The 121,896-nt window shown below is 37.2% G+C and overlaps 2 protein-coding genes across 13 annotated transcripts; one reads left to right on the top strand and one right to left on the bottom strand.

The window, feature by feature from the left end:
- Nucleotides 1-1,327: 1,327 nt before the first annotated feature.
- Nucleotides 1,328-50,071, bottom strand: SCLT1 (sodium channel and clathrin linker 1). Of its 6 annotated transcripts, XR_012042811.1 has the most exons (23): nucleotides 49,935-50,071; nucleotides 49,415-49,498; nucleotides 46,162-46,223; nucleotides 45,403-45,455; nucleotides 44,421-44,490; nucleotides 43,250-43,305; nucleotides 42,718-42,850; nucleotides 41,799-41,921; nucleotides 39,734-39,799; nucleotides 37,047-37,117; nucleotides 31,166-31,256; nucleotides 30,902-30,993; nucleotides 29,055-29,232; nucleotides 25,480-25,578; nucleotides 22,267-22,338; nucleotides 21,243-21,317; nucleotides 20,594-20,739; nucleotides 19,509-19,701; nucleotides 17,978-18,174; nucleotides 6,597-6,675; nucleotides 5,417-5,512; nucleotides 2,456-2,648; nucleotides 1,328-1,439 (listed from the first exon to the last, which is right to left on the bottom strand). XR_012042811.1 is itself a non-coding variant. In XM_072863230.1 (22 exons), the coding sequence occupies exons 2-22, from the start codon at nucleotides 49,446-49,448 to the stop codon at nucleotides 2,586-2,588; spliced, it is 2,049 nt and encodes a 682-aa protein (XP_072719331.1). In that variant the 5' UTR covers nucleotides 49,449-49,498; nucleotides 49,935-50,071; the 3' UTR covers nucleotides 2,432-2,585. The 6 variants fall into 6 exon arrangements, 4 of the variants coding, with proteins under 4 accessions (XP_072719331.1, XP_072719333.1, XP_072719332.1 ...); XM_072863230.1 differs by lacking the exon at nucleotides 1,328-1,439 and having other exon boundaries at nucleotides 2,432-2,648; XM_072863232.1 differs by lacking the exon at nucleotides 1,328-1,439 and having other exon boundaries at nucleotides 2,432-2,648; nucleotides 6,606-6,675.
- C5H4orf33 (chromosome 5 C4orf33 homolog) lies at nucleotides 49,759-60,831 on the top strand. 7 transcript variants are annotated; one of them, XM_072863240.1, is made up of 7 exons: nucleotides 49,759-50,065; nucleotides 50,498-50,599; nucleotides 53,745-53,934; nucleotides 55,774-55,834; nucleotides 56,027-56,078; nucleotides 56,187-56,386; nucleotides 57,695-57,811. In XM_072863240.1, exons 3-7 carry the CDS (start codon nucleotides 53,748-53,750, stop codon nucleotides 57,798-57,800), a joined length of 606 nt encoding a protein of 201 aa, XP_072719341.1. In that variant the 5' UTR covers nucleotides 49,759-50,065; nucleotides 50,498-50,599; nucleotides 53,745-53,747; the 3' UTR covers nucleotides 57,801-57,811. The 7 variants fall into 7 exon arrangements, with proteins under 7 accessions (XP_072719341.1, XP_072719342.1, XP_072719336.1 ...); XM_072863239.1 differs by lacking the exon at nucleotides 49,759-50,065 and adding an exon at nucleotides 50,108-50,190; XM_072863238.1 differs by lacking the exon at nucleotides 49,759-50,065 and adding an exon at nucleotides 50,108-50,190 and having other exon boundaries at nucleotides 50,498-50,676.
- Nucleotides 60,832-121,896: the final 61,065 nt, after the last annotated feature.

The following is a 121,896-nucleotide window of genomic DNA, read 5'->3' as shown; positions in this document are numbered from 1 at the left end:
GCTTTGTAGATCTTGCTGACAGCAGCCTTTCTGAAAGGCACTGCACTGCTGGGGTTACCTGAGAAAGACTGGGTCAGAGCTGAGGGCAGCTTGCTAACCACTTAAATAGACTATGAAAAAGTTTCTTAGTTTCAAGATCTGGCCTATGCCAGAAGGTAAAGGGCTCTTGGGAAGACCCAAAATGAAACGCGTTACTACTGCCATAGTCAGTTTCTCTCATCTGTTGCATGGAAGCAACTATTCACCTAGAAACATTTCCTAAATAAACATAGTCAAGAACAAAGTTTTACTCCATGGGAAGCATTAATACCACACTAGGGAATCTTTAAAACACTCAAAAAGTGGCGTTGGGGTGGGAAAGGAAGGCAGGGGAAACAAAAACTTTTCAATGGAAGGGTGACAAGAAATACATAGATAGAACACATGTGAACCAACCAAGACAGATGGTTGAAAAGCCTGCTGCTCCATTCCATGAACTAATCTAGTATCATGAGGGAAAGAGCAAAACTTATCTGACCAGCAAGCCTCAAATTTTAATTGCCTCAGCAAGTGCCTTTCCTCTGAAAGTCCAATTTGTGAGCAACATGCCAGCAGCCTCCTCTAGAAGCCAAACGGAAATGAAAGGAGGCGGTGGTAGGATGACGAGCTTAACTTGACCACATTCCCTGTGTGGTTCGGACAGATGTTATTCGGTCAGTTTTTAGCTGCTCAGAGGATTAGGCAGACAGATGAAAGCAGGAAATCTTTTTGTTTCCTGTGTCATCTGCCATAATTGCTCTGCTGCCCCTTAACTTTACTATTAGGTGCTTGTGTCATAATTGCAATTCATATTCTGGCAAATAACTATTACACAAGAGCTATGCCACAAGTTGAATATACCCATAATTAAAAGGGAACCAAGCAGGTAGGTGCCCTTCTGTGCCTCAGGGAACAAATACACAAATACCGTTGCTCAAAAACTTACCTGCCATTTTCAGCCAGGTTTCGCTTCACAGCTAGAGCCTCTCTTCAAGGAGTGAACGGAATTAATAGCTCACACAAAATCTTCCAGGTGGTCTGTCCTCACCTCAGATGTGCATTATGCAAATGAAAATAAGGTGCTTGCTACTTACCTCACTCTGTATCATATACACGGTTGACTGATGAAAATCTCACCGCAACAGACGTTTAAAGCTTTGGACAACGTATCCATATTGCTTGGAAAAATCGTTCAAGTCTTTTAGCAAAACGAGAGATTGCAACGGATACAAGCATATATCAAACTGAGAAAGCACTAGTAAAGAAGTGCATATAACTGTAGGAAATATTAACTTCCTCTACAGTAAGCAGAAATTTTTCATGACGTTGCATCCATCTTGCAGGCGCTGCTTGAACAGCCAGGTTTTCAGGAGGTGGCACAAACTCTTACTTCCACGGGGTGATCAACCCAGGTCTGGCCTCTAAAATGCAAATATGGTGAAGATCCACTGCGACAGACGTATGGGTTTGTTAGTCCAAAACAACAGTTTGCATCAAGCATTGGGTAAGCATTATCCAACTGAATTAGAAGTTATAAACCAGAATTACACTCTTCACATTTAAGAGGAAGAACAAGAAATTACGTCACTTAAGTCCAAGATGGGAGCACCTCAGAATCAGTTAATGCCTATCAAATGTTTATAATATATGCTGAAAGAGCAAACGGAGTTCAGCTCGAATTTTAGAATGATACATACGAAGTTTCTCAACTATCAAAGAAAAACGCGGATGCAAGAAGATTCCCACAGACTGGTAGCAGCAGAATTCAAACACGTTATTTCAAAACGCATAAAAGCTGGATGACATCATCAGCTTTGTGCAAATTGAAGTAATACAGAACTGAAGTTCCCAGACACATACAAACCAAGAGAGCAGATCAAGAGAAAAGCAAGGAACAATTGCAAAAATAGTAATTGGGAAGAAAAAGCACAATTGAAGAGAGATTATGGTCCTTAGAAACGAGCTGGATGAATGGCTGTAGCAGCATTTTATTTATTAACTGTTTCCCAGGGGCATCAGAACAAACTGAACCAAATTCTTAAAACTGGCAGGCAATGGAGGCTTTTCGCAGCTGCAACGCCTACCGTAAAAACAGCAACTATTTGACATTCAGGATGTAGTTGGTGTCTTACTACAATTCATAAAAGATCTTAAAAATGCTCCCAGGTTACTGCACTACGAAGAAAAAGTAAAGGTATTGACTGTATGTGAGCAAAGCTGTTGATGAATTTCAGGATAACGTAATCTATTCCCTGTACACAATCTTGGCATAGTTGGAGCTGCTGTTTTTTAGACCAAAAAAGACCAGTATGCCACAGCACTGTATCAGATTGTTTCATCTGCTACATTAAAGGACTTTAATGATATCATTTTGCAGTCTTCTTCCAATCTTTACTATGCATACAGATACAGTATCTTCATCCACCCCCTTTCTTACCTGAATAAAACAGAAAATGTTTATCTAAGTTTTACAAGCCTTGCTACGCATTTGACTTTAATGCTCCGATATGAAGTTTCTCCAGCAATCTTCGTAACTCCAACATGGTGTGAATGAACAATACATATGTTTAAATATTTTCCAGATCCTTCAGGGAAGCAGCTTTTTTCTTCTGCGTAGTTATCAGGCTGAGCTGTAATTAGAAACAAGCAGATAGTTTCCTATATAAGTTTTTGTAAGATCAAAGTAGCAGCAGAACTTCAATATGGAAAGTGTCAGGAAGGAGAGGGAACAAGCACAGATAAGTAGAATTTACAGTGCACTCTACAGATGACTACTGCTTTTGTCTTATTTCGGATCCCAAAGAATTCAAGATGATGAAAGATTAGGTAGCAGGAATACACTTTAAAGACACCTACATAGAACACACACATTGCAAACCTGTGCAAACATTATCCTGTATTTTTTTACATTTCTTACTGAATTACTATTATTTAGTAATGAGCGAAGATTTAGAGTCATTGAACTAACCACAATAAAAATGTAATTTCTAGACTCCCTAACAGTCCAGCTCTAGCTTATATTGGATTTAATTTTACAAGTAAGCTGGATAACGTAATGAGAATACACTATTAAGTCAGAAAGTAGCCCTCAACCTACAGATTCAGAATACAGCGAAGAGTTACCATTCTGAATCTGAGGAAGCACACACATGAGCATTCAGTCTTCTGAGAGCTAGAAGAGAATAAACACCTTGTTTCTTCAGATTCAGAAGAGCGGACATTCTTGCAGCAGTACTGGAGACTGCTTTTTCCAGCCTTTCGCGGGAACAGCGCTGGTACGTCTTTTTTTTGGGGTGGGGGTGGTGGTGGTGGGGAGAGGAGGGGGCTTGGCACGTAAGTTCTGAAGTCACTACAAGAAGCCATGCCTGACAGCTGGCAGCAGTAACCCCTGCCAAGCCTGAAGAGGGCAAGGCAGTTCTGAAGACTGGCAATAAGATCTGGATGACAATTTAGCTGCTAAACACCTTATCAAATCTCTTTGTTACCTTTCAGAGGGAGACTGGTGAGGAACAGTTACTTATCGATGTTTTCAGGAACAGCAAGACCTCTTCCTATATGGGCACTGAGGCCAGGAATTTACTCCCTTGAAAGGCGATGTGACCATGTCTTTTTTAAGGGAAGATAGCACCTCAGAAGTATTAGAGCTGAACAGATCCATATAACAACCAGAAGGTTAAAAAAAAAAAAAAAAATCACTCTTTCAGAGCAAATCTTCACCAGCTGGGTAGACCTCGTCATGACAGCATTTACAGCCAGGAAACACAGCTTATGGTACGATAGCTTGGCAGCTATGCCCGTTTATTCACTGCTGTTGGGAAAAAAAAAGCCCTTTGTCCTAATTGGACAATTTAGGTCAACCAAACATTTCCTCTCTACAACTCACATGGGATCACCCACATTAAAAAGCTGTAATTTGCAAATGGGTTTCCTAAATCACTGTAAAAAATGAGGAGGCAGAAAGACTACCTTTACTTAGTAGGAGACCAACTTAAGTAACAAATTTCCTTGGCAAATAAGTGAACCCGGTGTACAAACCCCCCAGGGGATTCGCTTCAAGATGTATAGCTTGAATAGTATGGAAAAAAGAATGCTGGACGGAAAAAAACCCACCTACTGCCCAGCAGAGAAAATACAGAATTATACGTAGCACGGGGTGTAGACGTATAAAGCCTGAAGTTTCTCTCTCTGAAGAGAAGACGACCTTTCCTCCCAGTATCCCTAATGTCTAGAAATATTGAATAGTACTGCTCAAAGTTGGACCTGAGTTGTAAGAGAACTGGAAAAAGAAGGCAGCAACAATTCAGCTAATTAAGTGATCACAATGGTGCACAAGGAGGTCTTGGCCATATAAATGGCTCTAGCAGACACGCCTTGTCTGAAGTTTTCAGAATCACTGAAACATGTACTAGGCATGTCTACTATGGTAGCAAGGTACATAGACCATCCCTTCCTTCCCCCCTTCCCATGGCCTGGAAAAAACCAAGTATTTCCTATTCTGTCTGCACAATTTTCAGTATTTTTAACATTACAGGACTTAGGGTGTCTGTTATACGTAACTGCTGCTAACTGCCGTGGGGTGTACTTCTCCAACAATCTTTGGGGACACAGCTACTGGAGGCCACTAATGCAAATGCAGGTGGACAGACAAGAAGTTAATGACTTTGGGAGTTCACATGACTCAAGGCTGCAATCTGACGAACACTAAACAGGTCCACGCTATCAATTCTGTCCTGCAACCACAGCACACCGTTTCCCCATGCTCTTTGTGCAGCCACACAACGAATTAGACCAGGGAACTAACTTGGCTGAAAAAACCCCACGAACAGACTTCCCACAAAATGGGTATGCTGCCTAGCAATTTTTACAAAGGCAGTTCTCTAGCCATCAACTCACGACATGCTTTGTTTTAAATGAGACTGCCCAGGAGACAGGTGTAGGAATCAGCACAACATTGGCTCTTTATCACGTGAAGCCATCGTTTGTGACTGCTGCAGTAGGTTACACCAAGCTACAAAAGCCTGCTTTATGTAAACAGGAGCTGCAGTTATTCAAGAAGTTTTTTTTCTTTGTTAACTCGCTGCCATTTCTGAAGATGGAAATGATCACACCCCTTCATTCACACATTTTGAACCACACCAGTTTAATTCACATGAAATTTGTTTCCATAAACAAATCTATACTGTCACTTAAGCATCCTGTCAGAAGGTGGCATTTAATTGGATATGCATCAGTTTTGTGATGACACATCCAAAATACAAGCTTCTTGTTAAAATTGTATTAGTAATAATGCACATAAATGATCACCTCTGCCTCAGGAATGATACAAAGTGAGTATTTTTGTAATATTCAATGGGTTTTTTAATGCACTTAGATAACATGTTTCTTGTTAGTTTTGTACCTTTTGAGATGCTGTAGCTGCCCTCTGTTCTGCCTGGCTCAGTCGCCTTTGAAGCCTGTTGATGTATTCTCGATATTCCATCATTAATTTTTCATCCTGTGTAAATGAAATATCTCATTACAAATGCAAAGTTCTTTTTACTGGATGCATACATACTGTAGGGAAAAAGCTTAAAACAAGAGGAACTTAAAAAGCGGAACTGTTTACCGCTTACAATAAGACTGAAGACATACTGCTGACACATTATAGAGAATTTCCAGCTCAAATATGACATCATATGACTTTTCCAATCAGAGTAATCTGCAGAGGAAGTTTTACTCATTTCACCATCTTGAAGTAAGATGCATAAAAGCTGACATTTTAATCCAGGTAATTTAATTTACACAATCTTACAATGTAAATGTTTTAGCTATACTCAAAGGGAAAAAGAATATACTAGATAATACAAATGAGATTATAATCTTGCCACAGATTTCTTCTGTTCTCTTCGTCAAAGGGCATGTATAAAGTCTTTCTTAACCATCCTTTACTTACAGAAATCTATTCTCGCATCAGCCCCATTTTTCTCCTCTAAATAATACAGCGCTACAAAAAACAACACAGAAGGACTTATCTTAGATAGAACTGGATATTATCCCAGATTTATGAGGCTGACAGGATAGCTCTTTTCTAAAGTGGCCATTAATTATTGAACAATGCACCTTCCAAAACAACCCTGCCCTTAACCTTTAATAGATAATGCTTTTATCTATATGCATATATGCACATACAGTGTCAATTCTACTATACGCATAGTATGCTGAGAATTTGATATCTCTGCATACGCTACATTATCCGTAACGCAATGCCTACTCCTTTTTAAAGGTATGCATACATACGCATAAGTGACTTCAGAAACATTTCCTGAATTGTCTAGAAGTGCTAGATTAGTAACCTTGAAAGATGATCTCTCCTTTACCTTTTCTTGTAACTTGAGAGTAAAGTTAATTTGTCTTCCTGCCATTTGAACATGTTAGTCAGCACAAACAAGGGGTGTTCCAGCTATGACTGCTCCTGTCGAAAGTCTTTAATTTCTTCTAAACCAGCAACATAACTCTTGTACATAGGTTTCTGTTAAGATCCTAGTGTGTGTGCATTAGGTTGTAACTGAAAGTAGTTGTCGTATCAGTCATTATCTTACCTCAGTTACCTTTTCATTTGCCATTTCCAGCTGAGAAATGAGCTCCTGGCTACGAAGTTTTTGTTGACTCAGCTCACTTCTATTAATCAGAAGAGAAGATGCTGATTAGCACACAGTTGTGCATCAGTTATCGGAATATAATTGCATAGGTACTTCCTTGCATTGTAGGGGCTTATGGTGTATTTTTAACTACAGCGCTGCTCTTAAAACATTGATTTCAAAAGCACTACACAGCTAGCACTTCCTTCATGATGTGTATTCAAAACTATAATGGCAGAGGAATAAGATGTATTTGTTTGAATCAACAGGACTTTGTCAAGAGCGTTCTACATTTTACAGGGTTTTTTTCTGTTTATTGAATCTTATTTTGCAGGCATGTTATCAAATATGCTATAAATGTAAGTTGCATTTGCACAGCGCATTCAGTATTTAGATTAACATTCTCATTAGCGTCCCATGACCAGACTTCAATGTGGATATTTTTGAAGGTGCTTTGAAGTACCTAAACCCAAATCATTCTATACTTGTGAGACAGACAACAATGTAACACTTCATGAGGAAAATGCCACCTTCTTCAAAGTGGTCTTCTACTTTTATACTGAATGAGTTTTAGTGATCCTGAATTTGTATAGTATTGAAGACAAAAAATAGCTGGGTTATGGTAGACATCTTTGAGTTGGTGCTCAAAGGAAACAATTCTTGCCTCCTGTCATCACAAGCCACTGAAGAAGAGGGATGACCAAAGACGGAAAAATCTCTGAACTTTGGTAATTTTAGCCAGAGGAAGATGCAAAACTAAATGAGCTGCTCTAACCTTTGACCAGTCTCTACTCCACTAGCAACAGCCATCACAAAAAATGGTGTGATCAAGATTCTTGCCACCAGTTTCACCTTCTACGTTGAGGTTCAAACATATTTGTGAAGAATTTTCAAATCTATTCTCACTTTACCTACCTTTCCCAAGTTGAAAGCATGCTGAGATGGAATCACCTTCATGAATATGTAGCACACTGACAATGCTCCGAAAGCTGATACCTAACCTTTAGGTGCTCTGCCTATTACTGAAACTACATGCACTGTAATGGAAGCTAAAGCCTTTATTCTTTCTGGGGGAATGGAGGTAAGGTAGGAGATGCCTTAACCTCAGATCTTCATCTTAAAAAGTCTCTGCTATTTTAGTGATGGCATTTAGTTCTCAACAATAATTTGCTCTGAAAAACTTTTAAACTTAGTATTTCGTAAAAGTTTGACTGAAAACTGCTACATGGCACTTGAAATGCAAGGCTGCAATATATCTGTTAACATAAGGTTGCGGGTGTACCTGGCTGGTAGATTCCACCCCCTTGTTCTCAACCAACCCCTTTAGCCAATCCCAGGTACAGATATCATAAAAACAGTTCCACATCTTTTGAGTAGCTGCTACAAAAATGAGAGTACATAGGCAGATCATTAAACAATGTTAAACAGTTTAAATTATACATAGATTATACCTGTGTTACCACATGTGAACATTTTTATATAAAATAAGAATTAAAGATGGATTAAAATTGCAGGATCAAGATAGTATGTTAATACTATTATTGCAATTTGTCCTCTGTAATCAATATCAAGCATCAAGATGAAGCATTTTCAATACAGGAGCCCTGATGAACAGCTGTTTTTTGAAAGTTCAGTTTTTATAAACTGTTTTATTAGCAAAACAGAGATTTTATACAATTTCTGTAGTATCTTTTCCTACATACCTTTCAAAATAAACTCCCTAAAAAACTATTCAAATGCTACTCCTTACAATGTGTAGACTGCTTATGTTCAAGCTTAACTATGCTAGTAAAAAAGGCTTTGAAAATAAGGAAATTCTTAAATTCTGACAAACCATCTTTAATGTTAAGTCATCTTAGAAGACTATCCAAATAGGTTCATTTTCTAAATTAAAAATTCTTTGTTACTGAAAAACAATCTGTCTCCTATACTTGTACTGAGGTGTGGAATTAGCATTCTTAGCAGCACAGGCCATAAACAGAGTTTACATGCTCATATACAGCTGTATATCAGAAATTATCTTTATAATTAGGTCACGCTGAACAGGTATTTAAGGAAAACAGTTTAACCTTGTAAGCATAAGGAAACGTAATGGCTATTGAGCTAGACAGTCAATTCATTCTGATTGTTAACCCTCCCCCAAACACACATCATGAGATTTTAATATTAAAATTGAGCAGTAACCCCCAACTGCTGAATAATCAAATCAGTCCCTACTCCATATTGTCTTTGTTAAGTGAGTAGGAAACAAAAGGTGAGCTTTTTGCATTTTGGCAGACGGGTGATAAATCCGCCAGCTGTAGCAAGTACGTTCTGCAAAGCTCTCATATGACAAATATAGCATGTGCCAGCTGTTTTTTCGGTTGAATTATACTATAATATGCTTCAGTTACTCTTAGTAATTATGAATTTTGTATACTGCCAGTACCTGCAGCTGTCTCTCATCCTGTTAATTTTTTTCTTTAATGAACATCTTAAAATAAGCAGCTATGGCTGCCAAACATTACAGAAGTGCAGCCAAGAATAATGTTTTAGAAATGGAGGAAACTTCTTCATCTCAAGATGCTGTGCAATTCACTCAATGTACTGTACAGGACGTAGGGAGAAGGAGAAGGCAGTCCTGGCCAACACTTCATACACAGGCACCAAAACAGGTAATTCTTCAGCGGCAGATTCTTTTCAATTATAGAAAAGACAGAACTGAGAACTCCAACACACACATGGCTACCAATGAGTCAGGGACTCTAACTATGACACAGAAATGTTTCAGAAGCAGAAACTGGAACAAAGGCACCCAAAATAGCTGCAATCAGATGACTGAAGCTAAGCAAAGTATTTAAAAACAATATGGCAAGGATTCCCTTTTTGTAAGTACTGACTATAATTCAAGTGAATGTTAAAAAAATGAAGCCATTCAGTATAGTTGCTCAAATGTAATGGGTCTATGTTACAACAAATATTTTTTGATTTTTTCCCCCCAAAGTACATCTTACTACTAGACAACAGTGGCAGACGGTTAAGATTATTAATTTACCAATTTGTTCATACTATGTATTAGTATTAAATTTTATTACTTTTTAAATTAAAGAGTTAAGATTTTTAAAGCTCCTCAAATGCATTGTTACATGGAAGTAACTTCTAAAGTACTTACCCTCTTTCATAATTTAAGCCAACATTTATAAATTGTCTCATGCACTGTTTGTTTTGTAGATTCAGTTTATTTTTCTAAAAAGAGAACAGACTTGCGTATACCTATTACTACCCCTACTCAGGCTAAACTGTACCTTAACTGAGCAGTCATCCACATGTCTAACAGGCCAAAGTAATATTCATAGCAAAGTTGAGAGAACTGTCAATTTCCTGTAAAGTTTTCACGTTACAAGATCTACCTTTTTCCCATCTGCAGTTTTCAAGATCTACTCCACTGAAGGGCATTCTGTGGATAATTCAGTCATTTGATTAAATATGACACTTGGCCTATCAGTGTGAATCCTGTTCTGATCCCTGGTCCCAAATCAGGTTCAACAAAAACACCCTCTTGGTGCTGGCCACTGGTGAGGAGTCTGGTAAGGGTTTATGTATATCCCCTGGTTATCTGCCAAATTCTTTCTCAATTTACCCCAATTCTCTTCTTCATTCTCAGGATTAGAACATAAAAATCTATGAGAAATACTGATATGCCAATTAGAAGGGATTAACCATCTATTACTACTTGTATTACGACTTCTTTTTTATTTATTTGTTTAACCTAGTTAACAGAAGTACAGACCAGTGAAGGTGGACTTTATGGAATGAATGAATAATCTGCCCTTGTTTTTTAAACCTACATACTGTCTTTCACTTTATTTTCTTTTAGTAAATGCTGGCAGATCTGATTACCCTGTTTTTCCTTAAATTCTGTTGTCAGAACGTTCTCTCTCACCCCTTCTCAGCCTATCCCATATTCTGTTGTTACTGAAGTTTGTTTCCTTTCAATTTACAAATTTCCTAAATGTTCCTTTGGTATTGCTGATTTCACTTTCTCTCTCTGCTGTCATTTATTCTTCTCAGTTTAAGCCTGAAGGACTATATAGCTTTATACATAATGCTATAAGGTAGTAAGAACAGTCCTAGCCAATCTCTTCCCCCAAAATATGGGCATAGGAACTCTTTTTCTAGATTATAATTCTTCAGTGAAAGCAAGAGCCTTTAAAAATATGTGTATGTATTCCTCATTTCTCTCAAAAGTAAATTCTTTCAAATGAAGACAAGAAATGTAAAAGAAGCTGGAAGCACTTGATAGTATTATTTTACCACAGCTGTCAAAGGCAGATCACCTAAGTCCCTTGTAGCTCTGGGACATTCAAACTGACACTGATCTTAGAGCTTACAACTTTACAGTTGGAAGCTCTACACCCTCTAGATCAGCAACAACAGCAACAACAACATGGATTGCTTCTATTTCTTATCAAATTCCACACAAATTTGCGGAGAAGTGACACTGAAGATCAAAATAACTTTTTAAACATTAAACCTAATTCCCGATTTGGTTATTTAAATTACTTAAACAATTCCAGATATAGGGGGAGAAAAAAAATTAAATAGAAACTCAAGTAAGTGTCAGTTACTAAATTAATGAACATATAATAGTTAAATTATTCACCAAGACTTAAAAGCTCTTTTTGTGTTATGAAAAAAATTACCTTTAGACGTAAGTTTGCTAGTTTTATAGAACTTCTATACTTCTCTCCTTACTATTTTCCATTTAAACCCCTATAAAGAATGTGAAAGGTAACTTTTTGCCTCTCAGAAGTTCACTTAATTCTAGTGATTATTCCTGGTCAGAACTGAATTGGAGGCTCAATGTCAGACCCTAGCAGAGATGCAACTGTCAAAATGCAAGCCTGTTGAAACACAGCAAGTAACCAATGCAACTAAAATGCAAACCAATGCAACTAAAATTAAGTGTTAATATGCATTTCCGCCTCAAAAGCCTCAAAAGCCACATCTGTCTTTCAGTCTTGAGGTGGATTGACCCAGCTGGCAGGTAAGCCCCCACCCAGTTGCTCGCTCACTCCCCCTAACAGGAAAGGGGGAGAGAACCAGAAGCGTACAGGTGTGAAAAAACCTCATGGGTCAAGAGAAAGACAGTTTAATAAGTGAAAGGAAAAAAAAAAAAATGACGCAAAAGCAATCACTCATCACCAGCAGACCAATGCCCAGCCCGTATCCAAACGACAGCTACTTTGGAAGAACTTCCACCCAGTTTTATTGGTGAACATGACGTTGTATGGTGTGGAATATCCCTTTGGTCAGTTGGGGTCAGCTGTCATGGCTGCGTCCCCTCCCGACTTCTTGCCCACCGCCAGCCTACCTGCTGGGGCGGCAGGGTGAGAAACAGAGAAGGCCTTGATGCTGTATTAGCACTGTTCAGCAACAGCTAAAACACTGCTGTATTATCAATGCTATTTTGGTCATAAATCTAAAACACGGCACCATACTTAACTCCATCCTAGCCAAACCCAGTACAGGTCTTTAAGAAGCATTAAATTCACCTTAATTTAAAATATAAAATTCCCCCAAACTTAATCTGAGGGTGATAGGTTTTGTATGTGTTTATAAACACATATAAACAGATATAGATTAAATTAATTTTTTTATATACATACACATTCTTCGAGAAAGAAGCAACCTAAATTCAATAGAAAAGCCTTGGGACAACTCATCTTTAAATAAATATGAGCGCTATGCCGCTTTTTTACAACCTTTAATGGTAATAATTCATTTGCATAACTATTTTATAATTGTAAATAGTTGCTGTCTAAGTTCACCAGTAAATGTAATTAGAACTCAAAGTACATCTAAAATAGATGCAATCAAAAGTCAGAACACCTGCCTTTCATAGTCTGCCAGACTAGACATTTTGCAGGAATAAAGAGAATAAACACTGGTCATGAGTCCGTTAGTCATGCTGCCAAGAGCAATGTTTTTACTTGGAACAATGGCCTCTGTTGCAAGAAGCACTGACCTTCGTAGTTACCTTCAAGGTTGACTTTTGGCACAAGTATATTGAAACAAAACTGGTTCCTTGCCCTCTCGCAAGGTGAAGGTGAGGTCTATTACCAATAAATCCTTCTAAAAGCGTACAGCATCTTAAGATGCTTAGATGGAAGAAAACTCTTCTCATAAATTAAGACTGTAATGTATTTTTATGAAGAAAATGGTGGAATTTAGTCTACAAGTATTCAATGCATTGCCTACTGTTTCAGCACTGGTTTTTAATTCCAAGTTCAGTTTTATAGGTAACGATTACATGTGTAACTTGAACTGAGACCCAAATGTCCAAGAAAGCGCAGAATAATTGTCAATGAAGCCTGAAAGTATTAATTTATTTACCGACATTTTTATCTATAGGTTTTTCACTGATCTACTAGATTCTTACATTATTTAAAAAATCATCACTCTGCTCTACTGTTACAAGTTGCAAAATTTACTTTTCCTTCTTAATTTTTTTAAAAATTAAAAATCACCTAACGTTCACTGATGTTGCTTCATTTCTTAAAAATATTTATTTAATGCTTCCTTTATGCATATGTATTACACCTCACAAACAAAACACTGCAGACTTAAAAGATGACAAATGAGCAGCACAGAATATGGAAAAGTTAGCAGCTGCTGCTGGGAAGTTAGTAAAGAAGCCAAAATGTTTCAGACACCTTCACATGGAAAATGAAAGTAATGAGGCAAGAACTGAAAAACAGCAACAGATCATGAATTTAAGGCAAAGGAATGGGAAACACCTACACTAACAAATGGGACACTGACTCAATGCTTATGAGAGCTGCACTAACAGCAAACTTCTGGTGAAATGCAATATAAAATGCTATCATGTAAACTACCTCCCCAGTATACATGGATATGACTTTGTTAGGAAGTTTATAACTTCCTGAAAAACATTCACTTATAAAGCACATTACTATGCTGCAAGAGTAAGAATTCTTATTAAAAACTGAAATTCTGCTACACGTCACCAACACAATCTCTGTATTTGCTCACATATTTACATGAATCCGATACATCAAACAGTAACTTCATGAAGTGCAAGGAATGTCTCAGACTGTCCTCAAAATACACTAAATAACCATGATATGCTGCTAAACTTGGAGAGCTCTCTATTTAAATCCAAAAAGTGTATGTTGATATCTTAATCTAAGTTCATAGTCTTGCTGCCCAGTCATGACAAGATGAAGATTCTAAGGAAGAGATGAAGTTTTTCTTACGAGCTCACAGCTTAACTAACCCTCTCAAAACCACATAAACTTAAAAATGTATGTACATAGGAAAGCTGGGTGAACATCGGCCTTTTACTTGGACCCCGCTATAAGGCTTGGTGATACCATTTCCTGCATTAGCCTCAAGAGGACTTTCAGACAGAGCCTTTAATTCAATAGATCCTGCTTACCCAGCGTCGGTCTATTATTTAGTGGTCTTGCTGCTATTTCCGTGACAAATGCATTTGCTGCAAAACTATTTTGCTTTTTAAATAATCAGCAACTTTATTTTAGTTCACAACAAAGTAAGAAGTGATTTGCCATTCTGTACTTGCGCTCAAAATATTTACTCAAAATGTTACTGTGATAAGATTAAAATAAATATGATAATTATTCATTTATAATATAAGCAAGGACTTTGCATTGAGTAACTACTACTGTGTAACTCAGGAGCTAATTTTCATACCAACTGCATTCTGCACTATATAGCTAGGTATCTGGTAATGCATATAACGTGAAAAATAAGCTGGTTTTAAATTTTCTAGATAATACTTATAGGTTCTGTTATAGCCACTTGTCACCGTAATAGCAGAGCATCACTGCACAGATTTAATTATGAAATTCCTCATGTCAGTTTAAATTACAACCTTCCAGCAGAGAACAAACTTGTTTCTATTGCCAGCTTCCTTGTTAGGTAGAGCAAATGTCTGATAAAAACTTCTGCTTCTAGCTTATACAGTATGTAAAAGCATCACCTATGAAATAATCTTAAAAAATAACTGACTTTGCTTTGGGACTTGCATCAAAATATCTACTGAAGTCACAGAGAATCATGTGGACTTAGTGTAGGCTTACAATTTTTAATATGAGATGAACATTTTTTCTATTCTGCTCATCAGACAGTATTCTCTGATACAGGATGTTAAATTATTGCAGGAGTTTTCCAGATGATGCCACATAGGCAGTCTCTCACATAAACAGGGACATTTTCAAAATGTACTACCTATTTTTCATACAGATTCACAAAGCAGACTTCCTCTCATGTCTGTTATATTTTCTATGTCAGCATTTTGCTGCAGATAAATAAGGTCTACAGCTTTTGGTCCACTGTAACAACATTTTAACACTTAACATTAAAGCTTTAAGAAGGAAAGCAGCTGTTTCACAGACAACTTGTTTTGGAAGTCTGCAATTTTTCCCTTTTAATTGGCAGTTGCTGAACTACATTCAGGATCTAGTTATGAACCTAGATGCTCAACTGTGAGTTTTTGTAGTTTCCTTTACAGAAAATAAAGTACAAGTTTAACAGCTTAAATTTACTTTACAAAAAACCACTACAAAATATATTTCTTCTCTAGTTACTGCATTTACGAGAGATGTCAAAAAGCATCAGTAAGACCCAGCTAATTACGTAAAGTGAAGCTATACCACTAAAACTGTCAGTGAATAAGCACAGCTCACAGTGTCTTGTAGACGTGCTCAAGACTGTGATGTCTTCTGAAAGAGACTTTTTGCCTTTTTAAAGAACTGTTGAGTAATCTTTGCAAAATGCAGTATATTTTAAGGCAAAATAAAGCCAGCCTATATCTGGACAGAGAAGGTAAAAAACCCCAAACTGTTTATTTAGGAGAGGTAAAAATGACCAGAGTGATTATGTAGGACTTAAAAATGGCCATGAATGTTATCTCCAATTGGATTTAGTATGATTTTCAGTTATCTGAAAAACTTAAACTGAACTAGTTATCATAAGTAAAAATCCACTACTACTACAAAGTGTTCTAAAAACTCAGAAAAGGAGCACTTGAAAAAACAAAAAGCAGATCAGTGGAGCTGCTAGTGAAACAGAAAGGTCATCGATAAATGTTTTCTCAATCATTCTTGTATCTCAAGCAGGATGGAACTCATAGCATTCCTCTATTTGGACAGACAGTAAGTACAACTAGTCATGATAGACACTGTGTCACTTGAAAGAGGAATGAAACTAGTTTCAAAGGGAAGACCTACTACATACAGGACTGCTCTTTGCAAAGTTCACTGGAGGTCAAATACACATACTTCTCTAAAAAAAATGGAAAACCAAGTCAGAGTAGTGGTAGGGTAGATTTGTTCCAGGCAACATTTTCAGGAAGTTATTTTCCTTGCTTGGGTTTAGAAACTTGGGTTCTAATTCCAGTCACACCATTGGCATTCTGACAACTAAGAAATGTCAAGCTAGGCTTAAAAAAATTATGACACCAAAAATTACATAAGATCCTAGAAATACTATGGTTCGAGCTGAGAATATGTAAACCACTATAATAATAAAACATGAAAAATCTAAAGATCACTCCAAAGGAAATAAAAGCTAGAATTCACAGGGTTCCAATTTTAACAGGGCAGAAGCTTTGCTTCCTTGTTAACATGATAGTAAGCGACTTCTAAAATCAATCTGAGCAAAGAACTATATATGAGTGCATGCTGTGCTTTAAGTGACTACAGTTAAAGGGTCATTTCAAATTTCTCAAATTAACAGAGCTGCATACCCTGAATTTTTCTTCTAAAACCCACTGAATGCACTTCCTAAAAGATAATGATATATGCAATATTATATTCTTCTCTAACCATTTCAAATTTAAAGAAATGAGACTTATGAAATCAGGCTTCCTAGTTTAGAAGTTACTGTCTACCAGTCAGTCTGTCAGTCTCCTCCAATTTTCAACCAATTTTGAAGAGGAAGAGATCTTGAGGGCACAAACTTCTAAGAAGTTCTATAAAAATATCAGGCTAATTTAACCTGTAATTTATAGTCTACTTGATCTAACTGGCAGTTTTCTGAGCTTAGAAATCAAATAAAGCATGAGGCAAACATATATCTTTGCCTCTGTTGAGAGAAAGCCCATCTAAAACTTGGCCTCCTACAAGCACCAGCTAGCTGGAACCAGAGCGAGTGAGTGAGTGAGTGTGTGCGTCAGCTTGCAAGTAGCCACAGTTTGGCTGTTACTTGCCAGCCAAACACAAGACATGCAAGGAAGCTGAGGTGGAGGAAGGCAATACCAGAAAAGGAAAGACGCCACAAATCCACTATCAATTAATTTACATTTTAACACTGTGCAATGTGTCCACACACTGAAAAGGAAAACCAAGATGAATGTAGATGCCGTATCTGCTTATTTCATAAACTGATCAGTGTGGATTCTTACCATTTTTTAATGGCTATTAACATCCAAGTAGAAGCAAACACTATCTATAGCAGTACGCATTTAAAACAAAGATAAGTTTGTAGAATTTATTTCAGACATAACTTGCAAATGGCTAATTTCTCATTGGGATACTTCCTTCTCTACTCACTCATTTCCAATAACACCACTGTCTTCTCTAAACCAGTTGATGTCTGTCTCTATATAGGCTCACAGGCACCATAGGTGCTTGTATTCCCAGCATCTAGGAATGATATGTAATCTGTATCTGTGTCTGTTGTGTGAGATGCCCTTGTTATTATGCCCTTTCAAAACTGAAAATATTCTTATATTCTGTGCTGGGAATACAGGTATCAGCTAGTTACCTGGCAACCTGTATGAATTCAGAGAAAAGTAAAGTCTATATCATATTTTTGCTTAGGGCAATCACGCAACTCATTTGTATCCTCATTTATGACAGCAGCTGCTCAGAAGAGAACATTAGATGTACGTCCCAATAGGTTTTTTCCAGCTTATTTTAGAAGTCTGGAGACTCACTCCACAACTGATTTTATGGTGACGGTTCTGAAGAGCTATAAATATAGAAGTTTTCATAAGCCAAAGCTAAAATTCTCTAAACTGAGCGTGCTATATCTTGAAAGAGAAAATTAAAAGTAATATATTCCATTTACTTTTTGTCATTACAAAATTCACACACATCAAGATGATGTGAAATTTTTACTTCAGTGCTAACTTCACAAAGAGCATCAAAAGTTCTCTTTAGAACATCCTTTCTTATTTTGCTGGAAGCACATCATGTAGTCTCGATGGTTTGCTCTTCATGGTTTTTCACCACAGGTCTACTGCCATACACCAAACAGTAACTAAAACTGTAACAGGTTTAACTGTAACTGAAGAGGAACAAAATTGCGCTTACTTTAGCTTACTGATCCTGGCTTCTGTAGTTTCAGTAAGATTTTTTGTTTCTTCTTTCCATCGATTTGTTGCTTTTTGCTGAGCTACTAACAGACGTCTAAGTTCAGCAGTAGACTTTTGACTGGTGTCTTCCATTTCCTTAAGTCGAGCTTCATATCCGTGTTCTTTCACAGCATGCTCATGCTCCATTGTGCTTATCTAGAAAGAATACAAATCGGGTACAATCAAGTCTCTCACTTTTAACTTTTTTTCCTACAACACTTGAATTAAATTTATAAACATTTGTGGAAAGCATGTAAAATACAATAATTAAACTTGTAATTATATGCTCAAATAGATACATGTTCCCAAAGCCAATTTAAGCAAATAGTACAACTGACAATAAAGGATAATGAGCTGTGTATGCTTATTTTTGTAAATAATCTTTATCCTTCTCCCTTGTGTTTTCTCCACAGAAACACATGCTTTCTTTTTCATCTAGCTAAAATGTGTTAGGAGTTTCTTAACTGCATCTAAAATCCTTTGTACATCAGAGGAAAATGAAAGCAAGCAATAAATCTTATCTGTGACAATAATGGAAGCCTGTCTGATTAGAAATGAGACAAAGATCTGGTATATACTTTATAACCGCTACCTATCTGTTACAAGACTCTGATCCTTTGTTTTTAAACTACGTTTGACCAAAGGGTTCTGGGGTCGGAACAAGATTTCCTGTTTAATTTGACTGCTTCCTTTATCTTGTGGTGCAAAGGCGAAACCGGATTTGAGATGGTCCCCATTCAGAACTTGCTTACTGAAGTAATCTTCATTGCTGCAGATTCTTAGATCCCTTTTCAATATCTTTACGCTCCTGGAGGTAAGAGCAGAGGGGAAAGTACCAGCTTTATATGTTTAGAAAGCACATCAAGGATCAAAGCTGTCACTCCCTCCAGAAGCCAAAGGTACCATGAATCTGCTGCAGGCTGTTCAGGTGCATTTAATGCAACACGTTCAAAAAGAACATCCATCTTTCAGCTAATTATCTTGTTTGCAGCTATTCATTTAGCAAAATGTTCTCTGTCCAGAAAATACAGAACCAATGTTTGACAACCACACTATTAAATTATTTATGATTTACATACTGCTCTGACAACATGGTGGACATACAAGTAGAGGAACACTCTGGACTGAAAGTCATACAGAGATTCCTAACACATTGCAGACAGTAGATAAATGAAGATCTGGAACTGGAATAATTGAAATCACTTGAAGGAGAATATGTGATTATTGAATCTATTCATCTTATAAAAAGCAAAGAACATTTGGGATCTTCTTATCAAGCAGAATTTAATACATATTAAAATACAACTTAATTAGCAGAGATTGAGTTACCCAATAGATTCTGAGGACACACAACGCTACAACAAAATTACTTTATGCAGAAACCAGGAAGCATCCTTAATTTAAACTTTCAATGAGTTTCTCTTAGAACTGCTGCCTTATTAAGGAAATATCAGTCTTACATTAAAATAAAAATAACATATAAACCATACCTTTATTTTAGCTTTTTGTTGAGCCTCTATGGCCAGTTTTCTCAAGCCCTCCATTTCTTTTTGCAATTGTTCATTCTCTTGCTGAAGTTTTAGCCTTTGTTCACTGACAAAGGTGCTCTTTTCTCTTTCTGAATCCAGAATGCTTTGCAATTTACAGATAACTTCCTGGCAACGAGATTTCTCTTCCTCAGAGCTGAAAGAGAAGAAAAGTCTTGTTGGAACTCAAGAGTTGAACAACTACTGTACTAGAGAAAAAAAAAATATATATATTGGGCCAGATCTTTGGTCTGATCCAGTACAGCTGTTCCCCTGTTTCTTCCTGAAAGTTGGTATCAGCTCAGCATGTTTAATGGGCTTGACAGCTAGAACTATGCACAGGTCAGCAAAGAATTTTATCAAGATGATGGAATTCATAAACCCAATTAATATTGTAGCAATCTCAGTAAAATGATAATGTGAAACAGATTTTCATTTTTATAACATTTCCAGATTCCCAACTGAGGATTGCTCTGGTGAAGTGACAGGATTTACAATCATCAGAGTACAGAAATGACTGAAGCTTCCAGAGAATCCTACCCTTTTCATGCTGAAACCAACAACCTGGTCTAAAAACGTGTACCATATTGTACTTTTACCATTGTATTACTGGAACTGCAATAATGTCTATTAGCTCTGAACGCAGACCTGAAATTCAGTATGCTATGTAAACATAGTGTTCTGCATGTACTAGGAGATACCACACTGTAGATCAATTTATAAAGTAATAAATTCTGCCTGAATATTTCATAGTATTTAAAAATACAGTAAGATTCCAAATAATATACTCTTGTTTTCATTTTTTGTCAAACAACTGCTTGCAGTTCTCATCTTGTAAAGAAAGTCTTTCATTCTATAGCATGTTATCGCCTTTAATTCTTTTACAGTGATTCATAATTGCCCTTGCTTCAGAACTGTGGTATCTTGATACTATTCCTGCTACTGGTTAAGACGACGTGACAAAAACCTAACACATAACCAACAATTTAATTAGTCAGAAATAATTTCCATTGTTTTCCATTCCAATCTCTGTAACATCCATTACTTACTTCATTTCCAGTTGTTTCAGTTTATTTTGTGTTGTCTGTAGACTTAGCTGAAGGTCACCTTTTGTAGTTTCTGCAAGTAAATATTTCTGATGCAGTTGCTCCAGTTTTCTATTGTCAGATTCATGGCCTCTGTCTTCCCTGTAAATCTGAAGAATAAACTTACATGTAAGATCACCTTTACCTTGCACTGGTGATTGGCAGTGTAGTACTGACAAGGAGACTACTCCTCATTCTGTCCTATTTTCCAGTGATTTAAAACAAAACTGAATTTCTATCATTGTTGCTGCTACTTGGAAAAAAGTTTTCAAAGATCTGGCATTCATTTCGTTTTCTGTCTCTTGAGCTTAAGTTTAACCAGAATATATACCAGCATTCTTTCTGATTATGTCAAACATCTCTCCTTTTACTTTTTACACTTTTCAAAGAACCCTCTTTTTCAGTTTAGTATTACAGCTTTAAAACGCTTTCCAGATTAAAAAAACCACATTAAAATATTCACATGAAAATTTACAATGAAGAAAATCTACTCAAAAAATAAAAGAAGAAAATTAAGGGAACAAAACCCCCACGAGAAATAGGAAAAATCAATATCTTTTCCTTCTGAAAAGAGAACTTAAACATGATGTAAAAATGCATGCAATTGCCTTACCTTTTCAAGTTCTTCTTCCACTGCTCTCTTTTCTCTAATAGCTCGTTCAATTTGACCCTGTTTTTCTCCACATTCCTATTTTAAAAAGTCATTTTTAAATAAAACTAATAAAAAATAACTCGAAATAAGAATTCAAGAAGTGCCAAAGCCAAAACCCAGCCATTGTAAATGTAATTCTTGCTGCTGGTATGTATGCATTTGATTATATTTACCTGCTCATTATTTTCTCTATAGGATCAGTCTCATTCACTATACAGACTAAGACATGTAAAATGAAACCTTTTCTTAATAAATTTAATCCATAAATAGGTGCATATGCACTGAGCTCTTTTGGTCTCCTACATAATTTGTTACAAGTTCCTGGTTCGTTCAAGAATATGATGACTGTGATAAACAGACTTTCTCTTAGCATACTTTATCAACTTTCACATACATACCCAACTATAGATATGCAATACTCAGCCTTCCATGCTTTATTTATCCCTGAAAGAAACAGGGATACTTAAGAAAAGCCATCACATGGGAAATGTTTTCTAGAGCACAGACTCTCACTGTCAAGATGCTTGTGAACTATGATAAGAATATGCATAACTCAAGGAATAAACTTACACAAAGTAATGCGTGGATTTGCAGAACTGTATTATTTCATGCAGAGCCAAGCAAGATTCTCAGCAGAAGTAAGATATGATTGCATACACATAAGGCAAATCTGCACATTAAAAATGAATTTTCAACGCAAATATCCCTTACACCTAAATCTGAATCCCTGCACTGACTGTTAAAGATGCTGCACACAGTCGCTTTTGTCAAGTAACATGAAAGACACTGTATGTTGCACTAATGTCTGGAGACATGGAGGATGTAAAGTGCTATACAGTAATAAAGCATAGTCCTAGACAATTATCCATCAATCATATTTTACTTGACTTACTTTTACCTGAATTTAGTATTTTACTTGATAAACACACACTAGAAGTCTCAAATGTTTTGCTATCGAAAATACTTTAATCAATCAACACCATACCATCTGAAGAGCTGAAAGTTCTTCCGTTAGTCGAGAAATCTGCACATTGTATTGCTTCTTTGCAGAGTCTACCTGTGATCAAAACCAAAGTAAAACGAAAAAATTAATCCCGTGAACTGTTTTTCCATCCTGTTTTTATATATGTATATTGTCTATATGTGGTGCATGTATATAAATACAGAAATACATGGGACTGCAATAACTGACAAATCTTACTACATAAATGTTAGAAAGAATGTTTATTATCAATCCATACTGCTTTAACTAAGGGTGTTTAGAAAAAAAAGCAGAAAGGCCTTTTCATCATCACAACAAGGCCTTACAAAAAGAACAATAAGACTATCAGGAAAGCTGGTGTCCATTAGGTGCAAGTTATTTGCAATGTGTAACATACTTTTTAGATCACATAACGAAAGAAGTATTTGTTAATACCTGGAGAAACATGACAACTCACAGTTTAAAATTTTACTTTTTATGCTTTTGATAGATTCACTTTTACTGAGATAATTTCAAAATAAGAAATAGGACATTTCTAAATTTCTAAATTCTGATTAGTAAATCATTGTCACAAGAAGAGTGCTTATCCTAGTTGCTCTTTAGCTCTTGCATCTTCTCCAAATCATGTAGGACATTAAATATCGCAGTTTTAAGTAATCCACACAATTTTTATGATTCTTTCAGGTAACCACCAAACAAGGCACAAACCATCTCTATCCTCATTTTAAAGGCTCTGAAAATTTAGGCAGTATATTCCTGAAACCTCTTGAAATGAAAGGATCGGAAAGAAAAAGAATCCTTTAATCCCTATACAGTACATATGCACATTGTGTCATAGTGAAGAAAGCGACAGGAGGCAAAATCAATTACACTGCTGAAAACTTACAAATGAGCAATTGCTTTACACTGTTGTCCACTTGCAACAAAAGACATTGCCAACACATGCTTGTAACAAGCCTTTATTTCCTCTGGAGTTTCCCTTAAAATAAAGCAAGTCTCTTTGACATGCAGATAATTCCTGAGAACCTCCAGGTAGATTAGTCTGCATTTTAACTGCAGATGGGACATAACATGGAGAAAATTAATTTTGTTACTAGTCTTTTATCAGAAGTGCTTCAATTTTTCAGCTGCTCATAACAATAACAAAAATCATAACAAGACTACAACATTTTTTTAGTAATTTCTCTACCAAATTCTGATTTCTAAGTGTGCTGTGATATTGAGCCTTTTGATTGTTAGCCGGACTTGGTAGAAGAGTCTTACTTGCCTAAATAGGGAAATATTTTAAGTACTGCGATGCCAAAAACCCGACAGTATAACTTTCAACAGGTCCTATCATCTGAACGTACATGATAAGCTTCCATCAGCAACTTCCAAGATGAGGCCACGTATCACAAATTAAATACCTTGATTACCAGTCCTGGCTAACTGGGGAGGTCCCTGCTGACTAGAGATTAGCTAATGCGACGCCCATCTACAAGAAGGGTCGGAAGGAGGACCCGGGGAACTACAGGCCTGTCAGCCTGACCTCGGTACCAGGAAAGCTGATGGAGCAGATCATCCTGAGTGCCATCACAAGGCACGTAGAGAATAACCAAGGGATCAAGCCCAGCCAGCATGGGTTCAGGAAAGGCAGCTCCTGCTTGACCAACCTGATCTCCTTCTACGACAAGGTGACCTGCCTAGTAGATGAGGGGAAGGCTATGGATGTTGTCTATCTAGACTTCAGTAAAGCCTTTGACATGGTTTCCCACAGCATTCTCCTGGAGAAACTGGCTGCTCATGGCTTGGACGGGTGTACTCTTCGCTGGGTAAAGAACTGGCTGGATGGCCAGGCCCAAAGAGTGGTGGTGAATGGAGTTTACTCCAGTTGGCGGCCGGTCACAAGCGGTGTTCCCCAGGGCTCTGTGTTGGGGCCAGTCCTGTTTCATATCTTTATCAATGATCTGGACGAAGGGATTGAGAGCACCCTCAGTAAGTTTGCAGACAACACCAAGTTGGGCGGGAGTGTTGATCTGCTTGAGGGGAGGAAGGCTCTGCAGAGGGACCTGGACAGGCTGGATCGATGGGCCGAGGTCAATTGTATGAGGTTTAACAAGGCCAAGTGCAAGGTCCTGCACTTGGGCCACAGCAACCCCATGCAACGCTACAGGCTTGGGGAAGAGTGTCTGGAAAGCTGCCTGGCAGAAAAGGACCTGGGGGTGTTGGTTGACAGCCGGCTGAATATGAGCCAGCAGTGTGCCCAGGTGGCCAAGAAAGCCAACGGCATCCTGGCTTGTACCAAAAATAGTGTGGCCAGCAGGACTAGGGAAGTGATCGTGCCCCTGTACTCAGCACTGGTGAGGCCGCACCTCGAATCCTGTGTTCAGTTTTGGGCCCCTCACTACAAGAGAGACATTGAGGGGCTGGAGCGTGTCCAGAGAAGGGCAGCGAAGCTGGGGAAGGGTCTGGAGCACAAGGCTGATGGGGAGCGGCTGAGGGACCTGGGGTTGTTTAGCCTGGAGAAAAGGAGGCTGAGGGGAGACCTTCTCGCTCTCTACAACGACCTGAAAGGAGGTTGTAGCGAGGTGGGGGTTGGTCTCTTCTCCCAGGTAACAAGTGACAGGATGAGAGGAAATGGCCTCAAGTTGCGCCAGGGGAGGTTTAGACTGGATATTAGGAAATTTTACTTCCCTGAAAGGGTTATCAAGCATTGGAACAGGCTGCCCAGGGAAGTGGTTGAGTCACCATCCCTGGAAGTATTGAAAAGACGTTTGGATGAGGTGCTTAGGGACATGGTGTAGTGGTGGTCTTGGTAGTGTTAGGTCTACAGTTGGACTTGATGATCTTAAAGGTCTTTTCCAACCTATAAGATTCTGTGATTCTGTGTGATTGATACCAATACAACACTTGTCTGTTGATGTGCTACTGAACAGAATCTCCGAAATCGAAGTGCCATTCTTTACATCTTCACAGCGCAGCCTTCTCTACACCAGTGTCTGCACAGACATTAACACTTTTGGTTCTTCAGAGATTTAAGAATATCATTTAGTTTGAAAGAATATATGTCCAGATAACAAAGCTGAAGAGTACAGTACTGTCAGCATGCTGCCTTGCTACGTATATTATCAAAACACTTGTAAGAAAACTGCTCATGATGCCCATGCACCATCAATAGCTTTTCATGCTGAGAAAAACCAAAAAATCTTCCCATTCTTTCTAAACATCATAACTTACTGCCTTTCTAATTCTTGCAGCAGTATCTTCTGCAAGTTGAGACATTTCATCTTTCATTTTTTTGATTTCCTCTTCCTTTTGTTTCTCCCCAAAGAGTGCCTAGAAAAAAAAATAACAACTTGAAATACTGCTGATAATATTCAGTGGTGACATAGTATCTAGCACTGAGAGAAGAAACCACACACAGACACTGTTCAAAAAACCTTTTCTCCTTTTTACTTTGGAGTAGCTGACACAGAGACCCAACAAGAAAACAAGAACAGCGAGAACATTTTGCACTAAATGCACATTCTTGTAAATCAGAACCATGCAAAAACTTAGTGTCAGTAGATGCCTTTTTCTATTGGGACTTTCAGATTTTGGCTGGGCATGGAATTATACAGAAGAAAGCAGAGGATCTCGGACCAGAAGTTAAGGCTACTCTCCAGTGTTCTCATCTGGGGCCAGGATTTGTAATAAAAATGCCAACAGTGACGCATAGAAAGTTCTCTGTTGGGAAACTGAATACCTGTACACACACATACATGCATATGTCCTACATACAGCAAAACATTTTTTGTGGTTGATATCCTAAATCACTCATCTCTCAGAAAACTAAAAGTGAAGGAATAAAAATTTATAAGCAACTAAGAAATGTGTATGCAGTCCCTTTCATGGTGGGTAACAATGAACCAAACAGCTCTTTAGCATAAAAGAATGGCGAGAGTTACAGAAAAAGGTTTAGCAAGGAACCCTTCCTCCACAGGATGCAAGAAAGCTACTGATGTTAAATTACAATAGGAGATACTGGTCTGAAAAGATTATAGAACAGAATATAGAACTCTTGATGGGCGTGATGAAAAATCCTAGGTGGTACACAGAGAATATGTAGATGCATAAAGGGAGAAAAGACATAAAAATGTCCCTATTGGATGATATAAATTCAGCCCATAGAAGGTTACTCACTTCAGGCGGTAACAGGCCACTTCATCGGTCATACTCTCTTTTACTGCTCTCATTCAATTCAACTTTGTATTTTATTTCTCAAACTACTCTTTTAAAATTCTTCTGATGTCTTTTTGTAAGCTTAGCTTTGTGTGCTTTATAACGTTAACATAACAGAAGCAGCACTATTATGATAGCCTGTTACTCCCACCCCTCAATCTCTTACAGAGCAGGGAGAAACCTCTATGGCCACAGTTTAAGACACGAAGACTTAACTGATATGTGTACTATGCTGCATTTTTTTATCCTGTTCATTAATAAACTTCCCAGTTTGAAAAATTCAGGATTTTTTAGCCAGAGCAGTAAATTAACAAGTGTCTGTGAATTCCAGTTTATCCTTACTATGGCGTTACTCTAAACTGTTACTTATAACAAGCCACTTATTTATCTGTAACTGTTCAAGTTACTGTCTTAGAGACGCAATCTACATCACAATAATTTTTACTGGGCCACTTCTTTCTGTCAACTTCATGTGAGTTCATAGCAAGTGGCATCAAACGATCTCCTGAACTACTTTTGGATGAAAAATGGTGTTCTAACACCACTCTGATGTACTAATATTTAGCAGACTGGAAATATGATTTATACTCCTTACCAGTAAGTTTCAAATGAAAGAGTGTTTTCTGTTTTTTAAACTCTGAAAAGAAAGATTTTATTTTTACCTTTCATTCTTCATATTCTACCCACTATCAGGCTGTAGGGGAATGCTGTTAAGGATCAAAATATCTTACTAAGAAAAAGGAACTGACAAGTCCAAAGGTGGCCATCAAGAGCTGGAGGATGTAAAGTTTCATTTTTCACCCCTTTCTGAACCAGAACCTAACAGGTAAAGGGAATTGTAGAAGATCAGTTCACAAAGCAAATGAGATGCAGAAAGTTATGAGGAAATTATGAAAAGATGCCACCAAAGGGTTTCCTAAATGACTATAAATATATGGGAAGAAAGACTATAACAAGATGATAATCCTCTTTTGAATTAGAAGAAGAATCACAGAAGTTTAACTGCTGTAATGACCACAACCCTAAGCTTTGTCAATATTTTAATCTGTTCTAGAAGCAGGCCAGAAGGTAGCAGGATCTCTTTAAAGAAGTCAGTTCCCTTTTCTGTCAGAAAAAAGGAGGCAGGTCTGTCTCCTTTGAAACAGAACTGAAATCAGCAGGAGCAACACTAACTTTAATATTCCAAAAGTTAAAAAGTAAAAAGCTAGTTTAGATACTCAGGAGCTCCTCAAGTTTGAAAAGCAACTTCAGACTAAAAGGGAGCATTTATCTCCTTAACCGCTCAACAGTTCAACGTTAGCCCACATAGAATCAATTCTAAGATTCTCCATTTATTCCCACAGACATTAACTAAACTGGGTTTCACTTATTGATGGCTAGTCATCAGATGTGCATTAAAGTTCTGTCTTGCCAGCAAACACAATTCATTAGATTTCTAAAAGCCTGACTTGAACTGAAGCTTAGCATTAAAGCACAAGAGCCCATAGTAGGCAAAAGTTTATCAAGCCCTGTACCCTATCTCCTAAAGGGGCAAACAGCAGATACTTCAGGAAAGTTAAGGACTGGGAAAACAGGGTGACTATTTGCTTTGATCAATAGGCACATCAAGACTTGCTGGATTAGGCCCTGATCTTTAGGAAGTTTTGGTGGATTGTCCTGTCGTGAATTTGACTGTTTTCAAATGTATACTTTTGGCATACACATACATCATCCTATGACAGTTTAATCACATATTGTATATAAAAATTTGTTTTAAGGCCTCTCCACATCTAGTTTTCTTTGTTGACTCCTCCTGCACTTTCCTAATTCTCCTATGTCTTGCTTGAAATGGGCTGATCAAAACAGCACATGAAGGTGCACTATGTTTAAAGGCATCTTTATTTTTAACTCTCATTCTGAACATTCTGTTGATTATATCGAGTACCACCGAGGACTGCGTGAACGTATTCTTGAGAGACATCCACACCTCGTTTTTTGACTGGTAAGACTAAATTCAGCACCCAGTATGGCACATTTGAATTTCTTCTGCCATTTTATAATACACTAATAAACACCTTTGCAATTTTTTCCTGGCTGCAGACTTCACCCACTCATTACTCAGTCACTTTTCCAGATTTCTTCTGAATAATTAAGATCTGAACACAGAACTCACTCTCTTGGTGACCTATGTCCATCATATAACAAAAAAGTCCCTTTAGTTTTAGCTCTTCTTTCCTAACCATTAATAAGTTATAAATTCATAACAGGACTTTCCTTTTTATTCTGATAGCCCAATTTGTTTATAAGTATTTGATAAGAAACTGTCAAAAATTTTTGAAAATTCAAGTTCAGGTACAGTATTATCACTTAGATCATCTTTATCCAGGCACTCAACATACTCTTTGAAATTTATACCGTATGACAAGTCTAAGTAATGTATGGTGATATCACAGTTTGCTATCTTACACATTACTAATTTTAGTACAACAGACATAAAAGAAGCTTGGTTGTGTATGCACGTATGCCTGTAAGAATACATAATCAGGCACTTCACAACTGTAAGTGATGAAAGTATTCTAATATCTAAGAAATATCTTCATCCATTGCCTTACCTGACTTTTTTGTAGGTTAGCTTCCTCTAAGAGCTGTATGCAATCTTGGACTTTCGCAACAGCATCATACTTCTCCCTTTCTAGATTAGCATACTTTGTCTGAAGCTCTCTAATTTGTTTCTCCAGGGCTGTTTTTTCTGTTCTCAGCTGTTCAGCCTCTTGGACAGTAACACGTAATCTACAAGACAGTCACAATTTTACTCATTTAACAATAAGATGCTTAATTAAGACACTAATTCTTTCAAACTAAACTAATAGGAAGTATTTATTCATAAGTTGCCAAAACTGCATTCCTGGTTTTCTGCTTGTTTTTGGGCAGAGTCTTTGAGTTTAATATTCATCAAGTCCTAGAAAGAAACAGAATTAAAGGAGTTAACTCAGATATCTAATCTCAGAAGATCCTTAGAAGAATGTTGCTGTCCTGGGATACATCACTGAAAATGTTCTATATTAAAACAGAATAGAACAGCCCCAGAAGGAATAAAGTTTTCCTCTGTGGAGGAAACGGAGTAATTGGATGTGGGCAATGAAGTTGCAGCTATACCATTAGAACAAGAAAACCACTGGTAATTTTACAACAGCTCAGAAATTCTTATTGTTTAATTATGATTGTCAGAATTGGCAGGCACAAGAAAGGGCAAGAGAGTCTCAGAGGTATCCTCAAAAAAATCTCAGAAAGTTCCACAAGTGCTGCTGGTTCAATAAAGTGCACGGTTCTAAATCTCCATAGTGAGCACTTTTCAAGCAGCCATGCTTTTGTACTTTCCAACATGTTTGTAATAAAACATACAAAGCCAACCACTCTATTTTTGTAGAACCAAAGCACAATTTTTGTAGAACCAAAACCTACAGAAAATAAAACTAGCTAATTCCTTAAGACATTCTAAAATAAACTTAAGAGCCTCCACAATGGTCAGGCCAGTGAAATTCATCAAGTAGAGGTAGCCACACAAGTCTGTGCAACTCCTTGAGGCAGCACTTGACCACATAGTCACAAGGTTGGTTCCTTAGTAATCATTTGGTTTCTAGAGTTATTGAAGAGTCTACTAATCACGCTCACAAGGCTGTGACCAAGAAAGGAAGATGACTGGTCACACAATTATTGCAACAATAAATTTTAAGAATTCTTCTTAGCTATTAGGTCATTTGACTAATGTTAGTAATTCAAAAACTGTTTGTGATACTTGAATCAAAATCACTGTGCTCAGCTAAGTGTGATATCCTTGGAAAGTGAAGGGGGGAAAAAAAACCCCACAAAAGAACCTGATCGAGTCTTAGATCTTCCAGTAGATAGTGCTGGAATTAAAGTTCTACTCCTTAGCAGGTATTCAAACTACTTTTGTAACTAGCATTTATTGTTAAGAAGTGTGCTTTAACAGTTTTATTAAATAATATTTTTTGTATAAAGATTGCTGAACTAAGACCTGAAACCAAATCTTATTTAACACGGAAAGAAAAATCTGTATTAACCTCAAAACCAGCTAGCTTATATAAACATTTTCAAATTTCAGTGTGAATGTTTTTCTTTAGAACTCCACCTAAAGCTAATGAGAGTTTAGTAACTAGAATTTATGCACTAGAATGAAAAATATATGCCTCATTTTTTCTCCATTACAGTCAATGAAATGAGGTGGTCTGTTTTATAATTTTAAATACACTGAAATCAGAAGCTGTTCTGAAAGGCTGCAGAATAGAACAAATAAGATAGAGAGCAGCCAAGCATAAGACAGCTGTATTTGGAGAAAACAGAACTGCTCAGAAACACAAAACCCAGAGGCTGAAAAAAACATAATATTTTATCTCACTTGCATGTATCCTGTTATTAACATCCAATGAGCCATCTTTACCTTGCTTCTAATTGTTTTATACTAGACTGCATTTGCTGCAAGCGTTTGTCAGATGCTGTTTCTCTTTGCTGGGCAGATATCACGTCTTCTTCCTAGAAAGAATATATGTATTATCCAGACATCATCTGAGCTTGCCCAAACAAAATAAAGATATACTAACATAAAACAAGTTAGAGAACAACTTGCGATTAATTTAACGTCAGCATTCAGATAACTAACTAGCCATTCAATTGCAATAGAAAACTAATCTTTTCTCTAGAATACCTTTCTCTCCAACTGGCCTTGAAGCCTCTCTGTCAATCTGGTCATTTCATCAACCTTAGCATTTGCTGTCCGCCCATCTATTTTGGCTTGCCTGTATAAAGAAAACAGTCTATGAATTACATTTCAGTTATTATAGGGGGAAAAAAACAACTCCATTACAACTTTGTTGAAATAGCTGTGAAGGGCAGTGAGATTTCATAATACTGTTCCTACAGGGCAGAAAATGTTTCCCCCTTCCTTCTCCTTCTTACTATATGACAGTGAGAGAGGAATACCAAATTCATGAAACAATTGTCCTGTGGAAATTACTTCTTAAAGATAGCTTAACAAGAAGGCATATGTGTTGATTAAATATTTGGGAGGACTAGGCAATCAAAAACTTTACGTGATTCAATAACTTAGATATAATTGGCCACAGATATTTAATAGAGAAATCTTTTTCAGAATTAGATTTCACTTTTTAAAGCAATTTGACTAGGAATTAAAAAAAAAAATCATTAACCGCTTCTGAAGAATTTAACTGATGTGCTTTGTAATCTGAAGAGGTTTGATGAGCTGAAACAGAAAAGGAAAAAAAAAAAGGACTAGTTAATGAATCAGACTTCTTCCTCAGTAGAAAAGCTTATTGCAAGGAGCAACGCTCCTACTCCTCTGACTTGGGAACAGAAAGACATACAGAGTCCTTCACCTGGGGTGTAACCCAATTATTCAGGCTATGTATTAGGCTAAATTTAAAGACCAATGGTTGAATGTATGATAAAGTTAAAAAAGAATAAACATATTAGATAAGCTAATGCAAACTGGAGCACTAATAGCCATGAAAGCAGCTAGAAAATATTTAACACTGTTAAGAATCAACTTCAAGCAAAAATTCTGTATAGAAATAATAATTTTAATTTAATGGCATAAAAGACAAGAGCATATTATACCTGTATGAAAATCTTAAGCAAAATATACATAACCCCAGCAATTCTACAGCAAATATTTAATTTCAGCTTAATTAATCAGAAAAGCTAATTTTGTTATCATTTCTTTAAAAAGCAAAAACAAAGATAAAAACTTTATTCCCAGACACATGGTCCTCATTGCAGGTCCAAACCTTTGATCCTACTCCATCTGAATCATGCACCTTTCTCCTACAAAAAGTACTGTTAAGTTTATGAGGACATTAAGTTGCTTCCCCCAAAATATTTAAAACTATTTTCAATGTGCTGTAAAACAAAACAAAATAAAAACTCAAACCCCAGCATAAGAAGGGGAAAACAAGAAAAATATAGAGAGCTCATAAAACTCAGAACAGCTGAAGCATTAAAAATTTATTTTAATGACCAAATTAAGATTCAGATCAAATTCAGAAGTGTGTGTTTAACAAGCAACAAATTGATTCTAAAGATGCAGCTTTTATTCTTCACTGTGCAATATATCTTTAACATAATCGTGGCAAGTTATCTCCGTTTAAAAGCTTTAAGATTCTGAAATGCAGATACCTGCCCTAGCAATGCCAAGTTTCTGTCCTAGTAATGCCAACAGTTCAAACCTCAACTCTCTACAGAAATACATCAAATATGACATTGTCTCTATGCATGGCAGATTATGACCCCTTAATAGCTAGTGTAATAGTACATGAATAGTATGTAAATAGTACAGTGTAACTGTACATTTTATATTGAGTTTATGTTAACACTGACGAGAAGCAATGACTCAGTTCTCAAACACTTCTTAGGGAGTTTTTGCCCAAATTTCAATTGTTTATTTTGGGTAAGGTCAGCTTCTGATCTAAAGAAAAAAAGCTAATAATCACCCTGAAAGTACCTTCCAGCAGAACTCCTAATTTTGTCTTCTTTTTCCCAGACTACTTGGCAAAACTTAATCTGGCAGTCTTCCTTTAGTAGCACGCATACTAGAGAAATAGGATGACAATACTAGGAGCATGTTTAAAGTGTTTTATGGCTGCGTGTGTCAGACTGTATACTTTGCTATATATTAATCTTAAAATACCTAAAATTTATGAACACACATTTATAAGCTTAGCAATACCAAAAGCTCCAAAATTACATTCAACCTAGGCCATACAAACCTAAATCAAACCTAAATTCTCTTGTAAGTTGTTTTTTTTTTTTTAAATCTACTTTTCCTCTCCAGACTTGTTACTCTATCACCACAAATCAATGTAAATCTATTAAAAACATCCAAAGGATTAAACTGTCTGCTATATAATCCACACAGACTACATCTATGTAACTTCATGGTAGAGAAACAACTGGTGAAAATACTCCAGACTTCTTTGAGAATCACTGCAGCAGTTAACTTTAGAGCTATATAGAGCTGCTGCCATTAGCTTTGTGAGTATAACATAGTACCGTTTTTAGGGATGCAAGAACTTTTAGCTGATCTGAGAGGAACATGAGTGTAATCAGTGCCCGTAATTAGAGACATAAAATTCCCCTGAGAGCCTCTTTGCCCAAAACTGAGAACGCTATGGGGAGCGTAGCAATGACAAAGGTTGCTCATGATCATTGCCAGCCAGATTAAAAAGTTACAAAGAGATTTCTGAGAAGATGACAACTTGAAAGGAAACATGAAAACTTGTGATTGTGGGTGATGGACCTTAGAGGGACAGCCCGGCAGTGAAGCTGTGTTTGACCCTGCCAGGAGTCACCCCATGGGCATTGCCACCTTCTCCCAAGCCTGAGAGCAGCCGCCCCACCAGACACCAGGAGTAGCCTGCACCCAGCTGACAGCCCAGGGTGAAATAAATGGGGACCAACATATCAGGTGTGTGTATGGGAACTCAAGGGGTGCTTTCTCAGCAGGGCACAACTAGCAGACTTCAGGAAGCAGCACAAGCACACGTAAAGCTGGAGCACCCACACCTCCAGCTGTAGGGTGTGCAGATGGGGGAACATGTACTTCCCAAAAAGGGAGTATCTGTGCACATACTTTTAATCCATGCTTCTTGTGAGAAAGGGTGTGTGTACCTATATAAGAGCAAGCAAGAGTGTATGAGATCAGTACTTCATGGGATCAACTACAGAAGGCTGTTTATAGATTTGTGTTTATTAATATATTGCAAATGCCTAGGATTATGGTTTACCCTGTTATATTAACATTGATTATTAGCGTATAGACGCTGATCATCCATTTATTGATTAATGGCATGCAGTTAACTACTTTGATTGACTTAAGCCACATGTGTTGAGCAGTCTTGCCCAGACAGAACATACTAAATCAGAAATCTAGTATTCTGAAATGAGAAGGAGGATGACTACTCCAGCCCTGTGGATACTTAAATGGAAATCTAAATTCACTCACAATTTCACTGCTTATAAAACAGCAACTAATCAAAAATATGCATATATATTTGGGCATCTGCGAGTAAAAGTTCAGAGCAAGATGATCCACTAGCTTTCAGTCAGTCCCAGGGACTTCTACCTTTTAATATTTCTTCTTCCTGAAGCAGTAGTTTAAGCAGAAAACATGCACTTCCCTTATACTATCCACACTCATTGCCATATAGACAGTTATACAGATCCTTGTGTGTATACATGGTTATGAATCAGAAGAGTTTGGCCATTTTGGTTGTCATGCCATATTCTAAATTATTTGATCAAAGTGCTATCATTAAAGAATTTAATATAACTCCAAGGGTCAAGCCTAAAAAGGAGTTTCCTTTTAAACAAAGATGAGACCAAAGGAAATAGTGACATCTGTAATTTTGACAAACACTCTCAACTGGCTGCTCAACCACAATCTGAATGATTTTAAGTTTGTTTGGTGGGTTGTTTTTTGTTTGGTTGGTTTTGTTAAAATCGAAACCACTGAGAATGTTAGAAATGCAGTAATAAACTGAACATTGATAGCATTTATTGAATGTCTAAAATAGGCTCAGTTAATGCTAATTGCTTTCATACCCACTTATTACATGAGTCAATGTAAGCATGTCAATGCAAGACCAAAGATTTATAGATGAATGAGACACCAGAACAGTAATTCAATACTAATACCCTCTGCAAGGAAAGAAATTCCAAAAAAAGTAGGGATATGAAAATGTTGTCCTTTCCCTTTTAAGAATTAAATAGTAGCATGCACAAGCAAATTGCAAGTGACGACTGAGTTTGGAAATACTGTATTTTAGCAAATACCCTGAATACCACCTTAATCTTTGATTGCTTGTCACAACATTTTCCTTCTCCAAAACACACTATTTTTGAAAATAGTTTTTCCATGGAAAAATCTTGGCTAACAAAAATGAGAAGTGCTAACAAGTCCCCCTCAAAAACACATCTTCAGTGATTGAGGTAACTTGGCATTTGTAAGCAGGTTCTGATCCTAAATTTATTGTACAAAGGAAATGTAAAAATAAACGTTGTTTAAAACAAATAAAATTCTTCTAGTAAGTAAACCATAACATACCAAGCTGGGGGTGAAAGCTTAATATTAGAAGCAGCTAATTTTTATTGCTCTAACAGCAGTAAAGTTTAGACACAACCAATCTTGAAAAAAAGACCAATTTTTAAATTAGTTAATAAATATTCAACAATGACCAATATTCAATGCTAATGAATGGGTTCATTCACTCTAAACCTGTATCTTTTACTTTGGGTATTGTGACACAGTAACTTTAATATCTATGAATAGTACAACTATTAAACAGATGTTGAAATTTGTATAACACCCAATCTTTACAGTGATAAGCACTTAGCATTACAACAGATACCAATTGCTCTTCATGTAGTATTTTGTATGGGTTTGGAAGAGAGAAGAGGGAATGTCTGATGCAGCCATTCTTTCTTGGAGGGATAAAATCAGTATTACAATGAGTTCAGTCAACCTAGGTTTCTAAATACCAGCATTACCTGCAAAAGCTGCATACAAAATTGAGTGCATGCACAAACACACAGAACCATCTTTAACTTTTTACATAAGAATGAAAATTATTTTTACCATTTTTGGGGTGATGTTCTTTAAAATCAAAAGGTAAAACTAGTGTAGAACATCATAGCAGTCCAACCATATTAAATGTTTTAATCACAGTATCAAAGGAAATTACAATCACTGAAATAAAAGGAAAATTTAATGATTAAACAAAAAAAAGTACATTATAAATTTTAAGCTTATAAACTTAGAAGTTTATTTTTAAAAGCTTATTTAAAGCTTTAGGTAATGCTATACAAAAAAATAACACTGGTTGATAATGAGTCCATTTCCTTTTCATTGTCAGTCCACAAATCCACTGTTCACTGAAATTTTTAGTTTGACCTCAACCATCACTAATTAAAAGAGTTAACAGATCCAGTAAACTGGCATTGAACAGACTATGGCTGTAAATACAAATAATCATGAAATTGTGTCACAGGTATTTTTCTCATTTTCCTTGATATACTTCAGGAATGTAATTAACGCTTCTCTTACCTCTAACTTCCAAACAGCCTATGGTTTAGAGCTCTTTACTGAGAAACAGTGAATGGAAATTTTATTAAAAACATTAAAACTTGAAATTACTTTGAACATTCAAATTTCAGAACTGTAATGATTAACTATGTAACTGCATTTTGAGCAAATTGTATTCTAATGAAAATTTATCTTCAGGGTCAATTTTGTTGTGATACTGATGCTTTGTTCCTTTTAAATCAAAAAGTCAAATGTTGAATATTTCAGGAAATAGCTGAACCAAACTAACTGGAAATATGCCACCCTAACACTAATGATGGACTAATAATGTTACACATTTGTAACAAACTTAAGAGGCATTAACTGAAACCATTGTAACTATCACTATCAAGTCAGTTTGCAGTACAAACAAGGCCCATGATACAGCAGCAGGTTAAAAAAAGCTATAGAAATTATATTTAATAATTTTTTTAAATTGCCTGGTTTATACCTCAGTTGTTTTCGTAGCTGCTCTAGTTCCACATTCTGTTCCGTTACAGTTTTCAGAAACTGTTGATTGCTCTGCAAAATAAGGAGATATTTGTAACATGTTCCTTATTGTATTGAAAATGTTATATATTCAGAATTGTAATAGGGCATTTCTACAGAATATAATACCATAAAAATAGCCAATAAGGTCTATTTAACACTGTGGCTGGTCTCAAAGTTCCAAGGTTTAGGTAGAGTATTTTAGAAAGGCAAATGCAGAGTGATGTTTCCTAATCCTCCCCTTCTTTTCCCATATTTTGGTAGTGTAAGAACTTCCTGAGATGGGAATTCTAATAGCTCAGACCTACCATCTGCATTCCCATCTAGTTTAGGCATCTAGAATACCTTGTCACAGTGAGTACCACAGTAGACCACACGTTGCTGAAAAGAATTCCTTAGAGACAAGAAACAATGAGAAATTGCTCCTCCTTCATTTTTTCTATGCCAGCCATCGTGCTGGAGGTGTCATTCTCCTTCAGCTGTCTTCTCATTTGAGAATCATTTCAGGTTTTTGTTACCCTACTAGCCTTTTCTAGATCTTCTGTATACCTTACATTGAGATATTAGAGATGACCACAACTGCAGGCAGCATTCAAGATGCTACTGTACTGTGGACTTAAGCACAATATATTCCTTTTCCCCTGTCTCCTAATAATTGCTAACATTCTTCTTGCCTTTTTGACTGTTGCCAAGAATTGTTTTCAGACACTGCCTACTTCTAAAATACCTATTATGAGTGGTAACAGTTAATTTCAAGACCATCACAGACTACCCAAAGTAAAAGCTCCCCCCTGCCCACATGCATTATTTTGCTTTTATTAATACCAACAAAATGTCAAATTAAATTCACTCAGATACTCAACATCATGAGATCTTTCTGCAAATTTCTGCAGTTTACTTCAGTTTTCACTGCCCTGAATAGTTTAACATCAGTAGTGAACACTGTTGCCTCAATACTGAATCTAATTTCCAGAACATTTACAAATATGCTGAACAACTCTAAACTGAGCACATCTAGGAAACACTGCTGTTTTACCACAATAAAAAACCTGACTAATTATTCTGTCTCTTCACTTCCTATTTTTCAGTTTGTTAGTTCACCAAAGGGCATGCTTCTTTATCCCATTACATCTTTATGCCTTTGGTAATAGACCTTGCCAAATGTTTTTTGGATAACGCAAACAAACGGATTACCTTTACCTTAACATCGTCTGCCTCATTCCTTTCAAAGAGTTCACATATTTTACTCTCTCCTCTCCACATAATCTCTTTCCAATTTTATGATTTTAAGCATTCAGTGATTCTATATTTGAGGTACCTACTACTGATTTGCTTGTAACAGCAGATCAGACAGTCTGTAACTTCCAAATCCTCAGCAAAACTGCTTTAAAAGCTCACCATTGTATTTGCTTGAGATTGTTTTCAGACAGCAATAACTCTAAAGTATCTATCTTCAGAGATTAGCTTTGAGACCATCGCTGACTACATAAGGCAAAAGTTCCTCTCCGAGTGCATTATTTTGCTTTTATTAATACTAACAAACCAGCTTGTAAACAGGACAACTGCTTGCAAGATACAATCCTGCAGTAATCTGCAATATGCTACTGAACATTGGTAAGGGCTTGATTGGAGTATTGCACTGTTTCCAGCACCACAGTTCAAGAATGATGGCACAACTGGAAAGAATTTAAAGGTGAGCAAGAAGAATGATTAGATATCTTAAAAACATAGTCAAAGAACATTTAAAGACTTGACTTGCTTTGAACAGAATAGAAAAAGTGGGGAAATGAAAAAGATGGCAATATGAAAGTTTTCAATAACAGACACCATGACAAAGAATGTAGCAATCTTTCCTCTGTACCTACAATATTTCACACCAAAGAAACAGGCTTGTATTTTAACAATAGGTCAGATGTGAGGAAAAAATGTTCCAGTGATAAAGACAGAAGAGAGTTAGACTGCCTAGAGTAGGTTAGGGGTCTTTTTGCACTGCCGGTATCCAAGACAAACATTAATCAAAAATCACACAGGAATCATGTCTTTCAGAGAAGAAGCCGCTCAGCCAGAAACTTCACCATGTCTTTCACCTCAATTTTTCTACCATATTAAAATTGTTGGTCAATCCTGAAAGTGCTAGGCTAAAGCTTAGAGAATAAGAAGTTTCACAATCTAAGGATATGGATGAAGCACTAGAAGATTATTAGAGCTCAGAAAAATCCCTGAAAAAGTCAACGACAGATACTGAAGCCAGCAGTGCCTAACTAGGAATTGATAAACGTGTGGCAGAGCTAGCCTACATAAGAGGTAATAATTTAAATAAATTTTTCCTTTGTGAAGACTGTTTTGAATGTGTGACTGAAGTACACTCACCACATACTAAAATTCTGGGTGTAAGCTTACCACTGACTTCTTGAACAAAGAGCTCACAATATTAAGAGCTAACCTCTCAACCACCCTGACCTGGTGTTTGGAGTTCAGGAAAAAAAACATTACTACTTGATTTTTGGCTGGTCCCTAGAGAAGTTTGCAAATCTGAGTGGCACAAGTTCTTTTCCAGCCAGGTACGTATGAAGGAGTTTTTGCTTTTCTTTTATACTTTGAGGAAAAAAACATAATTTACTAGGTCACTGCTCAGAAGGTTTTACTTACCAACTCTATTTTCTCATTGGCTATATGCAGTTGCCGAGTCAACTGTTGAAAGCCAGTCAGTTGATCCTAAAAAGAGAATTCAGAGCTTCTTATAATCATCATCATCATAAAGAGTGTATAATCAGAGAGTTTCATAGTCAACAGAAAACATTTTCAAAAAAATTTATACATGTTGCAGGAAATTCAATATGCCTTTGTAGATTTTAATTAGATTGCTTTTAGCTGTCGACCTAGTAATCTGGCAAATTAAATTTACTACTGAAAAATGTATCTGAATTTCACTCAGTTACAAATTGCCTCCTTCCAAAACTCATACACACTTACTATCAAAATATGAAAGCATACATGAGTAGTGTCTTTAAAGAGCCACACAGACTACGACGCTACTCCAAGCATTTTTGATAAGCACAGTAGCAGACATGTACCCCTTAATTAAAAAATGCCTGAATGGACAGGTTTAATTTGCTCTTCACCGTATAGGATGTCTTGTGTCTATACAAAAAATCGTTCCGATTCAACTCCTGAGTCCCTGAACGTTAACTCTGTCTTCCTAGGAAAACTAGCATAACACAAAAAAATCATCTGCAGCATGCCAAGTGTCTTCACAGCATAGAGAAGACTCACATCCCTGAGCTGGAATATCTACTAGTTGTACTGTGTTTAACACCTCAAGGCCGAGTATACGCCAGAAACGTATTCCAACAACTCCCTTATTTACTATGTCCAACCCTTACAATGATATCCTCTTTCATCTTTGCTTTCTGTCAATTCTAATTCTAGTTGGTCTTACCTATTTCTGTTTACCTCTGATAGCTATTTTCTGCTCCTCCATTAAAAGCAAAACCTAAAATAAAAATTTATTTAACTGAAAAGTCTTTTTCTGTGGGAGACCAGTAGCATTTAAGAATAAAAGGCAGCTCAACCTTATTCTTGTTATAACGGCATTAAAATCCGCCAAGGATTTAGTTACTGAGGAAAAGTAGAATCTGACAGCCCTAAACCCTCCAACAGCTACCAATGACTCTGTATGCTCTACTATGCGTATATTACCAGTAACTGACAATGCAATGCAAGAAAACCTAATAGAAGGAACAGGAGCAAAAAGTTGGAACTACACATAGATAAGAGAGTCCTCATAACTATTACTTGAAATAATTATGAAACTTGACAGAGCACAATACCTGTACAGATCTTTTTCCTGTTTCTTGGAAAAGAGCATATTGCTGAGGTGGACTTAATACCACAAAAGAACAAAAATCAGTAAAAAAAAATATTGTTATACAGGTGAGCTGTAACCGTGCCCACAAGTCTAATGTACTTGAAAATGGAAAGGAAACGTTAAAAATTTGTAGCATCTCTTTACAGACCTAGAAATATCTGTAGCAAGGTACACACAGGCATGAATTTTCTATTAGTTCTTCACACACTGAGCATCTTTATATAGCTTGTCAGAGCAAAACAGCTTCTTTTCTGAACTAAGATTTCCTGAAAGGCCTTCCCCAGAAGGAGCAGAAGAGAAACAGGCTGCTAAACACAAGCTAGCTTTAGAAGAATACTGGTGAACTTGAATTTTAATCTGTTCACACATGCTTCTTTACCGAATGACAACTGGAAATGGAGACTACTTTTCCCACTATCCCACTGTGACCTTACAGACAAAATTCAGGATTCAAACATAGCAGAAAACACAAAAGACTTACACCTTAGAATTCAGAAATCTTTAGCAACTTTTTCAGATGTTGAACTCTACTGAAGATTTCCAACCATGCAATTCAAACATATGATTATTTATATGTACATGCATATCTTGTGCACATATACATGTATGTGCATTCCTCAAGGTCCTGCCCTTATATTTGAAACACAGAACTTTTCCAGTTGTAATGGTGCACTTGGCTGATGAATCAGTGACCACATCTGACCACTCAACTTTAGATGACTATTATGGAAAACAATTAATGGTACTGGTAGAACGCCGCCACTTCAGTTTGACTACGCACAGACCCAGAATCTCTACAGTATAGAAAGACATTCCAAAGTTAACAAAAACATAAACGAAAATTACTTTCTGCTTTTGCCTTTCAGCCACGTGAATCTGCGTTTCGGTCATGCGTTCCTGGTACTGCTGCTGGAGTCGATCATGCTCCTGTAATACAGTCTGCCAGAGCTCTATTGCTTGTTCTTTTTCCTAAGTTACAGAACAATGATTTGTATAAAATATTCTATTACAGCACATTTACCTTCATCTATTATTCTCTAAAGAGAGATGTCTTAACTTCTATTTTGAATAAATGCCATTTTCTGTACTTTTCCCTGCATGCATTACAACTATGCAGACAAAATACCAAATTCATAAGCAGAAAAACAGATGCTTACAAGTTCAAATGCCACCTACAAATGAATTGCAAGTTTTCCAGATTTTTTTTATAGCTCAAACTTTTACAGGTATTTACCATAGGCCTACAGTAGATATAATATTCAAATACCAAAATTCAGCTTTCAATTTAACTTCAACTTAATCATATGCAACAGGATTGATACATCATTGTAATAAGCTCAAAAAATTTTCCTGATCTTTTCAGTTTAAATATTTTCTATATCCCACATATACTTGCCTCCTAATATCACATTACAATGTTTTTGATTAAAATGACAAGCTACTACAAAAACCTGAATTGAACAAAGTATTTTATTAATTTCCAGGTCAGGAATTCAATATGAAGATCATGTCAACTAGGTAAAATTACAGGCACAAATTAATACTAAAAACTTCCTATAAGAATCTAGGAGAGAAGTTCCTTCAGGTTTTTAAGTTGAAAGTGTAAGTACTTGTTTCTTTAGCTACAGAAAGTCAAGAGGACCTCAAAATAGTCTCAAGGAACTCTGAACAAGTGAATTCTGAATGAAGAAATAAAACAGCTTCCCCTCATTTGCCATGGCACAACAAGAGAAATAAAACAGTACAAATGTTTAATCTCACACACTTGATTCGTCAGTTGTAGTTGTTCTTGAAGGTTTCTCACTATTCCTTCATCTGCAGGAATATCAGTTCCCAGAGGCATGAAAGGAAGAGCCTCCAGTTGCTTCTCAAGAGCCTCCTTCAACTCTGCATGCAGCCTGAAATTCAAAGAACTAAGTTCAGCAAAGTAGTTCTTTAACAAGATTTTTTTTTTTAACAACTGAAGTATACCGTACCTTCAATCTGTACATGCTATTTACTTCTAACTCATATTTAAATCTATTAAGTTATGTTCTACAAACACAATAGACAGTTTGAAATAGTTTAATATCTAGTTCTTTTAGAGATATGGTTAAATCTCCTAAACCTGGTGCTGTAAGCACTTAACAATGCTGTAAGCAATTAAGCACTTAGAGACTCTAACATTAAGCTCGTGAGTATGAGATCTTCAACTATTAAGTAGATTCAAAAGATTTCAAGGTCCTAGAAAAAAGGCTTTTTAAGGTTTAGAAATCAAGAAAAACCAGCAGTAGTAACAGGGCAGTGCAATTATTTACCTTTCATTTTCCTTGGTGACTTGTTCAAATTTTAGTCTCATCTCACTCATTTGTGCCTAACACAAAAACATGCAAGAGTAAGCACTCACTTAAGTGACATAAACTTTGGTAATTCTTTCATCTTTTAATTCTGACAGATACTGTAAAAGATGGACAATTTAATTCAGCATAATACAGTAAATGAAAAGCCACTTTCTTTTTTAAGAAAAGTTGCGGGATGCCACTTAAATTTAACAGCTGCCAAGTCCTGTTGTACCTGAGCATTCAGAAGTTATTATGAGCATTGAACTTACCTTTTGGAACTCTTACAGACTCAAGTTCTTTTAGGGATACAGTGGATAACTCTCATCTTTTATGCAGTAAGCATTTGTGATAAGAGTTTAGCAATTAACTGAGGAGAAACTTCAGTTACATGAGTCAAATGGACTGTTTTGTTAACTAAATAGTGCAACAAAACCATACTGCTTCTGTTGCCTTCTGAAATCAGCCAAGCTTGAAGACTGTATTTGCAGAATCTTTATGATGGACAGATCAAACAAACTAAGTGCATTAAACCAAAACCAGAATATAACTTCTGCATGTAGATCACAAGTAAAAATTGCTTTCTGTATGACACAGGTTTTAATTGTTAAACATATCACTTTGCTTTTTGGTGATCATATGAAGCATTAAAAAGTTTCATTCTTCTGTAGTTGAAAGGAGGACAGTCCCCCTCCACCCCAGCCTCCATGATAATAAATATTTAAAGAATTATTTGAATCTGAAGAATTACTAAGAATGAAGAAGGCTCGGTGTATCTACACTTGCAGGACTGCGCTGGACTGCATGGCCAAGATTAGACATCTAAGGAAAGGGGGAAACAGCTGCCTCATCTGAACATCACCTAGGAAAACACCTGCAACCATATCAGAACATCTAGAGAAATAAAACATGCATGTTTCATTTCACAACACTACTTCTCCAAACACACAGTAATCTGTGCAATTTAGACAATCTCCCAACCTTTTCACAGAAAGCTCTCCATTCATCCATTTGAGGCAGACTGCAGAGCAGCAAGTTTGTGAAGCATGGTGCAGGCATACTTTCCTTTATTGACAAAAACTAATGGCCTAGATATTAATACTAGAAAAGACTAAGACTACACAGTCTGAAATGTTAGGAACATCCATACCTGATAAAGCTGCAGCTGTTCTCTCATTTCTTCCAAGTGTTTATCATACTCTGTGATTAGAGTTGACAAACTAAAAAGTTGAAAAACATGCTTAGAATAAATTTTGTAAATGCTGAAACTTTGTTCTGATAATTAACTAGTTTTACAGAATTCTTAATCTAGAGAACAGAACAAAACAGTTACTTTTCCTTTTTTTCCAAGCTCAACATTCACCAGAATCAAATGAACAAATTTAATTACTACTTTTAAAGTATGATCATTAACAGCAGATTTCCTGTATAACAGAACTAGAACATGGGACATTATAAATGAGCATTAATACAACATTAATATTTCATCCATAGAATCCCAAACTATTTGTTACTGCTTTCACATACAACAGTAAAGTAGTCTATAAGGCAACGTAAAATAATGTAGTTCTACTTATATACTTTTTCCTTCCTAATATTTTTGTAATTGATAGTAATACTCTGAAAATTCTATATTAGTCTGGAGTGATAATGCCTTAAAAGCTAACAAGAAAGGATAGGTTATTTTTTATAACAGAAAGGAAATGACAATGATTATTAAAAAATTTAGTAATAGGCAACTGTTAGCTGAAAAATGTCAAATAAGCATTTTTAAAAACATTCATCTGACCTCAACAGACAGCAGTTACCTGGGCTGCCTAGATCAGTACAATCTTACCTGCGCTTTTGTTTATTATCTTAAAATTTAGACCAGAGAACTCCTTCCTTCATCTCTCATCCTTTATTTTACAGATTGTGCAAAAGTCATATATTTAATTTACTGAATAAACAGAACAGTATCTAAAAACAACTGCTACAGGAACACATTTACAGACTTCCATTCACAAGTTCTGAGAGCTGTGAACACGTGTACATAAGACAAGGTTCAGCTGGATATCTACGCTTTTAAAAGCGCATGACAATTTCTTTTGAATACTTTGTAGTATTCCCACTTAATATTTGGAATCAGTTACCTTTGGTCCATCATCCTGGATCTGGATATGCCATCATCACCGGGGGCATTTTTCTGTAACGGTATACGTTATATATTAGTACTTGCACGTGACTGCAAGTAGTTTTAAATTTTTATATGTAACCCAAAGCTGTTGTTCTGCCTGTACTGTAATCATACACAATATCCCACATGATCACTTCCAGGTTTATGTTAAAAAAAATCCTTAAGTGCTGGCCCAGTTTGAAAAAATTATAATTTTGTTTTTTTTCCCTGGAGATGCTGATACAAAGCATAATTGCATCTGAGGGGGAATCATCTCACTCTTAAAAGAACAATCATAAGTTTGTGTAAGTGCTAAGTTCTTTTCCATGCATCTCAGCATCAGGAAAGTGCTGATGCTCTATCTTCTGCACAGACTTTCAGACAGGCTTATGGTACCCAGCACAAAGTTTTCTAAGAGATTGGTCTCACGTGAAGATGAAAGAAGCCTATAAAAGTGAAAAAGTCTACTAAAGTAGAAAACAAGTATTCTTTCAGGGGTGTGTTCTCCTGCACATGACAAACTTTTGAAAATCCACCAAAACTACCAGAATTCACTGTTATGACAGTTTTATTCTGCTGCTGCTTGGAAAAACAACAAGTAACTCTAGAGTTGTGTGATGGACCCAAAGCAAGGCCAGGCCACACTGAAGTGGGCTGTGCTCTATGTATGCAAAGATGTTTGTCTCAAAACCTCATCACAAAAATTCTTACTACTTCCATCCCTGAGTTCACATACCTGCTCAGCTCTCAAAATCTCATCTGTTTCATACTGTCCAAGTGCCACATTTAGCCTCTGAGCTGAAAAATACAAAGTTTGAGAATCATAGCTACAACATGGGCCATTATCTAGATAAACCCAACTGGCAGTCAGAGATGCGTTTAACGGTGTAGTGCTTTGAAGGCACACTACATGCTTCATAAAATTCTTCCATTTAGCACAATTATTTTAATGAAAATAGGACTTGAAAAAGCCTACAAAGACTGTGTAATAATAATGAATTCCATTTCTTTCATACTCCCTTTTCTTTTAGAAATTTAAAAAAATGAAGTTTCTGCCTAGAAAACCCACATACACATATGCATCTTAATGATTCACGAGGTCTAAGTGCAACAAATCACATTGTGTGTCCCATTTATTTAGCTGGATGTTTGACAATGAACCTGTTGTTGGGAACTCAGCCCTGCGGTTCTCAATAAACTTTCAACAAACTTAGGTCAAGAGAGCTTCACTGATAAATGGATCTGAGCACTCAAGTACATCCAGAAGAAACCCAAACAAGAATCAAGAAATGCAGTCTGTCAGTATCTGCTTTTTCTGAAAGAAGCAAAGCATAATGAGTACTGAGATTTCACACTGCTGAGCTGGGAACATCAGCTAAGGCATCACTCTTCCTTACTTGTCTAACTTTGGCTATTGGGATTTCAGAGACTACTTGTACTACAAATGAAAGAACCAGCAGAAGGTTGGAAGGGATAAATAACAGCTCCTTCCACTTGTTCACGGAGTGTTCTTTGACCTAACAAAAACGTAGTATAACCAGCTGGTCAAAAGAGGTGATTATCCTGCTGTATTCAGCATTGGTGTGACCTCACCTTGAGTGCTGCGTGCAGTTCTGGGCCCCACAACTTAAGACGGGTGTGAAAGTCCTTGAATGTGTCCAGAGGAGGGCAACAAAGCTGGTGAAAGGGCTGGAAGGAATGTCCTATGAGGAGTGGCTGAGGACTTTGGCCTTGTCTAGTTTGGAGAAAAGGAGGCTTAGGGGCGAACTCATTGCTCTCCACAGCTTCCTGAGGAGGCGAAGTGGAAAGGGAAATGCTGATCTCTTCTCCCTGGTACCCAGGGACAGGACACGTGGGAACGGTTCAAAGCTGTGTCAGGGGAGGTTTAGACTGGACATCAGGAAGCATTTCTTTAGCGAGAGGGTGGTCAAACACTGGAACAGGCTTCCTAGAGAGGTGGTTGATGCCCCAAGCCTTTTAGTGTTTAAGAGGCATTTGGACAATGCCCTTAATAACATGCTTTAACTTTTGGTCAGCCCTGAATTGGTCAGGCAGTTGGACTAAATGATGGTTGTGGGTCTCTTCCAACTGAAATATTATATTCTATTTTATAAGAATCTGAGTGACACCTTTGTAACTGGAATGAGGAAAAGAGGAAAAAGGAAGGCACAAAGGTAATGCATACATTTTGATTTAAAACAACTTCTTGCCTATTTTTCTTGATACACATCCAATGGTTTTTCTTCTGGTTCTAATCTTCTAAAGGACAATATAGGAAAAAGACAGAAGGGACAGAAAGGAGGCAGTAGTAAAAGGATGCCAAGGAAGAGGAAGGGAAAAGTAGCTGCCCTCACCAGCCAAAGCAGTCTCCAAACATGAAAGGCCATAGGTGCAAAAGGGGACAAATCTTAAACACCCCTTACAGATGTACTCACCTTCAACAGTGAATCATTAAATACATTCTGATAAAAGTTGTATGTATTTAGTAGCTTATCACAAAAAATATGTAATGGAATGGATGAATTATTATTTGTAGGGTTGGCTGCTGATGCTGCAAAAAGCATTCAGGTAAAAATCAATTTATAACCAATCAGTGCCAGAGACTAGCATTTCACTCAGAGAACCTTCTTTACAGCTACATATCTAACACAACAAATATTTATTCTACAAAGCTAAATATAATAGTGCTTAGAGAATCTCTTTTTATGTGTATTACATTCAGCATTTTAGAACTTCAATTTCACATTCATGAAACAAGAGGAACATCAATCCATGTATCAGACTTAGAGCAGGCCTCAAATAACTTATGTCTCAGGTGGCATGCAAGTCAACTTCAAATTTGTCATTTGGCACCTTTCAAAATATATTAAGTTTTTTAAAGAAAGAATTAAACTTCTTGATAGAAAAGGCAACTCCTATCACTTCACAGTGAATTTAGTCTGAGCTCTATTTAGAGCCTAAAGATTTATACAGTAAGAAGCTACACCCAAACAAATTAAATACATATGAAAAAGCAAAATACCAATATTTGAAAATCCACGATTTGTTCACATCATAGTATAATAAATACTCATATTTACGTATAATACATACTCACGTATAATAAATACTCAATAAAGATTTGGACTTTTGAGCTGGCATGACTCTGTTAGCTCAGACAGAAGCTTTTCTGCTACTCTGGTCCTTGGAATCAAGAGCTGGTCTTTCACCTTTGGCAACCCAAAGCTATCATACAAAGTTTAGCATCAACTGAAATCTTGACTTTTGAGTGATGCACAGCCATAGCACCTTATGCGCTGTGATCTTGTCCTACTTCCTGCCGTGCTATCAAGTTTTCCTGTAACGCTAATCAGTGACAGGGACAGCAACATTCTTGGGACAACACATCAACCCATTCCCTATTTATAGGAATATAAACTGTGAAGTAGCAATTTTTGCCAGTATTTTGCTGGTAAGTAATTAAAGCGTGCTCTGATTCAGTCATATTAAGCTTACATTAAAATTATCAAAATTGTAACAAAGAACACTTAATTAAAAATACTGATTTTAGTCTGTAAAGCAAATTTTATGAGTAATGGGCAAGACAGCTTTTTTGCCTTTCAAGTGTAAGCCAAGCATAGGAAATGCAGTAGTTTCTTAATTAGAGAAAAGAGGCATTATGACAAAAAATGCATGTATTTTTGCTATTACCCTCATTAGCAGCTTTTAATTATTAGTCTTCAGCTAACTAAAAAACCAGTTTTGATGCTATAGCATCACTATAGCAAACACTAGAAGAGCTACAGAATGTAAATCTTCCTTGCTACAACCATAGGCAAAAAGGTTTCTACCCTCTGTAGAAATTGACCCCAGCTCCCGAGAGGCAGCGCCCAGGCCTCGGCTCCTCTGCTCCGTCCTTCAAACAGCCCCAGGGCAGCATTTGGGCCAACCCGCGAGGTGTCGGGAGCAGGCGGGCAACCCACGAAGCCGACCACTCGCAGAGGTCTCACCTGGCTCTCCCCCACTGCCGAGCTCAGTGGCCATATTTCCAGTGGAAAGCTTCACCGCCGCTGTGAGTTCCCCCCCAGGAAAACCTGCAAAAACCCGGGGAACAGCCGGTTTATTTCAGCCGCTCGCCGCCCCCGGTGCCCGGCGGGGCTTCGCCTCACCAGCGGACAGGGAAAGTAAGAGCCACTCGGGAGAGAAAAGGAAGCAATAACTTCCAAGCGCCGGAGACGCGCTCCCCTCGCCTACCGACTCCTACTTCTTCCGCAAAGTAAAGCCGCGGCTGCGGCTGGGTGGGGCGGAGGCCGTAACCACAACCTCCCCCTCTGCACCTACCCCTTCCCCTCAGCCCGGCACGACAACCCCGCCGCCACCGCCGCAGCCTGAGAGGGGAACGGCCCCCGCCGCGGCGGCCGGCACTAACGCGCCTCAGCGACGGTTATCCCCTTCACGCCGCGCTCCCATCACGGCTAACGGCCGAGGCGGGGCCTGCCGGCCGGCGAGGGCCGCCGCGCACCCACCTACCCGCGCCGCGGACGCCTCAGCTCTTCCCTCAGCGCCCAGCTCGTCCCCGGACGGGGCGTCGGTCACGTGGCAGCGGAGCGACCGAGCCCGCAGGAGCGCGCGAACCGAGGAAAGCGGCCGGCAGGGAGGGGGTGAGGACGGCCGTGTGCGCATGCGCGCTGGAGCTCCGTGGCGACTGCTGGTTAGCACTGGAGGTTGTGGTGAGGGAAAGCGGGAGCCGAGTTGTTTTTCAGAGTCGCAGAGGATGTCTGGAGGTGTAAGAAATCCCTTGTTAAACTTCTCTAAGAAACTTACGGGTTAAAGATAGGTGCTTACGCGTTAAAATTCTCTTCAGGAAATGCCGCCGCTGCTGCTGGTAGTGGCTGGAGTAGCTGGGGGGTGACCGAAACCGGGAACAGTTTCGAGCCCTCTGGGAGCTCGTGCCTGTATCTAGTAATGAAGTCTTAACTACAGTAGAAGCTGCTGTCTCTTACACGGTTTCCAACTTTTCCCCTGTCCTCTTGGAGCAATTAAGAAAAACACCAGTCGAATTACTTCGTGCTTGTTTTTGCCCTTGTTACCAGCGCCGGTAAGGTTTGGGATGGAAGACGTAAATCCCCCTCGGTAAGGAGGGACACGAGGTGATTACAGCGGCAAGCAGCAGTAGCCTTCTCCTTGCTGGTGAGGTGCGACGCTTGTGTGGCTGAGGTCTGAGCCTATCGGCCGGGTGCTGTCAGCTCCGTGTAGCTTGAGGCCATGCAGTGTGAGTGCTTTTAAATGGCTGAGAAAGTACTTGCTGTAAAACTATTTCATTTAGCGTTTGCATCTCTTCACGCTGTATTAACAACCGGCTGAGGCGTAGCGTTAAAAGGTAATGAGAGGTCTCCTCTTGCTCTTTTAAATTACTTCTACACCATTGCTATGTGTTGGTGTTTTTATTGTAATTGAAAAGCATGCCAGTAGCCAGCTTACCTAAATCTGTGCAATGTAATAAACTTAGAACTCGCACCAATGGCCATTAATTCGGAAAATCTTAGATCTGCTGTCCTGTAAATTGAGCAACCTTAGCGGTAGGTAGAACTCTAATGAAAGCTAGTGAATGTTCTGCGATTTTCCTTATTACTTTATGGTTCTTTTTAAAATTGCATCTTTAAAAATTGCATATTTAAGAGTAATATTGGTTTACAACAATGGGCTAAATCATGTATGTTCATTTTGGTACACTGTAAGCTGTCCCTGCAGGAGTTAAGGTTTTTACCAGAAAAAGTAATCTGTCTCTCATATAGGTACAAATAGGAATGTGTGATGCGTCTTGTGTCTCATCTTCATTTTAGACACTACAGTTACAGGAGAGTCTAAAGTAGTTTAGCAGGTTCTATTCCTTTACTTTTTTTTAAACTTGGTATGTTGTGACTCTTTTCCTGAGACAGTCTTTCGAATCTTGTGCACAAGAAGCTTCACATTCCTTACTTCAGTCAGGGGTTGTAATAGCTAGTCATGTACTTCTCCCTGGGTTTTAAGATCTTCCCAGGCTACTTTTATTAGAAGGCTATATTATTTTAAAACAGTACTGAAAGCTGGAAGTATTTTCAAATAGGTGTTTCAGATATTTGCCTTGACCAGTGAATGCAAAGAGTTAAATATATTGGCACAAACTGAAAATAGAATAATAGAAGGAAATGTTGACTTCTAAGTGTATAATGTTAATTTAATAGTGTAGTATAAAATGGGTTCATAACACTTTTTTAACTTTCTTAGATGCATCCATCTACTCTTAAACTTCACTCTTTTGAGTAAGTGATCCTGCTTGTGGAAATGTCTTCTTTCCTTTCACAGTTAAGTGTGCATAAGGCATGTGCACTTCATTTACAGGAATGCTTGTTCATTTCAGAAAACACTAGGAAGCATCTGTGGATACTTCATGCTCATGCTGCTCAGTGTTTGCAGCTTAGAAAATTGAACACACAACACTTGCCTACATTTCCTGTGGATTAATATTTTCTACATCAGTTCAAGGCTAAATAGCCCATTGAATATGTTTCAGCAGCTGTTTGTGTTGTGAGAGGGACTTGTTATTTAACATATTGCTCTTTTATTTGGTGGCGTACATTTTAATTATTGCAGAAGAGTTGTCACTGTACTTGCTTAGAACACCTTTTCTTACTAGTTCTCTCTTTTTGTTTTAAACTATGGATGATTTAGCTTTGCCTGTTTGAGTTACTACTAGTACTGGACTATGAGCCAGTTTCTGCTGGCTTAAGAATGCTGTTAGGACACTGTTGGGTGTCTTCCCTCCCCATGCTTGTACATTGACTGTTTTCTTTCAACTTGTGTCATCTCGTTGAGTTGGAGTGAACATTAATGATGGTAGAGTTTTTTGTAGTTTCTAGGGCTATCCCAGGTCTCTTGCATAAAGCACATCTGATGCTTGTCTAGCATATCATGCAGTTAAAATGCTGACGTAAGAATTTAATTAGTTTTTGGTCTATTTAAATACAAACTTGTCAAAAGTGATAGTCCAGTATTTGACTTTTTTTTTTTACTGGACTTCTTAAATTAAGGTGTCTAATTACTAAATCTATTGCTTCAAATTTTCTCTAATCTGTCACACTTCTTTGGTCACATCATCGTCTCCTTGACCATGAGTATATCTACTTGCCTAAGGTCATTCTAACTATTTTACTGACTTGAACTCAGAGAGGAGGTCTCGTGCTTTTCAGCATGAACATCAGTGAATGGAAACTGGCTAGTGTGACTGTAGCAGAGGGTATGAGACACAGTTCATGTGTAGTCATAAGAGCAAGGCTATGGCATATAGGGAAGTGTGATGCATGTGGTTACATTCTGTCTCATGTAGTACAACTGTTGATAACACCTGCAGAATGTGGTAAGTTATGCTTACCTTTCTGTGAGTCCCAAGAAAATGGGTAGCTGGGTAGAGATGAAAAAACACAATTTCGTATTCCCTGCTGAAGGAAACATAGTTACAACTTAGCTGCTGAGCTAGCACCTCACTGGTCACAGTGCATAATTCTCTGTCAGGCTATGTACTGCCAGTTCGCTTCTTGTATGGCTAGGAGATGTGTAAGGGAACAAATCAAGGATCACTTTTGTGGAGATGGGATGGAACTCGTGATACTGAGGAGGGGAGGGATAAGGGGCCATGAACTTGTTGGAAACTGGGCTCCACTGATTCTTTTGCTTATTAAATAGATGAAGGCTATTCTTAAGGTTTGTACACTTATTTCTAAGTAACAATGGCTGTTGGAGTGCAGTGTTCTCTGTTCTTGCTGCTTTGCAAACGTTCCGTGTTTTTAACAAAATGTGCTTGCAGTTTTCCTTGAAATCCTGTAGTTGGGCTGGTTTGCAATGACCACAAAGCAAAATTTTAGCTAATTGTTTCATCTTCTTGCATCTCAGATTCATGGAAGCTTTTTCTCAGTCTGTTTTTCTCATATTACCAAATCATCTAAGATCACGTAGTGAAGACTTTGTTTTGTTTATCTGTTCTCTTGATAAATATTTCTGATGATTTTGGAAGGTGTTTATTTAGGTACATAGCATAGTTGAAATGCCTTAAGCTTGGTAAGAGTTCAGAGTGACTTGTAACCATACAGGTATAAAAACCTATGAAAAGCATTCATGTAACTGTTTATGTAGTTGCTTCATAAAGCTAAACTATCCCAGCTCTTCTGATGTCTAAAAACACGATTTGATGATTGACTTGGTATGAAAGTGTGCTTTTTTCCCTGGCCAAGCAAACAGTGTAGTTGGTGCTGAAATGGAATCTGAGATCTTCTTTGACAGAAACTTCCTTTCTCATTTATGTAGTACATGAAGATGGAATTTACGATTAAACACACATGGGACAGTTTACCTGTGAGCCATGAGCCAGTAACAGTTGTGCTGAAGTCGGACAATGCAGGACTGCTAATGGAAGTTAATGCTCCCTTCTTTAATGATCCTCCAGCACCACTGGGAGAGCCGGGGAAACCTTTTAGTAGACTGTGGGACTATGAGGGTAAGTGTAACTGTTCTGCTGCAAATATATCTGATTTGTGTAGACACTGGTGGTCCTCTGTAGTTAATATGCCTGGTCTTTATTTAAGAGTCTATGATGGTTATTTTTTCAAACTGATCTAATGGTTGTGAGTGTATGACATCTAATTCACTTTGGTTTCCTTGGTCACATTACTGCTTTTAAAGATCAGATCTGAAATGTAAAGGAAAAAAGTTTCCTTTCTGTGGGGAAGAATACCGGGAGAGAATTTAGTTGTAATCACTGCCTTACCCCTGAACAGCTCCTTAAGTAACTATAAGCCACATACTATATTCAGCTGTAAACCACCCCAAACTATACCAAGAGTGATGCTGGTTTTCAGGGTGGTGAATTGATTTTCATCACTAACACTCCTGGCTGTAAGGTGAGTGGTTGTTTTATTGTAGTGCAACAATACAAATGACAGGAAAAAGAAGCAAATATGTTATGTCACTCGGTGTCCATAAAGAAATGGAGTACGATGAGCTGGATTGATTCCAAGAATGATGAGGTTGACTTCCTGATCCTGTCAATAGTATAGGCTTAGTTTCTGGGTTACTGATATAACTTGTGGAATAATAGAGGCAAAATATATCAAAATAATTTTGTGGAGCATATACATAAATGCGTTTGCAGTAGGTAAATAGAAGCGAAATCCTAAAGATAGGTTCTACTTTTGCTTTAAGAAGTAGAGAGCAACAGCTAAAACATTTGTCTATTTTAATCACTTTTCCAGAGTATATTTGAGGGAATAGAAAGGTGTGAAACAAAGGGCAGCTTATAAAATATGATTCAAAACTGTACCCAAATGGAATGGGGAGTATTGTTATAGTAATGCTGTTTTCTTTCTCCTTTCCTGTCAATACTTTCACTTTTACCTGTTGCTTTGAATAATGAAAGAGTTTAATGTTTGCAGCAGTTCTCTACTTCCTGATTATTGAGCTATTCTAATTAAAGCTCTACTAGAATAGTATTAGCACCTCTTTGATATTATTATACTAAACAGGCTTATGTAAAAATAAAATAAAGTTATCAATCTATCTAATTATAATTCTAACTAAAGCTTTCTAATAATTTCATTGCTGTGAGAAACACTGTTATAGTTCTGCTTTGTGTTCCTGAAGGGTGATTCAGCAGTTGCACCTGGCTTTCAGGTACACCTGGAACAGTAATCCCCTGTCCAAAATATCAGCCATCTACAGGGAAAAGCCATTTAAGAGCTAAATGCTTTCTTACTATTTCTGAGATTTAGCAGTCTTAGTTATGGGGTGTGTGCTCTGCTGCGAGTGTATGTTTCTCTTTTCATTTTTTTCCTGGTGTCTGGTGCTCTGAATCCTCAGGCCACCAGCGAACACAAGACTTCTCCACTTAAGTGCTCTACCTGGAGTACATGCCGTGAGTGTGATTGACTAGGATCACTCTATCTTGGTCATCTTTGTTCACAGCAAGCATACTAGGTGAAATAGCTGTGTGCTGATGCTTTCCTTACTGCATTGGCAGCCAATGTTAGTTAGTAGACCTGTCATTTTTCTGCTGCATGAGTGTTTCCAAAGCTGGAGTTGGTAAAGTAAATAAAATTAGTACAGTGCTTTATAAAGCTCTTTATGATGATAGGCATTAAAAATAAAAGCTCTTGAAGTTACAATTATGGCACAGCATTTCAAATAGTTAGGAAGCTGTCAGTAGCATGTACACAGCTAGGCAAACTCTGGCATGGCACCAGCCAAAAATCATGAAAACAGAATTGTTTTAGTGGGATATGAAGGTGTTGGGATATTACAAAATAGTTAATATAAAATACTGACAGCCTGTTTTTTTTAGTTGTAGAAGCATTTTTCCTGAGTGACAGAACCGAACACTATTTAGAAGTTGAACTTTGTCCGTAAGTACGGCAGTCTGAAAAAGTCACAAATGTTAATTTGCATTTCCAGTTCTAATGCTTGTACGATATGTGTATGAGGAAGACTGGGTACAGAAATTGTTCCAATATGGGGAATGTACACATTTGTGGCAGAACTGTACACTAATAACTTGGCATAATTTTAAGAAAATTGTGCTCTGATTTTTTTGACAGCCATGGACAACACTTGTTGCTGCTGCTTTCTGGCAAAAGAAGAGTATGGAAAGTAAGTGGTCAAGTACATTCATAATATACAGAAGAACTAATTGTTTTTAGGTACATGTTGCATGATTGGAAGGTGACATTACCTCTTTTTTTATTCCTCCTTTGACAGGAAGAACTTCCTTTAGAGTTTGAGGTGACCAGAATGAAAACCAAATGGGAGGGTAAAGCTCATCTTCCTTGGAATTACTTTCCACCATGCACTAACAAGTTCAATGCATTTGCAATTCATGGCTCAGGAGAAGAGAGAAAATATGAAGCGCTTTATCCTGTGCCTCGACATGAACTACAGAAAGGACAGAAACCAGATTTGTAAGCATGAAATTAGCTCTTTTTTAATATAGTTGCACTATTCTTGGAATACTTAAAAAAGCTAATCTGGCTTTCAGATTGAGTGCCACGAGTATTTTAATTACACTGCTTAGCCCCAGATCCATTGGCACTGTACTTTGTATAAAGCACTGTGGCAGATAGCTGTAATTAGTGCTTGATTTCTATGTTATCCCCTAGGTGCATAGAAAATGATGCTTTCAACACCATTGGCATCTGTTTTATCATCTTCCTCAGCTAAATCATAGATAGATTGTTCTACTTTTTCCTTGCCTCCAGCACCTCCTGAAATGCCATTTAGTGTTAATTTTACCAGATACATTTCCAGCAAATCTCTTTTGCTTCTCCCCTACTGTTCTAAACAACCTCACCTCTACAGATGGCTCCATATTATGGAAAAATTTGAGAAGGCAGACTAAACTGAAAAGTATAATAAAAGGATACCCACTATCAATGGAAAAACTAGAATATCTTGATTTTTAAATTGTGCTTTGGGCCTGTTTATTTTCTTTGACTGTGAGGCTGAGATGATTTGATTAAAAACTGCTACTTCTGGGCATTTTGTATAAATGAACTAGCTCTAGAGGGTATCCTATAGTTCTTACGCAATCTTGTTACTCAACATACAATGACATCCAGGTAAGGTAAGTTTTAGACAAGTTATCCTTTTTTGCCTTTATTTAAGAAAAATGTAGCTTCTGCAATTGTTTATTTTAAAAAATTCTAAGCTATTGCTAATAAAATACATTATCTTTATCAGTGTTCCGTAAGAAATAGATATTTTTCTGTTGTAAACTGGAGAATGCCTGTAATGTTTTTCAGGAAGAGATTCTTTCTATTCTTTCTATTGTACCTCTTCCAAAAAACCCCTTGACTTTTTCAGACATTAGTAGCAGATGCAATTATGTTAAGAGGTTGCTCCTTGCTACTTTCATTGCTCTTAGTTTGTCTTTACTCTTACAAATTACTTCCTAATAAGAGAATTCAATTTACCTTTTTAAATGATTAGTGTAGTGTCAGATGTTCTGTCTACTGTTTGGCAGTTGTTTAATGTAAGTAATTGGCTTCAGTAATGTAAGTTTAATGTTAGCAATTGGTTTCAGTGTCTTCCTTCTATTGTTTCTGTGTGGTAACCTAAAGGAGAAATTCTTAGCAAGAACTGATTCATAGTGTTTAAAAGAAAACAAGACTACTAGTCTTACAGAAAAAGTATATTTACTAGCTTCATTATCCTATTCAGTCTTCCTCTTTTCTGTAAGGAAAGGATATCCCTGTGATATGATTTTGCAGGTGGTCAGGAGTTGTAAATTTTTACTCTCTTGGAGTGTGGATAAGTCATAAAGCAGGATATCACTGTGCTCTTGCTCTGACTGCAGTTCCAGGCAACGTAAGTTGAGGGAGTTTAAAAGGTGAGCACTTTGTTAACTTCACTTTATGCTGAGTGATACTTGTTCATAGCTGAGGATTTTGCCCTGTGTTTTCCAGTACAAGATTTTCAGAAACACAGTAGTGTGTTTTATTTGTAAACTCAAGTTTTGCAAAATGAACACATGGAATGCTTTTTACATTTCCGTCCAAGAAAACCTGAAAATAAAGATTAATTAAACCTATTGAGGATACTGCCTTTTATTAAGACACATACTACAAGACTTACAACTTTTTTGTTTATCTCGCCTCTCTTTGCAGTCATCGCCTGGAATTCTTCAAAGATTTGAACCTGAAAGGACTAATGGGAGAAGACTGGAAGCAGCCTGAGTCAGATATATGGAAGTCTCTCACTAATTAAATGGATTGAAGCATAAATTTTTATAGCATTAAGGTTGGATGAAGCTGTATGGAAACAACTTCTTCATTCTGCGCAGAGTTCCTAAATATCAGATTAGTAAGGCTTTCCTTGACACCAAAATCATTGATCAGTCTTAAAATCAACTGTAAAGTATCTGGGCCAGTTGATTCTAAATGTATGAAGTATGCAATGGCTTGTTATTTCAGTTCATCTGGGTATGGAGTTTTTCATCTGTGCAAGAGATGAATCTGCTCCTACCAATGAAGGGGAAAAAATGTGCTGAAATTGCAGCTGTGTTTTCACGAGAGCTCTAAGCATAACAAGGCCAATATCTGGCTTGGAATCTTTCAGTTTCCTGTAGTTGCTGCATTTCTGCTGTATTTTCACTGCTGCTTGTTTCTTGGCTGTTGAATGAAATTCTTATGTGCCTAATTTTTTTGATTGTAGTCAGGAGAAAGAATGCCTTCTTCAGGAACAGAAAAGAATATAGCTATCATGGCATTTTGTGGCCCTGTACTTGCATTGCAAGATGCTGTGGAGGTATAACACTACCCTTTCCTATACCTTCCTATACCTGAAGTTTTCCCTTGCACGGTGCTGAAGGGGGAACTTAGTCTGTATTACTTTATTAGCAGACCTCTCTGCTTCAAATTCAGTGTGGAATTTCTAGTGATACTTAGGTACAGAGGGTAGATTTACAAAAGGTTTTGTGTATTCCAGGAAAAATTTCTGGCAGAAATAATGTTTAGTGAAACCTTTTGATATAGTTGTGTGCCTACAAAAGCTTCTTTGTTCCAAGACCTTGTCATGTCACCTTAAGGATTCAGCTCAGACGTATGAGAATTTTGTTTGCATGCCACCTAACGTTGGAAATACTCTAATCGTATGGGCCTACATTTTCTACATATGGGCATGAATATTTTTAACAGTACTGAATACTGTTAGATGGTAACACCTAATCTGTAAACTCTGACAGGATTTACAAATGAGGTGTTCCTTTTTTGTCTAGCATAGTAAGTGCTGCTTGATTGTGGTTGCTGAATTGATCCTATTAACTTAGAAAATGGGAAGCTTACCCAGTAAGTAAACTTACCCAGGAAGCTTACCCAGGAAGCTTTCCCCTTTACTAGAAAGAGGACTTCCTGCATCCTGCTGAAATGTCATCATCACAGGATAAAAGGTGGTTATGTTCTCTAGTTTTGGGAGAAGGATTGTTTTGGGAGTCTGAGAGAACATGGCTCAGTCATAATTGAGGGAGTATCTTTCAGAAGTTATGCCCTGAGGATGTGGTGTTGGGTCTCATCCTTTTGTGTAGCATTTTCTACTGAACAATTTAGAATCCTACAAGTTTCTGGAAGGACTGGTGTTCTTATAGTCTAACATCCTGCTCAAAGCAGGGCTATTGTTTAAGCTGGATGAGTTTGCTCAGGGCCTTGTTGAGTGTTGAATAACTCCAAAGATGGAGCTTCAAATGCTCTGGGTAGCCTGTTTCAATACTCAGCTAGTTCTGTTATGAAAACTTATCTAATTGCCATTTCCCATGCTGCAACTTGTGTCCATTGCCTTTTGCCCTTTCTCTGTGCATCTCCAAGAAGAGTGACTTTTTTTCTGTAACTAGTAATTACATAACTGAAGATAACTGTTAGCTCCCCATGGATTTCTTTAAACGTTGTCATTCTCAATTTGCCTTTTGTGACTCATTAGTAGGCACCTTCCACTCAGATAATACTGACAGACAACTTAAAAGTGTAACTTGGGTTGTAACTCAGAGGCAGCAATGCTCCCAGGCCCTTCTTCTTTATTTAGCTCATAAATGGTTCTAAAAATCTTGTGTGTAGCTTTAGACATCAAAATGCCTGTAAAGTTTTGCACAAGACTGAACTCTAACTCATATTACTAAAAGGATTCCTTGTTCTTTTCTGAGTTTGTATGCAGTAATAACCGTAGTCTCATGGTCATGTTTTGTTTGCTATCTTTAAACTTAACTCTGCCTGTAAATTCTGCCTGAGAAGAAAAGAAGATGGGAATATCCTGCCTTTGTGAAGAACATCTTGGTGTGATTAATATCTGAGATAGAATGTTACTTCAGAGTTTTTGTTTGGCTTTAGATTCCTTCTTTGTACTTTCAGTTTTATAGAACTATACTTTCAAGTTTAAGGATATTAGGCTTTTTCAGATGCAGACTTTGCACTCAGCCATCCAATTGTTTTTGCTATCTTTTAATTAGACACTATAGATTCCTTGCTATAAAGTGCCATCTGTTGAAAATTATAAGTATTGTACATTCAATTGTTTGGCTTCTTTTCTACCTTCAATCCATGTACAGTTTTCTAAAGAATGGCATCATTCTGAAGTACTGAATAATCCAATAAATGTTGATTAAAAACATCTTCTAGATACTGACATCTCAGAGCTGCTTTTGAAATTTCAGTCAAAAGCAAAAAACATTTCACTAAACTTTTAGACTTCATTTTAAAGACTTTGTCAAAAAAAGTGTGTGCAAAGGTTCAAAATGAGTTTACTGTTTTTCTCACAAAGGTTGTTTTCACGTGATGAATGCTGTTTTGTATGTAAAGGACAGTAAATCAAATTATTTATTCAGAGGCTTCATCTCATATTCATTACCACTTCAAAATTACTACTTCAGATTTGACTTTGATGCAAATTAAAAACTTTGAGGGAAATAGATTACTTTCCCTAAATAAGTAATTTAAAGTAAAATAATTGTCTCTGCAGTACAAAATGTAATGCTAGATGCTTCTGAAAATGGGAATTATCATACAGACTTTATTCAAGGCATATGCTACTCCATACTGCTGTCAGGTGGTTCACTTGTATGTTTCTAAGCTTTAAGAGTCTGTTTGAACTGTAAGTGCTGGCTTTCATCAGAAGGTTTTCATATGGGTTCATCGAGTTCAGAGTTAGAACCTGTGCACTGACTTGCTTCTGAAGGTTTAAAGTTACATTAATCCCTTGGTATAAACTTACTGTAGGAAGGAGTCTCTACATAAGGCAAATGTTAGAAGGAAGCACAGTGTCTCGGCACATAGTAGTGAATTCATGGCTCATCAGTGGACAATACGGTGCCTGCCAGCATCACTTAAAGCTCCCAGGACTTTGCAGGGATGGGTATCAATGTTCATTGGGATGACTAGCTAGTTCGTAGGTTTCTCGCTCTTATCTGCTTTTTAACCAGGCCTTGTTCTACACTGGTGAGTCCAGTTGTAGCCTGTCTTTCCTAAGTTGCCTCTCTTTTTTGATGACGTGCAAACATGAAGAAAAGACAAAACAAACTCTGTTCTGCGTGAGTTCCATTTAAGTACATGGTCATTAATTGTTAATCCTGGTTTAGAAGGAATGTGATTCAATCCAGTCTAGCTCAGTGTATGTGTGTATATACATGCATACATATATATAGGCATTCAGCATTGTGCTGGTTTTGTATGTCAAACTTGTATCGAGAATAATACAGATAACTTATCTAAATTGTCACACTGGGTATACTTTATGTAGGATATAAATTTGTTAAAATGCAGAGCTATATGATAGAAAGCCTAGATCATGCAAGCAGTCTATCCACAAATCCATTTCACTTTGAAATGGATTTAAACACTTCAACCCTGTGAGCACTTCTTATCCATTGTGCTCTCAAAAAAAAAAAATTAAAAAAAAAAAAAACTTCAACCTGTCTCATAAATGTTTCCTGTGGATAATATTTGGCCTTGTGCCACTTACATCCTGTGACATACTGAGTCTAAGATGCAGGAATTTTATTCCTTTGGAAATGGGGGAATACCCACTGGGGAGTGCACAGTATTTGATTTTTTGTTTCGTTTTGTTTTTAGCTCTGCAGAGGCTTTAGATAACCTTAAGTGTGACATGTGAAAATGACAATGTTGTGGCAATTTTAAATTATTTTACCATATTTAGCCAGAATTCCTAAGGAAATGAGGCCGTTGGGTTATCACTACCTTCTTGCCTTTCTGGCAATGTTGTCATCACCTTTTCCCCCACTACCACAACAATTTTTAAATCTATTAGCCAATTTCAGCAGAATCAGAGGAACAGACAGCCTCAAAAGATACTGGATTCTTGCAAAATGTGTGGACATGAATAGTTGGAGGCAGTTCCTCACTATAGCACCCCAAACTGAGGAAAAGGAGAGATCATCTCTTAGCCCTTATCCTGTAGTTGTAGTGCCCAATACTTGAAGCAGTAGGTGCATGCTTAACTTCAGCTGTAGTACTTATAGCCTCTTACCTTTAGACTCTGATTGGGAAACTAGGAAATGTGTGGAACTTAAGGAGGTGCTGTCACAGAGGTGAGCTTAGATTTCATAGACCTATGCCCTAGTGTTATCTTGAGGCAAGAAGCTTAGGAGACAGAGTGTATGTATAAAATATAAATGTATGAAGAGCTATGTTTTGTTAGTCCTGCTGCTAACAGATACCAGACATGGTAAATATCCAAGCATGTTTTCAGTGCTTTTTTTTTTTTTTTTTTTAAAGTGGAGGCAATAATTCCTGTCCTTTTTCAGGAGAAGATCCCACACAAAGGATAAGGGATGGAGTTCCCCCAAGTTTAGTGCCCGGCTTAGTTGAAAACACAAGAACATAGTGTCAACTTGTCATTGCCTCTGAAAATACACTTCTGTTTAATCCATTTTCTAATTCAGTAGGTTCTGTTGTAAGAATGTTGATCCTAAAGAGGAGCAGAACGTGAGCTTGAAAACACTGCTCTTACTTAAAATTCCAATTGAGATAATTGATATATTTCTATTGCTTACATAGTGCTCAATACTAATAGGCGTGTTTTTTCCACTGTGGCCAGATAATTCAGCAGAAACTTTTAATTAGTTCTTATATTCTGCTACAACCACCCCCCTGTCTATAGGGCAATAGAATTATCTGTCTTAGTTTATACTGTCGTATTTGATTTACTAAGTTTAATGAAATGCTGAGCAGTTTTGCTATAATGTTTTTAAATTTTTTTTTCAAATCTTCTTAGTAAATACTTGAGCAGTTGAGGCAGAATGCAGATTTGGATAGTTGCAACCTCTTACTTAGAAGATGATCAGACTGAATAACCTGGAAAACAAAAATACTGAGCTTCATGAATGAAAAATATACTCGTAAAGAGAACTTAGCTTTGTTTCAACAATTCTGTCTTGTAAGTGCATTTCTAAGCTCCTTGTGATAGTATGCTTATTACTTGTGAACTTGAACGTGAAAACCAGAATTCTACATGACTCAGTCCTCCTTATAACGTCAGTGAATCTTTATAGAGTTGGTGTTTGAAAACATCTTATGACTGCACTCCTAAAGACCTTGTTTTTTATGCTTCTTGCCACTAGGTGGAAGAAGAATGTTATCAAAACTATGCCTTGGTGCTACCAGCCTAGTTATCCTTAACCAGATCCATTCCTTCTTACTATTTCCTTGATCTTAGAAAACTGATGTTTCAGTCAAGCTGATGATGGCTTATTTTGATTTTTTTTTGAGACACCTTTATCAAAAGAAACACTATGCCATGCTGTGTAGTTACAGTTCTAATGTTTATTTTCCTACAGTAGTATTTCTATAAATAATTTTGAGACAAAATTAACAGAAAATAAATGCTGTGAGGTGTCAGTCTGTAATATGAAAGATGGTGTTGTGATATGAAAATGATTTGAATATTCCTTTTTTTTTTTTTTTTAACAAATGTCATGGATAGTCTCTTGCAAACTTCCCAAAAAGGCTATATTTAATTCTGAAGGAATGTGTTTTGTTGGGGTTTTTTTTTTTTTTTTAATACAGCCTGGTTTGTAAGAGATGGTGCATCCCTTCAAGGGTGAGGCTTGAGTGGTGTGAACACTCTGGAGTGAAGCTTAGAGAAGAATGTGAAACAATGTGAAAACTGTAGCTTAAGAGGGACAGAAAATTGTTGTTCTTCGATACAAAAATACAAAAAGAAAGTTTTCTTTAAAGAAAACTTGAGTGGTAATGTGTCCTACTAGCAGAAGTGATTTGTGTCTTAAATGCAAAGATGGAGCAACTTAGGCTGTCCGGTACGGTAGGTGATAAAATCTAACACTGCATGTAGTGACATTGCACAGCGGGGGTTTTTTATGCAAAAGCTCTGAACAGGAGTAAAATTTTGGTGATGTCTTTGTATACGTTTTAATAATTTTCTCTAACATGCCAGGTCAGATGTTAGAGCTAATAAGCTCTAACTTTGTGCTAGATTATATATGTTTTGTTTGCTATGGCTGGCATAGCTACTGTATTATCTGTTCTAGAGAACTTATTAGAAATGCGAGTCAGTTAATATTTGTACTGCCCAGCACTATGATGATACAATACTGATGAATGTGATGTTCAGTACTATGTTGCTTGCTGTTCCTTTTTCCCAGGCTGAGGTGTTTTGTGAATGTTTGTTGTATTTTAAATTCTGACCGTGTAAAATACTTTCAAAATATGAACAGCACGGTACATAATTTGCTGCACATAAAATTTAAAACTATTCTTTCACACTGCCAAAGCCGTCTCTAAAGTGGACTTCATTGCATTTAATTGTGGTACATTTATAATAACGCTATTGAAGTTTGATAGTTAACCTGCATTTATTTTATTGATTCCTTCCTTTTGCTTTCCGTGAGTGCTTTAGTTTACTACAGGGTCTCTGAACAGTGCTTCAGCAAAAGTACTGGGAAGTGCTTTAAGCCTGATTATAGAACCCTTATTTACACTGGTTGTATAAACAGCTATACACATGCTCATACAAATAGTCCCAGTGAGATCAATGCAACAGTTTAAACATAAAGTGTATCGCAATTATGCCTTTTTCCATCTACTTGTCTATCTGTTGAAATTAGTATCAGTATTATCAGGAGAATTCAGTTCTAGGAGCTAGTTCTGTCTGAGCATACTGCTTGGCACTGCTTGTTTTCTTTCCTCCGGTTTAAAACAAGCAAAAGCCTTAGCTGCAGGGTCCGTGGGAGGGTTTTAAGTGATGATTCAGGAGGCACTGTTTGTGTCTGCACTAGCTAGGAACATACCAAAATATGTTCGTGATTAATTTTCAGAAATTATGCTAAAGACTACCACTGAGTATGTGTGTAAATGCCCTCTGCCAGTTATGTAGTTTATTTGCAAATACAAATGTATTCTTATGCATGTGGTAAATGCACATGGTTACGCATTGTCTTAAAATAGCACTGAAATAAAACCTAAATTACTGTACCTTCACTGCTGTTTTAAAACCAACATAGCCAGACTAGTTTAGTGGCTTTCTTGGAATATGCAACAGATTCTTGAGGGGAAAAAAAAAAGGAATTTTCAGATGTCATCTTTTTAAAATATAGAACTTCCCTCTGTAGAACACATTTTTAGCCAGTTTAATCTTGTCTTTCATTTCATGAGTTCGCTCTCTTGAACTCAGTCACTGCAGGCAATGAAGTTTATATCTTGGTGCCAGTAGTGGCTGTCATAAAATTATTCATCTCTTTAATTCTAGGCAATGTAATTGGTTCACTTCCTCCTTACTGCTGAGTTTGCTTCATCAGCAAATTAAACATTTTGGAAACTGGTACTTGCTCTTTCTCAGTGCTTTATAGCTTATACAAGCCATGGTATTTATATTTAATTGTGCCTGGCACTTTAAATAATTGGTTCTTGTTTTAAAGTTGCATATTACTTCCCTAAATATTAACAGGATGGTCTGTAACTTCTTATGCCAGGTATCTCCTTCAAACCTTTTTTAATTTCAGCAAAATACTTAGCTGTTTCAGAGGAAGGTAGTTCATGAAGTCAGAAGACAAAAATGTGGTCTTGTACCCTCTTAAATTCTTATGACTTCTAGAATAAAATCTTGAGCCTTGGTGAGAGGTCTCTATTATTGTCAGGAGTCGTCTTTTGTAATCTCTGTGAAACAGTTTTTCAGAAAGTATTCTGTATATCTTCAAAAGAGCTTTTTGCATCTTGACAGGTAAATTCTCTGACGATTCTTCAGGGAGCAGGAATATACCACTGGCAGGTAGAATTGCAGGCTTTAACTTGCTCAGTGTTGAGTGGTCTTTCTGCCTCACAGTGACAGGTTCTGTGATGGGGAATGCTCTTGTTTTATGAGCATCTACTGATTAGGCTAGGGCTGTCTTCAGCCTGGAAAAGAGGTAGTTTGAGGATGTGGTAGAGGGCTACAAATTACTGTATAGAGTTTGGATGCGTGTAACAGCAAAGAGAAGCTGGATGGGGGTTGACTTGTTCTAGTATGAGGAGGATGGACCTTCATATGAAGCTAGTGAGTCCCACACTCAGAGCAGAGAAAGGTGGTGCTTTTTATAACATTGTATTGCCACTGGGTGTTTGAGAAGTTTCTGTGGGCTCAGTGGGAGTCTGGGAAAGGTCCTTGGAAGAAAGATAAAGTGGAGGTTTTTAGGTACATAAAATCAGGTTCAAGAAATCCCCTCAGCTGAAAATAATTGGAGGTTGGGAGTGTACTAAGATAAGCATATGCTTTCTTTACTTCCTGTTCTTACTCTTCCTTAGGCATCTACTTATGGATAAAGGCCACTGTGCTAGATGGATTCGTGGTCTGAAACACTATCTATTCTTATATCCGGAAACCCAGCTGAAGGCATTGTTTTGTAATTCCCTGCAGTTGTTTCTCATTACCTATAAGTTATACTAGAACTGTGTGTTACAACTGAGGGGCAAAGCAACTCTTCTTACTCATGTTCTCAAAATCTCATGCTGAACTAAGGTACTGAGAAGTGGAAGAAAGCTGCTAGAATTCAGGAAATGGGGAAGCTCATTCTTAGCTACTGTGGGCTGAGTGTGAATATGAAATGAAGAGGGCATGGGAAACACGGTGAGACGTGGAGCTATGAAGGAAGACTAATACTGGGAAAAGGATATAAAATGTAAAAGCAGCTGGACAAGAAAACAAAAGGGGATGACTGGGGATACATCGTTGAAGGACTAACGGAAAGTAGGAGAGAGTAGACTTGGCCTGGCAAGAAGTTCAGGAGAGTCAAGGGAAAGAGCTTTGAGGGAAAAGAGGAAATGGAGATAGGGTCAGGAAAAAAAAATGGAAAAAAGTTCAGTGACTTCTACAGGAGATTCTCTTTAGATCCAGGAGTACTTTCACATTGTATTGCTGTTAGCAGATCACCATGAAAACTAAGTGCTAAATTTATCTTTTGTAGTCTGGTGGACCATGAAGAACATAACTAGCCTCTCATTGCCATTGCTTTTAATCTGTACTGGAGATTTTAACCTGATGAATAAAATTGTAGAGGTGGAATGTGGGGCAGGATGGGATTACATTTAGTGGTCAGTTGTGAAAAGTTAGGTTTCAATGACTTGGCAAATACCACATAAAATTCTGTGTCAGAGAAAGAAATACAATTCCATTTACCAGGATATCATTCAAGTTACTAAACTGTGATTCCATCCTTTTGATATGTGTTTGTTTGTTTGTTTGTTCTGGATATTCTTCCCAGCTTCTGCAATAAATGCAGAAATCTTGCTGGTGACAGATTCATTCCCTGCATGCTGTCCCTCATGTGAAATGAAAGTGGAGAATAAATGTGGTAGTTCATGTGGTATATGTAGTTCAATGTAGTGTAGGATCATATAGTCATAGACAAGAAACTAAATATGAAATATATAAGGCTGCAGAGTACTTGGTCACTTCTGAACTCTTGAGTAGTTTATGCCACAGTGGCTTTTTATGCTCCTTTATTATTGTTTGATGGATCCTTTCGATCACTTCTACAGGCTCTTTTGCCTTGAGGGCAATAGGTAAAGTGATATGAGTCTGTATATCACAAATCACTGTTCAAACTAGTGTTAATCATGTTTTCCTTATATTGTTAAATAGATCTGGCTGTCTTATTTGAATTTTTAAATTGTTGATATAATCTGTGGAGAGAGGAAGAGAGTCAAATCTTCCTTTAAGGGACCTCATACTTCAAAATCTGTCAGGTCATGTAGTAATATTATTCTTTGGGTAGGAAATGGTGATTATATTATATCTATTCAGAAACTATTGATGAGATGGTTATTAGTGAAGTCTTTGGGATGAAAGATGGTTTTGAAAGTTGAGTGCAGGCTGCTGCTTAAAAGGGGGCAGCTTTGTCTTGCCAGTGCCTCTGGCTTGATATCCCTTTTGCGCTCACAGTGGAATTTTTCCAGCCATGAGGTGAGTCAGTATAGACAACTCTGTCTATAAAGAATCAAATAAGCCCTTTCCCCACCCAACCCTGACCCCATGTCCTCTGTCTGAGAGGGGGAAAAAAAAAAAACAACACCAAAACACCTTCAGAAACCCTAAACCAAAATAAACTTCAGTTGAATGAGTATTGACATAAAGAAAGGAACATAGAGATGGACGTCGGGTCAGGGAAAAGGGATAACTACTACAGTGTAAGGTATTGGCAAATGTAAGACACTTGCTTCCTTTGAGGGAAGTGGATTTTTGTATATACTGGAGGTTCCTTCAGACATGAGTCCATTTCCACAGGTTGCATACCTGTGCTGTGAAGACTTATTGAGATTTAGCATTCAGGACTGGAAAAGAATATCTGTGCTAATGAGAAGTGGAAATTAATTTTTTTATTTCTGCACCTGTTTAGTTAGTTTTCATAGAGAAGTAAATTGACTGCTTTCCGTCTCAGTTAATCTGTGGATTTGATGCTTGGGTGAGGCTCTCCAGATTAATTAGCAGGTTTAGTAAATGATATAGGGAAAAGTAATCACATTCTGCATGTGTTAGCATCACAGTGCCAAGTCTTTATTTTTGTCCTCCTGAGTCTACAACGCCTGATGTGCTTAAAATCATGATAGCATTGCCTATAAGATGTGTAATTTATCTGTTAAAATGGGGACTAATGCACAGATTACATCATAGGCATTGACTGTATTCACCCAATTTTGTGTTCACTATAATGTGAGATGTTGAATTCCTCTCTTTGGTTAACACCTTCCCCCTCCGTGATTCTTAAATGTATTCTGAAAGCCCTCTATAGTTTTCAACATCTGTTTTTTCTGTCGAAATCCATTCTTTTTCCAGATTAGCAAGACCAGAATAACCTCCTTAAAGTAGAACTTTGTCCAATGATCTGTGCAACTTCCCTCCTTTCTCTGTTTAGCTTGTGTATCAACGTTTACAGCTCAAAACATTGGTTTAACCATTACAGACCTTAAAAATTGGATTTTAGTCAGAAGAATTGTCTGCTCTGTTTAAACTTCATGAAACATCTCCTGTATTTTTTTTCCCCACTTATCAAAAGATGTTTTAATTAAAAGAAGATGGTGCTAATTGACAAATGTAATGATTCTTTTAAACTATTAAATATACTGCTCTTAAAACCAGGCATTTATAGGTACAAGTTAATGGCTATTTTATTAAAACTACTAATTGTCTAGTTTTTTTAGCAGCTGTAATGTAACTAATTATAGTCATAAGGACTGGATTGTTTAAAATAAATTCCAAGTATTATACAAGATGAGTTTTTTTGTTTTTCAGTAGGCCACATAATGGGAACCACCTAGCATTGCTTTCACATTTTTTGGCACTTGTGGTCTTTTCTAACTTAGTTGTGATGTTCCCTAAGCCATATCACAAATAGAATTAATTGTGGATGGTTGTGTGTCTTTCAGCATCTAATTAGAACATGGTAATTACAAGCTGTTTTGTGAAGCCTAGTTTCCATTGGATTTGTGTTCCATGTTCCCTGAGCCCTTCTATCTGCATTAGAAATCACTTAAGAATCTTAGGTCTTGTTAGAAGAGTGACGGTTAAGGAGCTTGTAATTGCTGTCAGACTCTGATTGAGCTGAGTATCAGTCATCTGTTTCTCACAAATGGAGACAACAGGAATATGTTGAGATTTTTTTTTGGTGAAAAGATTAACTGTTTCTTTGCTTTCACGCATATCATCAGCTTTCAGTAAGGTCTGTGAGCTTGTATTTGACATCTTAGAAAGTTTTTTTTAAACAGAAGGTAGTCTGAAGCTTTTCACATTTGTTTAAGCTCCATTAGCGCTGGTATTGAAGGTTATTTTTATATCTAAGGGTTAATTGGCAGAATCCGAAGTGGTGTGTGGGTCTGAAAGGCTGGGTGTTAGGAGACATTGCACACTGGAAGAGCTATATTTTTAAGAAATCCACTGATGCCACCTGTTACCCGCTCTGGAATATTAATATTTGTGATTAGATATGTCAGGCCATAAGTTGCAATGAGTAGTACCATACAGCACAGAATGCCTATTTGGAATCAAGCAGTCTTGAGTGCAAGTAAATTTGAAAACTGAAACCAGAAAACTCATACCAAAGTTCACACGGGGCACAGGAGGGAATCTGGTAGATGATGAGGTTGTAATTTCAAATGTCCATTCCACCTTTTTAAATCAACTCTGCTGTTCCCAGAAAACTCTGCTGGAATTGCCTTGCTGTAATGATTGGCATATTGATTGGATTTAAAGTACATAAGCATCTGTAGTCTGAATCAAATTTGGGCACAGTTCTGAGATTTGCTGAGCAGCATCTGCAAGCTTGTGATTAGCAAGAATTCCAATCTAGTATTCTAGGAATTGTGGATGCTTCCTTTCTGACAGGATCAGAGCCCTTGGCAGTTACAGAGCCATGATATTAAAAAATCCTACAAACATGCAAATTATATACACCAATCTTTATTATGAACCAAGAATCCTTCGTCACATAATTAGAACATATTGCTTACAAACAGTTTCCCAGAGTGTAGTTTCTTACAGTTTTGTTTCCTGTGCTCCCTGTGCCTTTCTGTCGTCTGATGCCAATCCTAAGCAGAAGATAGTTTTTCCTTGAACCTCCTTCTACCTGTTCACTGTCTTTTTCACCACAAAAATTGTAGAAGTTTGTTTATTGTTAATGCATTCTGCTTCCCCCACAGCCCCTTTTAGATGAAGTTGCTCCATGGATTCAAAAGTAATAAGAACAGGACAGATACACAAGTAGTGCAACCACATAAGCTTCACTTTTGGATAACCAGACAAAAGTTCATATAGCTGCCAAAAGATAGGGCCATTGCAAAACCTCCAGGGTTAAAATGCCTTTACTAGTTTTGTCAATAGGAATGTATATAAACTATCATTCGCTTCAGTTTTGAGTGAGTAAAATTATAGCTTAGTTTCTGCAAAAGACATTGCACTGGTTGTAAGGTTGTTGATTGCTGAAACTTCACTTGACTTACAATTTGTATATAGAGTTCATTACTAGCTATATACAGTATGATGAGCAATTAATAAAATGAGTACAAGCATCTGGTCCTTAAATTTGTTTCTCTGTTTAGTAATTAACTTCTGATGGAGCAAAAAAAGTTATCTGATGACGTTTTGATTTATGCTCTGTGAGTCTGTGTGTAATTTAAATTTGGATACCATTTTAATTTGAACTGGTAACTATTGCAATTATTTGCATGAGGATAAAAGACCACTGTCTTTTGTCTGACTGTGTATACCTGTGGTTTTTGTTATTGATGGAAAATTAGCATGGATCAGCCAAGCTGCTGACTGAAGAAGAGGTTAGATGTGAAGTTAAATTCAGTATTTAATGAATGGTGACTCTGAGCTTGTTTTATCATTATAATTGAAATTGAAATTCTGTTTTCAGGTGATTTTTTTTGACTGAATATGGAGGAATCCTCTCTGGAGGAGACTACTTTACAGTGAGTAGTATCCTGCAAGGATAACGAAATGCCATCTGAAACTCTCATTTCCTCTCTTGGCATTATTACCTTTATTACATTTTCTTAAGAGTTAAAGGACTTCTTATTTGTGTTCTTATCAATGAGATCACAGAATTTTCAGGGAAAATAACTTCAGAATGATCAGATTTTTGGAAGGACACAATTCACGTTGTTTTCGTGTCTTCATAGCCTTGCATTTCCCTTTAATTTACACAATAAAACTCGACTGCATTCTTGAACTTTTACTGAATTAAAGGCATCCTGATGGAGAAAGTTTTCTGCAGACAGTGCTCTCCTCTTCTATAATTTTCCACTACATATGTGGGAAAAAAGGTAGTTATTTACATGGGGAAAACAGTGAGTAAGGAAGTCTTAGAGTTCTAGGTGTGTTCAGTGCTTAGAAACAATTGAGATCCATGTGAAAAGGATTCTGTTCAGGACAACAGGTTGTAAATTTCCCAAAATACTGACAAAATCCTCCATTAACAGGGGACAATAATTGGATTATAAATAAGTTGGGTACAGCTAATTGGGTACAATGTCACTGACTTCATAGTTATTCCTGTAAGTACAGCATTTCTCTGTAAATCTTGCATGAGAATTGGGATTAGAGTGTGCCTTGCTATAAATTCACAGGAGGAAATAGAGCCCTTGTCCTTTCTCCTTGCTAGCCACAGTGATGAGAGTGGTTCCTGGTAATTTGTTGTTCTAGCTTGGCCAGTAATTAGAAAGTGATGGTTAGAGGTTTTCATCCAGACACTAAAACATCAAAATGATGAGTTGTGAATAAACAGGTAAGTATATGGGTTGAAAAGATACTCTGGTATTCTAATGTTAATGGTAGAGAAATAAAAGTACATGATTTCATATTTGTATGTTAACCATTCTGCCCACACGTGTACTTTTTCACATTAAAAAGAATTTCTAGAATAAGAAAATTAGATCTAAAATATTTGCATTGGTTAGTCACGTTTAAAACAGATTTGGTTAGTCAATTTAGGTGCCTAATAAGACTTGGGGATTTTTTAAGGCTAGGATTTAGAAATGTTTTTCTGAATTACTTTATATATAACAGCACTAGACAAAAGAAGACTTTTAAATCAAGAAACGCTTACTTATACATGGTGCTCTGTTTTAAGTGGAAAAGGAGTAATTCGAACTATTTTTAAGAGTAACTTTGTTCAAAAACAATATAGCATAAGATCCAGGAATATGTAAAATATTTCTGATTTTTAATAATAAATTCACACCTTGCCAACTATTTCACTTAGTAGGTTTCCATATAAAATATACTCTCTTCAAGGTTAAATGCAAATAATTTTTTAATGATGTAAAAATAGATGAGAACCATCGTGGTAAAATACATTTCTCTGTTCTTTTAATGTTTTTCCTGGTTTTTCATTTACAGAGAGGCTTGCAAATTGACAATTGTTGCCCTTTTTACCATCTGCCCCTTCATGATTTTTTTTTTTCTTCTCGTTGCTAAAACCTGAACATTTCACTTCATTTGTTTAAGTGTCCTAAAATAAATAATTGAAATAATGCACTTTGAGTAATGACAGGATACCTCCGTATCCGTTGTAAGTTGGCTCAGGTTCTCCAGTTAATCAGAAAACTATTCTGTGGATATGTCTTTATATTCAAGTTTATACTTAAGCTTTATGGACACTCTATGAAGACCAAAGCTGTTTTTTCCCTATTAATTATCAAAAAGTCCAGCCTCACTTTAGCACATTGTACAGAATACAAATACATTTTTTCAGTAGCTCCCGCTTTCAGTTAACTGCACACTTCAGTTAATGTTTTTAGAGTAATAGGATTTCTGTAATGTGTGAAAACTTTGGCAGGTAGCTTTTAGAATGTTTGTGTACTTTAATGAAGAGTATTAATTTAAGACAGAAGTTGTGAAAATGGTTAGAGTGTGTCATCAAGACTGCAGAAACTTTACTTGATTATAGTCTTTCATTATACTTTTAAGGTTGTAATCTGGCTCCTGTTGAATTAAATGACAAAACTCATAGCAGTTCACCCTGTGTGATCAAAATGTTTCTTGTACTTAAGCAGCAATTGCTCTTTTCGTAGGTTTGGTTGTTTGGGTTTTGGTTGGGTTTTTTGTTTGTTTGTTTTTTTAAAATACTGCTGCTGTTAATACAAATGCACTGCTTCTGCTGTTGGGGTCAGGATTTGGCACGGAGGCTATCCCAAGGTGAGTTACTTACTTGATGCTTTCTTTTGCAATATAACAAAAGGTCTTGTCTTCAGTTGGTCAGGTGAATTAGTTACAATTTTGTACTCTCAGGCTCATCTCAGGCTTGCTTAGCCATTCTTTTCTGATTTGGAAGATAAGCAAGAGTTCCCTCCATGATGGACTAAATTACCATCAGGGATTGGAATTTATGCTGTAGTATATCCAGTCATCTGGTCAGGACCAAAACAGAATTTTTCTGAAAAAGCCAGTTTGGCTGACTCTGGTATGTTGTTTTTCGTGCAAATAGAGGGGAGGTTTTTTTTTTTTGTTTTTTTTTTTTTAATTGCCACAGTTTAGGAATACAAGATATGCAGCCACAATTGATAGGGTCAAATGCAGTATTGTGGCAGCAGAACAGTCTTCGGAAGTGAAATTTCTGGGAATAAACTAGGTAAACTTGTTTCATCCAAGAAGCTCCTCTCTGCAGAATGTATAATGAAGCAAGTGGGGACACAAAATCTGTGAGAGGGGAAAAGTATGATTCTAGATTTCTGCAGGCAGTCTTTGCCTTTTCCAGCTCAGTGTTTGATTGCATCTAAGGCTTTTTTTGATATCCCTCAACCATAGATTATGTGGAGGTACTCTTACGCATATCTGCAACATCTTGTGTGTGTGCAAGCACACAACTTAAATAAAATTGGAGCCTGCTGTTCCAAAATGCACATAAATATTCTTTGTCATCCATCACTTTCTGTCCTAATGGGTAGCACTTATGTTGTTGCAAGTATTGTAACACCTACCTACTCATGCAGTAACCAAGGCTAAAGAAAAGAGTAATTTTTCTGATTTTTCTTAATTTTTTATGTTTGTCTGTAGTCAGTCAACATGGTTGGACAACATCATGATTGTCCTTTTATTTTTAATGAGTCTTTGAAAAAGCTGTAGAGGAAAAAGGTATTACCTTTATTGGTAGTGTCCACAGTAAGAGTGAATTTAACACAGTAAGAGTGAATTTATCTTTCACCGTGGTTTAGACATTGCTGTCTTAATCCAAAATGTCTGTACACACTGTTTTATAAGATTAATACATAGAAACTAATTTACACTCTTATATCAATGATGAATTGAAAAATCGGTGGTTTTCAAAATTAAAATTTCAAATTGAAATAAAAAGTGGAAAAACTGAAGGTACCACTGAGCATTTTGATAGAAGGCCTGCACTCTTCAGTGTATATATAGATTTTATGAAGTACTTGTTACTGGCATGTACAAGTAATAGAACTGTTTAGAAATTAATTTCACTGTAACTTGTAAGATTATATGGTGTGCCATTTAATAGCACCTGTAAATCTGTTTTTGTCAAAAGCTGATCCTTATTGTGTTCACAAACTTTTGTCTATAAAACACAACAAACAGTCTATGATGGTTCAGCTACATGTGTAGTCCCAACTGCTATTTCATTTTCCATTGCCCAGTTGTATTAAGGCAACTAAAAATGACTTTAGTGATAATTTTCTCAGTTAAGGAACTATTGAAGTTACCACAGCTATTTTAATAGCAAGCATGAGAAAAGTTCTTGTGTTGTCAGTCCCCATGTGCAATCTCAAATGGGAGAGGAGGAGGTATATAGGAATGGCACTAGTTTGGAAGATGTTCCAAACAGTCTGCTGTATCCAGCAGGAATTACTACTCAGTTAATCTAGTGGAGTTTGATCTCTTTAACAAAAACATTACATATCTCTAAGTATACTACTGGTATGGCAGTTTGAAGAAAGAATACTATTAAAAATTACAAAGTAATCAAAATCAGTGTCTGTTTCAACATGTGCACTTTAATGCTTGCAATTATAACATTCAATAATTCTTTTCCATAGGTAATCTTCTGTATTTCTTAAATGTATATGTTGACACTTTTGTTGGGGAGTCAGTTGAATAATCCCTAAATAATAAATAACTGTGAAATAGTAGAGAAACTTGGAGATCCTTGTCTGAATAATGCAAATAATGAAAATATTTTGGAGTATTTGAAAATGCTTTAGTTCAAAGTACTTTGCCAATATCACATTACAAATGAGGTTGACATTTTAATGACTTTCTTTTAAATGCCCTGCGAAGGGGTTGATCTGCTATGAAAAGTGGATATAAGGTGGAACAGTTGGAATGGTGTGTCATTTATTCGTTGAAAGTATTTGCCACCTCAGAATAATGAATTCCATGTTATCCATGGATATATGATTGGAAGAATATATGAGCATTTTATCCAATACTTAAAGACTGAACTGGGTCAGGAGCCTGATTTGTGAGTATGAACAGTTTCTTTTTGCCAATAAAGCAAGATTGGGCTCTGAGGCCACCGAAGTCTGGAAATAAGTTTCTTCCTTTTTGACTTTAACGGGTTTTGGATTAAATCCAGAATGGAATGTCATCTGGACTGTCATTTGCAATGAGACTTTTCAGCTAATGAGAATATGGAGCATCCTATGTAAGTTGATTATTTGCATACAATTACAAGGAATGAATGTTCTAAAGGAAATGTAACAGCTATATGCAAACAAGTTGCAGAGAATATTTTCAGCTATATTCCTTCCATGTGGGAACACACTGATTTCAAAGCCCCAGGGCTATTTATAGTGCCCAGCAGCCCTGATTTCAGAACTTAAGCAGGATGTTGTTAGAGAAAAAAACTACTGTAGCAGCTTTTCCTTCATTTCAGGCTTGGTGGTTCTTTAGTACTTCAGAATTTTCTGGCTGCCTGAAGGACCCTAGGTGGTCTCTGTTTAACTCTGTTAGAGCATGTTTTCCTATTCACTATTGCAGCAAAGGAATTGGAAATTGCTCTGTCCCTGCCAAATAAGTGTATTTATTTGCTGCTTTAAAAAATTTAGTATTTTGTTATCTAACTACCTGATTGGTGGGAATATAATAGCATTCATTTTCTTAATATTATACAATATTATATACGGTTGTTATTATACAATACTAGTTCAGTTAATGCCAATAAACTCTTGATAATTACTTGCAAAACCAACTCAAAACCTCATTGAATTTAAAGCAAAATTGAATTTCGCTGTCCTGAGATGTGTGGCCGAGACACAGTTGTATCTGATGAGATACATATGTGGCCTTGAGTAACATGTTAGACTTGCAGGTGGCTCCATACGAAAGCCAGAGACTATGAATTCTGGTTTCATCACATCTAAGATAATTTAATTTTTAAGTGTAAAGTATTAGTGGAACTCATAACATTTACTTGAACACTGTTTTCCTGTTCTGTATTTTCTCCATTAGTTACCATTTGGTGTATTTTAAAATGTTAAGTCAAAAATGGAATCTGGGAGAGATCTGGGAACCAGCTGCCTTACTCTTGTGGATATAGATAAATCGGTTCCTACTGTCAAGTAATGACTAAAACTAATTGAAAACAAACATCTGGTCTGGATTGCTAAAACTGTGTTGTCTTATGGTGAGAGTCATATTCAGGCAAATGAGCAAGTTCTATCATCTAAGGGGCTACACTTCAAGTACTTCTTAGGTTTTGCATTGATTGTTATAAATTATGACTGTGGAGGGATAATTGGTGCTTTAAACTTCTCTTCCTGGGCACAACGTGCTTTCCTAAAACCCCCTTAACAGAAAATATTTGAGATTATTTTGACCAATCTTCTAAGTAGTGATGGTATTCATATTATAAAGCTGTAGCTTAATCTCTCAAATTCAGAGAGACTTGCTTGTTCATGTTCTGTTACCACCAACTGTAAAACCATGGTTTTTGTGACTAGTTGGAACATTTATTTATATAAAAAATAACTGATACCAGTTTTCACTTTCTTCAACTGTAGAGTAAAAATTGTTTTCCAGAACATCAAAACACTTTGCAAAACATGTTTTTTGTTTTTCAGTTAGTCATACTTGGTAGTCACAAAAGCTGTTATAACTAATCCTCTTGTAGGGAAGGAATAAGCCCTTTGTAACAGCTACAGTTTAATTATAGCCACTGTGTACCTGTTCCTTTTGGATCCAGATTCTGACTTTGCAGATTTTCATGTAATGTATTTCAGAGTGACTCTTGGGAATGATCTTGTGGAGCTGCTAAAATTGGATTATTTCCAGAGGCAGAAACAGAATTCTCTCTAATGAGATTTTCAGAATAATGGAGAGGCTGCGTAGGTTCCTCACTATTTGTAACATGCATGCAAGAATATAATGGTAAATAAGATGACAGTGTTTATGAACTGTTTATTCTAGACAGTCCATAACTTATGGTTCATGGTAATGAGTTAACTTTTCTTAGATCCATGTGGATTTTACAGGATTTATATATTCTGCAGTGTTTCACCTTTCTTTGCTCTAAATAGAACCTTTAAGATGAAACTCAGTAAAGAATAAACTGATTCATAAAACATAAAATGTTACCCCAAAAAATAAAAGCATGACTGCTTTATATAGACAGTCATTCTGTAATGTTTTTAGTAACTCCTTTTTAGAGCATGGATTTTACAGGTGGCTGAAAACAATGGTTAATAATAGGGCTTCTTTCAATTAAAAACAAAACAACTGTTGGCTGTTACTGAGCATTACTGGATGTTGTGGTTCTATCAAAAAATCAGACACTGGTATCATTACAAGTAATGAACTGGCTGATGATCATCTGTTTTGCTATAGTTGGAGCACGTTTTGACTGTGACCTTTTATCTCTCTCTGCAGTTGAGAACATTCCCCTGGTGATGGAGTTCGTGCAACGCATAGGTCAGTTTTCCGAGAGTAACAAAAAACGGAAACGTGTTTAGACATGTTGCTGTGTTATCTTCTATGCTATGGTTTGGGTGAAACCTTGTCTTGGATTCAGTACACCTGTCTTAAAGTCAGCTGTGTGTCTGAGTGTGGCTTGAAGTCTTTAAAAACATTCTCTGAAATTCCTTGTAGTGCCACTTTAAATGTAAGTTTAGCAACTTTAAATGAAAGTGTGTTAAGTTTTCTTTGCAGAGTGTTATTAACTAGAGGGATTCTGGATTAATTTAGCAACCAGGTCTGGTCTTTGAGCCATAAGCCATGCTGTCAGGGAAACTTAATTACACTTTAAGTGGGATGCAAATGAGTTGTGACACTACATCATTTCACATGAAAGGTTCATTACTTACATTAACTGCACAATGCTCTCTCCTAAGCATAGGGCTCATTACAATTTTTCTATTTTTTTAACATGGCTACATCTGAGTGTGGCTTTTACTTTTAATATGTCTTTTCTTACTACATGTCCTTTCTTTAATCGTTTAAGCTTTAAGCCGTTGAGTTTATTAAATGAGATGAACCTGAGTAGCGTAGAAGGTACTAAAATAAAGCCAGACTTTATAGGCTTCCAAAACTCTCACTTTGAATTCATTTGTCCTCTTCTGAGTTTTCATGTGTGCAGAGCTGTTGCGTGTACTTTGATATGAGACATCTCCCTTGGTAGGGACATACATTTCTCGCTTCTTTCCCAGAAATATTAGAAGAAAATAGATGCCGTTATTCTGAGTGTTTTACCATATTCATTGGGTCGTGATAAATAATGATTCTTTTACAATGGAATGAAATGTGTTTATAATTACTCAAAATTAAGGAATTTTGATTCATTGTTGGTCATTCTCAAGTGAGAAGGTAACTTATAATGGTATGTCTTAAACTTCTAGACCAACTCCATAGTTGCTTGGTAGGTTTGTGCCATCAACCAGTTGTGCTTGTACTGGTGAAACAGGTCAAAAGGAAATTTGTTGGAAGCAGTGTTTAGTTGTCTTTAAGTCTTAATCCACCAAAAGACTTAATTTTCATCTTAGTGCTCCTCTACATAATCTTCTCTTTCTTGCTTTAAAAAAGGGAGGGGGGGTGTGGGAGAGAACCTTGCTTTTCTGGCACAACAGTGTGTGGACGTTTAAGTCCATTAATTATTATTTCTTGCAAGAATATAACGTCGATATTGACAATTTTTATAGTATATCCCTCAGGTTTTATTTTCAGCTTGCATAGTACAACCAATTGATAGCACTTTGAAATAACATTGAAGTTGTCCGTTCTTGGGAAGTTCTGCAAATATATTTGATAAGAAAATAAATCTTTGGGCTTATTTTGCAAACAAAATAAGTTTACTGATAATAAGTTCACACTGAACTAAATTCTAGTTAAACCCTTTATTGCTGCTTAGGTAGGGTGTTGAAGGCTAGGCTCTCGGGTACTAATCATCACTTCACTGCTAATTTAATAATTACCAATTAATCTAATAAACCCCATTCCATTTCACTAAATTTACTGCTCATGAAAAATGCCAACATGATATCCTTGAAAATACCTGGCAATCCAAGGTCAGTGTTTTACTGCACCTGTCTTCTGTATAAAGAGCAACTTTATTGCCAATCCCCTTGTGTTCCTGAGGAACGTGCTGTGACCCTGGCTGCAGAGGGTGAAACAATGATGCTGTCTCCATGCCTGCTCAGGCTGTTGTCAAGCGCAGAGTTTGAATTCATGCTTTGGTAGCATCAGTTATCCTGCTGAAGTCAGTGGGGTCACTATGGAACAGTGGGACTAGTCCTTGAAATCAGTGGGCCTTCCATAGGCCTTAGTTTCATTATGACTTTGGTAAAAATGATACCTGAAAAAGTTCTAATGAAAAGTTTATTAGGTCAGCAGTCTCCCTCAGTCCTATTTTTATGCATCTCTGAAGTATGTACATCAATGGCTCATTAACTGCAAAACTGCGATTTTAAGAAGGGTATCCAAGTTCATAAACACTGTTTGGCATGCTGCTGTGGACCTAAGTAACAAAATAACTTGCTTTTCCTTAGGGGGACCTTGGGTATCATCAAGCTGTCTCTTAATGTATCTTTGCCTTCTATTAGATTAGAACACGGAAAAGTGGAGATTTCATGAGCTTCCCACTAAGTTTGAAACAATGTATGATATAGTTTTGTGAAACTTGTGAGAATGATTACCCAAAATTAATGTGCAGCATCATTTTTAAGTATAAATGCACCTATAACTATTTTCTGGGCTGAAAGCTGGTTCATACATAACTATCACTGTACCATCAACAAATTTTGATCTTGCTCCTTCTTTGAAAATTAATCATTCTATGGATATACCTTTCGTTTAAAAATGTAGAACACATTAGAAAATGAAAACAAAACTTTTTTGAGGTATTTACTCTTTTTTATTAGATTATTCCTTCTCATGTTTTATGTTTTTTAAAATAAATTTATGTAACTTGTCTCATACCTTGAATTTTCTGAAGGCTATGTGAACGAGCTGACTGTAATTAGATTCTAGAAAAACAGTTCACAAGCTACAATGGCTACATACCTTGTTTAATGAAAAATTCACAAGAACTCAGGTACTTCACTGGTTCTTCTCTAAGGCAGAACAGATTCATTATGACAGAAAGGAGACACTTCTGCCATGGTGTCTTTCTGTAGGTTATATGTTTGTGCATATACATATTCCCAGATCCAGCAAGAGGGGGACAGACTTGGCAAAGTCTTCAGTTTCACTGAGTGAATGGAGAATATGACTTAAGAACTTACTAACCTGTTCACACAGAACAGTCTTCACAACAGTCGTATACGATACAGTCATGTGAATTATCCAGGCCAAGGCAAAAGCTGGTTCAGAAGCTCTATTGGAATGTTCCACAGGTTTTATTCTGGTTCTGTAAGAAGAACTAGAGACCTTTAGGTGCAATCAGCTAAGGCTCAGAACTTGTAACACTAGCTAACTCTTGCAGTGTGGAAAAACAGAGTTCATATGGAATCATTGAGCAAAGCCAAGCAAGAAATGGGATTTTTAGTTCATGGAGAGCTTGTTTCCCACAGTTGCGTGTTGTTTTGGTATTTTTGGTGGACTGGAGATTTGAAAGCTTCACCTTTTTAATAGGTTGATGTGTTTTTCAGAAGTGTTTGAAAGCTTACTTAAATAAAATGAAACTTCAATTTCCTTTAATAGCATCCCTTAAGAACTGAAATACTCTAAAATACCAAAACTTGCCTTTAAAAATTCTTCAGACGTTACCTTTTTTTACGTATATAATGCAGTGAAAAGGACTTGATGGTTATTAAACTTTTTGGTGTTATCTAGCATTTTCTTGTCTTTAAAAAAAATCAGTGCTTGGCCCCCCCCCCGCCCCATCTCCAGCTTTGATACTTTTTTGAATGAAATATGTGCAAGAGGTAGTGGGCAGTCTGCTCTAGAGCTGAAGAGGGAGTTGTGACTCTGAAGGCAGGGTATTGTTTACTGTGCATTCCCATTTCTGGGAGCAACCTGACTTTAATGGCTGTTACATAGGAGGCTGGACTGAAAAAAGGTGTGGTCAAAGGTCCTTTACTTTCCACTGAAGTAAGAGGGAAGGGAACAGAAAAGGCTTAGAAGGCAGAGGCATAAGGAGTAATAATTATGATAATGGAGCTTTTGGGGACGTTCTTGCTTTTTTCTTTTCTGTTTTTTTTAGAGACTGCACCAATTATCTACACTAGAATTTTTTCCAGACTCAGAGTAGCCTGAGCTCAGAGTAGATGAAAGAAGAGAGACCATGCTGTGTATTAAGGAAGTTGAATGAAGTCCCTACAAATGATGTTACAGAATGAGTAGTAGTGTGATTGAACAGGTACAGGCAAATCTGAACATAAACTAGGAGATGTAAATTAAATGTAGTGAAAGAGACTAGCATAGACATTGCTAGACATTGCTAGACATTAATCTAGCAATTATATTTAGGATTACCCTTTTTAACAGCTGCCACTGAGCAGCATTACTTAAACATGTCTTTTCTGAAGAGGCAACTGTGCTAGTAGTCATGCAAGTAGTATTAAAGAAAGAAGGATGTTCTTAAACACTACAGAAGTGACTTTGGTAACTGCACTCCAGGTTGCTACTGGAAGCTTGGGGATCCTGTTTCTAACTACTGTTAAAACAGTCAATTGTGAATTTTAATATTTCCACTTCAACTTAGTAGTAGCTGATTTACGGAGAGGCTGGAGCTTAGGCCACGTATATTCCATTCATGACTACATAGATGTGAATATGAAGCACAAATGCATAGATATTCTATATATATTGTAAATAACTTTTGAGGGAAAACAGCTTACATTGTTTTGCACTTTGGAACTGTTTTTTCTCTTGTTAATATTTGAAACTCCCCGTGAAAGTAGTTCAGTTCTTGAATTCTGTTTTGTAATAAATTTAGATTTTATTATTACTTAAGTATCAGATTACTATTTAATTGCAGTTAAGGTAGAAAAAATGCCTTTGCAATATCTGTGAGAACAGAATGATTCTAGGCAGTGCAGCTTGTTCAGTGCATTAACAATACTTAGATTTAAAACATTTGCCCCTTCACTATTATTTCTATGCAAATCATTAGACTTTCTGGAATACAATGGGAGGAGAATTGCTGAGAACTTTTGAAAAATGCAGCCTTGTTGATTCTTTAAAAATGACTGGGAAATAGGTCGGAAAGATCTTGAATCTCTAAAGTTGGTTACTTGTATTCAGCTAGCTAGCAACCTAGAGGCCATCTGAAATGCTTTGGTGTAAAATATGCTAAGCTGCATGGTAGTGAAACAAAATATTGATAGAGAAGTATTCCTGTCTCATTTGATTGTGTGTAATCTTGGAGGGGGGACAAGACACAAGTAGAACATCTGCTATGAAAAACAAATTGCAGGACTTTGAGATCAGTCTTCAAACATTGTAGTAAAGTAGCTGTAAAAATATTCCTAAGGAAGCATGTATTGGGGAAAAAATGGACTACTCTAATATATCATTAACAGTTAAGGATCTCTAGCACTACTGTTCAGACGTAGACTTGCAAATAGTGTTAGAAATTCAGTATAGTTGTGGAGAAGTATAATACCTAAAACAGTTTTGAGGAATAAAAAATATACCAATAAATTACTTGTCGGTGTAGGTAATAGAATACTGCATCATTTTCTATCAGCTAAAGTAAAGGTTATACACAACTGTGTACTCAAACAGTATGATCTTACTGGAATATTCAGCATTGACTTCCATGGTTGCTGAGGGCCAGAATGCCTGGGACTAAGTGGGTAAGTGATCTTCAGTGCACTCCTCTGCATGATTGTTTTTCTTCTGCTGCCCCTTTCCTGCTGCCTGTTGTGTCTGTTGCTTTTGCTGATTGAGGTGAGTTGAGAGAAATGGGGAATGGCCAGCACTTACATTTTAGCCTTTGCTGTACTAGCCTTTCTAACTCATAGTGGGGAGGGTGGGAATTGGGAAGAACTAACTTATTACTGATAAAGGTCTTGAGACAAAAGGTAGCAAGGAAATAATAATTATTTCAAAGATCCCGCCTTCAGCTTCTCCTGAGGCATAGCAGTTATGAACTGCCCAATTTATTATTTGCAATGTGCTTTTGTAATTGAAATATTTTACCTTTTCCTGCAGTTGTTACAATTTCTGAAAAAGGTGCCATGGTATTTAGTAGCAATAGTGACAGCAACATTTGACAGACAATGATTTTTGAACTAAGGGAAAAAATTACTTTCCTTGAAAAAATAAAATGTTGACTGTAAATATTATTCAAAGTGTTCTGAATAAAAAGAGTGTGGTAAATGAATAGCTTGTTTTGCTTTGAATAGTAAGATGTTAAAAATCACAAATATTTACATTTGAATAGAAGCACTAAGGTACTTCACTGTCTTTACAACTAATGGTCTGTAACCAGAAACACTACTTTAAAGTAGCCTTTATAAGTATTATTTTTTCTGCCATGAAATTGCACAGAAGGTGGGGAAAGTTATAGATTAAAAGTAAATTGCAGGAGACAGTTGAGACTAGACATTGCCACCATTATATTGAGTGGTATTTTATGCTAAATTAGTTTAAATGGGACTGTCTTGGAACTCTCATCTCAATAAGATTTAGCCTGAAACAGGAGTCACACTATGCCCACAGTGGTCACTAATTTAATTTTTTCCTTTGTGGCTTGTCTTGATCAGGACTTTTTCCTGTCGTCTTTGTTGTCAGGAATTTTCTGCCTATGTTCAGAGAATATAGGGAATCTGACCCGTTTGCTGTTGTGGGGTGAAATTATAAATTACACCTTCTTGGTTTTGTTTTTTGGGGTTTTTCAGGTTTGGGTTTTTTTTTTTTGGTTGCTGTAATCTCATGAGGACTATAAAGCAAGGCTAAGGGAGCATTAAATTCTCCTTTTAGCACGAAGCCATACTGTTTCCACTCAACCTCATGTGATGAGGAAGAGGCTTAATTCTGTCTGGTTTAAAGGTGTCAGAAATTGTGATTCATTCTCCACACTGGAGAACTTGAACTCTTTCTCCTGTCTGTATTAGCTGTCACAACAGCAGTGTAAACTATAAAAAAAAAAAAAAGCTTGCTTTTTTTGTATTTTATAAAATGAGACAAGGCTTAGCTGAAAAAAAGGCATTGCTGATACTACATGGTAAGTGGAGTGTATAAACTCTGTTAGGGACATATATGCCTGAAAGCTTGTTACCCTTTAATCAAGATGGCAAAACCAGCTTGATATACTTACAGTATTTAATTTTCTCTTGCTCTTCAAGACATGGACACTCATCTCATGGTGTGTTCGCTTTCAGTAGTTCATTGTGTCTGTGTTGTGAGGCCTCTGCTAATATCATCCCCCTCCTGTATATGCAAATGAAAGCATAAGTGTTTAAATCAATGACGCTAACAAATAAACAGCATGTGGCTGATGCATGACCTGTCAGTTAGAAAATACAGTGTGTAGGTCATATTGATGGCTTCTGGTGAAGAACCATACTGAATATTGACAGCAGAAATCTGTATGTGATGAACATCTAATTGGGTTTATGTTTACATGGAACTATAGCAAGTTAACAATAGAGAGAAAAATGTGATCCAGCTTTCTACTATGGAAAACCTATAAAGTATTATAACAGTAATGGAGTTAATAATGTGTTCTAGAAACATGTTTTAAAACTTAATTTCCAATATACAGGCTATATGAGCCTTTTATTTCTGTTCTATATAAGAACAAAGTTGGTGTGAATAACAGAAAATTATCTCTTCTCAGGAATTCTCAGTTTATTTACTATTTTCATTTTAATTTCTAGCTTTCCTTGGATTACAGACATTTTTAAATGTAAATCCTAGGATTTACAGAGCATGTAAAAAGCAAACAAAAAAGCCAGAGGAAAACGATCCAAAAAATCCTTATTACTACCTGAGTGATTGAATTTCTTTTGGCAGACACCTTGTCCAAATAATAACCGCAAATATGCCATATTGATGAGGTGCTAATATGCTTTGAATTACCACAGGTTTCCCTTTTGAACAAAATAAATTTGTGTTAAATTTTAGTTCTTCAGGATGGCTAATATAAAAAAAAAAAAGAGAGTCTGTGTTACGATGTCTTTTAAAGGGATTTTCAGGAAATGATCATGTTAGTCCAAGGTCCAAGAGTAGTTGACTATTTCAATTCAGGCTACTGTGGATGAATTTTCCAGGCAGCTGAGTCCTTACTCTGAGTGCAATGCTTTTATTTTGGTATAATTTATTCAGTAGTTCTGAAGTATTCTGAAATACTGACATATAATGCACTGTTTTCTGGATTGCGGGTCAAATTTTATCAAGTTACACGCAAACGTTCTACTGAAGTTTTTGTCTTGTCTTCCTGTCAGACTACGCTCTTTAACTATAAAGAAATACTATATTTACTGTGTACAAATTAATAACTGCTTCAAATTTTGATCAGATTAGAAAGCAGGTGAATTCTATCTGAAATAGAGTAAAAGTAATTGAGCCTTTATACTTCCAAAAGGTAAGTATAGTTCAGTATTATTGTAAACACAGTGAGCACCTATTCAATGCATTTTTATGGCTCTGATACATTTGTAATGATCTTAGTGGAGAAAATCAATGAAAATCATATTACTATGCTTTCCACTTTTTCTGGCAAGATGATTGCCAAGTGATTTTAGAAGAACCCAGTGAACACACACCTCATCTTTAGCAACCTAAGTCTTTATTTAAATAACTGCAAGAATAAACATGAAAATTGAGCCAAATAACTTGCCTTGTATACATAATTTTGAATTATTTTTGGCAAAGCACTTTAGCTATAACATGGAAAGATGTTTGTATGTGCATTGTAGCTTGCCATCTACATGATTTGTACAGAAACACTTGCCAGTAGGATAAACTCTGCAAAAGTCTAACAAATTAAAGACCTTGCTTAAATGTCTTGTTTTAGACTTGTTTTGTAGACTCTGTGATAAATAGTACCTATGCTGATCTTCTGTACAGAGAAAGAGTGTGGCAATGCCTAATCCAGTGGTACAGACCATTTCTGCCATGGCATGTGATATGTTCATTTGCCTGTTGTTACAGTTAATCAAGGACTGAAAAATCTGGAGTGTAGATTCTAGGCAATGGAACTAGGCTGCATCCTATACTTTTGAGATAGGAAGATTCATAATAAAAAATGAAAGTCCTAGTAGGATACGGCCTAGTTTTCACAGAATCTTTAATAAAAACGAATTCTAGTAGCATCTCTTTGGTGAGCTTTCCTTCACTGTTATAAATTATGACTTCAAGATCTTATGTTTTTGGAGATGCCAAAAAAAAAGTATGTAGTATGTCTACAACCAGAACATCCTGTTAGTCTTAGCAAGTTCTGAATCCTTTTAAAAGGATAATAATGAGATATATCAGGATTTAATAAGTATTATGTCATGGCCAGTTAGGACACTGGCTTGGCACAGGTCAAATTCATTTAACTAATGAAGGCTGCAGTATTGCGTGAACAGCCCAAAAGATGGTTAGGCAAACAAGGGACTATTGAAAGTGAATGTAGAAGCAGCAAGCGATATGATTTGGAAATGGCTTGATGTTCAGATAGAGAGGTAAAGAACTCTTACCAGTGTACACTCTTATCAATGTGGGTGTAGCTTTGGGATTGTGACCAAGTGAAGGTGCATGGTATACAATCAAGAGAGCAAAGTACAGTACAGAATTAATACATTGATACCATGTCAGGAAATGGCCAAAGGAAGGTAACAGAAAAGATGAGAGGGATGAAAAGATTTATATATGAGGAAAAAAAAAAGGCTGTTGTACATGACATATTAAGTAAATATTACTAATTGTGTAACATCTTAAAAAATTTTGTTCTAGTCTAATGCTAGTCTTAATTTTAGGACAATTTTTTTATAGTCCATTGTGTACAACTGTGCACAGTGAGACTTAACACCTCATTACAGTTTTTGGAAAAATGGAATTCCTTAATGATACCTGATATTCCATCCACTTGAACTTGATCCTCTCATTAGTAAAGGAGGAAGAAAGATACCACTAGTACCTTCTCATTCTAGAGGATTTTGAACCTTTTTTTTCACTGCAATTATTGCCTACTTCTAAGGGGCTAGCAGTGTGCCTTGAATGACTTCACACAGTTTAAAAAAGGAAAAAAAATCCCAACCTTGTAAAATACTTCAATTTAAGAAGTGTCTGTTTACTCTTTCTTTTCCTGGAAGTAGGTGGATTAACAGTCACAAAAGACTCGTTTGGAATTGAATGTATGCCAAAAATATCTTTTTATAGGGTTTCCTCTGTAATTTAGCATTATGCTAAATAGGCTATTATTTTAAAGCACCATTTTACTTTTCTAACAAGCAGCCTGCAGCTTTTGCATCTGTAAGCCATCGAGACACCCATGCTCGTGAATGTTGTCTGCAAACAGATTTTTGGTGCTTTTTTTTTAAATGAAACTAAAGCCATGCTTACAATTTGAAACATTGCACCTCAGAGCAAAGTAACTTTCAGTTGATTACTTTAAACTTCCAGTCTTATAGCCACAGCATCCTGGAGGTGGCAGCAAAGTACACGCAAGGAAAGGAAAATGAACACTAACGCATAAACAAGCAAGAGATTAATGATGCTCTGCAGTACTGATGATGACTCTGACTAAATGCATCAGCCTCTTCTAGCTTAAAATGACAGTGCAGGTAAATAGAGCGTTGATGTATTTATCTATTGTTTTGTAATTATATTGGGTTTCATCCAAATGCACTGAATTCCTCCTTTTACATCTCCATTTTTAGTAGAAGATGGAAGTTACTGTATTCTTTCCCTTTCTTTTCCAGTATCATTACAAGCAACTAAGGCAAAAAGCCCTTTTGATTAAATTTTTTCAGTTTTATGCACAGATCCAACACAGTTCAAAACCTATCTTCGCGAGTCTGCCTATATTTTTCAAATAGCTTTCTTAATCTGGGAATATATGCATTTCAATCCCTCTTGGTTTTCATGTCTTCAGCGTTCATAATGATATGATTAACTGGCAAGGTGATTCATACTCTAATAACAGATTGCAAAGGACATCATATTAGACATCCTAAGAGCTCTCTTTACTCCAAAGTATACATACAATAATGCCCCAGCAGACATGAGTTATGACTGCTGCACCTTGAATAACAAGAGCAGTGAGTGCTGGCAGAAACATTATTAAAATGAAAGAGAGAAAATTCCTGGCTGCCAAATTGCAACTGTTGGTTTCAATGTTAAACTTGTTTGTCAAAATACTATTGGGTGGAATCGATAAAAGCTGCAGCCAGAATGTTCTACAGGTTAGCAGTCTAATGCAGGAAAGTTCATTTTAGATCCATCTAAATGGGATTTTTTTTTTGTAAAGAATATAGTGTAACCTTTTGCAAATGCGTAGCTGGCTTTGTTGGTTAAAAGAGAAGGCCTGGAGCACAGAGCCATTTATTCGCAGACACAATGTAGGCAGTAATGGAATAATTTCTCTGCTCCCATTGTACCTGTGTGCCTAAATCCCAGCTTGCATGAATGGCTTCAGGGGATCAAAAGATGTCATGTTCAAGAGGAATTTGATGTTTGGCTTCTATGAAACAAGATGCACACTAAAGTTTTGTATGAAGTGGTTACTGGGAGAGGGAAAGAGGCATGCATCTGGCTAGCAAGAGAAAACAAGCTTTAAGGTCTTGATTGCCTCCTTTAGCTTTGGTGGTGAGAGTGATGGGAGCTGTAGCTATCAACTGCATGGAAGTAGTGCCAGTGGGGCCGGCACAGGTATGAGTAACAGAGAAGGGGTCTATACCCCACAGCTGTGACATCTTTTACTGGAGCTGGCCATAAGCTTCAGTGAAAGCCTGTAAGGAAGCCTGAAAGCAGAGTATCCTGTATCCAAAGGGAAGACAGGTATTCCTAGCACCTATCTGAAGAGGAAGGAAGCCGGAAGCCTGAGAGCTTTCCAGTAGGAATGTGTAAGGAAAGGCTGAGCACTTGTAGAAGCTATTGCCAGGCAGTGTTTCTTTCCTACTGAGTTAAAGAACTTGCAGCACAGTTGAATCGTCTCTCTACTCTCGGCTTCTCACTCTGTGTGGCAGTTGACAGTGATGGTGTGGTTCTAGATTGCCCCTTTTGTGGCAGGTATGACTGAAGTAGAATCTGTCTGCTAATCCTTCTCTACCTATGAGTTCTTGCACAGTTTGCAATTTTATCTAACCACTATTTCATCCATGGCTTTTTGTCAAATAAAGGAATCACAAATGTTATCGATACTGTTTCTAAATATGGTGGTATGATAGCATAACTATTGTAGCACGTATGTAACTATGTTATAACTAGTATCTAACATGTAACTACCTAGCTAGTGTGCATGAGCAGTAAGAGACCCCTATATTTTAAAATACACAGTTAAGCCATTGGAAATATATTTTGGATTTCTTTAGAAGATTTTAAGTTTTATTGCTTAAGTGAACTGCTAAAAAGCTTTTTTTTTTTTTTTTTTTACATTGATTGACTATGGGTTTTTTCCCAAGGATGGGGATGAACAGTAACATTCCAATAGATTTTAAGTCTGTAAAGACATCTTTATTATTCTATCTTCTTCATAAGTGTTAATCTGTGTTAAAAAAAAAACCAAACAAAAAACCCAGGGATTTATCCTGAAATATGAATTTCAACCAAGTTGTTCATTTCAGGGAGACTGCTCCTGAAGTCCTCAAAACTGTTATTTTTAATTAATAACCTTTTAGTTTAGCTTGTGTGAAGTTTAAAATCACCTAGAACTTGCATACTCACTTCACTTTTGCTTAAACCACTAGCAAAAGTTCACATCACTTTTGCTTAAACCACTTCGAAACAAGATTCAAGTTAATTCCAGGCAACATTTTACCGAATATGTGGTCATAGGTAACAGGATTCTGACCCCAAATTCTTGTATTATAACAAATTTCTAATTGAATTAGAATGTATGTTTTAGGAAGAAATCTACACTTCACTCCTAGGCATTAAGTGATGGGAAACCAATCTGATCAAGTAGGTGTTGTCCCAAGTGATAACTACCCTTACTGTTAAAAAAACCAACAAACAAAAAAACCAACAAACAAACAAAAAAACCTCTTCAATAATGTATTTTCAACTTCCACTCTTCAGTCACTGGCTCTGTTTCTCAGATTCAATTGTATCTTGTAAGTTGTCCTGTTGGTTATCGTGGGACTACACACAGCACAAAATACTTGATCTGAACACTGATATTATAATCTGCCTCACAGCATGCCAGTTCTTTGAAAGGAGGAAGGTAATATTTCTACTTCCTGAACTCCCAATGTGTGCCAGTGAAACTGAAATAATCTACTAGGCTTTACTAACAGGTCAAATATTTATAAAAACGGAGTATAATTATTTAATTTGAGCAGGCAAATGTAAACCGATATAATGTCTTGCTTTTGTGCATTCCTTTTTCCCTTTGTTAATCAGACAGACCTAGAATTCTTTCCAGCCATAAGCCATCTCCCTGATCAGTTATTGTCCCCTAAGCCAGGTGTGCCCTGGGTGCACATGGAATGTTTGGGAAATCTTTTCACCCTTAAGGAGATCTCTAAGTGACTAGCAAGAATGCAAAGATGAAACAGACATTTTATTAAAAGGGAGTGTTAAAAATTAGATTCAAAATAAGTAAGCAGTTCTCTATTGCTAGTTTTCTGTAAAGAAAAATAAATTGTGTTGAAGATGACTGAATAATTTTGATTTGAAATGCACCCCATAAATGTTAAAGAATTTCATCCTAAAATCAAAAAGAGGATGCCAATATAGAATTTTTTAATGAACAGATTAAGCCAACTCTTTCAGCCATTATTACAAATAACGATGTCTGACTAGGCCAGTAGCTTGTAAAAGGACCATCAGTACAGTCTTTATTTGATTTATTTTATAAAGACGTTGTGGGTCCTGCAAAAAAATATATCCACTGCTAGCCATGTAAGCTCAGATTTTTTTTTTTTCTGCTCTTATGCTCTCTCTCCTTTGTGGACCTAGTCTTTATGTCTTTTCCCTTATTAAGATCTCAGACATTTAACTTAATAACTTCACATGCATCAGCTCAGCTATAGTAACTGTCTCCCTGCACATTTTCAGTATGATACAAGTGCGAATTTAAATGTCTTTGTTGTTTGAACTAACAGTTTTCATATGTAGCTGGCCAAAATCGTGCACATACGCTGTGACTGCTGCTCAGCTGATTAGTAACTCATTAAGCTATGGGAATATAGCTGTCTGTATGATCTTTGAATTCATGACTGATAGATGTGTATACTTTTTTTTTTTTTCTCCATATTGGGCCTGCTTTCTGCACTGAGCTGCTCATACTCCTAATTATTAGTAGCAAATAATAATTGCATATTCATTTAATTCTTTGGGCTCCCTACTCTATTTCTTCTGTACCTGGTTTCCTCACTGGGAGTGATGAATCAGACACTTTGTAGAAAGAATGATTGTTAGAGGTTAGCAGGACTGTTAGAGCTAATACAATGAACTAAGACAATGTTAAGCTGTATCAGTTATGGTCTTCCTAACAGTCTGTGTTTTGTATGGGTATTTATTTCACTTCTGAATGACAATTCAGTGAAACTAGAATTTAGCAGAAGGTTGAGAAGCAATAGAATGGCCTATCAGTTGCACAAGTAGAATGGCAGATTGCTAATACTGGCTGAAATGAGGATTGCAAATTCTTTGCAATTTATTTGCAGTTTTCAGAGACTGAAGCATTAATCTTCTGAACCTCAGTCCTGTGACATATGGAGCCATCTTAAAGGAAAATAAAAAACTTACTGAAAATATTTTTAGTAATAGAGACCAAAATGAGAGTGGACAATCTTTATACCATTTTTACAAGTTGTTCTCATTACAGTCTTAAGGCTATAATGCTGTCATGATATTCCTTGGATAATGACCTCCTATTCGTGTACTCCAGCTGATGAAACCCATTTGTATGTTTTTTATAAAGCATGCATTCAAATTTTCTCCACTTGTGTTAAATCTCTACTGATTGTAGCTGTCATCAGTTTCTGTGAGTGGGAAGAATCTGATCAAATCTGTATTGTCGAGAGGTATACTTTAAGAAGACATGCTTATATTAAGGCTGTAATATGTTACCAGTCGCAACACTCAGAGTCCACAGCTGGGAAAGGTAGCCTTTAGCTGAAGGGTGAAACTGTAGCTTCTGTCCAGAATAGGCAGAGCCCGTTCTGGTCTGATGCTTAGCCCAGGTAATTCCCCTGTCTCATGGCTTTCTAGGTTGTGACTACTTAGGTAAATTAGTTAAATGTGAAGAACTTACATGCCTTGAATATGCAGATGTTATGCATTTCTAGTTATTCTTTATCTCATGCAAAAATGCTACTGCTATGAAGATTGCCAGGGGTTGGGTGAAGCACACTCATGGATGTGAACTAACTGAAGATGAAACTAAGAATCAAGTAATATTGATGGGCACAGGAAAGTATTTTGCAGATAAATGCAGACATTTGCAGATTTGGTGTGACCTCCTTGGAAGAAGATGGTAGCTATGGTTAATAAATCTGGGCTATAGCTTGCTGTCATGTAGCAGGAGCCTTCACCCATGTTCTTGATGAACGACAGCTTGACTTTACTGCTCATTTTTGTGTTGCTCCTTACCTGGTCTAGGCCAGTGCTATATGTATATGGGTATATCTTCAGTACTTAGGGGGTTCTACCCAGTTAAAAAACGTTGCAACAGATCTCAGCAATACAAGCACTGAACTCAGTTCTCTGGTGCCTTCCTGCAGAGTTTTTGATTGAGTTAAAAGTTTTTGTTTCTTATCTTTAGTAGATTCCATGGCAAGAACTCAGGATAACTGAGTGAGTGCTTAAACCTTTGGGATAAAGAACTCTGCTGGTATTTATTTAAAGGTAAAGACTGCCTTTAAGGGAGACAATGTCTGCACTAGTGGCTGAAGATTGTGGAACGAATTGAATGGGACTTCTGCCTTCCCCCATGGATAGTCACATTTCTTTGAACTTGCCTTCTTTTTTCAAAAAAGAATTCTGGCAGCTCTCTTCTGCTGCAAGATCTCTTATGGCAGAAGTTCATAATATATTTCTTGTCTAGCTGTCAAAAGAGGGAAGGAGAAAATGACCAAATTTGTCTCAGATGTAAAGTCATGCTGTGTAATGTATTAATAAACAGAACTCACAAATAAGTGTTCAATGCACCAGGAATTTTGGTGCAGCATTTCTCTTTGTTACTAGTGGCCATTCATGTATCCTCTGCATGAATTAAGGTTTTTTTCATTTGTTTAAAGGTGGAATTAATGGTAGACTTCAACTTCAAATACTTTTAAATCCACTGAGTTAACTCACATCTCTTAATATTTGAAGCAGAATTCTTTCCTGTTTTCTCCATTTTGAAACTTTTTTAAACCTGTGTAAAATCATGTCATTTGCTGTCAACAATAAATCTCAGAGTTATATTAAACATTTCCAGGCTGGAATTGACATGCAACCCATGAAGTTACTTTGTTTCACATTTGTCTGTATATTATCAAGACCCTGTGACCCTGTTCCCTGCTGATATAGAGGTCTAGTCACATCAGTAGAATTTCTCTCCTTGATGCTGACACATAATCTAATATTTCTATTAAACTCTAAGTAAATTTCATTGACATGGAAAAATGTTTGGTGTAATTTAACTTAAGAAAAAACAAAGACTTTCAGTACCAAGTCAAATACTTTTAAAGGTTTTCCTGTCACTTCACTCTCATATAAATAAACAATCCATCTATCCTCAAATACAAGTGCCTAGGGTCTTCTATAACATCACTCTCTAGCCATTACTTTTCTTTTTAAATTAGTAGATGTTCCAGACTGTTGTCAAAGACACGCTGGCACTACTTCAAAAATCAGAAATAATGCATCTCTGTTAGCGCAAGAAGCAAAAGTGATATTAACTAGATCGTAAAAACAGTAATCAGGGCAAAAGGATAAATAGTACTATAAAGTGTATGTGGGCTTTAATAATATTGAAAATGAAATGATCCTAATCACTGTGCTGAAATGGGATTTGCAAGATTCTCACAGGCATGCTGTATGGTCACCAGTTGCTTCTCTAGGTAATTTACAAGGCTTCCTGCTGTTTGATGAAGCACAGGTGCTAAGGCTGTCATCCAAGGCAATGACTTATTAGCTTTTGTGGTACTATAGACCTCATGTAACCAGCACTAAATCAAGTGTGTGTATACAGAAATAATGTTTTGCAATGATGACCCATGGAGACCCTTTAGCTGTTCTTGCCCTTTTACCATTGCTGTTGTTTTTTGTCATCTCTCATCATTATTTTGAAATCAGTGAGATTCACTTTCTGTCTTAATTTCTCAGCAATGAAGGTTGCTTCACTGTAGTTTTATTGCTATTGATTTTCTGTTGATATGTCATACCACTAAGGAGTCTAGAGTAATATTGAGAAGGTGAGATACCCCAGGGCAAATGAGATCACCGAGAAATTTGGATGCCTGCAGCAAGTCTCTTTCATTGTGCCAATCTCTGGTAGTCTGTACCATCTTTCTAAGCAACACTGGCATGTGGTAAAAATATGTCTCAGTCGTAGTTTGGAACATATTATCTACAGAGCTTTTCTTCAAGGAAATTCACTCAAAGGTTTCATCCTCCCATTTTCATGACAGTGACTATCAATCAAAGTCACTGCCTGTTGATTATCTGTGTACCCTTTGAATAGACTAGAGAAATCTTTAATTACTATTAAATGCTTGCCGAGCATGGACATAAGGGAAAAAAAAATCAGTCAGGCAAGGTGCAAGTCTAGTGTAGACACTGAATTATAATGAGAGGACACTTGAGAAAAGTAAATGAAATAAAATGAATTAGTTGGAAAAGCAGAGGTAATACACAGGGGGAAAAGAAGATTTGACAGGAGAGCAGAGGCTATTTTTATGGCACTGTGTGCAAGCTCCTTTCCATCTCGTGATCTAATATCTCTGCCTGTAATTACACTGATTACATGTTGGGAAGGGAGCCTACTAAAAGAATGTTTTTTATATTACTTTACTTTGGGACTTTTTGGTTACAAACAAATGAACACAGTTCTCAGCCTCTGCTCTTCATTAGTGTTCTTTCCTCCTTTGTCTTCTCAGGTTGAAGTATCTTGGGTTGTTTTTTTGATAATAAGCTTGTGTAAGTGGGGCCAGACTGAGGCAAAAACTGGAACTAAACTGAACTTTTCTGTAGCCTTGAAAAGCCCACTGAGCTGATGAGAAGTTTTTGTGTGTAGGTTTTAATTAATTAATTTATTTATTTCTAAAGAAACTACAGACATATTCAGAAATAAAGGAAAACAGGTCAAGTCCAGTATTTAAGGTTCTCATTTAGATTGCCATTTCTTCTCCAAGGCATGTACTGAGTCCAAGGAATGTACTAACCCGCCTAGTGGATGAGGGAAAGGCTGTGGATGTTGTCTATCTAGACTTCAGTAAAGCCTTTGACACAGTTTCCCACAGCATTCTCCTGGAGAAACTGGCTGCTCATGGCTTGGACAGGCATACTCTTCGCTGCATAAAAAACTGGCTGGATGGCCAGGCCCAAAGAGTGGTGGTGAATGGAGTTTACTCCAGTTGGCGGCCGGTCACAAGCGGTGTTCCCCAGGGCTCTGTGTTGGGGCCAGTCCTGTTTCATATCTTTATCAATGATCTGGATGAAGGGATCGAGTGCACCCTCAGTAAGTTTGCAGACAACACCAAGTTGTGCGGGAGTGTTGATCTGCTTGAGGGGAGGAAGGCTCTGCAGAGGGACCTGGACAGGCTGGATCGATGGGCCGAGGTCAATTGTATGAGGTTTAACAAGGCCAAGTGCAAGGTCCTGCACTTGGGCCACAGCAACCCCATGCAACGCTACAGGCTTGGGGAAGAGTGGCTGGAAAGCTGCCTGGCGGAAAAGGACCTGGGGGTGTTGGTTGACAGGCGGCTGAATATGAGCCAGCAGTGTGCCCAGGTGGCCAAGAAAGCCAACGGCATCCTGGCTTGTATCAAAAATAGCGTGGCCAGCAGGACTAGGGAAGTGATCGTGCCCCTGTACTCAGCACTGGTGAGGCCGCACCTCGAATCCTGTGTTCAGTTTTGGGCCCCTCACTACAAGAGAGACATTGAGGGGCTGGAGCGTGTCCAGAGAAGGGCAGCGAAGCTGGGGAAGGGTCTGGAGCACAAGGCTGATGGGGAGCGGCTGAGGGACCTGGGGTTGTTTAGCCTGGAGAAAAGGAGGCTGAGGGGAGACCTTATTGCTCTCTACAACGACCTGAAAGGAGGTTGTAGCGAGGTGGGGGTTGGTCTCTTCTCCCAGGTAACAAGTGATAGGATGAGAGGAAATGGCCTCAAGTTGCGCCAGGGGAGGTTTAGACTGGATATTAGGAAATTTTAGTTCCCTGAAAGGGTTATCAAGCATTGGAACAGGCTGCCCAGGGAAGTGGTTGAGTCACCATCCCTGGAGGTATTGAAAAGACGTTTGGATGAGGTGCTTAGGGACATGGTGTAGTGGTGGTCTTGGTAGTGCTAGGTTTACGGTTGGACTCGATGATCTTAAAGGTCTTTTCCAACCTATACGATTCTGTGATTCTGTGAGTCGGTGAGCCGCTAGCACAGTTGCAGATAAGGTGTGACCCAAAGATCAAATGAATAGATTTTGCTGATCTATGCTGGCACAAGTGGTGGGGACAGATGAGGTGACTTTGCCCTGTACTCACAGCCGGGAGCTCTTGGAGCCATGCTGCGGAGGTACAGGGAGTTGTTCAAGAGAGGGTCAGGTGAGCTAGTGGCCCCTATTGGGTAAGTGCTGATACCAGGTTTTATGTGAATGTTGTCTTGCTTTACAACTAAAATAGCTTTGCTACAGCTTTTATCCAATAAATTGGTTGGTACAACACATCCCTACTCTGTAACATAGCTGGATTTTAGTCTTCTGCTTGAGAGAAGTTGATTTCCATCCTTTACCTCCTTCTCTGCCACGAGGAAGGCGTATGGGATAGATAGGGATTTTGGGTGTGTGCGACATTTCAGCCACAGTTGCATTTCACATGCAGGTATTAGGATTTTTTACACCTGTTTTCTTTGTATTTTGTGTGTCTTTAAACGTGACTTTTAGCTTAGACTGGATCTATAGATGCTCAAAAGAAATGGAGAAACAAATACTAAATGAAGTTATAGGAAAAAGGCAAACATGCACAACAAGATGCTTATTGAAAACAAAAATATAAAATCTCCCCATTCATAGAGTGCTACTGAGGTATGAACACTTATAAGTTATAAATAGGAGGTTGCTACTGAATGCCACAAGGAACTAAGTCATACTTCTTGGTCAGAAAGAGACATCAAATGTAATGAGAGCCAACTGAAAGGTATTTGAGACTTTGCTCTTTTGCAGTTTGGAGTGAAACCAGATTTTGAGTTGTAAAAGAACTCCATAAGCATAATTCACTGAAATGAGAGGGTGATAAAAGACCTTTTGCTTTATTTTTTCTAGGATAAATTATACTCAAATGTGCAGGAATGTTCTTTTCTAGTTTGAGAGTAAGTGGGCTTGTATAATAAACATTTCTGTAACATTCAGCTACTTTAGCCCAGACAGCTCAATTAGGGCTGTGCAGTAAAATACAACTTCTGTGCACTTTGTGAGCACTTAATGTGACTGAAAGCCTGTTAGCAAGAAATCTCATAGAAAATAGGTCCTGTCAAGTGTTTAAGGAAATTGAATTGGCATATATTTAACTCATAGATCTGAAAAGCAAGAGATTTCTGGATGCTGAGTAATTTAATTATATTGTCATATTTGACTTCTCCCATTAGAGTCTCTTTTATTCATTATTTTTAATACATTAAGAGCTGTGCAAAAGGGGATGGAAGTTACTCACGCAAGCTGACAAAAGCAGAAAATATAAAATTAAGCTTGACAACGTTTTCCTCATTTCATAGTTATCCATAAAATGCAGTCTCCTCAGGTGAGTGATGGGCTAATGTTTTTCAGCCATATGTTTGAAAAAGAACGCATTTTCCTTCCTAAAGCTTTTTAAGGAGTGTTCTGATAACATAGAAAAAAATACTGTGTTACATTTATATAGCATTTTATCTATACCAGAACTTAATTATCTGTAGCATAGTTTTAATTAATTAATCATAACATATCCTTTGTTGTTCTCTGAAACACTGTTGCCATTGTCCTACAATTAGGCCAGGAATTAATGGTTGGCTGTAGCCCCTACCCCATGAATTCTGGTTCTGGTTTGCTTTTACTGATTCGTGTGTTACTTTGGACAAAGACACTGTCTGAGCGGACTTTCTCGTCTTTAGTTATCTAAAAAAGCAGGTATCTCATTTATTCAGTGGTGAACAGATAGGTGACAGCAATTCTGTATCATAACATTTGGGATGGAATGAATTGCCCTCTGGAGATGCCTGTTTCTCACTATTGACTCTAAGGAGAGCCTAGAGGGCTTGCTTAGCCTATTGGTATAACTTCAGGTAGTCAATGTTAGAAAAATCAGACCTCTGTTTACTTTTCATCATGAAAAACTCAAGGTTTGGTGTGGATAAATAAGGTTAATGCTGAAGAGCTGCTTTCAGGCATAACTAAGTATTTGGCCCTTTATTTATAGAGTAAGTATTTCAAAATAAGTGTCAGATTGAATCTTTAAAAGAAAATAAATTATATCGTACTACCAATCCTAGGAACAGCACACTGCCTAATTCAGTTATTTTGCCTGGTGAAGATGGAGACGAGATTCATAAATTGGTACCAATTGCATGCTTGCTAGGTGGGAGCCAGCAAATGAGGTGACTTTCTGTCTTGTGAATTATACCTAGTTGTGCTAAATACACATGTAATTCTGAAGAAAGACGTGGGCAGGCAGGCTATTGTTACTACTTTAGATGAGATTTATTCGAAATGTTTTGAATGATCAAAACTGAAGTGACATTTTGGGGCATCCTTATCACTGTGTATAACTGATGATTTACTCTCAAGAGACTACATAGTTAAAGAGATAAGATATCGTTATCTGTCTTCTACTCAGACAGGATGGATTTTACACCAGTGATAATAAACAATAAGAGGACTCATTTTTGTTATGGATCAAATAACCATCTGCAGGCAGCCAATGTTACTTTTATAATTGCCATTGTAGCATAAATGTGTTAGGAACTGTATATAACGTGAGATAGATGCTCAGCAAGTGCTGATGATAGTTCATGCTGATATAGCTTGAGGATGCCAGATCCATCTTGTCATAGTGAGAAATTGCTATTCGCTTTAGGCCAGAGAGCAGATAGGAAAATCAAAGTTTGAGATGCTATTTTAAAACAGTAGCACTTGCAATGTATTTGCAAGTTTACATTTTCTAATTCGCAAACAATAGGAATACAGAGAATATTTTGGCAAATATTATTTTTTAAAAGGAAGATCAAGTGATTATGAAGGCACTTTTAATTTTCCTCTTTTATTGCTCAGCAGGGAAATCATCAACACTTCTGAGTGAAAGTAAATATTGAAATGCTGCAATTTTCTTTTGAAGAACCAGTCAAATATTTACTGTTGTATATAGTGCCCTGTTTTTCATTACTCGCCAGAATACCTTGTTTATTGAATGCTTCAATTATACATTGAGGAAGGTGATTTTGTGTTGTGGTAAGCAGTTTAAACATTGTACTGTTGAAAATAGTAGTTGAAGGCTAATAGAAATGGATTTAAAAATGGATCAAATAGGCTAGCCTGCTGTCTGCTAGTGCTGCTCTGACTCACAAATGCTGCTGTTTTGCTAATGAAGCTTGGCCGACTTATAATAATGATTCTGTTTCCTTACAAGGGAGTAGACACACCACCACTTTTTCTTCTTAGTGAGTTCACTTTACTATGAACATCAAGTGGCATTATAACCTGTAATGATTTTATTACAATTAACTACATTTGATCTTGTTCAGCACGTTCCTGAAGAAACACTTGGGCAAGTAATTACTATTTTTACATGCAAGTCCTACATGCAAAAGTTTTAAAGCAAGAATAAGGGGCCATTAAATGCTATTGGGCATTTAAATCCAGATGTAGGTGTTCAAATGAAGTTAGGAATGATTGTATAACACGGGCACTGTTAGGAGGAGCTCTAGAAAGGATATGGGAGCTCTAAATGAGGTTAGGATGGACACTTGTTGGCTGTTGTACAGTTCGTAGCTCTGTTCCATGCAAACAGTGTCGATCAACTGGGTAAGGTCCTTATGTTTGGTCCCTTAATTCTGTTCAGTGTTTGATTCTGAGAGAGAAACATGTGCACCCATGTTATTTTTATCTAGTGTAACAATATTTGATGATCAGAAACAGCTTGGACCTTCCAGCCACTTAACTTTTAGCACTACGCTGACATGCCTAAACTGAGAACGTTGTCTCAGGCTCCCTCTGTAGTCACTTAAAGGAGGTAAGCACACTCCAAAAGCCATTCATTCCACTGAAAATCTGAATTGCTTTCTGAAAGTGTCTTTCTCTAATGATTATATAGGGAGCTTATGGTTATTGCACACCTACCTTTGGTACCTTGGTTGAGCATGATGAATCTGAAGTGCTGTAGGATTCACACTGAATGATAGTCCCTTCTCTAAACATAATCTGAAAATCAATGGAAATCCATAGTATTTACCACAGCTTGATGGAGATGCTAGGAGCTTTTGCAGAGTAGCTTTGAGGTGTGTTTAATTTTGCAGTAAATCTAGTAAAGATTGTGTACCAATCTAGTAAAGATTCTATGCCCTGAAGGCATTTGCAGGAAGCCATTATGGATCTTGTAGTTGAAACTGTGTACGTGCCTACCACTGAGAGTAAAACACTGATGTAGGTAGGTATGACATTTATTTTGTGCAGAGACAAATAATAGGATGAGATGGAAGGCTGAATGTCTTGCTCTTGACACTAGCTGAGACCAGGGATGCCCTGATGCATGCAAGTTATCATGACATAGCTATAACCACAATGACTAAAAAGATGTTATGGGATGCTAAAGAAGATATTGAAGAAATTGGCTTCAAAGATTCTCAGAGTGTGATGAAGGCAGTGCCTCTTTTATTTATATATTTTTAAATTTAAATTAATGTACAGGTCACTGAAAGCGGAAGAATCCCCTAATTCGTCTAATAAGACTCAGAGTGTGGAGGGCTGGTACCAGGCTACTAGACAAAAGAAATGATGAAATAAGATTTCACAAGAATAGAAGCAAATAATAATCTGGAACTAGTAAGACAGGGAATTCTTTGAGAAGAAAAATAAAGCACCAAGACTTGGATAACTGCACCGCTTAGCAAGTGCAAGGACATGCCTCTTAAAGGTATGGTTGGGTCCATTATTAGTGGAGTGAGAGGAATATTCTGCATGGTGCAGATGTCCCTTATCAGTGCTTACAGTGTATTTCTTAAGGTATTATAAATGTTTAACAAAGCTCAAGCTTCAATAAAGCTTAAAACCCAAGCAACAAGAATTGTGACTCCCTAACAACGTTCCCTGTTGACCCTGCAGATTTCTTGGCAGGAAGCTGATGGAGAATTAAAGCTACTTTAGAAATAGCACTGACTGCCCTCACTTGCTCTCCTGCACAGGAGAACTGTGCCAGTGGTGGCTGAGGGATAAGGGAGAGCAGTAGGAGACTGACATGCTTCTGTGCCAACTCCTTTGTGCCACTAGGGCAGAGGTTCCTGTTCATAATTTAAGCTCCTGCTAAGAGGGCTGGTAGAGCATAAACAATTCTGTGGTTTTTACAAAGCCTAGTTAAAATGAATTTGCGTAGAACTGATTCTTCTGGTGTTTTTCAAAAGACAGTGTTCAAGTAAAGGTACTCATTTTGTGGAAACAAATAAAACAGCCATAGAGAAAGAGTTTTCTGTAAATATGTATGAAGATGATGCAACTTTATAAGCAATAATACTAGATAACTGATAATTTTATACATAATCAGTGCTGTCACTGAGCTAAACAAAGCCCTTCAGAAATTAGACAAGAGCAACTGCTTCGTCATAATGGGAAATCGAATAGGAAGGGTTCAGCCCTTAAGGGTCACCTGAGACTTGAGTTGCTGAAGTATGATTTGTAGACCAGGTTGTTATTTTAAAGAGAGAGTTCAGTCTATTAGACCACATATGTAGATGTATTCCAAACCTAACCATTCAGATGGAGCAGTCCCCCTCAGAAGTGAAGGGTGCGAATGTGCAAAAAAATTGGTTTTGAAAGAAACCTGCTCTGTTTAAAGTCACACTCTTTCCTTAATTATAATATACATATTTTACAAACATCTGGAATTCCTAGTATTTTGAAGCTTTTACAATATCCTTATGAAGTGATGTTAATGAGAAATCTTAGTAAGATACAAAAGCATCTTCTAGAATTCAGATGTAAAAATGTCTCTCATGCCAGTCACCTTGAGGATGTGTTGCATTGGTCTTTAGGAAGACTACTGGTGTGTGTAAGCAGATCCATTTCCAGGGCTTTAGAATCACAGAACCCAGGTTGGAAGTGACCTCAAAACAGGTCTGGCTAAAGCAAGTTGCTCCAGTCAAACTTGAATATATATATGTATTTGAAGCAGACAAAAGCATTTAGAAATATTGGAAAAAAACCCACCCTTCCTTAGTGGCACCTGAATTCAAGGTACTGTTTTTCTGTTGTCATCAGAATCTCTGATCTTTAGAAAACCTGATTCTTTGCCCTTCTTAAAGGATATCATTGCAGTGGCAGAGAAAATAAAAACCTGCTGCTCGGCAGGTGAAAAAAAAATCAGTTTGCTATATTTTGATTCTTTTTCTGGTGGTAGAAAAAAAATCACTCATTACCAAATTCCTGAGGTAGACAGTTAATGACATTTAATCTGAATGTGAGTTAACCTCACAGTCTTCAGGTAGAATCTACAGATAAAGTCTGCTTCCAAGGATATGCTGAAAAATACTTTAATGTGGAATAAAGCTAAGGGTAATCAGGTTAGTCTAATGACTTGTCATGCAGATTCTTGCCCTATGCTACCGCTAACTTTCCTTCAGCAAATTTTTAAAAAGCCATGATCAAAACCTATTGCTGATCTTAAAAACTGTAGTTAATCTCTGGGATTCAAGTTTATCTTCTGTAAAAGGTAAATATTAGGAAATTATCTTTCTGTCTGTAATTAAGCTAGCTGGAGTTCTTTGGGTGGAAAACACTAGACAAGCCTGAGCCAAAGCCCACTAGAGCCAATGGGAAAAATAAGTAGATGCAATAGGCTTTGGATTGGTTCCTCTAAGTGCAAAATACAGCTATTAGTTGCCAATAAAAGACAATAAAACTTGCGATAGGGAGCTGAAATAATCAGCTAATTCACAGGTCAGTTAAAGTCCAATTTTAAGAATAAATAGTTTTCACAAGCTCAGAGAAGTCTCCAGAATGGTGAAAAATTTATTTTGAGCCCTGACTTTTAGGTCTTCCCTTGGGAGAGAAAGATATAGCACACAGGTTATTTATGGCAATATGTAATTTATATTTCCTGTGTTATATGAAACATGAACTTCTTCATTTTTTTGAGTTACTGAAGAACACTTAAATTCATATGGAAGCAAAGATTTTTTTCCTAAAGCATTTATTTCTTTTCTGAACTGGCTGAGCCATTTCTCTTGACACCTATCAAGCTGACTTGAAAAAGAATATTGAAAACAAAACCTCCAAGATTGCATATACCAGGATTAAAGGCAGAACAAATAATGCAGAGTAATACAATCAAAATTAGAAGGAATTGTTTCACTGGAGACTAGGCCAGCAGATGGCAAATAGAGTTCAATGTAGAGAAATGTAAGATAATTAAAGTTGAAGGAACTAAATAAACTGGGGAATACCTGCTAAGTGGAACAATCATCCAGCACAGTGATCAAGAAGGAGACTTGGGGATTAGTGTGGAAAAAATTGTTGAAACCATGATCCCATCAAACAGTTTCAGTAAAACAGGCAAATTGCATATTAGGTTGTATTAGAAAAGTGAGAAGACATAGGATCATGGAAGGGTATAGTTAGTACTTACTAAAAGCTATCAAAGTTGCTGAACACTTTCATTATAAAACCTTCTTTTGACAGTAAAACCTTCTTTTGACATTATAAAACCTTCTTTTCATTATAAAACCTTTTAGTAAATGGCAGAGCAGGCTGTTGAACCCTCCTTTGGTTATTCTGTCAGTTACATTTGTTTTGTCATCAAAACTTGGGGTATGTTCTTTCAGTGATTTGTGCTGTAAGAAAGTACCTTGGGCTTGCTGCTGTTTTCCACCCATAGCTCTATGAATAAGGATCTCAGTGATGTGGCTGGTTTGGTTGTTTGGTTTTTTTTTTTTAATTATTATTATTATGGATTTTGGGCTGGATCCAAAGTTAAGTCTAGTCTGAAAGGATATTTTCACTGACTTAACCATGAATGGATTGGGTTAATTGATCCTACCAGGTCACTTGTGCCAGTTGCAGGGGGGAAATTTGTAAGCGACTGTAAAACTATTTTGTGCCTGTTCTAGGGCATCTCTGAGAGTTTGCTATGAAATCCTATTTGTGATTTCTTTGCATGTAATTTTCAGATTGGCATAAGGACTGCTGCTCTTAAGTTTTTGTTGAGACAATCAGCTTGCAGGAGATTGCAATGTCTTCATGAAATACCTGTAACAAAACCCTCTAGAACATGAGGGACTGGAGGAATTTACAGTTTGATAGTTTGAGAGCCTCTCAGCAAAAGATTCCCTAATTTCCTAAAAATTTTAGTTTACCTGATTTCTCAGAGACACATGTATCTTCTCAAGACATTGCCATAGATGTGTTTATGAAGGCTTTAGAGCTTACCAGAAAATAGGGAGGGTTGCTGGCAGGATTTGTTTGAGAACTTGTTCTATCCTTCGAGAACTTGTTCTATCCTTTGTCTGACATAGCTTTTATGCCTTTAAAAGGTTCTCTTGCAAGCGATGATTGGGACCAGGTTATTGTGTTGTGCTATATTAAGCAACTCTGACCTATTAGTCAGGCATTGAAAGAAGCAGGTCTCTGCCTGATTCTCAATTGGCTGTGATTACAGAACAGCACACTTTGTCAGAAGCAAACTCAACTGCACAAATACTCTGAGAAGAAGGATAGAGCAGTTAAAAGTTCTTCCAGAGAGGATATGTTCCAGAAACTGCAAGGACAATCAGAGAAGTTTTAAATAGCACTTCATTGTTTAATATATATAAGCAAGAGGAACAAGGAAGAAGGAAGATGGTCAGAAAATAGTCTTATTTAAGATAACAGCTAGCTTGACCCTTTTGCGGTGTTTAGCTAGTTTTGAGTTAACTCATGCAGAGGAAGCCAAGTATAAAATTGCCCTCCATCTAAAAATGAACACGATTGATAACTCTTTTAAAAGTGTCTGAAAGAAAGAGGAAAAATTCTGCTGAGTTTGTCTTGCATAAAGCAAAACCCCCATCTTTTTTAATACTGCATTTATGGTGAGGGACAGGTGCATTCTTCAGTGTGTCCTAGGGTCCTGATCCTGAAATGCCCAGTGAAGGACCTGGAGTGCTGCTCTTATGTCCTCCAGCACATGTTTCTGGGTTTCTCTCCTGCAAAGATCAAGGTGCAAGTTTCACTGCAGTATGGGAGTGGTTTCAGCCAGGGTATCTATCTAGACTGGAGAACTTAATGCTTCTACATCTACCAGTTTAGATAGTGTCACTAGGGTCCTTGCTAACAGCTGGTATCTTACCTGGCAGTTAAGATGTTACACTTGGAGTGTTTTTACACAATAGGCACATCTATACTGACAGCTAGCTTGGATTGTAGCAGAAATGTTGTGGTGTTTATCTAATCCTCTGTCCAGACTGATTAGCCCCACAGGGTACCTGTTTTAGCAGAGAAATTAGACCCCATAGGTTTAAAGTTTCAGACCAATAATTTGGACACCAGCAGAGAGCCAACCTGGATTATGGCACACTGGTGTCACAGCTGTGTGTTAAAATATACTGCTTATTGCAGAAAGGGCTTTGCGCATTTTTACATTAGCCCAGCTTTGCATTTTGACTTGAGCTCTGCATGCAGCATTAATTTATTGAGGTGACCATGATAGCCCTAGGCTTCTGATTAATAAGTGCAGTTTGCTACAGGTATTGCTAGTGTTATAAAGAATGCAGAGTGCCAGCTATAAAAATGTAGGTTTTGGCCATTATACTGTTGGAAATACTTAATCTTTGTGTTATGCTAGGTTCTTTGTTACAAGATTTTTTTTTCATTAGTTGTGCACAGCACTGAAAAATCTAGAGGCATAGTCAACTCTTTCCAGGTTTAAATTACCTGAATGTGGAAGTACTAACTTGATGCAGGTCTGTTGAAGGGCAGTGCAGGGCATATGCTTGAATTTGAGACATGTTTATAGATTCAGTTTCATAAATGCTAAGAGAGCTTTTTGTGCTGGAAACAAGTGAGTACTATACCTGAGGATTAGGGTTACTGAGTTAGCAGTTTGCAGCGGTGAATAAAATTGCCATTTCTGAGGTCTTGCAGAGAGTACTGTTATATGTAGGACTTCTTTGGTATCCATTCAGCTGCTTTAAAGAAAGCAAAAGCACTTGATCCATGAGCACATCAGTCTCAGAAGTGCTTTACAAGGAAGTCCAGTTTCCCAGGGGTCTTTTGAATCTCACAAAGACTATGTTCCTCCATTCTCGGTTCAATTATTAATGTCTTTTCTTCCCACTCCTCATAACGCTTGCATACTTCAGAGATGGCAGCGCACCCAAAGAAAACTTGGTTTTGTTAATAAGACCCTATTATATATATATATTTCTATGTGAAACAGACCATGATATTTTTAATGCTGAAGGTTATTATTGCTATTATTGAATCTTGAGAGCTAACAGAAAAAAAACAAAGCTTCTCTCCCTTAATGTACAGAGAAGCATAGTACTTCATTCTTGCCTATAGGTCATCTTACTATCCTTGCCAAACCTTAGAAGGGCTGAATAGCATAGAAATAAAGCACTGCTTCACAGGAGAGTTTAAGTAAATTTCTACTTAAACAGGTCTCCACAGTCCCGTTTTCAGGGCTCGTGGTATGGCTTGTGAACAGGACAGCACGGTTTGGTTTTTGTCCTGGAGCATCATGGGACGGAGGAAACTTCAATGCAAAAGAATACAGATTTCTGTCGTGGGCCAGTTCTGATTCAAGAGTGGTAACATGATTTTCTCCCAACAGCCTTATTGGCTTTGAAGGCTCACTCACCTAATGCAAGGCTGCCTGCCATCTGGAGAGTTTGCTTGTAGCTCTCTCAGGAGGTCTGTGGAGCTATGCAGTCCTCTGTCCTTTGTCTCCTGAGCAGTAAGGAGTCTCTGCACATATAGAAGGCACTAGCTGTGGATTGCACCTTTCACAATAAGGAGCTGAAAAGAATATCAAGGTTGGTCATGCTGCTTTTTCTTGTCAAAATAATTGTATTCTTTTTGCAGCCATAGAAAATCAGGCATATTGGGGCAGGTATCAAAAATGGCTACAGAAGAAGAATGCTGGCCTTAGACTGATTGCTCTTAGACATATTTTGAGATAACCAGTTTGAACTCAGAGTGCCTAACACTGCCTGCTAGTGTATAAAACAATATGCAAATACAGAAAGAGTAACTATAGTGAGGCAGAGTTAATATCTAATCATACTGTTTTCTTGATGTTTTGCAGATTTCAGCTGTACCCACTCTGCATAGCTAGCACTGGCTAGCCACATAATTTTACAGATGCTTGACTAGAGCTTCTAAACTCCTATAAAGTGGATGGAGAGAGACAAATAAGAGTCACAGCTAGAGAATGCTTTAGCTCCTCTGCCTGTATCTGTTAATGTTACATGCAGCTCAGAGTAATAGGCTCCTAGATTAGGTTGCTCAGTAAGTCTTGCTCTCAGTGTCTACATGGGAAAGCAGGGAATCCCAGGCGTCACAAGAATACATATAATGCATAGGTATATAACAGTGTAAGAAAATTAATATCTACCAGAGGAAATGAAGCTAGTAAAATAAATCCAAACCCTTCTAAACTTCTTCCAGTGGAAACACACATTAAACAAACCTAAACTGCAATGAACCAAGGATACATGTGGATAGCAATATCTGAAAGAAAGAATCCTCTTAGGAAAAAGATGGTATAGCTCCTTGCTTAATGTCTGGCCAAGTTTCTGGGGAAGACTTTCCACTAAGTTCCAGTGAGATTGTTTGGACCTCCCTGAAGTCCCATCAGCTTCAAAAGAAGCTGAGACCCAAGACAGAAACTTGCTTTGAGAGTCAAAATCCTTTGAGAGGGTTTTATAGCTTACATTTCTCTTTTGCATACCTTTCTAGAAGGAAAGGCAGTACAGTGACTTGTGTATAGTCATAGTGCTAGAGCTGGGATAAGAAAGCATTAAAATGACAAAATAATGCAAGTATTACTAGAAGATAGCTAAAAACAACATAAGTGGTAAGAAGACATGTCTCCTGCTGCCTAAAACCTTTCCTATTACAGCTTTGTCTGTCTCCCCAAAACCCACTAATGTTGCTACTGTGTGTTGTCTTGTGAGCTTGTGATTTGGTGAACAGAGAAGGATTTTCTCAACAAACTACTTGGGATCTAAGGGTCTGAGGAAATCTGGGTGAACTTGCATTTTAATTCACGGCTTTGTTAGGAATGACTCACTCCTGTAAGATCGTGACTTCCTAGACAGGACAGGCAGGATTGTTCAAGATTGTGCCAGTAATATTATAATCATTTTCTCTGATTGATGCTCATCTAAGTGCAAACCTTGAAAAGTGTGATACCTCTTCTGTGAGATGTGGAACAGCTTCAGCTGCTATTGAATGTGATGGGAATATCGTGGTATTGAGTCCTAGTTCCACTTCTGATGAATCTCTGCAGGTTAATAGTTGCAGAGAAGATGGATGTTCCAAACTGCATTCCTCCTTCTCTGTAAATGTATAGTAGATACGTGATACAGAACAACAGTGAAATCTATTGGCTAAGTTAATTCGAGTTCTCTGCTATGCAGGAACATAGAGATTTAATAAATATATGCATGGTATGCGTTGTATGTTCATTTCTTCTCTTATTTCAGGCTGGCAGCTCTAACTAAATTAGATGTCAAGCACCTGCTGTTTTCTCCTCATCTATATTACAACATTATTTGACATTCTGGGACATCTCTGTAAAAGTATTCAGAAATGAATATATCATAATTAGCTTGTCATAGATAGTGACAGTCTTAAGGAAAGGGGAAGTAAGTCAAACAGAACAAATCACAAATTGGCAAGGAAAACAAGAAAAAACCCACAAAATCTCCCTAAAGTTCTCAAGTACAGTGGCTTGGCTGGTTCCTGGCAGGAGAAGCTCAGCAGGACCTTGCATTCCAGCTTCATTTAATCACTGCTGCTGCTGTCACTCCACAGAGCAAAAACTGCTTTTGAACCAATTGCAAAACATCACAACTAGATTGCTAACACATGGAGGTCTGTACAAATGTCACCAGAGAATATTCTGCAAAGGAAATGAATTACACATGTTTTAATTTGAAGTCTTCCCCTCTTGTGGACAACTTTGCATTACTGCCATAGTCATATGGCTAACACAGTGCTTTCCCATGACTTTACAGCAACACCTGTTTCTGTATCAGTCATTAGCAAATGTAAAATTCAGCAGACAGAAGCAGTAAGACGTTTTAGCTTTGTAGCATATGTTTTGTGTATGTGATGGAGATGGCAATGAGCTGCTCACTGGAATCTTTGAATAAGCAATTCTGTGCTTGTCTTTTATTGACGTTGCAATGGTGGGCTTACAGTGAAGTGCATATTATAATATGTTACGAAACCTAAGCCCACCAGTCAGTCTGAAAACTGTCACTCTACACCAAACACAATGCCATGTAGTCCAGAGCCCAGTCATTCCCTCACTCTGCTAGCTGTCTGAGTAGAGCATGGAAATGAGAGTTCAATGTCTTTTGCTTCAAAAACTGATATTCGCGTTAAAGGAGTTGTTTACTGGTCATTATTGAAGCTAATACTATTGAACTGAGTGTAATAAGCAGGTTTAATATGCTGTACCCAAAAGGTTTATCAGCATAAGTAAACACCCTCCCCAGTCTTACGATATTTTTGAATATTATTTTATTTTGGCAGATTTTGTCCTCTTGTCTGGTGGATAGTGGAGTGTCTTCCACCTATCCAGGCAAGATGCAGCCTGAGTGAGAAAAGACTTGCTAAGATTCACTTTTGGAAAAAATACTGGGGTTTAAATAGAGGGCTTTGTTTTGTTTTGTTTTGCTGTATTTTAATTTTTCCACAGCCTGTAGAATGATTTCACTGCTGTGGACTTTAGAACTGAAAAGTGACAGAACCGAACCTGCATCTCCTGGCACATAGTCCTGTGCCCTGTTAAGAATTGCTTTATCTCCTAATTATTTCACAAATGGAACTGAGCACTTCAGAGGGGAGGGAACAAGAGTGGAAATGGAGGGAAGCTCCAACTGTCAGACTTTTAAGATTTCCACCTGACTGATAACTGTATTATACTCCAGTGGTGGAATTCCCTTGATTTCAGTAGAGTTTCATCATTGCACAGCTGGAGTAAACAGATCTATTACAGATAAGCTGTCACTATCCTGTGCACCTCTCTTGTCCTGGGTTCTTTGCTGGAACTTGGGGAAAATGAGCCACTAGTCAATGATCCATGCATTTAAAGAAATGTTTACTGGAAGCAACAGTGTACAAGGCTGCGTGACTTCAAAGGAATATTCAAGATAACTTGTATATTAATCTTGCTGAGAGAGCTGGTGGATTCCTCTAAAATATTGAAGCAATGCAAAAGAAAATGTTGATATCTTATGTGCAAGCAACCACTTCCATTTGGAAATGTTGCTTAGGATAATTACTATGCTGGAAACATATGGGAAGCTTCTAGGAAACAAGACATATCTTTAATAAATAATGAAGTATTATTTTAAATATTTTATACTTCAGTATTAAACTGAGTTCTCAGAAATTTGGGTAAAGTATTACAGGACCAGAATTTATTACTCAAATTTATACAATAGAAAACTTGCTGCTTTCCAAAACTGGAGAACAGTGGTCGGTGTGAAGCACGAAGGACAACTTGGTTTAAAATAATTCTTGCCTTTCATAAGGAAAAAGGGAAGAATAGACATTGAGGGAGCAGTGACTGCTGTACCATTTATGCGTGGAAGAAACTTTATATTTGTAAATCTGAAACCCAAGAAAATCTGAATTATGAAAGAGAAACTTCAACTGTGGGAGCATAGCCTCAGCCCAAATTGAATCCAGAGTTTTCTGAAATGATGTTACGGAGCATACCAGCCAACATCAAATATGGTTAAAACTCACTCTATTCCTTCCATCCTCAAAAAATAACATTTTTCCGAGGGGCTCATTCTATTCTAGGCAAATAGTGGCAAACTAATGCAATCAGGACATTACTATTGTTTTTGTAACGCCAGGAATTGTATTGTCCTTTATAGACAAAGGAGGAAAAATGATAATGTCCCTACCTCAAGGGCTTGATTATTGAGAAATGTGAAGCAGTAGAAAAGAAAGTTGCTGAAAGGGAGATAAGATGCTGAGGATTGATCTGTCTGTGTGATACCTATTTTGTTAAAACTAATTGCTAAGATGGGACTCCATTTTTATATAACTTCCTGCTTGTCAGCATAAAGCTTCTGGGTGTAAAGCTCATAACATCAGGCTGAAGCAGGACATTTAACAATGTGGATTTATGCTGGAATACTGGCACCAGCATCTGTGGTCAAGTTGTCATTAAAGCAAATGATATTAGTTTTGTGTTGTGGAGGGCATGTATATATTGCTGCCGTTTCCTTGCTTGAAATAAGGCAGCAGCTGAGCTGAGTGTACTTAGAGTTTTGGATGGGGAAAGAAATCTTCATTTAAATCACTTTGATTATTGTGCCCTAAAAAGCAAATTCTAAATAAGTTTCTTGTTTAAGATGATGCTGGTTTTGCAAATCTTGTGAAATCTGATGGAAGACATGGAAGATCAGTTGCATGTCCCTCTCATTTTACAGGGAATATCCCTCAAGGCTAGGTCTCAACAACAGGCAGAATAAATTAATTCAGAATCAGCTGGAACAGCTATTTTTCCCATGTGCACTTCAAAAATTGGTCTTTAGTATTATTTTATTTATATCGCAGTAATTCTTGGAGGCGAAGACGACAGCAAAACTTTCTTAAAAAAAACAAAACAAAAAACACACAAAAAAGGTAGCCTCTCAAAACTTTTGCAAGCTGGGTGGGAATACATGGATATGAGACACAGAACATATGGGAAAAAGGCCAACAGTTATGGGTCAATAATTGTCAGTCCAGTGGCTACCTAAATAATATCTGACAGGTTTGGCATTTCTAGGACTGTCTACTTAACTGATTGTAAACTAGTGTCAAATGTCAGCTATTTTGCTGGTAATTATTTCACATATTCCATCCTGTAAATAATTTTCATCAGACAATGCAGTACTTCTGTTTCAGGTTCTAAGTGATGCTAACTTGGTTTGGTTTTGCTCCACAGATGACTGCTGAAATCAACAAGAATCATCCTGCTGACTGCTGAAATTCAGATCAGACCCTGAATGGATAAAGCTATATTGGGGAGGGGCGAAAAGTCAGTGTGTAAGAACACTTAAGCATTTGAAGACCCTTCAGCTTCTAATGTAAGAAGTCTGGACTTACACTAATAGTAGAGGAAGAGAGCTTAGTAGGGAAAAATGTGATTTTTTTGGTATAGTGCAAATCAAAACTTGGAGCTATTACAGAACATCTCTTTCGATTTAAATTGTTATCTGATGTCACATGTAGGATTTTCAGCAGTATGGTTTGAGAACTGTTGAATTATCATTTGCAAATATTTCTCTGGAAAGACCGGTAGGTATAAGGTGTAGGGCAAAATCAACCAGCTGTTACAACTTGAAATGTGCAAGTAAACAGAGATCTGTGTGCATTTTGGGACATGTGCAGGCAGGAGAAACGTCACTGGAGGAAGATGAGTGTGACCATACAGCTGTTTGTGTGGTACTTTTCCCACTGAAGCCTGGCTGGATGAAGGGGTGGAATTGCAACTATTGTTGTTGCCAGTAATTGCCAGGTAGACTGTTCAGCTGGACGTCTTTTTTTGCCCTGAGGTGAGCACTCAGAATAACTGTTCCCTGCTTTGAGTCCCCTTTACTACTCCAAGCTGTGTACTAACTACTATATCAGAAAATGAAAGGAGAATGGAAAGGAGTGACTACTCTTTTCCTCCTTCCTGTCCATATTTTGCCCTCAAATTGCTGTAATTTGTTACCTTTCTCCTAAAATGGATCTTACTGAACACTTGAAGCATTGGAAAGGGGGGGGATTTCTTTAGAGGAACTATGTTGGGAACACACTTCCTTCTTTTTAGGCATTGGATTATTATTCAGTGATCTTATTTTTGAAATAAAAGATATCTAGTATACATATAATTCTGCCTTGAAAGGTTTTTTTCTCACTTTTTACTGCAATCCATTTTAAAGCTGTATATACAAGTTCTTTCTTTGCTAACATTTTTCCTCTCTGAACTCTGTTTGAATATATTTCTCAAGGAAATAATTGACGTGTCAGGACAGAGTCATAAGGACTTAGCTGTGAATGATGCTGCATATTTAAGACTCCCATTGAAATTGATGGCATATCTGCATATTGAGAACTAAGACCAAACCTTATATATTTGTAGGAAATGGCAAACATACAGATTTTTGTCACTTTGCAAGCACACGAACAGATAGATAGCAATTTCATAACAACAGTGTTTCTCATCATAGCTTGCTTATTTGAAACCTTCCCCTAGAAAAGAAAACATGGATTCACCTTGCATTTTATCCTTTACACTTGTAGTGTAATGAATGCATGGCACAGCTGCAAAAAAAAAAAAAAAAAAAATTAGTATATATGAAATTACTAGGTACTGCATAAATGTCTTAAATGTGCAATTACTGTCTGCTGTATTTAGAACAAAGAAGATGACTGCCTGCCCTTTTTGATGTTGTCTGGGAATATAAACAGTAGAGAAACCTGTTGCTTTGGTATCTTCAAACTGATACAGGCTTCATGATATCCGCAAATGTTTGTACATGCTATACATGCAGAAAACTACACCTTTGCCATGCAGTCCTTGCTTGCTTTGTGAAATAATTTATCACTGGTCTATTAATGAATAGTTCAAGATAAAAACTGTTTTGTTCCCCTGTCTCTTGCTTAGAAAATGCTGTGATTTTGCATTCAGCTGTGTGTACTTCCATATTAGAAAGCTTACAGTTAATTTCTTTCAGTATGCTGTGTTAACATGAAGAGGCATTAAAAGAAGTCCCTGTGAGTGATTGCTTGCTTCCCATGGAATAACCATTCCTATATGTACACTCTTTGCCTCCCCAGGGGCTTCATATACAGCTGCCAAGAAACTGTTTTTAAAAAGTCCTGCCTTTACGTGATCAAATTTCAGCCTGGCAATCTGTAAAGGGCTAATTATAGCCAGCTGCAATTAGCCAGCCAGCCCCACAGGGGGCTAATTGTAGCCACCAGCAGCCATGGTGCTGTCTGCAGAGGCCAGCGGGCAGCCTGGTATGAAGGCAGGGGAAGAAAGATGTTTTTCCTTGGGACTCAGAGGGATGACTGGAAAGCACACAGTCACCCAGAGAGCCCCTGCCCTTGCTGGCCTGTCCGTGGGGCCAAGGGCAGAGCTGGGGACGGGATGGGAAAGGGTTCTGCTCGCCAGCCCTGCGTCTGGCCATCCTAACCGCAGAGGTGGTCTTTTGCCATTTGAAAGCTTGCTGTTGTAATGTTTGTTCGAATAAAACTTGTCTTCCACTTTCAGAGCTCTTGGCACTTCTAGTCTCAAGGGAAGGCTGGCCCATGCCCCCCCAGCTCCCTGGCCCTGACCAGAGCTGCCTCCTGCCTGCTGCGCAGCCCCGTGCTTGCCATCCCGCTGGGTCCTCACAACGGCAAAGTCTTCGGGGTTCCCTTTCGCAGAACCTGGTGATCTTTAATGGGACAGTGCCACAACAAGCAGCAGGTAAAAGCAGGAATGCTAAGAAATAATGTTTAAATTAAAAACGAGGAATGACGGCAACAGGGGGTGGCAGGGGGGGAAAGAGTGCTGTTCAGAGTGGTTTTCATTAGCAGCAGAGGTGCGGGTGAGGTGCTGGTGGGTGAGCAGCTGGATCTCCATGGTGCCCTGCGTGCCTGTGTCCCTGGTCTTCAGGTCAGGCTTTGGTTAGCTCCTGTTAGGGGTGTAGGGAGTGGGGAATGGAAAAAGGATGGTGCACAGACAGGTTTTGTCCTAGGGTGCGACTGGGACGGAGCTTAAGCATATAGTCTTTGTAGACACGGCCTCTGACTGGACCCCTATTTATTTATGTTTTTTTCAAAGCCATGTTTTCAGGACCTGGCCTGTTTAATCTTGGTGACCACACTTGGGCTGAAGAATAATCTTCTGTGTGCATTAGGGAAATACTGTCTTTTCAGACACTCATTTATAAGACTTGAAGAACTGCAGAGGCTGGGGGAACACGGAAATAAAGGAGCTGGGCTTTGCCCTTTTAAAGTGTGTACAATGCCAGCCTTTTGTGATATCGAGTCTCACAGGAAAGCTGGGCATCTCATAGAGATAAATGTAGCTCCCACTGCTACTAGAATCCATTTTTCACTTAGTTACATGGGAATGGGGTCATGCCATACTGCGTTTAACAAACTAGGATGTTATTTTGAGAAAATTCTTCCTGACTCCCTCCTAGGATTTGTTTTATGTGGTGATACATGGCATTGGTATGTCCCTATAAATACTTTGTCTTACTGAGATACAAATCATCTGGTAGTTCTTAAAATTCATTTTCCTTTGGCTCTGAGTTCTACTGATTATTCCTTAAACTTCACAATTTTAGTTCCCATGTCTAATGTTGATTCACTTAATTTTGTATGGACTTTTTTTTTCCCCAAGATGACTTCCATTCATATATCTTAATCATAATTCCTAATGTCTGCAGTGAATGGCAACTATGTACTTCTTGGAGCAGAATTATAGGTTATCCTTTAACATAAAATATCTATTAGTCGAAGGCAATTGCGTTTAATGCTTTTTTGGTACTAAGTTACAGGAGGCCCTTGACACTTATAAGTTGTTAACGTGTTTCAGAAGACTAGTAGCATACATTTGCAAAATGCTTCCTTATTTTTTATTTTTACTAGGGGTAATTCAGTTTTTGAAAAATCCTTGAGTGTCTGATGGCGTGTGTTTTGGGCTCTTTTCTGTAAGTGGAAAGTGTTTTGGTTGCTGTAGCAGGAAATGTGAATGAATAAAAGGGTGGTGACTTCTTATCTGTTATTGTACTATATGCAGAGGCTTAGAAACTATCTTCAACATTATTTAAAACCATATAATAATATCAGTGTAATATTTGGTGCTTACAAAATCTCCATAAGGAAGCAGATTTTCCCTGTTTTTTAGCATTTGTGGGGGAAAATGGAGAGAGAGAGAAGAGGAGAGAGGGACTTCAGTAAACCTAAGTCACAGAAGCAAGATTTGGGGCTTAAGGTTCTGATTCATCTTCTAGGCCAACCTGAAAACTATGTGAGGTGGCCAACCTTGCATTTGATTTTATCGTTTGGTGTTGTCATGTTTCCCTGATTTTTTGGTTGAAATAACACCAGAGCCGTTCACAAGTTTTTGACAGAAGTCAAGAAATGTGCCCTTTTTTAGTTTGAAAAGAAATTGCGAGTACAATCTGGGGCTGATTTAAATATAATTTCATTTTTTTCTGCTTCTGATTGGATGTTTACATGCTGGATTTCCTCTAGCATATATTTTTCCATCATGTGGACTCTCAGCTTGTGCTAGAAATGATCCCCCTTACTGTAGTAGCTGGCTTGAGGTCTGTTTCTGCAGGCATTCTGCAACATGCTTGTTGTGTCACTAGTGCCGCCGATCACACAGAAACGTGACAAATTATAATAATTACATCCTTCTCCATGAAGTTTCTACTTTGCAGGGAACTAGAGCTGGTGATACTCATTTGTAATTAGCTTTGTGAACTGCTGTAATTATACATTTGGAAAATGATGGCATTTTACATTTCCTCATTGTTCAAAAAAACAGATGACTCTAGACAAGAAGTACCTTGTAATGGCTCTGAATTACATTTAAGTGTTTGCTGTTTAATACTGCTTAATCTGGTCTTATTACTTTTATTATTTTTGAGTGTTTGCTTGGGTTCAATTTGATGGATTTTATAATGTTGGTGTGTCTGATTGTTCTGGCTTCAAATTCCAGTTTATATATTAACTGCTAAATTGTCTGTCAGTGCTATCGTGTAGATATACATGCCATATAAGCCCATCTCTGTTTACATACTATGTATGTGGAACTGAAATGGATTTGCTATCTTAATCTTGTGCCCCTGACTGCTTCACTTGCTCCATGCCTTTTAATCTCTCTCTCCAGGATTTACAGTGGCATTTCAGTTTCACGAGGCGTTGCGAATAACTGCCATTGAAAAAAAAAAAACCTCAGAGGAAAACACTTTCTCTTATGGTACTCTTCCTCCTTCCCCCCCATGTGGAGCTCCACTCCAGCCCTAACAGAGAACTTCATATTTTGCCAGACATAATTTATAAGTGGAGAAGTCCGTGCTGCTGTGAGCTGAATACGTGCATTTGGTTAGCACACGTGTAATGGCTGAGTTTCGCTAGTGACCGATGGAGAAGTCTCTCTGTAAATTTCAGTTCATAAAATACACAAGTATAGAATGCAGGTTAATAGACATAATATATGTTATTAAAACATACATTTCTGAAGTTTTGAAAAGTTATTTGTTCTTTTTCTCAAGTTTTCTCCATAAAGCCAGCTTTTGTAGTACCATGGCTATAAATATCTTCTCTCAAAAGAGATGATTTACAGGAAGAGCTGCGAAAATGTAGGTGTTCAGATAATAATGTCCTGTGTGGTCATGTCATTCAGACAACAATTTCAGCCCACCTCACCGCCCTACTCTGGGGGGCTTTTATTTAGAAAAACCACATTTTTAATGTGATATTTGTAAATAAATTGCTTAGACTTTTTTTTCAACACGTGGTTTTGAAAATAAGTTTGCTGTGTCAACCCGAATCCCTTTTCCACCATTATTCAAAGTGAAATATTGCTTATTCATAAACCTAAAGATGCCACCAGTGTAACAGCTTTTTGCATCTTATAATACTGTACATCCAAGTCTGATAGTGTATAGTCTTTCTGGCAGAGGCTATAATTCCTATATACCTTTTCTTAGCCACTTATTCCTACTTTAATTTAATTTGCAGCTCTGTGACTTGTACTGGAACAGCTATATGTGGAACCATGCTGTAAACTGGATCACCATCTGAGCGTCCTCCTCTCACAAAAGGATGATGTTGGCTGCAGGTTTGTACATGCTTAGAGAGTGAATGCAGGTAGTGTCTGGGGGACTGATACAGACCTGTCTTATACTTTGCTCAGAATGATGAGCCTGGAGACATAAATTCTGAAGTTTTTAAAGATCTCTGTAGGCTTTTATTACATGTGCATCATGATACCTCAGATATAAATATCCACAAATTAAGGAGTATTTCAAGTCTAGTATGAAGTCTAAATCTGAATTTTTGAGGAAACTACTCAGATTTTAAAGGTGAAGATTAAATTCCAGTATCTGAAGACCACTTCAGCTGCAGAGTAGATGTGACTAAGATTAAAATAATAGCATTTCTGTTTGGATGCAGTGCAACACATTAACAGTATACTGTTTCCAGTAACATAATGGATCATGAGAATTTTGGAGGGTGGAAATTCTTATTATAAAATCTAGATTAAATCTATGTATTTAAAATACTTGAGAACATTTGCCCCTTTGGTTTTCTATAACTTTTATTTATGAACTTCAATTATGGTTCTGGGCTTCATTTTCCTCCATGCACTAGAAGAAATTTGGGCTTATTAAATCCCAAGTCTTTTCAGCGTCTATCACAAATGTAAATGAACAGTCTGTAGTGTTGCATGCTCTCTGGATTGCTCTGATGATCATGTTGCCATGGTGATAACAGAGCATACAGGTTCATGAGATAGTATTAGTAATGCAGCAGTTTGAAACTTAATCAATGTAGTGCTACTTCTCTGTATTTCAGTATCACTTCAGCAAAATTGAATTCTAGTCAGTTGTCAGTCCAGTTTATTTCCTATGGATTTCTTCTACAAATTTTCCCTCTTTATTCTAGGCACTGATCATGATATAGTAATTGAAATCTGTAGTGGTCTGTCATTCCAATTATATGACTGTCTTGTAGCAGGCAATCTTTGGCTGTTGTATTCAGCAGCAAACGGGTGAGAAATATTTTGGCCTGAATAAATTATAACTTTTGTGCAGAAAAGATTATTTTTTCAGAAGATTAATCTTGGATGGTTTTGTTAATTTTGAAAAACTTTAAGCACAGTGTAGAACTGGAAAATGACTGTGGCTATTAGAAGTCAGTTAAAGCTGTCAAAAACAACCAAATGAATGTTGTCTCCTAGATCTTAAAAAATACATTGAGGAAAAGGTATTTTACCCATATGCAACATTAATCAAAACCATGTTCACAGCAGTATTTCAGATTCCCTTGCTTCTGAGAGAATTTTAACTTTTAAAATAATGTCACCAAGTGATTATTGATAATTATTCATCTATTGATAGTATCGTTAAAGGCAAACAGCGAGAGAGAGATCTATGTATTTTTGGAGATGAATGTGGTATGTAGTTAAAAAATGCAAATTCTTCACATGCGAACAGCTTTGATCATATTTGTTCAAGAGCAGGATAAAAGCCTTAAGTTTTCTGTACTGCATGTCAATACTAAAAATTATCATCTGGTTTGGTTGGTTTTTTTTTGAGTGCCACGTTAATGACATTTAACATGCAAGGTCATACAAAACTGAATTAACACCTATGAATCATAACCACAGAAGCTGTTCTCTGAAGGTTTGTAGCATCAGAAAACAGTACACATGTATAATGCAGCTGTCCCTTCACTGAATATAGGCCTGTAATTAATTTCCGGGCCTCCTCTTATACCACAAACATTCAGAAACAGCTTTTATTGGTTTATAAGGAGTAGCAGACTGCAGAGGGTAAATTCAGTTTGATAGGCTCTCCAGGGTCCCTTCTAGAAATGGCATGTCAGAAGACATTGAAGCTGAAATGAAACTATACCAAAATATGTCAATCCAGAAAGTTTCTACTCTTTTTGTAGTTAAGCAGTACCATTTATATGCAACTGGTTCCAATTTTATGCTAGTGATAGTTTAAATGTCTGTAGCTCTTTTCATTTTACTTAAATGGATTTAATCATCGGTTTGTAAAAAAAATGAGCCATCTTTCTGAATAGACTGAAGTGTAAAAACTGCTGTTACCAGGTTACAGACTAGAAA

This window comes from Ciconia boyciana, chromosome 5, assembly GCF_034638445.1.
Source record: "Ciconia boyciana chromosome 5, ASM3463844v1, whole genome shotgun sequence".
NCBI lineage: Eukaryota > Metazoa > Chordata > Aves > Ciconiiformes > Ciconiidae > Ciconia > Ciconia boyciana.
The sequence above is the reverse complement of the archived record's forward strand: the minus strand, read 5'-3'. Positions and strand labels throughout refer to the sequence as shown.

Bases quoted from the DNA above. Each gene is read 5' to 3' on its own strand.
- C5H4orf33 (XM_072863242.1), top strand. From the start codon at position 50,086: ATGCGCGCTGGAGCTCCGTGGCGACTGCTGGTTAGCACTGGAGGTTGT. The intron at 50,191-53,744 runs GTAAGAAATCCC...TCATTTATGTAG, and splicing joins CGCAGAGGATGTCTGGAGGT to TACATGAAGATGGAATTTAC. The intron at 56,387-57,694 runs GTAAGCATGAAA...ATGATTTTGCAG, and splicing joins AAAGGACAGAAACCAGATTT to GTGGTCAGGAGTTGTAAATT.
- SCLT1 (XM_072863230.1), bottom strand. From the start codon at position 49,448: ATGGCCACTGAGCTCGGCAGTGGGGGAGAGCCAG. The intron at 45,456-46,161 runs GTATGTGAACTC...ATACCGTTACAG, and splicing joins AGATTTTGAGAGCTGAGCAG to AAAAATGCCCCCGGTGATGA. The intron at 39,800-41,798 runs GTAATTTTCGTT...TTCTCTTTTTAG, and splicing joins CTGAAAGGCAAAAGCAGAAA to GATCAACTGACTGGCTTTCA.